General features: G+C 42.2%; 1 protein-coding gene and 1 long non-coding RNA gene across 2 annotated transcripts; one reads left to right on the top strand and one right to left on the bottom strand.

Moving 5' to 3' along the window:
- The first annotated feature begins 35,862 nt into the window (after window positions 1-35,862).
- Window positions 35,863-121,993, top strand: CALCR (calcitonin receptor). The gene is made up of 13 exons (XM_004582302.4): window positions 35,863-35,921; window positions 84,952-85,030; window positions 93,105-93,258; window positions 96,273-96,383; window positions 99,589-99,701; window positions 102,076-102,167; window positions 107,015-107,141; window positions 111,845-111,998; window positions 114,428-114,488; window positions 114,566-114,632; window positions 115,903-116,121; window positions 117,476-117,517; window positions 121,712-121,993. The coding sequence occupies exons 1-13, from the start codon at window positions 35,899-35,901 to the stop codon at window positions 121,943-121,945; spliced, it is 1,476 nt and encodes a 491-aa protein (XP_004582359.2). The 5' UTR covers window positions 35,863-35,898; the 3' UTR covers window positions 121,946-121,993.
- Window positions 116,873-123,829, bottom strand: LOC131482744 (uncharacterized). The gene is made up of 4 exons (XR_009247258.1): window positions 123,772-123,829; window positions 121,880-121,989; window positions 121,293-121,405; window positions 116,873-117,220 (listed from the first exon to the last, which is right to left on the bottom strand). It is a non-coding gene; the product is annotated as an uncharacterized LOC131482744 (long non-coding RNA).
- Window positions 123,830-144,179: the final 20,350 nt, after the last annotated feature.

Below are 144,179 nucleotides of genomic sequence, written 5' to 3'. Positions count from 1 at the left end.
TCTCTGTATATCTGACTTTTTTTATTTTTATTGCAAATCTTTTTAAAAAAAAATTTTTTTTTAAAGGAGCCAGGAGCCTCTTCCGGATCTCCCATGTTGGTACAGGGTCCCAAAGCTTTGGGCCGTCCTCGACTGCTTTCCCAGGCCACAAGCAGGGAACTAGATGGGAAGCCATGCTGCCGGGATTAGAACTAGTGCCCATATGGGATCCTGGCACATGTAAGGCGAGGACTTGAGCCTCTCGGCTACTGCGCCAGTCCCCACAATTATCTATCCTTTGAAGATGCTAAGATCTCAATGGATTTTAGCAGCAGGGCCATTGGGTATAATGGTGCCAGATTTACACTGCATTATTCCAGGACAGCTAGTCCCACTGAAACTTAAATGCATGGTTCCCTTAGTATAACACAGCATACAATCTGTAAAGCTACATTTGGAAGGTTTCACCTAGCCGTAAACCATAGCACATCGTCCTGTCTCAGGTGGCGGGGGAAAGAAGGAATGACAGAGGAGTCAGGCTGGTTAGATGTCCTTTCTCCTGTGGTCCTATCAATACGCATACATTTATTTCAGCTATCTTAATATGTCTCAGAAATATTTTCTGTCTCCATTTTGTCCTAATTTAAGTGAAACATTTTAGAAGAAAGGCTTTCAGTAGTAGGTCTCCCTGAGAGTGCAAGAGGCTCCCTTAAGTGACATGTAAGAGCCTCATCCGTTAGAAGCCACTCCGAAAGGCTTGAGCTCCAGAATCTGCGATAGCTATTCCTTTGTTCGTGCGAAGAAGCAAAGACTTGGAGGGCTGGAAATTGGTGCTGTTTTATTTTCCTGTATCATTACAAGATTCATGAGCCTCTGCTTCAGACTTAGAGCCATGCGCAAAGTTCTTATGATGTAGTTATTTAAGAAAAATGTCTCAAATTATTTTAAAGACAAAGGCCAGGTTTGTTCAGTGCTGCTAATTGGAGCTGGAAATCCATGGACTTTTGCTTTCCAGTTGCCAATGGATTGGTACCAATGTCAGTGGTTTTAATGGTTTAGACTCGCCTGTTGCCATCACATAATAAATAGCTAGCGATTCCAGAATGTTCTCCCAGATACTGTTATTCTCTAAGGAAGAGACAAGGAAATTAAAGCACCATTGTGTTCAGAAACACAACCTGTAAGGTCACACAGCAATGCGAGTGCAAGTGCTTTAAATTGATGTGTGGCAAACCACAATTCTGAAACTACCTTTCAATTTAGCAGTTAGCGAGGTAAACAGTGAAGTGGAATTACAGCGATGTTAATTGGCAAACAATTACACAATTAATTTTGTGACCAATTTTGAAAAGATTTTGTATTGACTTTAAGAATGTAAATTTTAAAGTGTTTTGTCAAAAATATTTCTCTAAGTATCTATGCAGACATTTTAGCATATATGGCGTTAGTTTCTGGCTTGTATGTTCCAAGTTACTAGAAAAGTGACAAGTTACATGTTTCCGGTGTTTCCATTTTGTGACTTTACTAATCAGTATCTATCAAAATGAATATTTCGTATTAATCTCTTCAACTTTTTTATTAAACTTTGTAGGTATAGTCAATAGATTTGCCATGATACTTCATTAAGACTAAATATTTAATTTGACATTATATTAAATAGAAAGTGATAACTTGAAAACTTATTCATGCATTTCCATAATTACACAGCGTATTCAGATTTTGATTAGGCGCTACTACACCTTCCTTAAAAACCAAAAATATTACTCCTAAATTGTTCGGACAAGCTCTAAATCAGTAGTCACTAAAAAGGAGCACTTTGTGGCATCTTGTTCATTTCTGAGGAATAGAAATTTCAAGCAGGTGAAGTGCAACAGTGTACAGGAACTATGACCAGGAACTGTTCTGATAGATGTTCTGATAGATTGTTCACAAAATCCCGTTGCTATAGATGTAATTATTAACCTCTTGTTGTCACTCTCTCATAAGATCCATACAATCTTTTTTTTTTTCACCTCATTCAGATCATTTCTGTAAGCCCAAGTTCAATATCAGAATCCCCAGTTTTTTATGTTCAGCAGATATCAAGCCCATCAAATGAATTTTCATTTCTGACTTTATATTTTCATTTGGGGAATTCCTACTCTGTTGTTTTGTAATCTCTACTGCTCTGCTGAAATTCTCCATCTGCTCGCATCTCCTCTCATCTCCTCTCAACCTGTCCTGGTTATCGCTGCCACACAATAAATCACTGAGATCCTCAGTGGCCAAGCAGAACGATTCCAGTTTGTTCCTGGCTTTGTGGCAGTTCAGGCCAGGTTCAGGCTTTGTGGTGTCAGCGAGCATGGTCACACGTCAGGGGGACTGCAGCCTCCAGGAGACACAGCTGAGCTGGACAGCGGCCCTGGCTCTCACTTGTCTGTTCGTTGAGGACCTTTGGTCTGAACATCTGTGTCCTCACAGGAAGGCAACCCGAACAATCCAAGTTCTACCCTCTGGCCTTTCAAATGGAGCCTCTGGGGTCCCATGGGATTGCTTCTGCCCCACCCTATTGTTTGAAGCAGATGAAACCTCCGTGTTCCAGAGGAGGCATGGATAGACTGTAGAAGCCATGTCATTCAAATTATTCCATTCTTAACTCTGAATTTTTACTACATTTATCATAGTTAAAGTCTTTTCAGCCAATTCAGAAACCTACTTTATCCATAGGCCTGCTTCAACCAACTCTTTCTTCTTTTTCTTGATTATATTTGGAAGAAACTCTCTTGTAAGATCAACAGTCTCATGCCATACACTGGAAACTTTATTATCTGCTTTAAAATACATATATATATATATCACATCTGGCATTCAGTTGTGATTGAGGATACTAATTTTTTTTTACATTTTCAAAAATGTGCTGCTCTCTCTCAGGGTCTGTCTGGTTTTTTCAGGAGTAACATCAGCAAGTTTTAGTTATGAAATGTAGAACCCATCTCTGCCTTCTTCCAAAAATGCCTCTGAGTTCCGATCTTGTGTAGCAGGATGAAATATTTCCATTGTTTACAAAATACATTCCATCATTTCAAGCATATTGGAGAAATACCCACAGGTTTATTCATGAACCTGCTTAATACATGGTCAGTTGTCCCTAGGCCATACGGCTCTATTTTACACTACACCTTAACACACCTGCAACCTCCCAGGAAGATTGTGGTCATAGTATGAAGATGGCTATAAGATAATCACTGAGATGAAGTCGATTGCGGTTTAATACATTGTCACCAAATGTCAGCAGTTTAATGTGTCATTTCGAGTCTCAGGCATCCAGAAGCAGCCTTGCCATGGGAGGCTGCGTTAGTCTAAACAAAGTCACCACGAAGAGAGAACTTCTTTCTGAGGAAATGAAGTTCATATGAGTTTCAAGTCTCCTCCCATTATTCTTCACCCTGTCGTTTCACTTGTAAATAATATTCACCACATTCAGGGCCGAGGTTTGGGCTCCTAGTTTGTGAGACACAGGCCAGAAATGGGAAGTAAGGAAAGGGTGGAGATTGGAGCTTAACCATATGATGTCTCATAAGTCATCACCTTGTCCTTGTATTTACACTTTATTAATAAAGGATGTCTTTATTTGCTTTTCCTGCAAACCGTGCTGAAATGTTGAAATACTTGATCTGGTAACACTTTCTAACTTTGGCTTTAAAGCTCTCATTGAAAAGATGGTTAAGATTCCTTACCTAGATCAACTTATTTTTCCAAAATTTGCTGGGAAAGGGGCAGCTTAGGAAGGAAAGATACTGAAACTATATGATAAACAACAGAGCCTGGACTCCAAAGAGCATAGGCCACAAACGAGTGGCGTGTCTTGCTCTGCCTACACCTCAAGCTGAAGTCGAGGGTCGCATCAGTCAGCTTAATGATTCGGGAATGCTTAGAGAAGCATAAAGGCATTTTTAAAACATCCCAACAAAGATGATACAATGTGGAGCCAAAATGCATAGTCATAGATATTGCAATCCTCATCTTCTTGCCCCCTCCAAATTGGAAGACTCTGAAGATATTAAGGTGTCTGACTTATTTAAGTGAAAGGAAAGTTAAAAAATTGCTAGCATGGGAAAATGGAAGCCATTTCTATTTCTTTTACAATTTGTATTCAGATCTTATGTATGGAATGCGTACAGCAATGGCATCATGTCCCACATCAGTAATCATTGCTCTATCAGATAACAAGATTTACATAGAGATGAGTTTCTTGTAAAAACTATTGCTTGCAATAGGTAATTTGCTGAAGTCTCTAACTCTGCAAACGAGCCACCCACGATGACAGGGCTCATTGGTGCCCGTGACGGTGCACTGGAGGCTTACTAAATCTAAGCAGCTATCTGAAACTTGGGATGTAAACTAAAATAACCTCAACTGACCATGGAGAAATATGGAATATTTTTATCTTCTTTCAGAAGAGTAAATGTCCTAACCTGTCCTTTGTGCACTCAAAACAAAATGAATTCAATGAATTCTATAGAGTTTTTTTAAACCTCAAATTGGATACAAATGGTTCATAAGAATGCACAGGAAAGATTAACAAAAAGTGGCAATGACAACTTGCTGAATCCTCAACAGTTTAAAGCTTCATTTAAGCAAGTTTCAGCCATTTGCGGAGCAAACCAGTACATGTAGGTCTCTCTCTCTTTCTCTTCCTCTCTCCCACCCTCTGTGTTCCTCTATCTCTGTAACTTTTGATTTCAAATAAATGTTTTTTAAATAGCCACAACTTATAGTTGACGTCCATCACTCATAGTTATTCCTGAAACACTGACAAGAAGAAAACATGCTTTGTGTAAAACAATATTTCTCATTTAGAGATTCTAAACAACGAACCTTGTTACCAAACAGGCCTGAGAAGTGTGCATGTTCTAAGTATTATAATGCATTTCCCTGTCCTGTCTGTGTCATTGAAAGGCTCTTGTGTCTCAAGTTCTTTACAAATAGTAAATCAACATTTTAAATTCTCTAGCCATATAGCAATGGCCAAAAGTTGGCTGAGTTGATTCATTGAATCTTCTGTAAAACATAGCACTTACAAAATCATGTTGTTGTAAATTACTCTTTTTCAATGTTTTGTACAAGCTCAATTTAAAACTAATTTTTCACACCTGTCCAGTAAATATATTAATGTGTGCTTATAGATGTAATTGAAATAAGGACTCTTACTCTGAAATGAAAAATGATGTTCTCAATATATTAAGTTGTGCTTGTGTTGCTCTTAACCTAATTTGTTTTATGTTGTTTTTTTAATGGTTTATATAAACCCACCTAGCAGTTTGATATCACTATTTATTTGTGGTTATGTTCTTCAATTTAAAAAATATTGATGCGATCTCAAAATATGAGAAAATGAACATTCTCCTGGAAACAATGAGTTTTCTCTAGAGAGAAGACACTTTTGTTTTGGGAGAACCCATAAACCAAGTCAAGTAGGAAGCTGTTTCAGGTATGAGAGTATTTCCAACCAGGTGATCTTCTACAGTCTTGAAAACTTCATGGCAGAAACAGAGGACTTGCCAACATTATGGGAAATTTGTGGTACTAGGCTTGAATTCCCTGTACATTTTCCCTTTATTGCTTCCAGAGATAACGTGCACATAAAACATGGACAGGCCAGTGGAGACAGTTGTCTCTTGGGGACATCTCAGGTCTATGCAGTGCCGTTGTGCACCTGGTGTTGTGATGCTGAGATCAATGCAGTGCCCAGTAGAGTGAGCGTTACTCTAAATGGGTGACAGAGGCAAGAGCTACGTGGATTGGTCCCATGATGCCGTAAACCTAGTAGAATGTACAGTGTCTTCCCAGAAACATTTCCCTAGTACCTAAACCTGGTTAGCATTTATTTCATTTAAATTTGTATTTGCTTTCTTTTATGTCCTGTGGTTTTCTTATGCCACAAGTTCCAAGCACACTTTTTCTGGTTTAATCATATACATGTGTTATATTCTTTATACTTACAAATTAAAATTTTATGTCCCCTGAAACTCACCAGAAGGAAAAATAGTGCTCAGTAGATAATGTTACTTTTCTTTTAGGAAAAATGAAACAAAACAGCCTAAGTAGAAGATTCTTCTTTGTTTTAATCACTTTTTTTCCTGGGAAAAAATATTATGTGTAGGATCAGTATAAAGATTTAATGGAATTCCTTACTGAGTATGAGCCATTATCAGGCATTATGCATTATCTGATTATGGATTATATTCGAGCAAGAAGGAAGTAAAAGAATCACTTTTTAGAATCACATTAACTTATTCAGACTTTTGAAGTCTTCATGAATATTAAAGAAAGAGCCTAAGATCCCCAAAGGTTTAATGCACCCATATTAAATAAAGAAGACAGTCTCTTTTTCCAGGTAGGCTTAATGTGAGCAGAAGACGAAAATACAAGAAAAGGAACAAAATTCAATATTATAAGCTTCACTGTATGTCTGATCGCTCTAAAGAAACGCACTTGAAATTTATGATCAACTAAAAATATTTGTGCAAACACTAGGATCACATTATTGCACCAAGTTTTTTATTCTTTTTGGTGGAAAGTAGAAGAAGGGAGACAGCATTGTATATAAATGTATTATACCATTATGTCCAGAGAGATGCAAAAGCAAACAGGTCACTTTGACATATTTTTAACTTAAAAAAAGAAACAAACACACATTTCAAAAAACTTTGAAAGGCAGAGTTATAGAAAGAGAGGGAAGACACAGGAGAGAGAGAGAGAGAGAGAGAGAGAGAGAGAGAGATCTGCTACCTCCTCATTCATTCCCCAAATGGCTACAACAGGCAGGGTTGGGTCTTTTCTGAGTCTTCCACATGAGTGCAGGGGCCCAAGCTCAGAGCCCGTCTTGGGCTGCTTTCCCAGGTACAGAGGAACATTAGCCGAAAGCTGGGTCTGACGTGGAGCAACGGGGACTAGAATTGGTGCCAAATAGGAGGCATTGCAGGCAGAAGCTTTGCACAAAGCTGACCTGGAAGTATTTTTTAGACTATTGGAGCTAGCAGTGTGATTTACTTATGCTTAAAATATTTATATTTAATGGGATGTAATTTGGACAAATCTGCCCACAATGATTTTTACACAGCTACTACTTCAATAAGTAACATGGAATTTAACTTATGTGTTCATTTTACCTATATTTGAATGAAAGCTATCTCATATTTGAATAATACTGGATTTGTTAAGGTGTATAACTATTTCTTCTAATATAAAGACCTGAGTTAGACATGGATTTGATGTAAACTGAACTTTATATATTTTCTTCTAATGTGTATGTGTGCCATGGCACAACTAGTTTTCTTTTTGGTATAAAATAGGCAATTTTCAGTTAGAGTCAGCATTAGCATTTGTAATAATTGCTAAAGTTGAATCTTCTCAAAAGTAATATTGAGAATCTTAGTGTTAGATGGATGGGGAAAAAAAGTCCTAATTACTTTAGTCTTAAAACAGACTCTATCATTCCTCACAAAGACACTTCATATCATGTGTGACTTACTTCCATATAGCGTAAGTCTGTGTCATTAGTCTTTGAATGCCAGAACAAATATTGGGATTTAAAACCCCCCAACTGCAAACCCTTTCCTTTAACCATCAGTAAATATGATACAAACTGGAGAGAAAAATCTAACTCTGTGCATTGCTGTTAAGACAGTTTTTTATTCAGTTAAAGATTTTGTTCATTTCCTTAGCCTGCATAAGCCAAAACACTTTGACCTCACAAAAATCCATCCATCAAATGAATGAAATGGATGCATTAATATAACATTTACCATTTGTCCTAAGCAAGTCATGATGGAAGAGTTTTTGCTAAAGATACTTCCTTGAGGTTTTTGAAGAAGACCTTGCTGAGGTTCAAATGCATAAACAGTAGAGCAAGTCCAAGCCAACTGTCACTGGAGTAACATCGAAGTAACATCTCTATTTTTGTTCAAGTTTTTTTTTTTTTTGGATGATGAGAATGACATTGAAGAAGCAAATTCTAGAAAACCGAGAGGGATTAATCAAAACGAAGGTCCCAGTCTGCTTTGACTTGAAGCTGCTGGGACCCCCACTTTTAGGAAACAAGACTTCTATTCAGGTCAGCCTCGAATGCTCAGATTTAGAGCCAAAGAAAAGAACTGTTGCCTTGCCAACTTTTTTCTATATAAAATTGTCTTGGAGCCAAGTGGAAATCAGGAGTGTTTGGACTATATGCTTTCCTGCTCTTCATCACAAACATTATTCTGTATCTGCTGGTTCTGAAGAAGAGATAGCACAGATAGCAAGGAAAGACTAACAGGGGTACAGTCCTGTGGGCAAAGTGACTGCGCGTCTTTCAACTTTAAGATAAAAGTCTAATTTTCTCATGGGTGGAACTGGATCCAGAAAATGCTGGGACTTTAAATTATTAGAGCATTGTAAAATCTGCTAATGAGAGTCACTTGGAAGGAACAAGAATCTGGCCGTGGCTGGAAGGAAGATGTCTGTAGATGATGGCTGAGAACTTACACTTGAGCTTCAGACTAAAGAGGAAGCTATTGCCCTTGTCCAAACCCTGCCCGTAAGCGGCAAACTTCCTAAGTATTACACTGTTCTCGGGCCAGAAACAGGGGCATTGATTGATGTCAGAGATTTCTGTTACCTGACTTATTTTGGCTTGTTTTCTCCCATTTATTGATAGTTTTTAAAATGATGACTGATAAATATCACATTTCTGTAAGGGAAGTCATGATAAGTTGCTTTCCAGTTACAAAGGAAATATAGTATAAAAAGGATATTAGTGGACAGTAAAAAGATTTTTTTAATTCATTCAACAGGTGCTTCTTCAGCACGTAATACGTGCTAAAACAGTGAAGTTCCTTCAGAAGCCGAGAGAATTCTGGAGATGTGACAAGTAGAACTACAGCATGAGCTCAAGGCAGGGGATGTGTTGCCTGTGTGCAGTGCTGAGGGGCCCGTTTCCTGTAGGAAGTTCTAAAGACAGCTTTTGACAGGTGCAGAGATTTGACAAGCTCCTTCAGTCTCCCGCGAGATTATTGGGAAAATCAAATCAAAGCAAAATTAACCTTTAGTGAAACTGCTCTCAAATGTGTCTTCTCACCTGCAAGACTGAGTATCAATCTAGAAGAGGTAAAAGCCAGCAGGCATTGCTTTTTCTTGTTTTCTGTTTCTCATGTCCAGCTTAGGGACAATTTCGTAAATAATAACTACTGCTCTACCAACTTCAGTCTTGATCCAAATTTCAGTAGATACTGATGTGGGGAAATTACTTTGCTTGGGAATTATTACTATGTAAGAGAATTAACATTTAAGTGTAAGTGGCTACTTGCAGATGTGGGGGTGGGTCTTGGATTACGAGGATATTTTGTTGTTGTTGTTGTTATAAGTGTTATTCTAGCTTAGAATCCTATGTGGTGTTGAAATCCCAAATCTTCAAAAAAAGTGCACTGCATGAAGTGTTAACACATAGTAAATCATTCCCAAACAGTGTTGATTTACTTGTGACTCTGCAGTTTGGTAATTTAGGCAGGACTAGCCAGGGCAACTTGTTTCATTCCATTGATTGTTTTGTGACCAGTTGCCAAATGGGCCAGGTCTGACTGGTCCAAGGTGACCTAACATGCATATTGCCGATGGTTGGAGCAGTTGGTAGGGTGCCTCCATCCTACTCCACCCCTCCTCGTGTGATGAATGCAGACTTCCACAGCCAAGGGCTGCCTTTGAATACAGCATGGCCAAAGACACAGGTGTCCATCAAGTCTCTGATTGTATCACCTGTGCTAATGCTCCAGGGGACAAAGTACATCTAGAGGACAATTCCAGGATCAACAGGAAGAGGGACACACGAAGGCCTGGGCAGCTGGAGTCCTGGTTCATGTGAGTGCTTAGCTGACAGGATGACAGTTGTAACAATAATCCCTTTTTAATCATCAGGAGGAATCTAGGTTAGTTCTTTGCAAAGAGAGAGGTTACATGCACACACAGAAAATATGGACTCCTGAGTAAGACATATTGAGATAGGATCAAATACAATAAGAAAAAAATATTTGACTAAACTTTTGAATTATAATTTCACAATAAGGAAAAAGTGATAATTTTGATTAATTTACAGGCATTAAATTCTACTTAGTAGGAAAAAAAGGAAAGTTAATTTACTCTCTTCTGTGGAAATAAGCATTTTTTGGTCAGTAGTTACAATGCTTTGAGTGCATTAACTGGTCTGTAGTTCCATCCAGTTTAGTGTATAGTACTATCTGGTGGGTAAGGTCATTCCTGGGCATTTAGACAGCTCCCGGCCTCATGAACATCATCTACAGATACTCAAGTCACTTAGAACAATGCCATAGCATTTGCATTTAGATTACCTAAATCACTTGATGCACTATAATGCTATGTAAATTACTGTTATACCATGCTGTTTGGAAAATAATGCCAAGAAAAAAGAGACTACATGTTGAGAACAGGCACAAATTGTTCTTTCAAATGTTTGTTTTATTAGTTTTTTTAAAGTTTATTTTACTTGAAAGAGTTTCAGAGAAGAAGAGAGCCTCAGAGAGAGATCTTCTATCCACTGGTTCACTCCCCAGCCAGAGGTGCATCAGGCCAGTCCGAAGCTGGGAACCAGAAGCTTCTTTGGGTCCCTCATGTTGGTGTGGGCCATCCTTGGCTACTTTCTAAGCTATTTGCAGGGAGCTAGAACTGAAGTGGAAGTAGCCAGGACGCAACCCAGTGCTAGTGTGGGATGCTGCACTACTGCAAAGGATCAGCCTGATATGCCACTGTGCCCACGTATTTTTGATGCTAGGTTGGTGGACTCCATGAATGTAAAACCCACAGATGCAGAGGGCTGACCTTGTATTTTGTGTGCTTAGAACTTTGGGAAAAAAGAGGGTAACTGAGTAAGAAGGGTTCAGACGTCCCTTTGTTTAAGTGCTCCCTGTTTTGTTTTAATATACAATTGTCAGTTCATTTCCTGGCTGTTTCACTTTCCATCCAGCTCCCTGTTTAGTATGGCCTGAGAAAGCAGTCAAGGATGGCCCAAACCTTGGAACCCTGACCTGCATGGGGGAGCAGAACAAGCACCTGGCTTTGGATTGACTCAGCTGCAGCCTTTGCACCCATTTGGGGAGTAAAGCAGCAGGTAAAAGATCTTTCTGTTTCTTCTCTCTGTAAATGTGATATGCCTTTCCAATAAAAAATAATAAATCATATCTACGTGTATATATATATGTATATATATACATATATACATATATATATACACAGTTGTAAGTTGATGTATTGGAATTGTTTACTTGCATCAACTGGAAGGTCAAGTTAAGAAAGGAATATAATGCAATCATCTTAGATCATCTGAGTCAAGCTAATGCTCTGTAAATTATGGGGAACTGTAGAACTGGGCACTGAAATAAATTTTGCACTACAGGCAAAATTCTGTAGTGTCAGGTTAAAAGTAAAACACCTTGGAAATAACAATTTAACATCCTTTCTCCTGATTCTGTAATTTCTGGATCCAACTTCCATTATGCAAGAAGGCACTTTTGCCTGAGCATGAACTGTGGAATTGGACCACAAATGATAAGCTGTGAAATAATTTAACCAATTGGAGGGGAGAAAGAATAAAAAAAAACACTCTAAAATTACCTTTGTCATGACAGCTTAATAAAGTCTTCTGTCTAGTGTGAAAAGGACCTTGAAAAGCAAAATTCCATTCATCTAAAGAAGTGAATATTTTATATCAAAATTATACGTTGAGTGTCTGGTGTATGCCAAATTCATTCTATGATTATCTCATTTAATTTTCACGAAGAATGCCTGTGAGGACACTGCCCTTGTCATCAGTGTTTTACAGATAAGGAACCTCAAGCTAAAAGAATTTCATTGTGTCATACATGATTTCCCAGAGTCACAAAGCCGACTTGGGTACGTTGCTGTAAGAATGCCCCTTCCGGCCCACTCCGCATCATGCCTCTGACAGCAAAGAACCCTGGAAATGAGGAAGTTCTGTGCAGTCCACTCTCACGTTCTGCTCACCGGCTACGAGGTTTCACTCAGGTAAATGCACCAGCGCTGGTGGCTGCTGACAATAGAAATGAAGAATATTTATTTGCCTGTCTTTTCCAGGCTATCTGGTAACATCAAAGTTCCTTCTCTCTCTGGCTCAAATCTAGAGACAGGACTTACTCAAAACTGCCACCTCCCACATTCAAAATACAATCTGATCAGACCCAGGTCATTGTCCTTGGCCAATAGCTCCTAGCATCCTGGACAAACTGTGTGCTCTGCCCAGCACTGTTGTCCAATGAAGCTGAAGGAAGATGCTCTTATGTCAGCTGCCTCACTGAGCACATGGTTTTCCCGTTCACTTCAAAGTGTTCTGTGCTGCATCCACAGAGAGAGCAGTGCTGCAAACCTCTCAGCTTTGGGCAAGACTGTCCGAGACACCTGCTGCTTGCCTCTCTGTGGGCCTCCCCCTGACTTTAGAACCGTGGCTTGGAGCCTGAGAGCTCTGGGACACAACCAGAGGATCACTTCAGCATGATGAATGCGCAGTGTGCTCCTCACATCATAAAGGTTAATATCACAAGGGCATTTCTTTCCCATGGATAGAGGTGAGCAAAGCTGAATAGCAGCTCCCCACAGAAGATCCTGATCCCTTCTTCACGCAAACAGCCCGTGGCAAGTGCACTAGCCAACTCTTGGAACATGCCAGGGGAAGCAAACACTGCAAGACACAGTTAGGTATGGCTCTAACATTTGGGACATATGTCAGAAACCCGTCATCAGTTAGCCTTAGGATAAATGATTTATTATAACTTTAAGAGTGTATGTTTTGCCATGAGACTTGTATCACAGCCACCAGGTAGAACAGCACTGTTTCTAGGCTCCCGGACTAATCCTGGTCCAGTCCTGGATGCTGCAGGCATCTCTCTTGCTCTCTCTCTCTTCCTCTCCTTTTTCTTCCCCCTTCCTTTTCCTCTTCCTCCTTCAGTCCCTTCCAAACCCCCTCTTTTACTGTGTATATCTGCTTTCCAAATAAAAACAAATAAGTATTTTGTAACATCTTGGTTCGAGACCACTATAGCAAAAATCTGTCGTGCAAATGAAGGCAATAATTAGGCATGTCTTTGCAGGATAAATTATAGTAGTAGGTTATAAAACTCACCTTTGTTAGTCAATCCAGGCTATCCTTCTTGATATTCCTTAGATAAAATTGGCCTATAGCCATAGGGAACATGGACAGTACACATAAGAAACCAAACACTTTGGGAAACAATTCAAAACTACACCCCTTATTTCTTAATAACCTGAAAGAAAAAAAAAACTGTGGAGGGACAGCTGAGCTGTCCTCTCTGCATTCCACAGGTGGAAGTGAACTCTGTGGTTTGAACCAGTGTCTCTTGACACCATGCTATATCTTGACCCACTCACAGAGCTATCTCCCTGCTCAGAAGCATGCTCACATGCACTGAGAGGTGGAGAAAGGAGTCTTCTTCCCTTAGCATCCGTTTGTGACAAGCCCACTCTGTTTCCAGGGCATTGTACCAGCTCTGAAGACTCCCACGGTGAGAGCTGGCATAGGACTGGGTGGGGGATATTGATCTTCTACACTTTGTGTGCTGTCTTGGTTAGCTATGTCAGCAAGCCAATGAAGTAGATACGTCCATTATCATTTTCCAGATGGGAAATGATTCTAAATCCCATGCTTCTCAGAGTTTGGACATGTAGTCAGATGATTAAAGACTGCTGTGGAGTGAAGATGAGAACTTTGAAGAGACCAGCATCAGATAAGAAGTAGGAGATATGGGGACCGTAAGGAAAATTCATAGCCTAATAGGAAACCTTATAGTGGAAGGAAACTGAATTGGGTCAGGTCCTGATAACACAGAAACAAGTGAAGGTGGTTCATGCCATCAGCAAGACCCAGTAAATTCAGACAGGCTTGGAAGAGAAATCTATTTTTTTAAAAAAATTCATTTATTTTTAATGGAAAGACAAATCAGATTTATAGGGTGAAAGAGAGAAAGAGAGAAAGATCTTCCTTCCACTACCTCACTCCCCAGATGGCCACAATGGCCGGAGCTGAGCTGATCCAAAGCTAAGAGCCAGGAACAACTTCTGGGCCTCCCACATGTATGTAGGATCCCAAGGCTTTGGGCCATCCTCTACTGCTTTCCCAGGACACAAGCAGGGAGCTGGAAAGAGAGTAGAACAGCTGGGATATAAACCAGGGATGTAGGATCCCGATGCTTTCAAGGTGGGGTTTTAGCCACTGAGCCATTGCACCAGGAACTTGGAAGAAGCATCTTAAGTAGAGATTTGGAGAATAATTATGTTTCATAATGTCAGGATAAACATTTTCCAAAAAAACTAGAAATTTCTTAACACATTACACTTAAGGCCTTTTTTCACTAAATGGCATTTTACATGGTGAAATTTTCAAATACTTGATATTGAAATAGTTGTGTGATAGTGTCCTGACTGGGACAGCATTGCTAACTCTTTCCCCAAACCCATTTTCTTCCTTCACCATTAGTAACAGAACCCAGTAGCATGTGGGTGGAGGATACTAATCAAATGACTACCTTTTTACAGAAGTTTCTTGTGAAAAGGTGTAACTCTAGTTGGTGAAATTTCTGTGGGACTTTTGGGAAAGCACAGGTTGCCCCAAGAGTGCTGATGATGGTAGGGTGGAAAGCCTGGCTCCTGGAATTCCTGGAGTCATGCAGTTCGACAGCTGCCTGTCCCTAGACTCAGAAGGAACTCCAACTATCCTTTTTTCTTGAGTTTTCCCATTTGATACCGAGATTAGGATTCAAACCAATATAAATCTAATTAGGTTTGATTATCATTACCTTAAGATGCTGAAAATGCTAGATAATTTGAAGTTAAGTAATGGCAAATATTTCAAGTCATTTAAATTGTATATGTGGAGTTTGTAGTGTTATGTTTGAACACAAATATAATAATTATTTGAAAGCTGATCTAAGAGGAGTAAATTCATCAGATGCCTACAGATCAAGATTCCCTTGAGTTTCTTTCATATTTCCAGTATTTCAAATATAGCACAGAAACAACAGAGGTAGCAACAAAGAAATTGTCCAGTTACCTATGTACTTCACAATCTGTGATAAAGATGCTCAAATACAACAGAAATACCGGAGTTTTGTAAGCTCTCATTCTCCTGGAAGTAGGTGAGGTCTTCAGAAAGTTCATGGAGAATGTATGTTATTGAAAAATTACATCAATTTTAAAAGTCTTTACAGCAAAATAAGTTACCCCTTAATTTTATTTTCCACAAGCTTTTTGAAGTACACAGGGATATATTCTTTTCTATTAGATTATACTAAGAAAGAAAACATTTCTAAAAGTAATGTGATTCTCAAGTGCAAATATTCTGATAATCTGTCACCTATGAAATAAATAATGAAAGAACAGATAGCAGAAGGGTTGTAAACATGCTTGCTTCCCCAAATCGAGGAAAACTATCTCTCGGCCTCCTCACCTAGCCGGGTAGTTGCAGGCCATGGAAGAAATGGGGAGAGAGAAGGACTGCCAGGAAGGAGACCAAGAGTGAAAGGGGACTGAATGGGAGGACAATACATGGGATAGTATGCGAACTTGTAAAACTCTGCTTGCTAATTGGAAAACAAAGCAGTCAGGCGAGGTAAAATGCAGGTGATTAAACCCACTTTCAAAGAATGGGGAAGGAAATTCCAAATAGCAAGTTTATTGGTTTGGCAAAAGGAAAAGAAAATACCTAAATTTACTTGTGCTACGATAATCAAACATGGTAATCTAACATGGTCCTTTATCTTGCCTTATGCCCTGTTGTTGAGTAAATTATTTATTCCTCTAAACTTAATCAGCACTTTTTATGAATGAATTCTAAATGCTCCTCTCCCCACTCACTTCTGCCCTGGATTCGGCATGTGAATATTGTGAACCTCCTAAGGGTGGCGAGGAGGTATCAGATAACTATAGATATGAAATACAGAAAAGAACTCACTCCTCTTGCCCTTGTCGCAAGCGCTCCACCCCGGTAACATCATCATTCCACTGCCCTGGCTCTCTCATCAACAAGTAGGTTCGCTGTTAATATTCCTTTTATTCTCCATTGTCTGTGCTAGCAAGTCAGCCACTACAGCCCGTCCTCTGGACCTGACCTTGGGCCTCTTCTCAATCTGCTCTCCATTCTTTCTTCTCTTTCCCATTCAACTGAACATACTTTCTTTTCCAAACCTGAATCTGAGCAAACTTGGACTCTCCTTGAAACCTTTCCTTCTGTCCCTGATAACCTCCTGTCATTTATTCCCCCATGACCTTGTGCTCTGGCAATTCTTGTCTCTTCAGACCATCCAGTTCCTTCTCTCAGGTCCTGGCTGACATACCTGGTACTCTGCTTCCCTTCGCTGCCTCTGCACTGTCCCTGTCCACTGAGCTCTGTGGCTACTTGGATCTTCTCTGACTGAAGGCACTCCTGCTCCCTGTGCCCCGAAGCATCGTGGTATGGCACGGTAAGCTGCAGCAGCCACAGAGTGAGCCAGCACCTTGCTAATGGACCAGGGAAGCCCCAGAAGATGGCTTGTGTACTTGACCGCTGTCAACTATACGAGAGACCCAGATGGAGCTTCTGGCTCCTGGCTTTGGCCTGGCTTGCTCTGGCTGGTGGGGCCCTTTGAGGAATGAACCAGTCAATGGAAAATTCTGTCTCTCTCTTTCTCTCTGCCTTTTGAGTTATATAAAAAGTATTTTTACATAAAGCTCTTTATCTCTTGTGTAGTCTGATTTTTCTTTCTCATTGTCTGTGAGCTCTCTGAGAGGCCCATTGTTTTGTTTTTATATCTTCAGTATATTATGTTCTTCCTAGACATATCAGCCTCTTCATTTTTCAGAACTGATATAAAATCTACTTTTTGTTATCCAGATAAAGATTGGGGTATTTCTTTTGTACATTTTTCTTTCTCCTGGAAAAAAATTGATTTATTCTTACTCAGAAAAGGTAATGACTTGAAATGAGTTAGGGATTCAAATGTGGAAGAGCCATTATTGCATTTACATAGCACTTTTCAGGTGGATCATAGTGCCTAAAAATCACTATAATTATTTATTAAAGTTCAACTTTTTCCAGTTAATTAAGCTTGCATTTGGTTAAGCCATCCCATTTTTACGGATAAGCAGCTGGTATGTGTGTGCACGTTCTTAAGGGCCTACTGGAGACGGCACTAGAGATGTTCATGTCTCTCTGCTTCTTATTTAAATACCTAGCAACATTACTTCTCTAATAGAGGAAGTCTCTCCTGAAGATACAAGACCCAATCTATTGTCTCTAAAGTGGAAAACCTTAACTCACTTAGAGCAGCTGTATTCTTTATGCATCCACATGCTAATGCATTGTAGGTATCCTTTTTTTTTTTTAGAAAATAAAAACTTAAATATGAAAAAAGTCTATAGTATTTTTTTCAATCTCCTATGATGTGTGAATGATCTGGGCTTCATGCCAGCAGAAAGAAAATTCAGAGCATCCTAACTTTATGAAATGCATCCTTTCTTTTGTGGTGTGTTCCTTTGCTGGGAGATACTTGCTTTCCTCTCTGTCTGGACACAGGTGCTGACTTGTGGAGTACTCAGCGGAAGCACACACATTTTACAGATGTGCAGAGTCACAGGAATTCCTGATAGGATCCTGGAGGTCCAGACACAGACGCATTACACTCCCATAAGAGTCCACCTGCTCCTGGACCAGCAGGAAAGCGCTTCCTCTGGAACTTCAAATTAGAATGGGACTGAAAGATTCGTTTATTTTTATTTTTAAAATTCATATTTATCTATGCTCATTTTACTGCAAAGGCAGAGAGATAGAAAGACAAAGACAGACATCTTCCATCAGCTGGTTCACTCCCCTAATACCTGTAACAGGAAAGCCAGACCCAAACAAGTAGCCTACAGTTCCATCTGGTTCTCCACATGGGTGGCCAAGACCCAAACACTCCTCTCACCTGCTGCCTCCCAGGGTTCATAACTGTTAGTGGGAAGCTGCACCGGAAGAATAGTGGCTGGGACTGACACCAGGGACTCCAGTAGGATATGGATGTCTCCAGAAATGATTTAGTTGCTATGCTGAAGGTTTGCTTCTAGGGGGAGACATATTGATTTTATTTTCCAAACTTTAAAAATCACTTACTCATAGGCTCTTCTAAACATGAAGATGAAATATAGAAAAAAAATAGTCTTCCATGTATCTACCACATAGATTTGACAGGTACCAGCATTTTAACATAATTTACGTGATTTTAAAAAAAGAAATACAACTGTATTGCTATATTATGCATTCTTTGTTCCTCTCCCTTACTTAATGGTCAGATGCATTATTTATGGGTGCATCTAAGTATAAAAATATTCTTTTAACTAGGAATTTGATCATTCCAAAAAGAATATTAATTTGAGCTTTATAAATCTGTGGTCTATAGTTCCTAGTAGGAGCTGGTAAATGTTTTCCATAAAAGGTGACATGGTAAATATTGGAGGTCTCTGTTGCAGCCCTCCAACTCTGCTAGGAAGGAAGCTTCCAGAAACACACGCAAAGGAATGAACGTGGCCATATTCCCATTAACCTGATTTACAAAACTGACAGCAGTCTGGATGTGCTTAAAAATGTATCCATGAAATACATGAGCTCTGTTCTTTTTGTATGAATACAATATAAATTAAAATAAAATTCTATATGCATATATTTTTATAAAACTGTGATATGCTGACACCTACACAAGATAGTGTGCACTGATCTATTTAGTTTTACTAAAAAAATGAACTGAAAGACAGTTATATATGAAATAAGCTACACACAATTTTCCTGTGATTTTTATGAATTCTTCTGGAAGAGATAGAAATTGTCCCCCAGTTCCATTCGCTCTTTATTTTATAATGATACAATTTTTAAAAACAAATGGTAGTCTGGCACACAACTGGATTTTCCCATAGTCTTTCTGCAGGTGGGTGTGGCCATGTGACTTGGTTTTGCCTGATGAGCTGTAGAGGTACAAATCAGATAGCAGGTGTGGGAATCCTAAAGAAAGCTAAAATGTACTCTTTAATGCTTCTTCCTTGGCTCCTACCTTCCTGTAATAGTGAAAGGACTGAAACATTCCGCTCATGAACACATGGGCCTCACCATAGGAGTAGGGAAGCCATGAACAGAAAGTCTAGTTCATTCAGACCTGGTTGAGTAAATCCTCCCAGCCGTATTATTGCCCCAGTAGCTACCTCTATAAGCTTTTTGAAGAGAAAAATAAATCTACTATTATTAATACCCAGTTATTGCAGTTATGTTCGTTGCAGTCATTTCTAATGCTCATTAATGCACTTTTTGGGGCTCACTCAGTAGGCCAACCAACCCCCCCCAGACCTACCCAACATCAGTATTCAGCTCTAGCAGAGTCTCCTCCCTCCAAATTCCGCCTTGTGCATGTCTCTTCATTGTGGAAACTTATGGAAAAGTAATCATTAATTCCTTAAATTGGAGCGTTTATATGGGATATCAAAGCAGAGCAGTCTTCTGCATGAATCTAATCAAAGCGTAGACCAGACATGCCACAAACAGACTTTACAAACAGTATTCCCCTAATTCTGTGTGATGCTAATGCCCACAGCAGATTCACACAGATGCCAAAGTGGCTCTGAGTGCTGGCGCATTCTCCTGGGGAACGGTCCCTTTGACTGCACTGCCAAATGCGTTAGCGCAGGTGCTGCTATCACAGAGGTCACTGTCACATCTGTGCCGCTGCAGCCGCAGCTGGGAGGCAAAAGACTCCAGACTGGGAGAAGTCTGAGAAGAGTCGCGCGGCTGCGTGGCAGCCATGAGTTCTGTACTGCTTCAAATTTCTGGTCAGGGACTCCCTGGGGTCTGATATCTTAGATTTGGAGAAATTCATTTCACATGTGTTTTTATGTAAAGTTCTTTAATTCATCAGATCCCAAGTGATAAATGAAAGACATGGATTATAAAGGAAAATACACTATTGATCTAAACATAACTTAGAGATATGCAGATACAGTTAACATTTCTAATGGTTAAAACTGCCAAGGAAAAAAGAACCAGCATGTTAAGGGTGCTTGTCCAGGATGAAACTCTAGGGGACTCGCCTCTTCCTTTTTGTTTTCTAAATATTCTACAATAAGTACTTATGTCTTTTGGAAACAGGAAAATATTTATAACTCAAGTTCTTGAAACACTTGAAATTAAACAAAAAAAAACATGAAAATGAAAAATATTAGGAAAATCAACATAGCAATAAAAGTTATGAGCAAATAATAGACCAGCAATTCTTAATCTGTGTTAAAGGAAGGCAACAAAGACATATGAAACTAGATCATATAATAACTGTCCCAGAGAGGAAATGATCCATTTCATTGGGGTGGGGTTTGGAGCAAATGTGCAGTTAGCCTTCCAATAACGCCTTTTCTGAGCCTTGGACTTCAGTTGCCCCCACCCACCCACTGTGAGCCTCCAAGAACACCAAAAAAGGATGGAACACACCTGGCTTTCTATTTCTACAAGATAAATAATCAATTCATATCCATGTAATACTAGATGATCAATCTATTTTTGGAATGTCACATGAGTGTACACTGTAAGCATCGTTGCTCTATGAGAAACAAAACGAGAAAGCCACGGGCGTCTGTGGGTGTCATAACTGAGTTGGAATGAGAAGACAGCTTGTAATAGCTACCATGGAACCAGGTCCAGTGGGGTCAGAGGGCAGAGCATTTCGTGGTAAACATGTGAAGAAGCCTAGCCACAGATATGAAGTTCTCAGGCATGGTGCATGAATGTGGCATGCAATGTATAGCACAGAGCATAAGGGAATGTGTATATAAATCCTCCTATCTATCCTATCACGCAAGCACAATTATTAACCCTCGCTTTTTTTTTTTCCCAGCTGAGGACTTGAGGCATAGAGATAAAGGCAGCCCCCTGAAGTCAGCCTGAGGAGGACTCCAATTCAGGCAGTGAGTACCCTCACCTGCAGCCCAGGGGGCGGGAGGTCTTCAGGATTTAACAGCGAGAACAGTGAAGGGAGGAGTAGTTCTCAGTGGGCGCTCGTCATGAGCAAAGGGCCGGAAGTAGGCAAGCAGCAGAGCCACTGGGAGGCCAGGAGCCAGGAAAGAGCACACTCCAAATGCAGGAGTTTGTGACAGTGATAAGATCACTAAGCACAATAAGCTTAGTGATTAAGAATAGTGACCTGTTCCTTGTGGGATTGAAGATCAAGACAACACGTGTAACATGCTACACGTGGCAGCTGGCATGTGAGTGACCTGCTTTACCCAAGACATAGTTTAGGACAAGATGAAATAGGACAATCATTGTCTATCAGTGTTTTCAGATACAGTTTAGGAAGATCTTGAATGCCTGGCCAGGAAGCTTGGAGTCTTGTGGGGTACTGAGAATGCTCAAGCAAGCAATGTCCTACGTACTCACTCGGTGGGCCAGGGGTGGAGGACGTCCTGGAGGAAGAGCCACATAAACAGGTCTGTGCCAACACCCCCATTTGTTTATTTTTTTTTTTAAATCTTATTAACAGACACTGAAGAAGTCTTTTTTTCTTTTTAAGATTTTTATTATTATTGGAAAGCCGGACATACAGAGAGGAGGAGAAACAGAGAGGATGATCTTCCATCCGATGTTTCACTCCCCAAGTGAACCTCAACGGGCCGGTGTGTGCCAATCCGATGCTGGGAACCAGGAACCTCTTCCAGGTCTCCCACGCGGGTGCAGGGTCCCAAAGCTTTGGGCCATCCTCAACTGCTTTCCCAGGCCACAAGCAGGGAGCTGGATGGGAAGTGGAGCTGCCGGGATTAGAACCGGCGCCCATATGGGATCCTGGGGCGTTCAAGGCGAGGACTTTAGCCGCTAGGCCATGCCGCCAGGCCCACCCCCATTTGTTTATATGGACATGGCTTCCAGCCTCCTGGCTTACAGGGCTGCTGAACTTTCCATTACAGGTAACTGCTAAGATATTTTGAAGCTGAGAAAACCAGAATCAGTTCCATTTCCAGGGTGATGCAGTAATGCATTTTACAGACGAAAACATCCTTGCAAACTTTAAAAAGTCAGGGGTTTAAGGCAGTGGACACATTCAAGAAGAATGATACTATAAGCCTGGCTACTTGAAAGGTGAGTCGTAATTCAGCATTGTCGGTGTGCCAGCTCGTTAGCAGTGAGGGATTTAAGACCTCCCTCCCTGATCTTAGAAAACAGAAGCTGCATTTTGACATGCTCTCCAAGTGCTTTGCAGCCTGTTGGAATTTCCAAAGCCCTATCCTCAATTCCTTAGCCAAGTCCATCCTGTATATAGGAGAGGGTGATTGTTGTATGGTCCTTCACAAACAGATGTCGACTTGGACACAAAAAGCGTGGACCCATTTTCTTGTACATAGCATTTTTAGGATAGTGCCCCCCCCCCCCCCGACAGCACGGCTGAGATTCCAGCAAGACTCTTTAGGGAGGGGAAGGCTAGCTACGTGGTGGAGGAGAATTTTTTGTAACTGTATAGGAAGAGAGGACCAGGAAAGGGTTAAACAGGAAAAGGTAAAATGTGAAGATATCTTTGAATAAACCAATAGCAGGGCAAAAACAGTCTTTAAATAGAACAGGAATAAAGAGGACACGGGAAAATGCTGCCCCCTTTGAAGTGTGGACGGCAGCGCTGGCAAGTGCCAGCTGGTGCTCAAGTGACAGAGGCCGTTCCTAAGGCTCTAAAGAGGTTGTGTTTTCCCCTCCATCCCCCAAGTACACACCCTAATCTGTCATCCACTTGGTCGAACCACCTCGGGTTGAAGCATCACCCCAGAAACGAGTACCTGACCTTGCCCGGCCCCTTTCTCCCTTCCATTTCTCCCGTGTTCCTACCCTTGTTCTTCCTGCTTACGCTGAAAAATATCTTTCTCTTCTCAGTTTCCACCTTCGAAGCATTTACACACCCTTGTCTTCCTCCTCTCTGAGTAATGCATGTCGTTAGAATCCATTTTTGGCATATTATTCTGTCAGAATGTTAGGATTTTAGAAAAGCTGAGAAACTAACCAGAAACAAAGCATCCTGACTCTGCCCCTGGCAGTGTGGGTCTCTGCTCATCCCACCACTGCCAGCGCTGTTGCTGATGGGCCAGCAGGAAATGTTTCCCAGTCTCCAAAAAACATTTCCCAGACATTTTTGGCCTCCTTTATAGGTTGTTTTCCCAACAGCACTTTATTTTGTCTTTAAAATAGCTGTTTCTCAGTGTCGCATGCTGCATGCATTTTATTTTCTACCCCTTAAGTGCTCAGCCATGCAAATGATCACCAAAATAACATTTCCATTCAAACTATGGACCGGAAAGAATCTTATAAATGTTTAAAGACAATATCCAGAGAAACGTTGTACGGAGACTGGAGTATGCAGTTACACAATTTCATTGCTATATATTTACCATGCAATTTTAAGTGTCACCTCTTATTTTAGACGGGGAAGGGGGAACTCTAATTCAGTGGCATGCAAAGAGTTGCTTCTCACATAGACCTACCCACCCCAGGGTCTGCTAGTATTCACATTCAATTTCAGAGAGCTGGTAACTGGTAAATACAGACCTCTTCCAGCCTCAATTAATCCTCCTCTTCTGATCTCCCAGGGCATTGGAGCACACTTCTGCTGCAGATGTTAGAATTATTATTACTAATTGTTTAAATGGTTTGCCGCCTCCATTAGCCTGCTCTGCTGGGACACCCATACCCCTCCATTTTTCAGATGTCTAGGTGTTGAATTTGTGATTGCTTAAAACAGAAATGATTTTTTGAAAGACATTTGCTTGATTATCACTTTAAAATATGTGAATATATCCAGAGGTGGTCGTTCATGTAATCTCATGCTTCACTATTCCGTATTGTTAAATGGGCTTGTATCTAGGCTGAGTAGTTAATGACCAAGTGCTCGTGGAATGGATATGAATACACAGTCATGCATGGCTTATGGTGAGAGATAACTTCTGCAAAATGCAAAAACTAAGGTGACGGTGCGCTTAGGCAGACAATGCTCATTGTCTTTATGCGAAATCAGATAGTTACAGCATCACACAGCAGTGTCATCAGCCGGGACCACTGTTGGATGTGTGGCCCAGTGGGGATCCTGACAAAATTATGCCTTGTCCAATGCCTAGGTTACACTGCCTGTATACAAACTATTACCTGATTGTCTAACCCATGCAGGATCTGCTTCTGGATCTGTATCATAGAGATAATAACAACAACAAAACTAATAAACAATATATCAGTCTCATAGAAGTAAAATGAGATCATGCTGAAAAATGTCTAACAGAATGTTTAGCATATAGTAGATGTTCAGTGAAGACCAATACAAGTATTGACTTCTAATCAGAAAATGGAAAGAATTGTCAGTAGTAAAATTAAAGTTTTTCTTTAGTTCCAGGGGGAAAGTATGGATTCCCTAGCATTTTCCAAGTTATGTCAACACTTGCTGACATAATTCAAGCCAAAATGTTGGCACCACATGAGGTTTTGTTCTTAATATGGTTTCATATTCAGAAGTGTAGAAAGTTAGCATTTCTGGTCTCAAACATCCCATCTTGCAGATTTTTAAGTACATAGTGCCATTAAACTGTAAAGAATCTTACACACACACACACACACACACACACACACTCAAAAGAGAAGGAAGCATTGGGGTCAGATGGTTTTTATTTCGATTTCATGGGAGTTGAAGTATACTGTGAGAATTTTACTAGGAAGTTCAGAATGGCGCTTGCTTTCCAGTCACAGGTCTGCTCAAGAAGGGCCTTCCCCAACCTGACCAGGGCAGCATGACCCCATCCCTGCCTGGAAGAACTTCATAACATTGGCAATGTCAGAAATATGCTAATTTTATTTTGAAATTCTCCATCTTTCTCCTCCCAGTTTAAAGTAAGATTCCGTAGCTCAATTATTCGTCTTTTATGGGCTAAGTGTTTGCACACACACATTCACTTCTCAAGTTTTTGTTCAGGGTCCTCAGCTTCTTTCTAGCAATTTCTTCGAAAGATAAGCAATGTCTAGATATACCTCAACTTCATCAGAGATGGAACAATTCATTTCCCTTGCTCCTTGATGGTATATGCCCTGCCATCCCCTCTGACTCCGAGTTACTCATTCCTTAAGTTAACAGTTAACCCAAGTTTATGTAAGTGCATTCTGGAAAGACACTTCCTAGTTCACCTAAGATTTGTTTTTCTCTAGCAGGAAAAAGATGCGTGGAGACTTGACTTCTGTAAAGTCTGTTTTTAAAAAAGTCTGTTTTCGAAAAAGATGCCAAAAGGCAAAAAAGCAAGAGATTCGTTGGAGAGAGCATGGTCTGTCAGATGCAGAGTCACGTTCTTCCAAAGGGGAGACAACTGTTTCTTCCCAGGGTGAGGGGTTATTCTGTCATGGTGATTACAGGAAGGCTGACACCCACTTTGTCTATTTGGAACCAGGCTATGCAAGAAAGAAGCAAGCATCGCCACGGTAGTCATGGGCTTCCTAAGTGTAGAAGTCGTGCCAGACACTTTATGGGTTCCCCTCCAGAGTATTCTAACCTAGGTGATGTTAAATAAAAATTGAATTGCCAACACACAAGCAATTGCGATCTGTTTTAATGTCAGGAGAGCTTTGCCGATGGCGAGTTACTAAAGCTAGGCACTTGGGTTTTGGAGAGTGGCAGATCTTTGTCCTGTAAATTTCTTCTAAAAATAGAGCAAGCACTAATGTCTTTAACCTGAGAAACTTTTTTCCAAATAGACCTAAATGACTTTTTTCAGTCTCTACAACATGGCCTTCCCTCACGTTTCCATATTTAGCAAGAACAGGTTTCAGCAATTTTAGTCTTTACTGAAGGGCAGTTTTCCTTCTCATGGTCACTGAAAAAACCTTGAAGAATTTTTATGGAAAGGGCATTCAATTTTAGAATTGTAAATGGGACTGAAGTGGCATGGCCCAAACTTCAGTTTTGCAGATAAATAAATCTTGTTCTAGACAGAGTCAAGAAGTCACACAATATTTTTAAAAATATTATTTATTTACTTATTTTTTAATTTAGAAAAACAAACAGATGGAAAGCACTCATCTCCTGGTGTCCTCGATGGGGTCCCCACCCAGGTCTCCATGGGGGTCAGGCACCCAGCTGTGCACTGCCACCCCACCTGCTGCGTCCCAGGGTGTGTGTGAGCAGGAAGCTGGGGCCTGGAGCAAGGGTAGACTAGGTGCCTCCCCTTGCCAGCCCCCAGCCAATGGCAGGTCCTCCCTTCTGTAGTAATAAGAACAGACATTGAGGATCCAGTGATGTTTGCGATCCAAGGTTTGTTTTCAATATCCACAATAAAACACAAGATCCATGACAGGATCCTTCTTCTTAAATTGTCAGTTTTCCCAAAGAGAAAAGTCTTCCAGAGGAAGGACAGAATGGAGAGGCCCCATCTCATACAAGCAGAATCCTAAACTGGTCAGCTAAAAACATCAGACATGCGTGCCTACCACAGTTTCAGTTGCTTAGTTCTCGAATGCTGTCCTGATAAGCTGACTTCAAGGTCTGCTTGCAAACAGGAAGTGTTCTATTTGAAGAGTACCTTTCTCTAACCAAGAATCTGTAGATACCTTTGTGACCCTCCCTAAAGAAAAACATTTTAGTCTGCAAGCCAGTACACAACACATACATAGAAATGAGACAGAAACATCAAGACACCGTGCGTCTACCTGTCAAACACGACAAACTCCTTTCTTAATTCTCTTTGTATGAAAAGGGTTGCACGCACCCCTCAAATTGACGTCAGGACCCAGTAACAGGTCTCACAACAATTCAAAAAACATTGCCAATTCCTCTTCCCAGCTCATCCCCACGTAGTGTTCATGCAGAAAACATTCTGATAGTAACAGAGAAGTAGCTAGAATTCTGCACTTCCAACAGGTGCTCAACCTTTGGTACCGGAGAAGGTCAGTTCAGTTCTCTGGAGCGGCCCCAGAAGCCGCAGCCCTGGTCCTGCCGCTGCTGCGTCACGCCCACCCCACGTCCTCTGCCTGCAGAGAAGTGTGCTCCCGTCAGCACTGCTTTTCACGTAATTAGCATTTTAATCAGTCCAGGTTGTTTATGTGTAACCCACACAGTTCCGGGCTTTCTAACACATGTATGCCTTTTTCAGACTTTGTATTGTTGGAGTTGTGGTTCAGCACTAGGATCGTCAGATGCTCAACAGCTCCTGGGACCCAAGCGCATCAGGCTCTCACAACACTGGCTAGGTAGGATGCTTCCGAATCAAGCTCCAAGCAGAAGCCCCACTCCACCCCCTCCCCCATCCTGTGCCCGTCCTACCACACAGCGCTAAGGGCCGCAGCACCTGCCCTTTGGCAGTGTTCTCCTTACTCGGGTGCAATTTCTCTGATTTGGGCTAGGGACAGGGGGAAATTCTCCGCCTTTGGCCCCCAGGTGTTGACCAAATAGCGTTAATCATTCTCTGCTGTTTGCACCAAAAGAAGGTAATTAATGCTCCAAAGGAGAATGTTGAAAGCAAGGCGTGATCAAGGGGGGTGGCTGGTGGGCAGCGCTGGAAAGAGAGCGGGTGAACCCAGGGCAGGTGTCCAGCAGAGAGATTAATCTGTAAATCCTTAATGTGGAGTCTTTCTTCTGGGAGTGGGGTGTGTGTGTTTCTCCACCAGCCTGCTTCTCTCTCAAATGCTTAGCCTTTCTTCACATCTCTTTCTGTTAACAACATCACTGTCGCTTAGAACCGGAGAATAAGGGACAGTACAGTCTCCCCCCTACGGCGCCTTAGGCTTGAATACCCGCTGAGTCACACAAAGCGCTTTCGGTCACCAAAAGGGAGGTGACCCGTTGGGGAGAGAGCTTGGAAACACAAACCCCCGGGGGATGTCTGCTAGTAGAGCTGATCTACCCATAGACTGACTTTCACAGGGTCCCTCAACCGATTCCTGGTGTCCCTCTCAGGGAGGGGAGAGTGTGGACTCCATAGAAAAGGGCGCGCAACACTTTGGCTAAGTCACTGACTACAGGGAAGGACCCCAAGGCTGGAAGCGTGATGGCTGCAGCTCAGTCCGCAGGACACCTCCATCTCCGTCACCTGTTGCTGCTCTTATGTTTAAGGGAACCCGGGACTGAAGGGGAAACGTGCCGCGCTGCGTCCGGCTTCTCTCCGGTCCAGTTGTTAGAATTTCTTTTGAAAAGGCAACCGTTAGCCGCCTCGACGGCGGCGCGCAGCTCAACACCCCTTGAACGGAGTTAGGGGAACAGGTGTCGGCTGCTGTCTCACCGGCTGTGGGCTCCAGCAGGTGGAGGGCGGCCGGTCCCAGGAGCCAACTCGCCAGCCTCTCAGGGCGCGCCCGCCAGCCCACTGCGCCCCGTCCGGATTTGGATTGTCCCGAGGCTTCTGTTGGCATCCAGGGCTGGGTGATGGTGGTGAGGACCGGGACGTGGGATGCGAGGGGGAGGAGTTGGGAGCAGCTGGAGCCCCGACACGAAACCCGACACCCCAGACGACAGGCTTCCTGTCAGCTCCCCTGTGCTCACGTCCCAAACATTCGGTGTCCCACCCCACCCTCCAGCAGCGACCCCTTGGTCTCAGTCCCACCAACGTTCTACTCCGGAAGCGCCCCAGGGCTGGCTGGACCCTTGCTGTCTTTCCTCCGACCTCTCCTGCCCCACGCCTCAGCCTTCCTCTGCCTCCCCTCGCATTCCTGCTCTTGGCCAGTCTATCTTCCCACGCCCCCCACCCCACTTCCACCAGCGCCCGGGCAGGGCTGACTCCTGGACGGCCGTGGAGGCATCCAGGGTGGCACGATCTCAGGGCAAGGTCTCTCCTGCAAATTCACCACCCTCCGCAATTTGCATCCCTTCAGAAGTGAGGACGGGGCGCTCAGAAAGCTATCTCTGGGGACAGGTTGAAAAATCTCCCAGCCCGGACCGCTGCACCCTGCTCCCAACGCCACTTGGTCTCGCGGGGGTCCCTGGCTGCTTGGTGTGTGTGTGAGAGAGTGTGTTGTGTGTTTGTGTATGTGTGCGCCCGCGCTCGCCCCGGGCGATCGGCCCCGGGACGCAAGGACTGGGCAGCGGTGAGGCGTGGCCCCTCGGCTGGCGCGGAGACGCGCGGAGCTCAGCAGCTCGCCCCTCCCTCTCTTGGGCCTGGAGGGGCGAGCGGGGAGGGGTGAGGAAGGGAGAGGAGCGGAGGGCGAGGGCGGTAGGGGCTGGCTCGCCTCGATTCCGCCGCCGCCTCCCGGGTTGCGTGGGGAGGCGGGCGGGGCGGGCTGCACTTGAAGTCGGGAGAAGTTTGCGCGCAGCTGCAGAGCTCGGCGCGCTCGGCAGGCGCCGGCAAGGTGAGCCCGCCCGACTTTGGGCCAGCGGAAGGGAGCGCGGAGCCCAGAGCCTGGCAGCTATGAGCGCAACCTGGGCTGAATTGAAACCATCCCTGCAGGCCCCATTAGAGGATCTGGGGCTCGGAGGGGTGCAGGAGAGGGCGGGCTCAGACTAACGCAGTTTGTTCTCACGTCCAACTAGGAAAGCCTCGCTCTCTCGGGGACCTCCGTGGGGGCTCATAGGGGCGCACGGCCGTGCCTCGCCTCGTCCCGGCGCTGCCACCACCTGTCCGGGAGATGGGCGCGGAAGCCTGATTTCCTAAGTCTTTCCGGCCACCCTCCGGGAACGCCCGTCGCATCCCCGGTGCGCCCGCCGTGCCGAGAGAATCCCAGGTAAGGAAGGTCTGGGGATAAGCCGGACTTGAAGCTTTGGGGTGTCTGGGGATGAGTGGCAGTGGAGGTTCGAGGCACCCCGCTTTTCGCTGGCATAAAATGCAGTTTGAATGTGGGGGGTTGAGGTTCGCGTGGAGGATTAGCTTGATTCGGGGTGTTTCAGTATACCTTGATTGAATGAAAACCAGGTGGTCTGGGCAGGTGTTACCACTTAGCAGTTGCGGACTGAGGCGTCCTGGTTTTCTTAGGACTTCTTGCCACGTAACTGTTAGCAATTCTTCCTGGAAAGTTTTATTTTCCAACTTACTGGGTGTGAAAATGACAAGATTCAAAGTTGTAGATTTTCTCCAGAAAAGATGTTTGTTCACTAACAAACAGAATCCTCGCACCTGTCAGATGTGCCGGGTGGTGCTGGAGATTGGAAAGGAGTACAGTAGTGGACGGGCTGCTTGTTGAGTCGTGTTTTACAGAGAATTATTTTCCAACAATCATTTATGCATAGCAGCCATTATTCACACCTATTAGGAAAAATATGTTGTGTGCATAGTTTCCAACAGAGTTCTCTTTTTCATGATGCGCTTTCCATGCCAGGGTGAAAAACATCAAGAAATGCTTGAACAAACTAATCCCTCTGTCCCAAACATTAATTTTCCTTGAGGTCCAAGGAAATCGAGGGGTGATAAAAAATCAACCATCTGAGCGGATGTGTAACCTATCAAACTAGCTTTATTTAGCAAACAGACCTCAGGAATAATCTTATCTGTAAGCTTTTTTACCCAGTATTGGGTGGTTTAAGCTAGATTCGAGGACGTGGTTCCTTTTGCTGATCTTGAGATGGTAATACTATGCAGCTGTGGTTAACCTAAACCAAGCCATGGCTGTTTGTTGAAATTATTGGGTGATTGAGAGTGAAATCTTCTAAATAAACCTGCGTTTGGTCTTGTTTCTGCTGAACCTAATCTTTCAATAACAGAGTGCTCAAGTTTGTCTTTCATGAGGAAAGAATTCAAGTGTTTTATTCACTTGCACTGGTAGGCTTACTGCTTAAGATTAAGTTGTGATGCTGTTAGTGCTGTAGGATGCATGAAGGAAAACCTGCGAGAGCTTGTTGCCAACTCTTTATGTGTTCAGTTAAAAACTTGACTTGAAAACATTGAAATGGCTGATTTTATACACCAACACTCTAAGAAAAATTAAGATGATTAAGCTTGCAGAAGCCTTAAGTATCTTCTACATAGTATTCTAAGAGTTCCAAATATCCATCAGCTGGGATGTGTTTCACTGCCTCTAACCTACAGTTAATTTTAAGAACTAAAACCCCCAAGAGTAAGTCATGTTATAAAACGTCCTAAGGTTAGCTATTGATCACATCAACAACCGAGAGCAGTAAACAGGGGATCTTCATTGTAACTGATACATAAGGCCACATGAGTTATCTTGGAGTTGTCTCATGGTCAAAAATTCAGCAATAGAAAAATGGTTGCTGTTGCCTCTTTTCCTGTGTTTTTGAGCTGCATATCAAAAATAACGATGGAAGAATAAGGATGACATGGAGTTTCATCAGTTGCCAGGGCAGCTAAATATTAGTGCAATTGAACCGTGTAGCTCTGCTCTTGGGGAGCCTCCCTTTCAGTGTTACCGTGAGTGAAAATATTATCTAGTGCTGGTTTTTATCCATGCAAAAGGGCACTAGGAACAGACCTGTGATACTCAGGCTGTCACCGGTGTTAGCCTAAATTGGTGATCTCGATTAGGGTCCTTGAGCGAAACCCCATCCTTGAAGCATCCAGGACCCTGGCTTCCCCCAAAACAGTTACATCAGGTATCCAAGAGTCCGCATGTTGACCTGTGTCTTTGGGTGATTGTCATGCCCGGGGTTCACAGTCCCTGGCTGAGATGCTTCAGTCAGCTTTGATGGAGCCTGTCAGTGGTGGAGGGTCTTGATGGAAGTAGATGCCGCTTGAGAGATTGCTGGTCTAATTTTTTACTCTTAAAAAAAAAATGTGTGTGTGTGTGTATTGATGAGCAGTTAGAAGAAATAGATCTTACTTCTTTTATTAGTGTTAGTTGTTTAATCCATAACAACTTCCAGGAAAAACTTGTTGTTGCTATTGTTTGAGTTGGAAGTTTAGTCATCCAGAAAATGTTTTAGTAAATGAACTGTTGCTTTAAAATGGGCTTTAAAAATGTTCTATGAGATGGAATTGGATCGTCCCTTGCTAAGACCCACATGATAGGCAACATGGAGATATGTCCTCTATTGATAAGGATGAAGGGAGAAAATAGTATTGTCCTCCTTGACAAACTGACGTCTGCACGTTGGGTGCCAGCGGTTCTAGCATCTACACACACACACACACACACACACACACACACTCACTCACCAAACCCCTGAGACAGAATCAATTAGTCTGACATTTACATGTGAAGACACTTAGAACCCTGGTGAATTTGCTCAAAGCTGCAAGTCAAAAGAATTAAGGCTGTATTTGAACCCAGATTTCTTATTCTGTGTTCATTAATCTCATGAAATATATCTGTATGTACATGTTTACATTTAAAATGTGAAGATAACATTTATTCTGAAAGCTGTACAAAAGCAAAGATTCTGGCATGGCTCTGCTGGGGTTTGATTCCCGGCTCCACCATTTTCTGGCTGTGTGATTTGGGTAAGCAGTTTCACCCTGGCTGCCCAATTCCCTTTGAAAATGCAGGTTTCTGTGAATGAAGGTTGAATGAGTTAATATTTGTTAAGCATTTGGGAAGGTGACGGTCCATAGTAGGTTGTAGGTAAATTCTGTGTGTTTTATTTTTCAAATGTCATTTATTCAAAAAAAACTGTTATATGCTAAACATTTCTCTAAGTCCAAAGAACAAAGCACAATTATTTTTGGTCAACTCTGTGCTTTTCACTGTTAATGTGGGCCTCTTTCCAGCGAGGACTAGAAAGCTAAGTGGTTGATGATATTTTATGTTGCTACAGTGATATAACTTTTTTTCAGTTTAACTATCAAAACATGGAAAAATTATATTGACGTATGTTTCTGGTTTGATAGGGTATAAAAAAGCAAGTAATATGGAGAGATTTCAGGTTTTTAAATTTTTCGTTTTGACAATGAATCCTGGTGATAGAATACTGAGGGAGACTTGGCAAAAAAAAAAAAAATGGCACTGGAGTCAGTTCCTCACCACTTCTAAGTGCATTTTTCTTAATTTGTGTTTCCAAAAACACGTCCTATGACTGGGATGCTGTTTTGTTTTGCTTTTAAAGATGCAATGATTTTTCAAAATGAAGGATAGATCAAAGAATTCAGGTAAAATTCCCAAAGATGGGCTGGCTTGTCAAGATGGACCTTTTCGGAGCTGCCCGGCTCCCTGCCCTGCACCTGCAGCTCCGTGAGCCTGCCGGGCACCTGGTCCACCTGACCTGCACATTCTGTCCTGGTTCAATTGAAGGTCTCTCTTTATTTACGCTTGTATATGAATTAATATTCTTTATGGGAAAAAAGTTAAAAACTAACATGGATACTTTAAACCTAAGGAGTTTTTTTTCTAAATAAAGTACCTGGTTCAGTGAAATATTTTTCTCTTTTCTAATTGATATCGAACATCCCGTTTGTCCAAAATTTCAATTTGCAAAGGTCAGTCTGTCTTCCCCACAGTCAAGACGCAAGACCGCTTGCAGTTTTTCTGTGGTTGCCACATTTCTCATTCTCACATTTTCACTGCCATTCCACTAGTTTAAGCTTTTCTTGCTGTTAAAAAATAATTTTAAAAATAAACTTAAAAGATTCTCAATTCAGTCCTTCAGGCTGTGTGTGCGGGATTCAGGGTCATACAACGTGGTCAGCTTTTTTCGCAGTTTTGTGTTTGTCCCTTGCTGTTCGTATTTCTCAGGGATTTTCCAGAGACTTGGAGCCACTCTGTTCCCACCTGACATCTCAGATCCTGAAGGACATATCCCATTTTATCTTTCTTCTCCCATTCAGGTAGATGCCTCAATGGCTTCTTCATTTCTCTGCTGAAGCTGGCGTCACAGCAGAAAAACTGACCCCAGATTTGGAATCCAGGTTTCATTTCAAACCCTGCCAAACTGATTTTCTATCCAGTGGCCTCCATACTGTGTGTGAGACAGACACACGTACGCTCTACATCTGTGGTTTGGTTTCTCAGCCTTGTTTGTTCTTTCTTCCCACAGCCTTAATCCAGTCCCTGTCTTCATTTATCCAGTGGTTTGGAATGCAACTTTTTGCACCTTACCTTACCTTCATCTTACACCATATTAGCCATGCCCCTGTATCATATTTAATCATCTCTACCCTGCTAGCTTTTTATTTTAAAGCGCAGTCAATATTTACTAATGCCTACCATGTCCTTATCAGGGAATTATGTAAGGAATTCCACTTCCTGACCTCATGGGAACAGGAAGACACAAACAAACCTTCAGGCCATTATATACCCTGGTGGTGCACACCACAACAGAGCAAGGTGCTGGGTGCTCTGGGAGTGCGAAGGAGCCGCACCTGGCCCTACATCGGAGAGACCTTCTAGTGAGGTGGTCCCCAGTGATCCATGGCTTAGCATTGTAACATAATAGCATAAGCCCCATGAAGAGAGAAGATCTGATATTCTTTACCTACAGGACACCAGACTGTCCAAAGCTCTAAAGGTTGGAAACAACATGGTGATTTGGGGCGAGTACGGGGTTTGCCAGCGTGGATGATGCACCTGCCTGCCACACTGAAGTGTTTACATGTTATCAAGAAGATAGTGGGGGTTCCATAAAGAGGAATCATAATCAGATTTGTCTTTCTGGTAGATTACTCTGGTGGAAAAATCAGACAAATATTAGATTGAAAGAGGGATGGATAAAAATGATCTGGAAGCCTGGAGCCTTATTGCAGGGAGAGGGAAGCAAGAATATAAGGTTATTGGCCTTAGCAAAGGAAAGAAAGCATCAGAAGATGCATTTAAAGGCAGCTTGTGTGGGATTTGGTGAATGAGAGAAACTGGAGGGAAAATGAGGAAATAGTGAATTGTATTCTAAATGCAAGGCATGCCATTCAGTGTCTGGGCAGGAATATTTTGGGAAAAGGTGGAGTTGAATTCAGAGATGGGAGCAGTGGAGTGGGATGCTGTATTTGGCTGATCTGTGTGATGCTCTGTTAGAAGTAGTTTATGAAATCCATCCTGCAGGAGCGACTCCAATACTGAAAAAATATATTTGGGAGATGTGAATCTATTTCCACTAACAGGATTAGGATGGAGTACACTGCCTATGGAAAAGTTAAAACTAAGAAATAAAGGGAAAAGACAGAAAACTAACAAAAAAATTCAAGATATAACCCTGCAGAAAACCAATTTTTAAGGGGCAAGTGGAAAAGAAGCCTGCAACCAAACAGGCATGTAAGGAAACATCACAGGGTGGGTAGCTTTATGGAAGCCAAGAGGAGAGGTGATGTCCGTGTACGTACCAGCGATGAAACCCGGCTAAGGAATGAGTGATCCAACTGGGCTCCAACTGATGGTGGTAGTAGATAGATCAGGAGTGAGTTGAGAAGTAACTTGGAAGCAAGGAAATGAAGACTATTTGGGCGTAGTCATTTCAGTTAGTTTGCACCCCTTTCTTTACCTCCCCTTTGTGAAATCTTAAATCCTGTTTCCTTGTTTGCACAGCCAGGGACCCCTCTAGTGCGTTTGCTCAGGGTTTCTGGAGAGCCTCGTGTGTGCACATGCATATGTACATTTATGTTTACTACATGAAGAGCACTTTACATGGATATAATATGTATCTTTTTCATCAAAATAAGTCTTAATCTCACTAGTGTATCAAGAAAAAGAGGAGCTATAAATCCATGCTCTCAATGATCATTAGTACATACTAAATGTTTCCCAGAAAGTTTGTGTACTTAAAAGTTGCACAAGTTGACAATGCTTCCTCACACTAAGGTTTGGAAACGTGGAATGAATAGAAGGTCAATGAAAAAAATCAAAATTTCGTAGCTACCTAAACATGACTATAGACATTTTTGAAGTTGAAGATTGATGTCAACAGATGTCAGGGCATTTCTGACATGTGAAGCACTGTCGTTGCCTGTCACTAATATTTTTCCTTGATTGTTGATCAGGAATCCAGTTCTGTCACCAAGGAGAGGCCCTCGGCTGAGATGACGCACTTCCCTCCCAGCAGGTAGGCCATGGTTTTGCTACGAAAACCACATCGTTCTGATTCTGTGTCCATCCCTCTCCTGGATGAGCCTGAAAAGGTGCTGTGAGCCACGAGCATTTGCAGGATGCTGTGTGCATCCGTGTACTTACAGGTGAATTTAAGAAGAGCTAGACAGGTGACTGTCCTTGAACTGGCCTTACAAGCCCATCTCAGTATCTGCAGACATTGGCGCTTTGTCCAATGCTTCCTCACACTAAGGTTTGGAAACATGGTGTAAGGGACAGAGCCTGTCTTAGGTGACACTTTGTTCTCCCTCTTGGCCTGGTTTCCTACTTCCGTTCACTTGTATAGCATTCCCGTGGATTCTGGAAGCTGACTTTCCTGGGAAAAGCCTCATTACTGTTTCACCACCTCCTCTCCAGTTCCTTGTTATCCCCTCTCAAGCCAGTTAATTTCTTTCATTCTATTTCCACAAGTGTTGCTTTATGCATATAATGTCATCATTGAAACAAAGTAATTGTGTCATCAATGATAATGATATACAGTCTGATCAAATAAGTTGGGGTATTTATTCCTAAATTTAAAGCTTGATACCATACTTAGTCATGTTAAAAGATGATTGTCTCCTGTCTTTAAGGCAGCATTTTAACATGCACTGTGCCAAACTAGCTGAGAGAAGATGGGCATCTTTAATTATTGCTACCTGGTACAAGGTAGAGTCTCTGAAATTAAGCCACAGTGCTGGGTGTGGCTAGGCAAAACTAAGCCAGATGTCAGTCATTGATCATACCCGATTCCCGGAAAAGGGTGATTACAGAGTTTTTTTGAAAAAGTTTTTTTTTTAATTCTTGAGAAAACTTGGAGGCTTATTGAAATAGTTCAGCAATAATGATTATGGTGATAATAATCATCATTATTATAGCACTCACTGTGAGCCGCACGTGTTCTGTGCCTTCTGTAGATGCTAACCTGTTTTCCTCCTCACAGCAGCATTTGGAGGTAAGTACAATTAATCCTTCTGACACAAGAGGCAGCAGACGCACAGAGAGGTAGGTAGCCGACCTGAGAGAACACAGCTCACACACAGCGGACTTGCAAAGCCCAGCGGTCAGGCTGCGGCATGTAAGTGAAGCAGAGGAGGGGCTATGCTTGTGACAGGTGTTGACAGTCTTTTTAAGGTAAAATTCTTCAAGTTATGCATTTTGTCCTTGAACAGAAGCACCACGGTTTTCTCTCATTTTTTCCTAAGACCATTAATGGAATGAAACAGTGATTTCTCTGTATTTATTCTGTATGTTAATCTTTGCATCTGCCCTGCAACATACACATGTTTATAGTATTCCGGCGTGCCCTGGAGGTTACACAAAAGGAAAGTGGTGCTTTACCAAACTGATAGCTCATTTTGAAAAATCAAAATCAATTGCAAAAACCTGTTTTATGATTGTAGCAGTGCAGTTTGGGACAGGCATTTAGCCTAGTGGTTATGACACCATAAGGATGCCCACAGCCATGCCGGGATACCCAAGTTACAGTCAGCTCTCTGTTTCTGGCCTGCTGCTGCCAGGCATCCTGAGAAGAGGCAATGCTGAAGGCTCCAGGAGGCAGGTGTCTGCTACCCTGGGCCTCCCACCTGCATCTCAGCCACTGCTTTCTCTCTGTCAGCCCGTGTCTCACTCTCCCTCCCTCCTTTCTCCTCTCTCCTCCTCTCTCTCCTTCCAAGTGTATGTCTTTTAAATAATATTTACAAATGCTACTTTTACTAAGAATGCAAAAGGTGACTTTGAGTAAAATCTTCAGTCTTTAGTTTGATCACTTCCATGAAAATGAGTCAGAAACCCATGACATTTGTGGTTTTAGAGATGTGGAGGAAAAAAAGAAGTCCCCAAACAGCAAGTAAAAATACATTGAATTTTTACTTAGTCTAAAAATGGTGAAGTTTCCTATTCATGCACTTGGAAATGATACACTTCCCATGGCCTATTTTAGAGCATGGCAGCTCTTTTCCATGGGTCGTCCTAGTCTCATTTCCCCATGCGATGACTGTGCCACTCTGGGCTGAGCAACAGGAGGGATCTGTCCCCAGAAGCGCTCGTGTGTGCTTCAGGGGCAGCCCGTCCGCCTTCTGTAAGTGGCTTGTGTTCAGCGCCTGTCTTTGTATGTATTTACCATAGCTGGAATATCTCCTCCTCTGATACTAACTTAATTACTTAGTGTTTTTAAGGTTTTCACCTAATCTCTAGCGTAGCATATTATAGTCTAAACTTTTCCTCCTTTGCTGCCACAGTTCACTTTTGGAAGGAGAGAAGGAAGGAAGGGAGGGAGGGAGGGAGGGAGGGAGGGAGGGAGAGAAGAAAGAGCACTGATTAGGAACCTACCTGCCATGTGTTCAATTACCCAGTTCCCTCACGGATTACAAAGCTGTGAGGACATTACTGAGGAGGCAAGATTAGAGTGACACGGACTGATTTTATCCACTTTGCCTCCATCACTGTCCAGAACTTCTCATCTGGCCAGGCTTCACCTGACATCAACGCGAACAAAGGGTCCGACTGCAGAGCTCAGTTCAGTGCCGACCCTTGCGGGGCAGGTGGAGGAGCAGGTGGACGAGCCCAGAGGTGTCCGGGCTGCTGGGCACCTGAAAATACAAATCGTGGTAGAACTAATGAATGTGTCACTGGTCTTCACTATTTAAGCTGCAGCCATTTTTGCTGCTGTTCTTGTAAAATTTGTTTTCACAATACCTTTACATGCTCCATTGTACATAACATGTTACAGTCAAGCTCCTGATATATATCCAACTATATACATATATGCATTCTAATATTGAGATTTCGCAGTAACCCTTAAATTTAGATACATTTGCATGTTTTGTAGACCAAAGAAGTTAAATAAATTAGCAATGCTAATAAATGCTCAAACTACTAATAGTTAATAGCAATAGCAAAAATTGATAATTTGAGAACTGACATTGAGTATTTCCTATGGGTTCTGGGATGAATCCCAATGAATTCTCATTGATAGTCAGAGGTGTTCTTGTGATTTCTGTTGTCCCGGAGATACAAAAAAAAAGGCGACTGAAAGCTGAGGTTGGATTTCAACTTCAGCAGCCAGGTTCAAGGAGCGGACCACTGCCCTGCGCACAGCACGCACTGCGGCTCAGGCCTGTTTGCTGTTCAGCCTGTGATTCTTCCAGCTCACACATGGCTTGGAATCCTCGGCACTCAAACATGGCCTGACAGCCCATGCTGAATCGGTGGCAGGGTTTCACTGTGTCTCACACACACACACACACACACACACACACACACACACACCCAAAGCAATGTCATAAGGTTGTCTGATACTAAGTGTGTTAAATTTAAAGGATCCCATTTTGTTCTGAGGTTATTATAGTCTACCTCCTCTGGTACAAAGATAGGCCTTCTTTTTAATCTCATAATGGTAACGGTTAATAGCCTTTATTTGTTCAAGTGTTCCTCATTTAAAAACTGCAAATGTCCCCTGCTGCCCACAGGCGACAAGGGGGGAGACATTAGTCTATTTGTAGAAGTTAAAAATCAGCTCTTCTGAGAAAAGCATGCTGGCAGGGAGTAAAAGGTGGAACTGAGAGCAAACACCCCAGGTTTACCCAAGGACAAGCCGTGTGTTGTGGGCACTGCTTCATAGCTTTTAAGAGAACAGGTTAAACTTGAGATAAAATGATGCTTTCAGCATCTTACCTCACACTCTAATCTTGATTGAGTAATGTCCAGGCAACATACAAAGCACTTGACATTCAGTGTCTTATCTTCCCCTAACACTTTGGGAGGGCACTGCTAGTGTACATACATTGTATTCCATAGAATAAAACAGGATGTCCTATTGATAGTGTTACTTGGCCTCTCTCAGCCTCGTTTCTCTTAAGGGAACAGTTATGTCTTAAAGGATTATTTCATGGATTTTTACATAACTCAGGAAAGATGCTGAGTATGGAACAGGAATTCAGTAGTCAGAAATTGCCATTGTAATTCTTAAAATTCCATTTTATAGCTAAGAAAACTATAGTTGAAAACATTAAGCTAGAGTGGTGCATCTAGTTAGGTGATAGAGTTAGGGCTTGAAACTAATTATATTCACATCTTAATCCTTCTTTTGGTTATGCTTAATCCACCATTTGCACCTTATGCCTTCACTAACTCACTCTCACTTCTGCTGGAGGTGAGAGCCTGAGACAGCCTGCCAGGGTCTGTGTGCCTCGACTGTTCTTTAGGTGGATGTGTTAGGTGTCCTGGCTCACAGGCCCACAACACCACAACTGCCCAGGGGGAAATTAGAGAAATTTAAAATAATTTGTTGTGCTTATCAAGCCAAGAAAAGTTATACTGAAACAAACACAAGTAGAAATGACAATTGTGTCACATGACAGATGATCTGAAAAAAAAGTAGGGCTTTAATTATTAGTCAAAGAAAAAAAAGTAGGGCTTTAATTATTAGTGAAAGATAAGAAGTATGCACGTCACTGAGTCTTTAGGAGAAAACTGTCTTAATCACGATCACAAAGAATACAAACGTTGTCTTTTTGAAGAGAAAGCAGAGGTGTGTCACAGTTCAGGACTCTGAAGGAGTAAGGAAAGCTAGCTCCTTTTCCTTTCTGGGTGAGGGTTTTGTCTTTTACTGTGGCACTGTCCAAGAGTTCCCGCTATTCTGAGCTCATGAGAGATTTGGAGAATAAATGGTCCTAACATATTCTAGTTTATTCCATATTTACTGAATGAATACTCTGTTATGTGACTGGGTATCTCAAAGAAGTTAACAGGACATTTCCTAGCTTCCTGTGATACAGGATGAATATTTACAGCAGAAAAAGTGTCACATGGTGTGTCAGACACCAGGTGAGGCCAGATCCCCAAAGGGAAATTCAGAGAATTGTCCACGAGACAGGGGCATCAGTGAGAAGCAGGAGAGAAAGAGGAGGGGCTACTCGTGAGAATCTCGCTTCTGCACCAATTAATCAAACAACGTTTGAAATATTTATATTTGAAGGCCAAAATATTGCTGCAAAGATCAACTTTGCTCCATTAAAAGTAATGAGTAGAAATATTAAAAATATCTTTTGAAGTACCTAAGTGTCTTGCTGGCAGTCCATCCTCACAGCTAAAAGTGAGATGAGTGAGGAAGGCCAGTGCATTTATCTTTGGGTTTGCAGATTTATTACAGGTAATGCAAATATTGCAGAGGGAATAATAGACGAGACTTATAAATAATTTAGTTTGATAAGCCACAAAAGGTACTTCTTCACGAAAGGAGATCAGCCCCTTTTTGCTGGACAGCAACCATAGGGACTGCATTGTTTGTCTTGGGGACTGGAGGGAAGAGTCTAGAAAACTTTTGGCTCATGAGCATCCAAAGCATATCCGTTCTTTGCAAAGTCTAGTTCCATATCCAGATACTGGTAGGAAGAATTGCAGCTGCAGTTTGTAGCCATTCTTCTTCTTTTTTTAAGGTTCATTTTATTTTTATTTGAAAGACAAATTTTACAGAGAGAGAAGGAAGAGATCTTCCATCTGCTGGTTCACTCCCCAAATGGCTATTAGTTGAGCTGGTCTGAGGCTGGGAGACAGGTGCTCCTTTTGGGTCTCCCATGTGGGTGCAGGTTCTCAAACATTTGGGCTATGAGATTGCTTTCCATGGCCATAAACAGAAACCTGGATTCGAAGTGGAACCGCTGGGATGTGAACCAGTACCCTATAGCATGCCACTGCAAGGTTCAAGATTAGCCTGTTGAGCCACTATGCTGGCCCCAGCAGCCAATCTTAGCATTTTGTTCAAATAATTCTGAACTTCCTTCTATTCTTCTGACATTGAAGGTGATGATAAAAACATTGACTTTTATAACTTGCCAGGTTTTTTCAAAACTCCCATCTCTAGCATTCCTCTCTACTTCACTAAAGTGGTGATAAAATCAGTGAGCCACTGACCCACTCGAAGGGCTTCTCAAAACCTGGAGTGCTGGCTGCATCCCCGGAGTTTGGTTATTTTTCAGGAGGTGGGGAAGGCAAACATTTGCATTTTTGGTAATCAGTAGGTTCCCACATGATCCCGATGGTCAAGCTCAGCTGGCCCTGCTCCCCAGACCTTCCATCCTTCCAAGTTTTCAGTGGGGCCCTCCAGCCACACAGCTGTCCCAGCATGTCCAGGGCCCATCAGAATTCCAGCAAAGAATGAATGACAGTGTGATCGGGTTTTGAGGGAAACTCCCCAGACACGTGGCTTCTGAATGCCCATGTTCCCTTCATTTCCAGAAGCTTCAGTATTGGAAAATGCATATCAGAGAGAGAACCAAATGAATAAGAAGAAACAGTTGTATCCCCTGCTTGTTTTTCTTAATTCCAGTTCAATGTTAACATCATTGAACGTGGCTGTCTCAGAGGGCTGTTGGGGTCAACCTGCCCCTCCTGTCCTCGTCACTGAGTCTTGGGGAGCACCACCACGCCAGGGAGCTCTGCTTCTTCACATGGCATTCTCAGAACTCAAGGTGGACGTCCCAGCAAGGACTTCCTAGTAAGTGGCAGAGCAGTAATGTGCTTTCAAGTAGCACAGATAAATAAGGATTGGTAACCCATGGTATTCCAAGAGATCAGGAGCTGCCAGCATGGCCACTATTACAGCAGACTCTGCTGGCAGAAGAATGATGCCGGTGGCAGGAATCACTTGTCTTTCTAGCAATGCTGGATATAGGGCGGCTGCAGATTCTGTATAATCTGTTCTATGTTCTCTATTTGAGAGCCTTTTTAGCAAGGAAAGATTTTAAAGATCACCCAAAAAGAGTGTAAAAAGAGGCTCAGTCTGTTCACTTTAATCATCTGTATCGAGTGCCCAGTTTGTACTGGCCATTATTTTAGGCAGTGAGGTTGGGCAGTAAAGAACACTCAAGGCCGCATTTCCCTGCAAGCTCTCTAATGCAGGTGGCACGCACCTACACCCATCCCCACATAAACATAGCGAGCAGATTAGGAGGAGTTGCTTTGTTAAGGGACAAAACATCCCGTGAGACTGAAATATATAATATACCAAAGCACTGACAAGACCATTATGAATTAATAGGAGTCTAAAGTCACTGCCCTTTTTAATCAGGAAAAATGATAGAAAAGTCAAAACTGTTAGCTCCCTCTTTCCATACTCTGAAATATATACTTAGAGGAAGATGACAGAATATGTATGTTCTAATCGAGGTATTAAAATTCAAAACATAATACAAAGCCTAAAAGCCTTGCAAAAAGATTTGGTTTTATCGAAATATAAACTTTCTACGTACTGATAGTTTCTGAAAGTAATCATATCAACTAATAGTGTGAGAAAAAGCATGCACACTATATAGAAAAGCAAATAATATTGATTGAACACATAATAGGTCCCAAGTAACGTACACAAAATGGACCACCTTTGCACTTTTAAGAACCAAGAAAAAATAATTCTTTTACCTTCTTCATGTTAGAATGTGTATATATAGAATACCAAAATGAACATCATAAATATATACAATTATTTTGTCAATTTTCATAGTTGTTTCATAGAAAATAGAAGGTGTGTGTTCTTACTGTCCTCAGTTTTTTTGTGTGTGGAAAGTCTGAAAAATGGAGACAGTAAATAATGCATTGTTTTTGTCATCACCTTTAGCAGGTAAGAGCTAAAACTGACATTTAAACAAAGATCTCCCTGACTTCAGAGTTGAAGTTATTAAACTTTGATGCAAAATATTCCTATAAATCAAAAAGACAAACTTTTTTTAATAAGAAAACCCTGATAAAGTAATGTTCATTTGGAAGATGAACCACATAGCAAAGGTCACTATGATAAAGCTTTCAACTTGACTGGCCATCCAGAAGCAGGGATTTAGTATTGCCACTCATTTCACATCTCACGTGTGTTGGCCCAGCATGTCTACCTCCTGCCTTCCATATAGAAATGTGGGCATTTATGCATCTTTACATTCATTGGTGATACAGTATTATTCTTCAAAGATAGATACTGTCTAACTGCCAATCAGGAAGGGAGTCTCTAAATGCGAGCTGGCACACTGATACTGTGTAATGATGCCTGGGCAACCAAGAGGAATGGGGCAGAGCTGTGTGGACTGACACTGGGGAAAAAAGGAAGCCAGGAAAATGTATCTGTTTTATAAAATTACACCTTCTGAGCTCATCTGTGTGCAGACAGTCATATTGTTAATAAATATGATTTCTGAGGAATTATACTGGAGGTGGAAGCTAGATAAAAGAGAGAACTCAAACTTTTTAAAGATTTATTTATTTATTGGAAAGGCAGGTATAAAGAGAGGAGAGACAGATCTTCCTTCCGCTGATTCAGTCCCTAACTGGCCACAACGGCCAGAGCTAAGCCAATCTGAAGCCAGGAGCCCGGAGCAGCTTCTAGGTCTCCCACACGGGCGCAGGGTCCCAAGACTTGGGATCATCCTCGACTGCTTTCCCATGCCACAAACAGGGAGCTGGAAGGGAAGTGGAGCAGCTGGGATATGAACCGTTACTCAGATGGGATCCCAGTGTATGCAAGGTGAGAATTTAGCTGCTAGGCTATCATGCAGGGCCCAGAACTCAAACTTTAATAAAATAAAGTTGAAAGTAAAAGTATAGAAAAGATTTATACTGTGTCTTTTGAGAAAGGAAATTTTAAAATATCATGGAAACTTTGTTGAAGCCAACTTGAATTAAAAATTTGTAATATAGAAAAAGCATTCCAATTCAAGCAGTATGGGCAAATTCTCCTTCAACAGAATCTCTGAGTGCAAGGAAATGCATCCTGTTTCTTTCTTTCTGACTCAAGGGTCTCATTGGCATGGGGTGCCACCTGGCTTGGCTTTCAAACCGATAATCAGGCTATTCATCCAAATAGGATCCACCTCAACTCTGTTTTCATCCTTCCACGTCCAGCCCTCTTTGACAAAAAGTTGCTCTGGAGAAACAAATTCAAATATCCCCAAGTTACTTGGTGACATGCAGGTCATATTATAATTAGATCAGAAAGAATCCCAGGCCTTGTTTGTCAGTTTGTCCCATTCAAAGTTATTGAAAAAGATCCCAGTGGACATGAGGTGCTTAGATAGATATTAAAGTCACAAAGGAAAAAATGTAAATGTGATAAACCTCCCTCTGTGGAGTAGCCCACGTTGTCTTCCTGTTCCCAAGTCCCTTACCAGGGCATTGTTTTAAAGACAGAATGTGATGTTACGTGTTGACTTGATATTTCTGCCTATTTCCGTATATCTATGATAAAAGTGCTGTGTTTAATCTGTGATGTTTGATGTAGGTATTTGTCCTGTATGAATAAACCATTCATCACATCACTGTCCCCCTTGTTTTTGACAAATGCTTGGAACAGGTATATCCTTTCAAGGGTGCTTGAAGGCAGCCATCATTCAAAATGCTTATTTTTATCCTCCATGAGTTTTTGCAGCTTAAATCTCTCACAATTTATCTGGGACTGTTAGCCTTAACCCCATTCCTGTTCTTCCAGATGACCCCGGGAGTATGCCAGGCTTATGTTTTCACCTTACAGCAAGGGTGAAGATCATGAGTCAGTCTGTCTCTAACCCACCCACAGCCCCATGGTAACAGTGCCCACATTGTTTGGAAGCATGGAATTGAGGGGGCATGGCTGGAGGTTAGGCCAAGCAGAGTCTCTTCTTTCGAGTTCCTGACTCCCTTGTATATATCCATCTGAGCGGTTCTTCAAGCCACAGACAGGGCGCTCCCTGCCTGAGTATCTGTCTTCTGACATGTCCTGTCCTCCATATGGTCACACGGAAGGCGGAGTTTGCAGAGGAGGGGTGACTGTGCTGACCTTGGCTGGAGGGAGCACCCAGAGGATGACTCTGAATGAAAACTCTAAAAATATTCACATGTGCTCCCTGAGCCATCCCAGTTGCGCTTGGAAGCACGTGCTATGATTAACCTCAGGTTATCAGTGGGGAGATCAAGGTACAGGAACTATTGAGAAAGTTATACAAGTGGTGGTGAGCAGGACCCATTGACAACACTGTCTGAAAGTTAGCTGCACGGTATGTGTCTTTACAACTGGTACCAGTCTGTCTCTCATTGTGACAAAATCAGTAGTACAAGGCTGAGCCAAACCTGCACCTGTGAGAGGACACGGTGCTCTGGGCTGTCTCCAGCTCTCCCCGACCCCAAGCAGTTCTCAAAGGGCTTTGATTGAGCCAGAATTTGTTACTGTCTTCCACACCTCTGATCCTTCTTGGACCTTCTGTGGAGCCACACAGCAGTGTATACCCCATTCCACAGGATAGCAGGAAACAGCCTGTGGGTCCCCAGTGTGTGTGAAATTTGATGAGAAAAGCAGCAGCAGATTAAAAAAAGAACCCATGCTTGAATGAAATGCTGTTGTATCTTGAAAACTTCCCCCTCTGCTACACTACTATACATTTCCAAAGAAGAAAATGGTTTAAGTTCAGATTGCCATTAGGTACCTGGGAAAACAGGATCTTCCTTTTAAATTAGCTATTTATTTATGTAAAGTGAATTAGTTTCACATATTACATGATGTAGGTTTAGGAGCAAAGCGATACCTCCCACCCCACCCCCTTCTACCCTATCCCCTTCCCCCATTTTCCCCTAATCATAAGCTTAACATTCCAGTAAACAAAGATATCATCGTATAGCAGGTAGAAAAAATAGGGAAAAAGTACTATTCCATGCACACCACACTGAAAATGTGTTCCACCATGAACAACTGGGTAAAAAATCCTTTACCTGTTGGAGACAGAAGCCCCGAGTAGGGAAGAGGGAAGCTCTGTTGGAGCATTTCTTGTCATTGTTAGACGCTGACCGCTGACCACCCGCCCGCTGGCGGAATGATAGCAAGTTGTCCATAGTTGTAACAGAGGCTGTACTGGAAAATCCGCTCCTGAGCCCCCTTCGCAGGGAGCGGAGGGAAGGAGGAAGCAAAAAGGGCCACTGAGATACGTGTTGGGGAGTTTCATACTCCTCTAGACACATGGGCTGGCAAGGGGTTGTCTATGTCCTAATTAGATAAGCAATGTCGTTCAGGTGTGCCTTTGGTCGGCAGGAATCCCACCAGGTCAATGATGTGACTGCCTCCCGTGGCTCCTCTTGCTCCGGCTGAAGCCAGGGAAACATGCCTGGTCTGGAGCAGATCCAGCCCCTCGCCTCCAGTGCCCTGGCTGGCCATCAGTCATCATCCTCAATTAACTTATTTGAGATTCATGAGTTCCCTTTAAATATAACAATCAGTTAACATACTGTAGTTTATGTGTGAAAATGATCATTGTTAGCAAATTGCCAAAGACATTGATCTTCTAGTCGTGACCTCCAAAAGGGGTTATAAAAAGGCCCAAGAAAAGTAATTGCAGACTTGGAGCTTAATGTAAAAAAAGTTTGAATCCAACTGGATCGACCCATACTGCAAGCCATGGGAGTGGCTTTCTAAAGAGGAGGCTGAAAGTCAGTCAGTCAATTCAAAAAGGTCAGACATTGACCTTGGTTTACTTGAAGCCATCTGCATATGTCCATTAATATGCATACGAATGGAGCTGAATTTACTTTGAAATAACTTAAATGCCAGCTCTGAAACTGTGGCCTTGGCAAGGTCAATGAGAGTAAGTCAGGGCCAGCTGGGTTCTGCCAACAGGTTTGGTGACTTCAGAAAACTCGTATTTGTTGAATACCTATTGGCTTTGAGGACCTAAATTAGAAATTTTGTCCTCTGTAAACTGAATAGCCACCTTGTAAGTTAGATAGTATGTGGATCTTATAGAGAAATTAAATCTCTGAGAGGCAAAGATCTCTTAGCTGCTAAGTGGCAATACTACAATTTGACCTCAGCTTTTCTCTGCGTGACACTGGTTCTCTCAGCTGAGTTTGAGTTTGTGTACCTGTAGGGAGGAGATCCACCTGCTCTCCTTTCTCGTACTTGAATGTGCTTAGATCTCAGTGGCAGTGCTTAGAGGGCACATGCTATTCTTCTGCCGTTCATTTTGCTGCTGGTAAACCGTTTTTTTAATTATGTTCATTGTAGTTGAGCATTTATGTCAGTTACATTTGCCATATTATGAAATCTCTGCTTGGGCTGGCATGACATACCACATCATCCTGATACAAATCTATACTTGTGCCATTTATCTCCTGCAACCAGAGGCTACAGGTGCTTTAGGCTCATGGTAGAGGTGCTACCACCATCTACCCCTCCACCTGGGTGATGCCCCTCTCAACACACATACTCCTCATGTTTAGCTTCCTGAAAAGTCAAGGAGCAATAGGTAGCAAGGGTCATAGCCTCTTGCCAAAATACTCATGGCTTTCACTGTCATTTTTGCCCTGGTGCATACAAATGAAGTAGTTGCAATATTTGTGGGAGTAGACTGTAAAACTGCTGACACTAAAAAACCCAGAGAGGGAAATTGCTATGGCTGGGAATCTGAAGGCACTGCGGCCAAAGGTGTGAATCGTGTCAGCAGAAAGCCTTCCAGGGTAGGTCAAAGTGGAGGCTAGTGCAAACTTTGTGTATGTCCAGAACTTCGTTCTTGCCAAATGCTCTAAGAAGTCTCTGCTGTGAAATATATTTCAAGTTCCTGAGTGCATTTCTTAGGAGCCGACGAGCTGTCCAGTAGGTGGCACAGTGTTAACACTGCGTACGTGGCTTTATGCATGAAACTTGGTTGAAAAATCTCAGGATGGACTTGCTTTATAGGTAAAATGTTTGAATTTGTATACTCGGCATATTTTATTTTTGGATATGCAGTTTGAGACAACATGAGTTTTGCATGATTATGTGTTGTTTGAGGCTTGTTTAATTTCAAACTCCTGGCTTCTGCTTTCATGTATTTACACGATACACTTCCAGTTTTTTGTTTCCTTCCTCAGAAATAGGTAGACAGATACAAACTGAAGATAAACTTTAAATATTATAGATACTTCCTTTTTTTGAAGATTTACTTTATTTTTATCGGAAAGGCATATATAGACAGAAAAGGTCTTCCATCCACTGGTTTACTCCTTAAGTGGCAGCAACAGCCAGAGCTGAGTGGATCCAAAGCCAGGATCCAGGAGTTTCTTCCAGGTCTCCCATGAAGGTGCAGAGTCCCAAGGCATTGCGCCATCCTCCATGCCTTCCCAGGCCCAAAGCAGGGAGCGGGATGGGAAGTGGAGCAGCTGGGACACGAACTGGCACCCAAATGGTATCCTGGCAAATGCAAGGCGAACATTTAGCCACTAGGCTATTGTGCCAGGCCCTACAGATACTTCTTACAAGCTTCATAGAAGTGGAAATTCGCAGAATCAAGATTAGCAGTGTTAGGTTGCTAGAAGTTGCTGCCACTTCGGTGTATTTTGCAAGAGGACTATAGCAGTAGAGCCTATGGGCGAAGGGAGGGAAGATCACATGAATTATGCAGAAAATTCATACAAAAATACTGATGCATTATACATATTTGAACAATTCAAAGAGGTGCTTTGCTCTTTAACGCATCTCTGTGTTGCCTGACACCTTTTTGCAATGAGCACAGTTACCATATCTGTGTGTGTGCGCATGCACACACATAACCCAAATCAAAATTCTTGATTACAATAATTGGGAATTGCGAAGATATGAAAACCTATCAACATTAATCAAATGGACAGATATCTAAACTAATTTGTCTTTAAAGGGGGAATAAAACCAGATAGTAGGCTTATGTAGTAGACACCACATTGCATAGTTACTGTTTTGAGAAGCAGAGTTGCTTCAATGCTCCCTGCTGAGAAAAACAAAGTGTGCCCCCCATTTTGACCTATCTTTGTGTTGAACTAAAATACAACAAAGGATGAACTCTGCCATATTTAATTATTTTGCCAGCCTGATCTCACCGGAAAATAACATTTCTCTTTGTTGAAGTTGAATGGCCTCATTTGCATGGCGGAAAGCCCTGTTCTGTCAGCACATAGGGTCCCTGTGGGTAGGTGGGTTGCTGGGTGGCCCCTCTTGAATCTACTCACCGTAATCCTATGTCAGCACTCCCAGCTGAGTTACAAACAGAGCTGCACTGACACTTTGCATTAATGGGTGTGTTCCATGCATACAAGACACCTTCACAAAGCTGATGGAGAATGTGTTTGAGGAAAAAAGCTATGTGTGGATTTCAAACTTTTTTGCTCCAAAATAGCCTTACCTCTTAATTTCATCTTTTCAACAAATTTTTATTAAAGATTAATTTATTTTTATTGGAAAGGCAGATATACAGAGAGAAAGACAGAAAGATCTTCCTTCCACTGATTTACTCCCCAAGTGGCCACAACAGCCAGAGCTGTTTCGATCCAAAGCCAGGAGCCCGTGACCTCTTCCGGGTCTCCCATGCAGGCGCAGGGTCCCAAGGCTTTTTTGGACCATCCTTGTGACTGCTTTTCCAGGCCACTAGCAGGGAGCCGGATGGGAAGCAGGGCCGCCGGGATTAGAACCAGAGACCATATGGGTCCCAGCACATGCAGGGCACGCTTGATTAGCTATATCTGCTTATTTTAGACTTTTCACAAAGGCTGTATTACATCAGAGAGAATGTGATATTTATCCTTTATGGATTGGCTTATTTCACTAAGCATAATAGTCTTCAGTTGGGACCATTTTGTTGTAAATGGTAGGGTTTCATTTTTTTATGGCTATGTAGTATTCCATAAAAATGTACCGTTCATGTGTTGACAGGCATCTGGGTTGTTCCCATGTCTTTGCTATTGTGAGCTGTGTTGCTATACATACCGGGTTGCAGGTCACATTCTCATGTGCAGATTTCATTTCATTTGGACATTTTGCCAGGAGTGGGTTAGCTGGGTCATTTGGAAGATCCTTCCTCAGTTGTCTGAGCCCTTTCCACTCTGACTGCCATAGGGACCAACCAGCCTCTGTTCCTACCAAAGTGGAGTAGGTACGTTTTTCTCCACATCCTTGCCGGAAGTTGTTAGCTTATTTCTGTATGTAGTCTGTTCTCGCTGAAGTTAGCTAGAACCTCCATGTGGTTTTTATTTGCATTTCCCTAATACCTAGGGTGCCTAAGCATTTTTTATGTCTGTTAGCCATTTGAGCTCTTTTAAAAATGTCTGCTCATATCCTCCGTCCTTTTTTTCTTTTTAAGATTTATTTTTATTAGAAAGTCAGATTTACGAGAGAAAGAGAGACAGAGAGAAAGATCTTTTGTCTGCTGGTTCACTCCCCAGCAGCTGAGCTGATCTGAAACCAGGAGCTGCTCCTGGGTCTCCCACATGGATGCAGTATCCAAAGACTTTGTGCTAGACTTGCCTGCTGGATGGGAAGTGGATTAGCCAGGATACAACCCAGCACCCATATGGGATCCTAGCACATGCAAGGCGAGGACTTTAGCCACTAGGCTACCACGCTGGGTCCTCACCCATTTCGTAACATGGTTTTTTGGTTTGCTGTTGAGTTTCTGAAACTCTTTTAAATCCTGGGTATTAGTCCCCTATTTGTGGTGGAGTGTGCAAAAATTTTCTCCTATTTTTTATATTGCCTCTTCGCTTTGTTGTTACCTTTAACTGTGCAGAAGCTTCTTGGATTGATGTAGTCCCATTTATTTATTTTGACTTTGATTACCTGTGCTTTTGGTGTCTTTCTTAAGAAGTCTCTGCCTATGCCTATGTCTTATCAAGTGCCTGCCTATGTCTTACAGAGTGTTTGGGTTCACTTCTGAGATTTCTGTCTTATAGCACATATGTTGTGAATTTTAACCTTAAAATGATTAAACATGTTATAGCTTTTTAGGAAGCATTTTTGTTTATTTGAAAGAGTTCTAGAGAGAGAACAGACAAGAGAGAGATTTTATCTGCTGGTTCACTCCCCAGATGACTGCAAAGACCTGGTGTAGGCCAGGCTGAAGCCGAGAGCCCAGTTTTCCTGGGCTTCCCATGTAGGTCCAGGAGCCCAAGCCCTTTAGCCATCTTTAGCTGCTTTCCCAGATGTGTTAGTAGGGAGCTGTATCAGAAGTGCAGCAGCCAGAACTTGAACTGGAGCCCATCTGGGATGCTGGCACTACAGGTAGAGCTTTAACTGACTACACTACAACACTGTCCCCTAAAGTGTAGCGTTATAGCATAGTTTGTGTCAGTAGTGAGTGATGTTCTTTATTTTTGTGCTCTGTGCTTATTTTTCTTACTTTAGTTAGTGTATGCATCCAGGGGCAGAGGTTATAAATTACTAGAAGCATACAGAGTTCATCAACTATGTTCATATTTTTCTTGAACTCAGGGCAGAAAAAAATTAATCTACACTAAAAAGAAGATAGGATAAAAGGAGATTTATAGTCCTTATTTCACTCAAACCTTCGAATTCTTCTCCAGTTACAGATCAAAAATCAAACAAATGAAAATGAGTGAAAAGTTACATCTTAACATTTTTCAGTGTAACATGAGATGCTCCAACAAGTCTCTCAAAGCTGCCAGGCTTGCTAAAGATTTGTTATGCAGTCACAGAGTCCTTGGCTTTGCTCACTGCACACTCGTGCGTTGAGCTTCCAGAGGTGCACTGGCTAATGCTGGCGATAAGGGAGAGGAAGCCTTTAGGGTCTGTTTATTTCCAAAAAGAGAAGCCACAGCTGAGAGGAGTTGGGGAACAGAATTTGGAAGACAACCAGACATGTTCCAAAGCAGATCGGCCTGAAGTTACAGTCTGAAACGTAACTCTTAGAATCCGTGGGGGATATCTCCCACCTTAGGGAAGGTCGTATGTGTGCCTGTGGGAGGCTGGGATGGGGGAGAGTCAGGGAGGACTGTGATTGGTGTGGAAAGACCCTCATTCTGCTTCCACCGCTTCGTGGTTAACTTCATGTGGTTTCCAGTAGATCTCTCAACCCCTCTGCTTTCATACCAAGGGGAGGGGGTAGTTAATTGTGGCCTGCTCCAAATGCTCTACTACGTGAGAATCAATGAACATATGTTGCAGTGGTGAAAAGCATAAACATAAAAATTGCTCGGTTTTAAGGTACCGAAAGTTTTAAGTCTAAAATACATGTTGAATACTAGGCTTTTTTTTTTTTCATTTTTATTTTAAAAAATAAGAGTCAGAAACAAAGGGAAACAAAAGACAGAGAGACAGAGAGACCCCAAGAGACCAAGACCAACCAACTGACTGACCAACCTACCTTTTATCCACTGACCCATTCTCTAAATTCCTGCAGCAGCCAGAGCTGACCCAGTCCAGAGCAAGGAGCCCACATCTCAAGTTGGGTCTCCCACAAGGACACCAGAAGCCCGTGTGTTTGAGCCATCACCTGCTGCCCCCCAGGGTTGCATCAATAGGAAACTGGGATCCAAAGCAGAGTAGCAAGATTGCAGCAGGCACTCTGATATGGAGTAGTGATGTTACTACTGTGCTGGCCCGATAACTGACTTTTTAAGATAAACATTACTTCATGGTTCCATATATTTCTTTATATACTCTAAAGAATCATGTACATTAAGCAGTTGAGATGAAGAAAATGCAATGCTATATTAGTATATGCAATGTAAAATTTATACAAGAGTGTATTCTGCAAATTAACACATAATGGTTTCAGGTCACATCTGTGGGTGCGCCACTCACCATCAGGTATGATCCAAGTTTACTTACTAATGCTTCAAGAATTGAGTCCCATAAGTCATATATACTGAAAGATACATACCATTAGAGCAAGGAGCCAGGAGCTTCTTGCTGGCTTCCCACATGGTTGTAAGGGTCCCAAGGCTTTGGACCATCCTCCGCTGATTTGCCAGCCCATAAGCATGGAGCTGGATGGGAAGTGAAGCAGCCAGGACACAACGCAGTGCCCATGTGGGATGCCAGCACTTGGAGGTGGAAGATTAGTCAGTTGAGCTATTGTGCCTGCTCCACTATGTAACCATAGTTCTTATTAGGATAAAGGATAAGTCACATACATTGTATTGCCATATAACTTAACAATTAAGCCAGCCCTTTGCTGATTGACTAGGATGTACTTGACAGTTGCATAAGAACAATGGGAGAGAGCCAGAACTTCCCTGAAACGTTCTGCTCATGGAGTGGCCCTGTCATGAAATACTGGCCTTCTTAGAGTTAATAAGCAGTTAACATCCCGTTGATATATTAATATTGCCTGAGGAATTATAGTGAAAACTATTCAGATTGTAGCATTCTGTTCACCTTCACTCTAAGTTCATTTAAGTTTAGCAGGTTTTTTTTTCTCATGTGTTTGAACGAGAGAAGACAATGTCCCTTGGTGTGTTTGGCAGGGTGGTACCTCATCAGGCCACCATTGCTGAGAAGAGCTCACCTTGTCCAGGGGGAGCCCAAGCAGAGAGCGCGACAAGGAGCTTCCTTGCTTTGGCTCCACGCCCTATACGAGCCAGGTGGCAGAGGAGAGGTGATGCGAGCTCAGATCTGCTTTAACAACCGAGCTACCATTTAACTTCAGGAAGTTGACAGTTTATTTTTGTTTAAATTCATTGAGAGTCTAAATAAATGAATGAATGAATGAATGAATAAATAATTAATAAATAAATAAATACTGGGTTTAAAAAATCCAGTCAAAATAATTGGTGTTAGAAGCAGAGAAATCGCAGCCTGCAGGTCCCATGAAGTCATCCCTGTAGCTCTTGCCAGCAGAGGGCCTTTGGAGAATGTTCTCAGGATGCCATCCAGCTGCCCATCAGCTGCCCAGAGCTGGGGCTTCCATCATTCTTTGGCAAAACAGCACCAAAGTCCAGCAGGCAGGAGCTTTGGGCCTGGATTTTCCAGTTTATTGTAATCTCAGTTCCAGAAGATACCATGTTAAATCTCTGTTAAAGGCAACTTTGTAACCGAAATTTGCTTGGTTTGAACCTATCCAGTGGAGGCAAATGTATAATGTATCATTTGAATTGTTTTAACATTTATCATCAAAATCCTCTTGCCTTTCTTAATCTACATTTAAACAACCAGTCTAGATTTAGCAAAGAGATGTGATTTTTTAATCTCTGTGGCATAAAAAGCAACGATATACACAGAATTGGATTTTATTGAAGAGCCACGTAGGTTCCCTTGTTCCTGTTCGTACCATTGGGAATGGCGTTTGTACAGGGCTTCCCAAGTTAGAAAGTAGATTGGGATACAGTATCCTCTGAGTATGCACTCTTGTAGCACCAGTTGGATATGCAGCAGGTCTGGAAAACCCCAGGCGGCCTTGTCCGGGGCTGGGGGTGGAGCGTGGAGCGGGGTGGGCGTGGCAGACATCTCAGAGGAGATGAGTTCATGGGCAGCCTGGGAAAGCTGCACAGCAGCCTTTCCTGCCACTCGGCATGAAATGAACCATGAGCAGCATGAAATTACTGACCACAGGTGTAGAGAGTCGCTGTGACATAAATATCCTTGCTGTTTAGCAGTTGGAGGAAGGCTGTGGGAAGATCTGCCACAAGCTGCCTCAAGCCGAGTCTGCTTTTATGAAGAAATGGTCATTTGGGCTGCACTCTGGCCAGGGACCCTGGTGATTCTCAGGCCAGCTTCCAATTAAAAGGCTCCTACAGGAGCGGGTGTTGAGAGAAATGGTTGGGATGCCAGAGGGTGACCATGCCGCACACTGGCATACCTGGGTTCAGTTCTGGGCTCCCACTCCTGATGCCAGCTTCTTGCCAGGATAAACACGAGGGATAGCTGAGGTCATGAGTTCCTGCCACCCACATGGGGGCGTGGGTTGAGTTCCCACTTCTGGCTTCAACACCTGCTCAACACTGGCCATTGTGGCCTCTTGGAGAGTAAACCAGCGGATGTGAGCTTTCTACTTCCTAGCGTGTCTTTCCCCTATTCTTTCTTTCCTTTCTTTCTTCTTCCCTCTCAAATTGATCATTAATTATTCCTTAAAGGCCCATTGAGAGAATTAAAAAGGTAAACGAATACTTATCTCAGGCAACTGTATGGAGGAGGGAAAAAGCAGAAAAATTTTAAGTACAAAACTGAGATGTATGACCCACAACACTGAAAACCTTCCATATATTAAAATAAAAACACCTTTGTTTGCAAAATTCACCAAGGTAAAGCCAAAATAGTAATCAAGATAGCAAATTACTAGCTGTACTGCCATTTAGGATGTTTTAAAAATTTTTTCTTAAAAATGGCTTGATATGAAAATACGCAAATCAAATGGAACTCAAGTGACAAAAAGGGACAGATTGGAAATATGCACGTGAAAAATGTTCAAGTTCCTTTACGGTGTTGTAAATTAATAATGGCACTTCTGACATTGTAAGACATTAATTTTAGTTATGACCCCAGCCTTAGGTAGGACATGGAAACTGTACCATTTGATTTCGATATTTAAATTTTTTTTGTTTTATTTCTTCACTATTTAGGTTCTTAACACTGTAAATTGGACATAGTTAAAAGATTTAAGAAAATAAAATTGTTTTTGTTTTTTTAATGGGAGATTTTGTGTGTACGCCAACAATGTTTTCTATCAAATCGAGGTGCTTGTTCACGAGTTTGTGCATTTTCCAGTTTTCATATTTTTTGTCTGCAGTCTGCTTTGTTTTTCCATTGAAATGTAAGGGTCAAACTGGAAATAACCCGAAATGTATATTAAAAATAGAAAAGATGGTAAAGCTTAAAAAAAAAAAAGAAATGTAAGGGTCAGAATTCTTAGCTTTATTACCATATATAATTATACCCTATGCACTAATTATTACAATTACAAAAGATAATGCAAGAAAAATAAACAGTGAAATATTAAATACAGTAGCTTCAATAATTTAATTTTATATGGTTGTTAAAATTTCTACTTAAAAAATTTGGCATGGAAACAAGTCAGAGTGTGAGAAAAGCTTGGCCAAAATAGCTAGGGTCTGGTCCTGTCTGCAAAAGCTGCACTCCCAGGCGCGTCGGAGCGGCCCCAGCGACTGCCACCTACTGTGCAGTTACTGTGACTTTCACTCTAGACACTTTTTGCTAATTTTCCAGTTTTTCTATATTGAGCACCTCATGACTAATAAAAATTCTCTAAGATCTTATCAGAAAGTTTTTTCTAAGATCCTCTGACAGACTATAGGGATTGCAATTTTAAAGTCTTTTTAAAATTTAGTTATCTAATTTATTTGAAAACTGGAGAGAAGCACAAAGCCCTCCTTCTTCTGGTTCTCTTCCCCCAAATGTCTGTAACAGCTGGACTGGGCCAGGCAAAGGCCAGAACTGGGACCTCGATCCAGTGCTCCTGTTTCAGGTTTAGGGACTCAGCTGCTGCCTCCCAGGATGCACAGTAACAGAGCAGGTGTCGAACCCAGGCACTCCGAGTTGGGATGTAGATGTGCTAGGCTACTTCCTAATAGCCACGTGGAGTGCCTGCCCCTTTAGAAAATACTAAAGACTGGAGGTTTCATTTGTAGTAAATAAATGGTCATAGACCAGCCCCTTTCAGAAGGGTGCCCATTTCCACCCACATGGAAAGCTCTTGAAATTTGTGGATGGGCAAATGCATTACTGGCTAGAATTTGGGCAGGCCAATGCTGGTTGGTGGGTTAACCCGCTAGCTATGGGTACCAGTTCATGTCCTGGCTGCTCCAGTTCCAATCCAGCTCTCTGTTAATGTGCCTGGGAAAGCAGCTGCAGACGACTTGGATCCCTACACCCATGTAAGTGACCTGGAAACTTCACCTTAACCTGAAACACAGTTTAAGTAAAAGACTTAGCACTTCTTTACTAAAGAGTTTGCTTTGTGAATGCTTATTTGAAATGAAGAAAAGTAGCACGAAACTGTTTCTTCTACCTTTAAGGAATATTTGTGTTTGTTTACTTGGGAGATAAAGTAGGATGGATTGATTGATTTCACATCTGATAAACTCCCCGAATGTCTGCAACAGCCAGGGCTAGCCCAAGACAAAGCTGGGGGTTTAACGGTGCCAGGGTCCCATGTGCCTGAGCTGACACCTGCTGCCTTCCGGAGTGCGCATCAGCAGGAAGCTGGACTCAGGTGTAGAACCTGAACTTGAAAACAGACATTCTATGTGGGATATCAGGTCCCACATGGCATCCTAAATCATCCTTTCTTATAGTTTTTATTTCAATAAAATATCATCCATGTGGCTTTTTTTTGCCACATCCAAAATGATATTCATGTAAACTGTGAAAAAGGATCTACTCATTGAGATTACCTATGTGATTAAATAAAGCCAGCATAAAATTGAAAATGTTGGTACCACTACTAGCTTCTAGAATGTTGGTCCCAGGCTACATTAGTGCAGTATCATCTTACGTCCTTTGAACTTTGCCAAATGTGTTTCCACGTCACAGTAGTCCAAGCCTGGCAGGCACTGTAATAAACCTTGTTTTTTGAAAAGCAGTTAAGGTTGACTAGGTAGGAGAGCTGGGGCTAGGATGACTTCCATCCTAGTTGGTAGACTGCTGACCGAGTGTTCATTGTGATCAATGTCCTCTTCTACCCAAGGGACTGGCCCTTCCTCTTTGGCACTGTAGAACTTCCCTCTGTTTGCCTTAGTTGGATGGAGCTCAAGGGGTCATGCAAACTTTCATCCCAACTCTGCCATGAGCTGACTGGTGAGAGCGCCTTTGATTCCCCCAACTTGCCTTGCATATACAGTCCAGAAACCCTAATCCTTACTGTGGGTGATCCCCCAGCTAAATGCCTAAGTGGAAAACAATAAGTAAAAGATTCCCATTTTAACCACAATTCAAAGAAACCTTGGTTCTATGTGGCTTTCAGAGGTAACAGTCTCGTGGGCACAGAAGAGAACCATGTTTCCCAGTGGTTCAGCAGTATGTCAGTACTTTGAAAAACACATCACCCAAGTGAGTTAATCAATCACACATTTAGTTTGCCAAGCATTTCTACCTTGGCCGGTAAATTACCTTTTACACCAAAGACATGACTCTGAATGCATTTTTAAAGATTTATTTATTTTTACTGGAAAGTAAAATAAACAGAAGGAGAGACAGAGAGAATGATCTTCCATCCGCTGGTTCATTCCCCAAGTGGAGGTAATAACCAGAACTGAACTATTCTGAAGCCAGGAGCCAGGAGCTTCTTCCAGGTTTCCCATGAGATGCAGAGTCCCAAGGCTTGGGCTGTCCTCACTGCTTTCCCAGTCCACAAGCAGGGAGCTGGATGGGAAGTGGAACATCCAGGACAAAACTGGCACCCAAGTGGGATCCCAGCACATGCAGACAAGGATTCAGCTACCAGGCTATTGCACCACGCCTTCTGAATGTGTTTTTGAGCTTTTTCTTAATCAAGGCTCATGATGTAGATTTTTCACTGCTTTATATCTGCATCGCCTTTAGCTGAGGATCAGCAAACATCACGACACACAACTACAGGAGTTGCAGAGATGAAGCAGTGATTGGCGGACAGTGTCCGAGAGGCAAGTGCCCTTCCGATCACCAACACAATCGCACCTGTGGGGCTGAACCCTTCAACCCTGGACACAATCTCTTGGGGACTCGTGGATATAGTTTTCATTACATAACATGTACTCACCTTTTGACAAACTTCACCACGCCAAGTCTTTCCCGAAAAGGAGAGAGGAACTTTGAAGTAGTGATAACTGCTTATGTTACCATGATTTTCTTTAAATGCATGTCATAGAGTTAGGATAATCGCTCAAAACTCACAATAGTATTTTAGGGTATTCAAGAATATTCAGACTAGTCAAATCCATGTTCCTACAGATTTTTTGTTTTTCATCTCAGAATATTTTAAATTTTGAGTGTATTATAAGCCTTGTTGATATATAGGACACTCTAAATATTCAATCATAACTTGTTTAAAAACAAGTTCAATGATACTAATTCATTGATGATCTCATAATATTAAAATTTTAGGTGCATGTTTAATTTTGATTAAGAATTTTTTACTAAATCTGATTTCAGCTGTCATAAGTTAGATTTTTGTTTGTGTCAAAGTTTCTGCTATAAGTGATATGAATATCACAGTTGGCATTGTTGATATGGAAGCTAGTATGAGAATGCAGATAAAGAAATATGTGTTGAAAATTTAAATATAATCGGGAGATTACATATATTCACATTCACATGGAATTAGGAAATGCCTCTGAAGGGTGTATCAAAGTAAGTGCAAGAAAAAAAAAATGTTTTCATTATTGATTCTCTAAACAGAAAGCTTATCATTTACCTTCCAAAATGTTTTCTGTTTTTCTGCTGTGTTTTACGATATGTAAAGGTACTGTGAGTTAAAGGAAACTTTCCTGAAATCACAAGGCATGGAAGATTGATAAGTCTTGCACTTAACACCAAAGGTCCCAGGTTAGGAATTCAGGTTCCTGGCCACTTGCAAAGCTTTAAGCAGCTCCTCAGCCAGGGTTCATACTCTTCTAACACCAATTCCTCTCTTGCCTACAGCAAATTCTTCCCATAGTCAAGTCCCATTTAGCACCCATATAATGCATGTTGATGAATTCCTAATTCAATTAATTCTAATGAATTCAAATGAATAAAGGGCAGAATAAACATCCTGTGCAGGATCAGATAGTTTTATAGTTTAAATAGAAGGTAAACTATGAAAATAGTTTGACTTGTACATTCCATTTGACTTGTACATTATCTCTAGAGAGCCGTTGCTGTGGGCACCAACAAATAACATACCAGGAAAGATTCTCGATGTTTCACTTAATGGAACCATCCACAGGGTTTGTAAAAACACCAACCACTCAGCCTCGCCACAGGTCTTCAGTTCGATAGGCTCTGGAGGCCAGGTCAAAGAATCTGTGTTTCTAACCAATTCCCAGGTTGCCCATGTGGCTGGCCGGGGGACCACACTGACTAAAAGAACCCTTGACTTAGAGGATCCTCCTGCAACCCAGGGTTGTATTTTCTGTCACTGAACCATTTCTCAAGTTCCATATCAAGCAAAGAGTGTATACAGAGCTTAAAGCAGGTGGAAGTGGGGGAGAGGTGCTTTGAGGAGGCTGAGGTAGAGCCTCCTCCTACAGTCAGAGATTCTTTTCGAGGGCCATTGTGCTCTCCCCTGTCCAAGAGGGTTGCCACCATCACCTGTGTGGCTGGTTGTCACCTGCATTCTCTGGAAGTATGCTGATAGCAGACCAGGTGAATTTTGGTAATGAATTCTAGAATGTACCATTTGTGCATGATTTTAGACACCTATAGACCTCCCTTCTAACATAGTAATCCACAAAATTGAAATTGAGCCAACACCCTTAATGTGACGTGGCATTAATGGCAAATTAGAAGGGAATAGTCGCATACTCAACATAGCTTCTGAAATGTAAAAAATGGTGAAACAAAAGGAAGCAGATCAGACTGCTGGGTCCCCAGCTTGTCTAACATAATCTAAGACTATGTTTTCAGTAAATATATAGTATGTTATATGTTAACTCCTGAAGTTATATGTAATGTATGTTTGTATACATAGGGATCATTGGACATTTAGTATGAAATATCTAAATACTATATAAATATCCCCTGAAATGTATCATATGTCACAACACCTATTTGGTAGATCATTAAAGGAAGACATGTTATTGAATTAATTTGAAGTTCTCTTAAATCCTAAGACCTTTAAAAATGTATTTTCCACACAATTACTTCTTATACATGTTACATAATAAATATACAAAGCTGACAGAATGAATAGGCATAAGGAAAAATAGACTTTTCCTTCAAACCCATTTAATTTGAATTCTTAATTTTATCCTGCATGGAATAGTTTATTTTACTTAATATGAAAAAATTAGCTAAGCTAATGTCATATATTCACAGAGTGGAGTGACTCGAAGCTAGAATTTTGGTATCTCATGTTTGTTCATAATGAAATGCTGTTAAATACAGAATCTCTCCTTTAAAAACAAAGTTGGAATCATAAGGAACCGTGTTGTCAAATGTATTTCTAAAGCTCCTGTGGTTAATAATTAGCATCTCTACAAAACACATACCTAGTATTTTGCAATAATTCTGTGTCTTAATTATATTATCCACCTGATTAAAATTCCATTAGTTAATCACTTTTTACTATTTTTTGTAGTCTAAAATGTCTTGAAAGCCTACTGATTAGCATCCATTATGACAAGTTAAATAACTTATACACAAATCTTTGTGATAAAAAAATGTAGTTAAAATCAATATGGGTAGTGCTGCATGTGGGCACTGGCACCCAGCTCTTGACGCGCTCTGAAGTCATTTCATGCCAAGGAAAAGTGTCTGTGCAATGAAATGATGAGACGAAAGGCTGAGTGCCCAGGATGCACTCCTCCAGCGCTGCTGAGCGGCCAGCGAGCAGTGTCCTGGAGTGACTGTGTCCCTCAGGGTCCAGGTGTCCTCCGGTAGACAGGAGGGTCCAGTTTACATAGACGCCACAAACCCCTTCTGTATCTTACTGCCTTTCATTACTTGGAGACAGTGGGGTCTAATCTCAATATTGACTCCTCATTTGAGTTCTCATAGCTCACTGAAAAGCCTTTAAATATCCGCAGATTCTGGTCAAATTCCACTAGCTCTGTTTCTCACTTTGTATTTCATGGCATTGTAAAAATTACATGTCTACAAGTGACAACACACACAAAAAGTGGAATTCCAAATTTACTCATATATTCCACCCAGATTAAGCACAGCACACACACGCTAATTCTTTTTCCAAAACTTACTTGCAGGTTAACGTGAAGCATATCTGTAAGTCACTTAAAGAACATTACTCAAAGGAATAGATTTGAAACTAATGCTGAAATATTTTATATTCAAAGACATAGAAATTTAAGGATTCATGCTGATTTACTATTATTGATTCATTTCATATTTAGATATCCAACTGTTGACAAACCCGGTGACATTAATACCTGCACAAAAATCTCCACTTCAATGTGCTGTTAGAAGACAGAATGACCTGGTCCCTAGCAAGGCAGGTCCAAATAGAGCCCCTGGCTCCTCCTGCTTTGTGGCCAACATGATCGTTATGACCGGCTCCACCCATATTTGGATCTGTTACCTTTGTGAAAGACTTTCTGTCTTGGATAGGTTAATTATTGGACGCTGTTAAGCTGAACATATTTTTAAGAATTCCGGGCCCGGCGCGATAGTGTAGCAGTTAAAATCCTCGCCTTGAACACGCCGGGATCCCTGAGTCTCCCACATGAGTAACAAGAGCCCAGGCTGTCACCTGCTGCCTTCCCAGCCACTTCAGCAGGAAGCTGGGTCAGAAGGGATACAGACTACACTGTGCCAACAGCCCCCGGGTATTCAGCTTTCAAGTTGATGAGGCATCTGGCTTTCCATGACCTGAGTGATCTGCTTCACCATTAGGTTAAAAATTCTACTCAGATGCACACAGAGACATGCAGGATTCTAGGACACATGCATGGAATATTGTCTGTGAACTCTTCCAAAAATAAAACAGTGAGGGACGAAGAGATGGGACCCACTGAACATCAGAGAAATGTCCGCTTAGTTTTCTGATTGCTCCAAGAATGTCACGAGGAGAACAGAGATTGGTCAAAGAATAGCAATTTTGGGGGCAGAATATTGCAGGTTGGTGACATTTAGTAAAGAGAAAGTATTGATGCGGGTTCGAGGCGATTGCCGTGGAGTCTGTTACGGATGTGTAATGAGCACATGATAGACACAGAGGTATCTGAACATCATCCAGAACCCTGGGCAGACATGGGTAAAAGCAAGCCCAGCAATGTATGACGTGGATACCAAATGAATGGCTTGGAAAAGCAAAATCTAGAATGTAGGATATAAACTAAAAGAGATGACATGGTCCTATAATTTTTACTTACCTACCAACAGCTGTAAGTTGTAAAAAAAGCTCCCTCTGGCTTTTTTAGTTAGGAGTCTTAATATCTTGATGCCTTAGATTTTGGCACATCCTTTGTTCTTATGGAAATGAAGTTTCTCCCACTGACCAGTAGGATCTGCAGTGGATACCATATGTCATACAGAAAAGGTAAACAAGACACGCTTCCCAACAGGTGCCACAGGAGTCACAGTTCCGTGGAACTATGTGGTGCTGTCTGTCCCGCTCAGGCCAGGCCTTAGTGGCAACAAACCAGAGAAGCACTGGATCTCCAAAGTGCTGGAACACAGAGACCCTAGAGCTATTTACTAAGCTGGAGCTAAATGTGGCACGTCGGGCATTTTCTGTAACCTTACATCTACCAGGTCAAGGGTGTAGACCTTTCACTCGCTGTGAAATACAAAAAAAGGAACTACACCTCCCTGGCGGGGGACCAACCAAGAAAGACCACATTTTTTTTTTTTAAATAGCTGGGCCTCTTAATAAACTCTATTTTTCAGGAAGTCATAGTGACCTTTCTCAGATTGCAAGTGTTCATTGCTAATGAACTCTAACACTGTTCAAAGTGGACACATAAATAATATAAATGCTGTAACACCTGCCAAATTCTGACCTTTGCCGCTTAAACTTAGGCCCATGAGAAAATTAGACACACCGAAGTTTAAAAAGGACAGCCTGTACCACGTACAGTAAGTAAATAGAACAATTTATATTAGAAAAAAAAAAAGCCTGCATTTCTCATCAGAGTTTTTGAAGCTATAGTTAGCGCTCTCCAAGACAAACAGGTTTTTGTAGGGTTGACTTTTTCTCTCCTGTATCTATTGATAGAATCCTTTTTAAAATAAAGATGTATTTATTTTTTATTGGAAAGTCAGATTGACAGAAGGAGAAATAGAAAGAGATTCCATCTGCTGGCTTACTCACCAGGTGGCCACAATGGCCGGAGCTGAGCCGATCCGAAGCCAGGAGCCAGGAGCTTCTTCCAGGTCTCCCACGCCGGACTGTTCTTGGATGTGCTTCTGGTGATGTTTGTTTATCCTTGTATGGAAGGCAGCAGTAGAGGTGGCCCTTCCTGCAACATGTGCTCCAGTGCCAGACCACACAGACATGTGTTCTTCCCAGAGCCTACCAGGAAAACCCCCAAGAACCCCAATGGGCTGACCCCAAGACCTGACTCTTGTGTCCACCACAGGATGCAGTGGCTCTGCCTGACCCACCCTCTACCCCAGGCCATGAGCTCATCACTGGGTGTGGTGGTCCGGCTAGCGAGGACCCCTCCTCTCCCCACCCCCACCCCCGCATTATTCCTACAAATTCAGTCTCCAAACATTGCTGTCATCCATGCCAAAAGGCATAGTGGTAACCCTCTTCACTTCACAGTTCTAAAATATTCTGTGTTGTTAATGAAAGATATTCTAGATTATTTATGATTTTGTACTGTTTTACAAACTGCCCTAACAGACATCCCTATAGGCTCTCTGCGTCTCAACATGCTTCTAGTATGGTACGAGGAGTGCTTGGCTTAATTTTAAAAATAGATACTACCTTTCAAAAAGACTGTACTCTCACCAACAGTGCAAAATTGCGTTCTATTTCTCACAAATATCAATGCTGAATAATAAAAATATTTTAGTCTTTGCTGAACTAGCATGTGATGAAATCCTGACATTAATTTGCTTTTATTTAATTAGAAATGGAGTTAATTAACTATGATTAATGTCAAATATTTCCTAGTGGGCTTTTTCTCATTTTAATAGATTATTTGCATTTAAATTTGTTCTCATTCATGCTTTCAGATTGCTATTGTTCTCTGTTGCCACAAGGATTTTGGACAATTTTCTACCATGTATGTTATGAACATTTCCTCTGTTCTTGATTTGTCATCTAAACCTCTCATATTTTGGTGAGGAGGGTTGTAAAGAAATTTCACATTTCTATCTTGTCAATCAATCATGGAATTTTTTGTTTTAAGGTTTCATATTTTGAAAGGCAGCTTTACAGAGAGGAGAGACAGGCAAATGATCTTCCATCTGCTGTTTCACTCCCCAAGTAGCCACAAAGGCTAGAGCTGAACCAATCTGAAGCCAGGAGCCAGGAAACTCTTCTGGATCTCCCTCATGGGTCCAAGGTCCCAAGGACTTGGGCCATCCTCCACTGCTTTGCCAGTCCATAACCAATGAGCTGGATTGGAAGTAGAGTAGCTGGGACACAAATCAGCACCCATATGGGCTGCCTGTGCTAGCAGGTAGAGGATTAGCCTGTTAAGCCACTGTGCTAGCCCCATTAGTAATGACTGTTAAGCCTCTGGAGTTTATGCTCAAAAGGACTTTTTCTATTCCATGATTATAAAAATTGTTATCCATTTTTTTTAAGATTTACTTATTTTTATTGGAAAGGCAGATATACAGAGAGGAGGAGGAGACAGAGGAAGATCTTCTGTCTGATGGTTCACTCTCCAGTGATGCAATTTATTAAACAGGAGGACAGGCCTCACAAGTAATAAAAAGAGATTCCAAACAAAAGCCAGCTCTCTTGACAGGAATCTAAAGCTCTTGCCACAACTTTAGATTTCCCGAGCTCACCAATGTTTCCATAATTTGGCATTGGCCTAACACTGTGATAGGTGTGGAACAGTAAAGAAAAAGCAAGGAAATGCATCCCAGGTGACGCCTACTGTTCTCACTCCCCGTGTTTGGGATTACTGCTAATGATGGTGAGGAGCAGGATGGAGGCAGCCCCCAGGAGCCGGGGGGTGGGGTGGGGCTGAGGCAGCCCCCAGGAGCCCGCGGGGCCAAGGCAGCCCCCAGGAGCCCGCAGGTTCCCTGATGTCTTCCCAGCAGGTGCGCCAGGACCTCCTTGGCAGGCGTGACCACTTTACATGTTTCCTGCTCTCCTGTGCAAAACCACCCCATGCCTGTCTTTCTTGTGTTTGTGTTCATGCTCTAAGTCGCGGTTTCCTTTCCTTTTCAATCCTGTGAATGGACAGCTCTGTGTCCTCAAGTCGTCTCACAATAATTTCAGAATCCTGCAACCTAATCCTGTTGTTTGAGCTATTTATACTTCATGAGGGACCTCCAGCAATTTATTATGAATTTATGATTGTAGAAGAAATACAAAACTGGTTTTGGGAAATAAATTATGAGAAGATTGACCTTAATATCCTACAGTAAGAGATAATTGTGATCTTTATAGATAGATATAGATATAGATGTAGATATAGATATATAGATATAGATATCTTCCAGGCCCTGTACTATGTACATTTCTTTTTTTTCTTCTTTTTTTTTTATTAGAATTTTCATTGGTCAAGCCAGGTGTGGTAGCCTAGCAGCTAAAGTCCTCACCTTGCACATTCCAGGATCCCATATGGCACTGGTTCTGATCCCAGCGCCCCACTCCCCACCCAGCTCCCTGCTTGTGGCCTGGGAAGGCAGTGGAGGACGGCCCAAAGCCTTGCGACCCTGCACCCACGTCGGAGACCCAGAAGAGGCTCCAGGCTCTTGGCTTTGGATGAGTACAGCTCCAGCCATTTTGGCTGCTTGGGGAGTGAACCAGCAGATGGATGATCTTCCTGTCTCTTTTCCTCTGGGACAAATATGCTAAGCACAGGGTACCTAAAATGCTCTTACAATGTAATAACAAAGAAGTTCTTTGTCCTCCCCTGGCATAGATGGTTAATGGCGATTCTTGTACGGAGGGAAGACGTAACTCCACTAGAGTAGGTCCCTCTCATCTGCATCACAAAAGTGGAATTCACTAATTCTTTCATTAGATGACTATCAGGACACAAGCGAATGGCCCGGTCAGCAGAGTGGAGCGGATTAGAGCTATGGAAAGATTGTTTTCAAGGCCGATGAAATTTCTCAGGCCTTATTTTCAATGACTGTGACAACAAGCTGGCCTGATGGGTAGAGGTCAAGTGCAATTTGATAAGGACCTTGGTCTCAAAATATGTTAAAAATGAGAACACCCAGTAGAGATTAGGTTTAAAGATTAGGATGCAATTTTTTGAACTGTAGGAGAACTAGAGAATATAAAAGTTCCAGGGACTGCAGCCATCAGCTAATAAAGCCTTCTCATTTTATAGACGGGAATCCAGAAGGATGTATTGAAGGCACAGTACTTAAGTGGCCAAATCAAGACAGGCATATGGACAAAAAAGCCGTGACTGTTATCCCTACTCCCAGTAATTACTGACCCAAGTCTCCCCCTGATTTTAGTTATAGATACTGTGTCATATACACTTAGGACATTCCTCAAATTGTTTTTTGCTCTTTCTCCATGTTGCATGTTGCTGTTCGGTGATGCATTCAAAAGTTTCCCGCCAAGGAGACAAGTAGGAATGCTGAATGCTGCTGTGAACTTTATTTCTGATACAAGATTTTCCTGATACAGGATTTTTGGATATAGGAATCTTCGTTCCTAAAATTCCCATTTAGTGCTGCAGTCAGTGTTTCAGTGCCTTCTGAGATGCTCTGTCCATTGGTCCACTGTAGCCAGCATTCATTATAGATACATAGATAGATAGATGCTATAAATATCAATCAGTTTGGTCCACTATATTCATAATATACTTTTTTTTTGAAAGATTTAATTATTTTTGTTGCAAAGTCAGATATACAGAGAGGAGAAGACATAAAGAGAAATGTCTTCCATCTGATGATTCACTCCCCAAGTGACTACCATGGCCAGTGCTGTGCCGAACCAAAGCCAGGAGTCAGGAGCCTCCTCCAGGGCTCCCACGCAGGTGCAGGGTCCCAAGGTTTTGGGCTGTCCTCAACTGCTTTCCCAGGTCACAAGCAGGGAGCTGGATGGGAAGTGGAGCTGCCAGGATTATAACTGGTGCCCATATGGAATCCTGGCACATTCAAGGCAAGGACTTTAGCCACTAGGCCATGGCACCGGGCCCCATAATATATGTTTAATGGTTTTTAAATTTTTGCCTCAGAATTCCACCATCCACATTGTCTGAGTCTACTTGTACTTGATCGTCTTCTTAATTATGAACTACATTTTTCTGTTTCTTCAAATCTAGTCATTTTTATTTATAGTATATATCTATAATCATATTTATTTGCATACACCAATACATTCCCTAAGCTTGATGAATCAATTATAAAAATCAGTGGAAGGCTATATAGGCTTCTAACAGTGGGACATTCAAATCCTCCTAAATATTGATTCATCCTATTATGTGTTTATTGGCATATATGTTGTTTTGAGTAGATATAGAATACTTCCTCTCTCTCTCTGTCTCTCTCTCTCTCTGGTTTATTTTAGTCACTTGGAAGACAGTCACAATGAGAAAGTTAATCTCCAAATGTATGTATTCAAAATGTTATTTTGGCCCAAGTAAAAGAAAATAAAGCTACTTTTTGCTTTGAAAGCAGTTGACCTCCAAAGTGTGAGATTGATTCTAAATTGGATTTTTTTTACTGAGTTGTCCTGAAAGTTTTTCATCTTGTTTTGTTTTTGTGCTGTGTGCCAGAAGGTCCAGAAGGACTGCAGGCTTGTGTTTATACGATTGGAGGTTTGGGAGTCTCAGCTCTTACACACCTGGTCAGACTCTGCCTTCCCACATCCTAACACTGAGCCTCAGGACTTCCCAGTTTCTGAGAGAATGATTCCCTAAATTAGATTTTTGGTCCTGTGCAAGGTAGGAATTCATCATTTCCTGTCTGAAAATGAATGTTGTTGGGGAAAACTTATGAGAGTCAAAGTGAAAATTTTGCCTTTGAATGGGGCAGGTGCTGTCTGTGCCATGCTCCTACTTGGCCCAACAGAGCGTCAAGGGACCCTCATCCCCACGGCAGAGTCCGGTCCCTAGAACAAAACTTGTTTCTTCACTAAACTCAGCTCCTCTCTCAAATGAGAGCCTTCATTCTGCTTTGCCACGTGTCACCCGTAGGTGTTCTAAGCAGCTTGCCCAGTGACCCTGAGGGTAAGAGTGAGGAACCCTGAGAGTGAGAGTGAGGAACCCTGAGGGTGAGAGTGAGGAACCCTGAGGGTGAGAGTGAGGAACCCTGAGGGTGAGAGTGAGGAACCCTGAGGGTGAGAGTGAGGAACCCTGAGGGTGAGGGTGAGGAACCGTGAGGGTGAGGGTGAGGAACCCTGAGGGTGAGGGTGAGGAACCGTGAGGGTGAGAGTGAGGAACCGTGAGGGTGAGAGTGAGGAACCCTGAGGGTGAGAGTGAGGAACCCTGAGGGTGAGGGTGAGGAACCCTGAGGGGGAGAGTGAGGAACCGTGAGGGTGAGAGTGAGGAACCCTCAGGGTAAGAGTGAGGAACCGTGAGGGTAAGAGTGAGGAGAGGAGACGTCATGGCTGTGGTGCCAACTTCACTTTGGTCTCCTGAGCCTCATGGCGTGATGTTTCCCTTTATACTGAAGTTGATGTTTTCATCACACATAATTTTTAACACAGGGGCTGAATTTTCTATGATCAACCACAAGCAATCATATTTGTCCTTCTAAATGACTATCTCCCTCTTTTCGGACCAGAGGATCATTTTGTTTCGAAGCAATAGAAAAGCGCACCAGTGAATTCCCCCTTCTCTGTATCTCCTTTGTGGAAAACACTCCGGGGAAGTGGAGGACAAGAGTAAAAGGCAGAACTCCAAGTTAGAGTGAGATCTGGCTGGCTGGTAGCCGGCACCTGCTAGGAGATGTGTGTGAGTGTGTATGTGTATACAAAAAAAGATTTATTTATTTTTATTGAGAAGTCAGATATACAGAGAGGAGGAGAGACAGAGGAAGATCTTCCATCCGCTGATTCACTCCCCAAGTGGCTACAATGGCTGGAGCTGAGGCCATCTGAAGCCAGGAGCCAGGAGTTTCTTCTAGGTCTCCCATGCGGGCCTTGGGCCGTGCTTGACTGCTTTCCCAGGCCACAAACAGGGAGCTGTATGGAAAGTGGTGCTGCCGGGATTAGAACCGGCACCCATATAGGATCCCAGTGTGTGCAAGGTAAGGACTTTAGCTGCTAGGCTACCATGCAGGGCCCAAGAAATGCCAAAGTATATTTATTATATTACCTATTGTTTATTCATAGGAAGGTGGAAATTTATTGACTTTCCAATTCTAGTAGCTTCACAATCCCAATCCATTTAGAGGTTAAATACACAAAATGTTAGAAATTCTCATGATTTTAGAACATTAAAAATAAATATATGATGAGAGGAGAATCATATTAGGAAATTTTAAACTCAATGGCATTCTTTTGTGAATGATGCAAAGTAATCAGAAAAGTTAAAACACTTTAAATGATTTGTTTTTGTGACAGAAAAGCTTTAGTTCTACTTTGTTTTTATGAAATTGACTGTATTGATATCGCTTTTTATTAAAAGTATTTTCAGCACTATGCTTCTTAATATTTAAGCAAATATCAATATATTTTAGAGAAGTAGATGCAAACATGCAAATAGCAATTTGGCTATTAACACTGTCTATTATTTGGAAACTCCAGTATTGGGCCTGGGGCAATAGCCTAGTGGCTAAATCCTCACCTTGTGTCTGCCAGGATCCTATATGGGCTCCAGTTCATGTCCTGACTGCTCCACTTCTCATCCAGCTCCCTGCTTGTAGCCAGGGAAAGCACTAGAGATTGGCCTATGGCTTGGGTCACTGCACCCACATGGGAGACCCAGAAGAAGCTCCTGGCTTTGGACCAACTCAGCTCCAGGTATTGTGGCCACTTGGGGAGTGAACCAGCAGACAGAATATCTTGTATCTCCTCCTCCCTGTATATCTTCCTTTCCAATAAAAAGAATAAAATAAATCCTAAAAAAAACCCTCCAGTGTTACATGTAATGTAAGTGCATGAGTAAAGATATTATTGAGTAAGTAATATGGAAAACGTCCACACTCCTTCCGGTCTACCATGGAAGCTGGTTGGGAGTCCTCAGGCAGGAGCTTGCCACGAACCTGCTTCTCTAACCACTGCACACCTGGTCGGACTCAGTTCTTGGTCTCTCAGATTTGAAGCTTCTATCAGTTTATTTTGGGAAAAGGGGATTATTTTCTAAACATTTTAAGAATTACAGCCCTTGAATTAATAAATGTATCTGAGACAATACTTATTTGAGTCATCACTAATTGCTTAAATTGCCTGCTGAAGAGTTCTTTAACTTCAATTCAACGAGAGATTCGATATTCAGTAGTGGAGATGCATTTAGTAGGGTTTCTGGAAAGATTTTTTGGGGCCAGTGTAGTGGCTCAACAAGCTACTCCTCCACCTGCCAGCACTGACATACCTTATGGGTGCCAGTTCATGTCCTGATTGCTCCATGTCAATCCAGCTCCCTGCTTAGTGTCCAGGAAAGCAGCGAAGGATTGCTCAGATCCTTGAGTCCCTGCACCCACATGGGAGATCAAGAAGAGGCTCCTGGCTCCTGTTTTTGGATTGGCTCAGCTTTAGCAGTTGTGACCATTTGGGGAATGAACCAGCTAATGGAAGATATTCTTTCTCTTTCTCTCTTTCTGTAAATCTGCCTTTCAAATAAAAGTAAATCTTAAAACATACACACTCAAAAATATATATTTGAAAGGCAGATTTACAGAAGGAAGGAGAGATAGATAGAGATCTTCCATGTGTGCACTTTCCAAATGGCTGCGGCAGCCAAAGCTGGCTAGTCTAACACCAGGCTCTTCCACGTGGGTCCAAGGGTCCAAGGACTTGGGACATCTTTTGCTGTTTCCCCAGGCACATTGGCAGGAAGCTAGATCCAAAGTGAAGCAGCTGAACTTGAAACAGTGCCAGTATGGGATGCCAGCACCACAGAGGCAGAGGCTTACCCTTAATGTTTTAGCCCTACCCCCACCAGTAGGATTTTTTAAAACTCAAGATACAGAACCATTTATTGCTATTGAGGAACTGACAATATTAATTAGATGACTACCAACAAGTAAAATTTAAAGCTGGTGTTGGCTTATAGGTTGTCTTTTCTGACGTAGTTCTATCAGCTAAGCTGTTGGGACAGGGAGTAGATGCGGACAATTCAGATTTGCAGGAGAATCCTGGAGGCCCTATTTGAACTGTGAAATGGCCTTTTCTGCTTGGGTGAACTTAGAATTGTCTCCGTCTTGTCAAGAGAATATCAGTGAGGAATAGGAAGACAAGCTTTCCTCTGTTCTTTGGATGTGGCATCACTTGGTTCCAGGGAAGCAAATTTTCTGTTGTAGTAGATAATAAAACAGTGTAAAGTTTTACATGGGAGAGTGAAGGAAAGAAATGGCGCTTGTGGATTCTGAACATTTTGGACTTTTAATTCTACATCTTAAACTCTTCAGGCTTCCAGTAGTCATGCTCACTGAGCCTATTCACAGTAATATTTTCATGTCTATGCAAGAGGGCAGATCACCGATTTTGCATACGGTAGGAAAAAGCAAAAAGACATTGCTGAACAGAGGAAATGAGCTGGTGGGAGAATTCCTGCAGGCATTCTCTGAGCACCTCATAGTGCTGAGGTCAGATGGTGCAACTAGCTTATGAACTATTATTTTCCAGTTAGGGATTTCTTTATTTGAAGCACAGATGTTGCCGAATGTAATGATTCTGCCATATTTACATATGTTACAATCTTAGTGTATATTAAGAAAGGCAGATGGGAAATGTAAGATAGAATTCATTGGTTGTTTCTCTGCTGGAAATTCCCAACGAAACAAAACAGTAATGAGGATGAACACGGAAAGCCGGGGTAATTTCCAGTGAGATCCCTGCACGCCTTCAGCATTGCTTAGGGTCTGGTGGGAGTTGCTGTTGGAAGGGATTATGGCAATTCTTCATTGACCACTGAGATTTATTGTCCTTTATAGTTTTGAAATTTCACTTTTGCAATGCATTTTTAACACCTCACCACAATTAAGGCACTCTTAAGAGATGCATTGAGAAAACCCATCAGACATTTCATCTTAAATGCTTTGCTAATTAGTACCAAGTCATTTTTTAATTGCTCCTTCCTTTTGATGTCATGAATGAAGCTTTAATTACAGAAGCTGGTTCTCATTAACACGGCATCCCCCCTTAGTGTAAGTGCTGTCTTTTAATTTGTGCATTAGTTTTTATTGAGAATTATTGTCACATTTTGAAAAAACAGAATTCTGGGGACTGACTAGTTCATCAAGTTAAGCTGAATACGTTAAAAAATCGTACATGTTGCTAAACACAGGCCAACATTTGGTATTGGAGGATCTGGTTCAAGTCCTAACTACTTCTCTTCCAAATCCAGTTTCCTGTCAATTTACCAAATGTTGGTTAAAATACTTGAATCTCTGCCAATCACGTAAGAGATACAAGTGGAGTTCCTGTCCCCTAACTTCAGCCTGCTCCAGGCCTGCTGTGGCAGGCATTTGGAAAAGGAATCATGGGTGGAAGATTTCTCCCCACCGCCTACCCTTTTCCCCTCTCTCTCTTCCTCCTCCTCTCTGTTGTTCTGGCTTTCAGATAAATCTTTTTATATATTTATATGATTTACAGTTTCTGTATTATACTTTTATGCATCTATATCTTATATATTAGTTATACAAGATAAAATATTTATGTAACAAGCCTACATAATGACTTCCAGCTGCCTTAGGACAGACAATGGGCAAGATCAGTGTAACTTCCCCTTCCATCAAACACACGGGAGCATTCCTGTCAGTAACAGGTGAATAAGGCACTGACAATGGAAACATAGGCCATCTGTCTTGTTTTTGCCCGTTCCCTTTCCTGCAAAGGAATTCTTGTATATTATAAAAAAAAAAAAAAGAAATCGGAAAACATAAGCAAGCAGAGAAAATAAAGTCAGCAGAGGCCCAGTGCCACTTTGGTTCTCCGCCGTAGAGACCTGTCACTTCTCCTGCTTTCTCCTCCTCCAACTTCTCAAGCAATAACTACTATTCTACTACCATTACTACTTCCTGCCTGCCCCCCACTCCTCCCTCATTTCCAGGCATTCCCTTTACCCTTCCCCAGAAAAAGGTTGTCTTCCTAACCCAGCACCATTGGCCGTGAAATCGTGAGGTCGCTGGGATATGAGTGATGGTGTCTCCGCTTGCTCCAGGAAAGCTGGCCCTGCTCAGCTGTCTTTGGGTCCTCTACTCTGAGCACGCCACACCCTGGATCAGGGCTGCCCCGTCAACCTGGAGCAGGTCCCTGGTGTGAGCTTCAGCACCCCCACAGGTACCCTACAGCACTAGTGAAAACTGGGCATCTTGTTTAAACCGCTAAGTTATTTGGGCTGCTTGTTCCACAGCAAAGCTAACCAAAATTTAGCCAGCTCACAACTCGCCAGTCTCTAAAAATTCAAAGTAACACTAGTAGTACCTCCATGGAAAATCCACTGAAAGGATTGAGAAGTGACAGGCTAATAATACTTGATGCATAATGAATATTTACAGTTAATTTTATGATATTCTTTAAACCTTTTTTCCAGCACACATAAACACATGTTATAAAACTGACATAATGGTGTACATCCAGTTTGTAATTTCTTTTTGTTTTGTTTTTAATAACATATCATGAACATCAGTCTAGGTAATTAAATAATACACAGTTTTTAATGATCCCAGAGTATTCCATTGTGCAGATATATCGTAGTTTATTTAATCCATTATTTTAAACACTTGGATTACTTCTGAATGCTGCTGTAGTAGTTGCTATTATAACGAATGTTCCTATAACCAAATATGGACCAGTTTATAATTATATACAAAGGAAAACATCTTGGTCAGATAATCTAGATGTAGCAAGAATTTTGACATCTATTATAAATAAAATCACAGTTGACAAACTTAGAAGCTTAATAAAGCAGAAGTTGGCTGGAATATTGGTTACATTTCTCCATTTCTACAATTTCCATGTTTAAAACTTCCTAATGGCAAAACTGCAAAAAGAATTATGTGAAAGTGATATTCCTTACATTGAAGTACTTTTCCTTCCTTAAGTTATTATAATAATCTAAGTTATTCACAGAATAATTGATGTTTATTGTGATGCCAGGAAAAGTGTGTTGGGCTGGAAGTGATGGCTCAGTGGTTAAATCCTCACCTTGCAAGCTCCGGGATCCCATGTAGGTTCTGGTTCATGTTCTGGTTGTTCAACTTCCCATCCAGCTCCCTCCTTATGGCCTGGAAGCTCCTGGCTTCAGCTTAGTTCAGCTGTGGTCATTGCAGCCATAGGGCAGTGAACCAGTGGATGGGAGAGCTTTCTCTCTGTCTCTCCTGCTCTCGGTAAATTTGATATGCCTTTCCAAATAAAAATAAATCAATCTTAGAAAGACAAAAGAAAGAAGCACATTTTGTGTCAAGCCGTATCGTCATTCTTCACTGAGGGGCTATGGCAGTTCAGATCATCAGTAGTGATGCTTATGAACTACACACTGTAACTGAGTTATAGAACTCAAAAATGTGAACATCAGGCTCTTCTGGACTGTTTTCTCTTTCCAAAATAAGACTTCCATTTATGTTTCAGGAAACACTGATGTGTAATAATTGAAAGGCAATTCTAAAGACATTTCCGTAGTGCTGTGATAGACACCCATCTGCTGTGTAAGTTCAGGGGATGGTGTAGGCTGTTTCCAATGCCATGTGATCCCAGGCCATGGGATCACATGGTTGGCTCTGCTGTCTGTCAGTCTAGTGTGTGTGCCCTACTGGGTGGCATAGGTGGTAGAGTACACTTTGCAATGCATCCTCTTTAAGAGGTTCATTTTATTTATTTATACAGCATAGTGACAGACCAAAAGATGCCTTCCATCCCCTGGTGCATTCCCGAAATGGCCACAACAGCTAGGACTAGTCTGGGCTGACATCAGGACAGTGGAACTCCGTGCAGGTCACCCATATAGGTAGCAGAGACCCAAACACTTGGGCTTTCTTCTACTTTCCCAGATACATTAGTAGGGATTTGGGTTGGACGTAGAACAGCTGAAGCTAAAGCAGGTACCACTATGGGATGTCAACATCATAGGTGGCAATTTAACCCACTCCACCACAATGCCAGTCCCTGTTTGCTGCCTTTTGAAAGATTTTTAAAAAGGTTTATTTATTTTTATTGGGAAGTCAGATATGCAGAGAGGAGGAGGGAAAGAGAAGAAGATCCTCCCTCTGCTGATTCACTCCCCAGGTAGCCACAACGGCTGGAGCTGAGCCAATCTAAAGCCAAGAGCCAGGAGCTTCTTCCAGGTCTCCCATGTGGGTGCAGGGTCTCAATGCCTTGGGCCGTGCTTGACTGCTTTCCCAGGCCACAGGCAGAGAGCTCAATCAGAAGTGGAGCATCCGGGACATGAGCCAGCGCCCATATGGGATCTTAGCCACTAGGCTACCACGCTGGGCCCTGCTGCCCTTTTTAAGCACTGTCTTTTTTGCAGGCATAGAGCCTCATGAAAAATAGCTTTCTGTTCTAGAAAGACAAATTATAATTGAATTGCAATCAATCCACCAAACTGTGCCGCCACAGCTTTATGCAAAGAATTCACTGATGACAATATGAGGAAATTACTCCTAAAAATGTTGTTTTTTATAGTTAAAAATCGCATCATGTTATAGATTTGTTCTAATGGACTGCTCTCTTTACACCTTTCTAAATTATTTCAACATTTGTCTTGCCATTCCTTGATTAAAGCAACTCTAAAATAGTATTTAGCATGGGACAGATAGGAGCATTTAGCTGGCTCTATTTCCCACAGTTCTTTGGTATAATGCTTGATTTTTTTAATTTTATTTTTTTATTCATTGATTACATTGTATTATGTGATACAGTTTTGTTGGAACTGGGAATCACCCCACCCCTCCCCCCGCCCTCCTCCCATGTGGAATATTCCACCTTATCGCATATCCACTGATCAAGTACTGTTGAAATTCCCTCTTTGCAAGCATAAACTAAACATAGAGTCCAACATCTTATAGTCCAGTCTAGTTCCTCAGCTTCTTGGAGAGACCCTGTCCGGTCCGAGGGCAGAACCATCAGATTATCAACCTGATCAATTAAAGGCTCCAACATACCCTCAGCAACAATTAACTTCGTTGTGTAACTAATAGTTATAGTATTGAGTAACCAGTATGTTAAAAACAATTGCGATTTCTTAACCATCCTCTGTGATCACCTCATTGTCAATTCAGTTTTAGTTTATACACAACATATAACATAATATACATAAAATAACATGTTTTACATAACATCATATCCTCTTAAATTAACGCAAACATGTGGTATCTGACCTTTTGGGATTGGCTCATTTCCCTTAGCATTATGGTTTCCAGTTTGGCCCATTTGGCCACAAAGAACTGCATTTTGTTTTTTTTAATGGCTGAGTAGTATTCCATGGAGTAGATGAACCATAGCTTTCTTATCCAGTCTTCTGCTGATGGGCATTTCGGTTGCTTCCATGTTTTTGCAATTACTGATTGTGCTGCTATGAGCATAGGGGTGCATGTTGGCTTCTCATAAAACAGGTGTTTGGGGTATATTCCTAGGAGTGCTATTGCTGGATCATATGGTATGTCGATTTTGAGTTGTTTGAATGTTCTCCATACTGATTTCCATAGAGGCTGTTACAACCTGCAGCCCCACCAGCAGTGGAGTAGGGTTCCCTTTTCCCCACAACCTCGCCAACAAGTGTTGTTGGTGCTTTTATTCATGTGGGCCAGTCTTACTGGCGTTAGGTGGTACCTCATTGATGTTTTAATTTGGATTTTTCTTATTGCCAGGGAACTTGAGCATTTTTTCATATGTTTATTTGCCATTTGGGTTTGTTCTTTTGTGAAGTGTTTGCCCATTTCCTGTGCCCATTTCTTGAGTGGCTTGTTTGTTTTGACATTTTGGTTGTTTTGTAGTTCTTTGTATATTCTGGAAATTAGCCCTCTGTCACCTATGTAGTGCACGAAGATCTTCTCCCATTCTGTGGGTTGCTTTTTTACTTTGTTGATTATTTCCCTTGCTTTACAGAAGCTTCTAAGTTTGATGAGGTCCCATTTGTTTATTCTGGTCTTGATTGCTATTGCCTTTTGTGTCCTTTTTAGGAAGTCGGGACCTACCCCTAGATCTTGTAGAGTATTTCCGACATTTTCTTCCAAAAGTTTGAAGGTTTCTGGATGTAGGTTTAGATCTTTTATCGATTTAGATTTGATCTTAATGTATGGTGAGAGATGTGGGTCTATCTTTTTGTTTCTGCAGGCTATTAACCAGTTGTCCCAACAGCATTTATTGAACAGACCTTCCCATTTGCCTGGATTGTCGTTTGTCTTTTTGTCAAAGATTATTTGGCTGTATTTGTGTGGGTTCCCGTCTGGTGTTTCTATTCTGCTCCATTGATCATCTTTTCTATTTTTTTGCCAGTACCAGGCTGTTTTGATAACCACTGCCCTATAGTATGTCCAGAGGTCTGGACTGTGATTCCCCCTGCTAACTTCCTCCCACAGTTCTTTGGAAGGGTGGTTTGCGGGCATTAGGGATTCATATTCTACTAGCTGTTACGATGCCTCAGCAGTCGCAGTGGGGCGGGAGGTGGAATGATAGAGGGGTGGCATGTGTGTGATATTGCTTAGTTCTCTGTACACGTTTCGTTTCATTCCTTCATTCCTATCCTACTGGTTTCCCCCACTGTCATCCCTCTGAGAAAGGAATTCATTTAGTGTAGTAGAATTTGGCTAAACACGACCCTAAAAGCTTTTATGCGAATTAATCAGGAAAATAGGTGCATTTTCTTTCTAAGCTTTAGCTTGTCACAGCATCGTGGTGCAGACCAGCAGGGTTTTCCCTGGGCTGAGAACACAGTGTGAGGGAAGTTCCCGTGCTGTACACCCACCTGCCGTTCTCAGGGCTGCCTGCAGGCGGCAGTAGAGACACAGTGAGCTTTCGTCACTGTCTCCTCCTTGGAACTTTCGTCCTTGGAGAGGTGCTGTCAGTTGAGGTTGCTTCAGGGAAGCGCTGCTGCTTTTCATGTCGGTCTCGTGGCCAGTGGCCAGTCTGCTCTGTCTCATGGACTGCATAATCCAGCCCGGAGTACTAGCACTCTGACCTTTAGCTCCTGTCGCTGAGTGCATGCTACAACCAGAGGGTGGTGTGGAGACAGAAAATGTCACAGGGAATTCTGAATGGGAATTGCCAGCAGATCTAGCGGCCCTCAGCGGCCCCTGCTCTCACCCTGACGTAACTGAACTTGAGCAGTCTATGTTCCTAGTCACTATACCGTGTTCATCCAGGAAATCACATCGGTTAAGAATGCTAATTTAGCGTCCCTAGTTAGGTTTGTGGTTGGCTCTATCTTGCTTCATGTAGCTTCTTCAAAACTTTTTTTTTTTAAAGTGAGCTGTCAAGGTGAATCATAGGCAAGTTCTTTATCAATAAGACAGGATCCTCATTTCATGTGAAGAATTGAACTGATACTGAAACTGAGTTCGGCACCGCTGTTGTAGGTACCGTTGGGTGAGAGGCTGGAATGTTCTCCGTGGGTGATGGTGGGACAGTTGTGCTCTGGTGAATGGGATTTCCATCACAGCTAATGTTTTCAGAGCCAGCCCTGCTGGCCGGCCATGATGGCATTGATTCCACTTAGTTGGCCTGTGTTTTTGGGGAAATCCAGCTAATTTTGCAGAACCTTTTGAATTGCTTGCAAGCCCACCAGAAAGGATCTTTGCCAAGTTTTCCAGATTTCAGGGAAAATGGATCATTGAGTAGGAGGAACAGCCGAGTTCGGTTGATGTCACACTTGATGGTGCTTTTTCTCTGTAGCTATATGCGTCTTGGATTGCACATGTAGGAGCAAGTTTGTCCCATCTCAGAGTCTCAGGGAAATAGCCTTGTGTGGAATCCCACATATGGTGGGGAATCAGGAGGTGTGTCTGTTACGGGGTGACAAGCGTGGCCCCACTAGTGCATTTGCTGCAGTGCACGGATTCCCTGAGTGTAAGGAGTGCGTGTGACTCAGCAGGTACGTGAGAGGTGAATAACGAACGCAGTGAGTGATCCCTGCCTCCCTCGGTGGCTCCTTGAGACCTGCAGGCACCAGCAGAGGACAAGGCTTAGGGTGGGTAAAGGCCAGCCAGGACAGCCACTGTGGACCTGGTGGAGGTTTCAGCAGTGGTCATCATTAAATGTTAGCATCCTACAGCAACCCTTTACTTAACCCCAGTTTTGTTCAGGTCTTAGGACCTTCTCTCCTAAGGTGTGCTTGGAATTAGAGCTGAACTGAATTCTCACAGGTGACGAAGGGGAAGAGGGCCAGCTGTGCTCGCAGTGACTTCTGTCCCATTTAGACCAAACTTTCAGGACGTTGTTGCAGAATATTGAAGCCAACTTGGAAAAGCCCTTGACGGGGGAAAGGCAGTGGTTTAGAACATGTGGCTGGTTTGAACCTACCACAGAGCTTGACCAGATCTCCTCCATTAACTTCCTAACAGAAGTGAGAGCAGTCATTTCAGGGGGGCCTCCCCAGTTCCGTATGTGAGAAGTTGGGACATTTACCTTTTATGATCCCTTCTAGTTTTCATCATCTGACAGAACCAGCTATCCTAAAAGATTTTCTCATCATTAATGTCTGTGCAAGAGCACAATTTGCTGTGGTACAACTTTATCTTACTCCCACCACTGAAAATTCCTCTTGGCAGTTGCAGCATAGTTTCGTGTCTGTGCGCAATGGAGTACTTCATAAATATTTTAAAATTTGGCTTAAGCATGTCGGTGCTTGTTTCTGTCCCCGTACTACTCAGACAGCATCGTTGGTCAAAGGGAATGATCTCCACACATCTCCATTAGGGAAGGCAGCACTCTTATTTAAATCAGTCGTATCTTCTTCAGAGTTGCAAGGAGCCAAACAAGTATGACAGTGTCCTTCAGTTATGTTCCAGTGTAATAAAAAAGTAAGTGCAGAACATGCATATTTTACCACAGTCTACTCTGATCATCAGTAGAAAAACGTAAGCTTTTATACCCAGAAATCAGTGTGACTCAACTATGACCAGGCTTGCCTGTTCAGTCCTTAGTGTTGATTATACACTCATATTAATAAAAATAATTAGAAACAGCAGCTAATTGAAATGAATTCATTAGAAGGATCCATTCCTGCAGGGTTTCTCAAAACCATCAGTATCCACAGCTGTGTCGAAATTTCCAGAAGAGATCACATGACATGCCACGGATCTCCATTTTTATGCAAAGAACTCTCGCTCTCTCTCTTTTTTTTTTTTTTTTTTTGCTGTTCTTTATTGCAGCAAAGATCATGTTTTTGAGAACACAATATAGACAATGTTGTTTTCGCTTATTTTCTACTAGGAGATCAGATAAATTCTGTAGTATAAACTGCTGTAGTATCTGGTTTTGATATTTAATTGATCAAAGTAGAGTCATATGGAATGAAAAATTGTGACTCAGTTGTCTCATTTCATAACTATACAGTGGGTGCTGAGAGTCCGATGACATGTTTAAGAGTCAAATGACAAGATTATTCTGGATTTAGATTTGGGGTCCTTTATTCCTCGCCTCTTGTTTTGCTTCCCTCCCCCCTTTTACCATCTTATACCTCTTCCCACATTTGCCGTAGAGGATTGCAAACATGTCTCATAAAGAAATGTTAAACACAAAGATCTATGTAGAGGATTGTAGTCCTGTAAGTTTTCCAAGCAAAAGACCTAGAAGTTCAAATTCCATTTATCCAAAACATGGGTTTCTTGTTACTGGACAGTGTGTATGTGGTCACCGAGAGCCTTGGCTTTGACATCTGCCCACTGGGGGCTTTTCAGCATGGCATGTCTGCCTCTTTCTGCCTCTTTCCTCTCGACAACCCTGTAGGCTGGAAGGTCCCCCACACCCCAGTAGCTCTCATGACAAGGCCAGCTTTGCTTTTGAGATAATCCTGAAACATTTCTAATAAATACATGCTGTGTTTTTAATTAACTGATCGTAACCCAGTGGTCTCTCTCCCCCTTTCTCTCTCAGCACTGCCATTAGGGAGCCAGTAGCAGAGAGGACACACGAGGCTACAGTGCCCTTCCTCAAATTAGTTTTAATTAGCCAAATTTCAGCTAGTTATCTATTAATAACACCAATTTGACTAATGGCACATTTCTGAACTGCCCGTGATTCTGAGCCATTTATCTAAGATCTTCTTAAGCCCAGCCAACTGCTTAAGGCTAATGTGTCTATTTCACTTGGAAATTCATTGAGCGCTTAACTACGTGTGAGGTTCTCTTCTGGGCCTTACATTAACTGTGGCACCATTAACTATGAAACCTAAAATAAAAGTAAGGGCTGATTGTGTTCCCAAAGCCTCCATCAAGCCATCATTTATCATTGCTTACTCATATGGTTTTTTTTAAATCCTTTTTATTTCTCAATAATAATTATGTTTAAAAGCACTCAAAGAAATAGGTTTCCAGAGTAGAAATGCTAAAGAGCCAAGGAAATGAGATCTGTAACTTTTTCAAATTTTGTCAAATAATCGATACTGTCTCAACCAGCGTTAGTCTAGCTCTTTGCAGTGTACTCTCTGTCCCTTGCTTCTTAATAACTAGATAAAATATGTTCATGCTCTATTATTCCCACCAATAATGCCTGCATTCTTGGCTTTTTGTCCTCTTTTAGGCAGAGGTAACAGAAAGACCATCTTTGTGCTCAAAAATAACATTGAAAATTATCACTGTTGAATTGATGAATTGCTCCAGCAAAAATCAAGAGTGATTGGAGACCAGAACTGGCCTTAGAGACCTTGGGAGGGTATGAAGGGTGTGGCTGTTCCATCTTCCTTTCTTGATGGGGATGACCCTGGACTCTAATTCAGGTTATCACTAGGGCGTGGGCCACGGCCTCCTGCTGTGGGTTAGCAGTTGGACACACAGCTCCGAGGTGGTAGATGGGTCCTAGGGAGCAGTGAGGACACTGACTTGTCCAGTCAAGTAACTGTAACCCTGGACCTAACCTCCTGGAGTTTTGATCTGCTCATCTGTAAAGTGAGCTTATAAGGAAAATCTACATGATTTTCTTGGATGAAAGTCAAAGAACATATATAGAATTACCTAGCATTTTTGAGAAGGTGAATATAGTAACTGTTTAATGTTTACACATAATGCAAGGGGGAAGTGATTAGGTTTGTATGTGCAACTAAGGTAACGTGACTAGTGAAAAACTACATTGCCAAATCAGGTCATCGATGTATGTCATCTAAAAAGTCTTATTTCTCTCAGAAGGCATCATTTTTATCCTGTTCATCTATCATCTGAATTATTCTTCATACATGTGTGTCATGTTAACTCCAAGCAGTTCTCCAATACAGAGGCATGCCAGAATATTTCAACTACATCTAGAGTTCGCATTCAGAAGGATGGTGTAAATTTGTGATGGGAGGCGTGCAATTGTTCTATTTGGCTTACATATTATGCCTTGGCAAGTTAGCTTCTGTCATAATAAAGAATGACTTTGAAACAGGTTCTATCATCAAGAAGGTATCCAAATCCAACGTGGCCAAGGCAGCAAGCCAGTCTCGTGGTGGTTCCACCAACATCCACTTCCTGCTCATGCAGACACATCTACCATAGTACCTTCAACAGAGCCGTCTTAGAGAGAAATGCCACCGTTTAATTCTGTAACTTGCTCTAAGCCTTGGGAGACAAAGCCCCACCACTGTCTCTCTGTAAGCAACGACCACCTCTTCTTTTTCCTGTTCTCGGCCTGTTCACCTCATGCTACTTATTGCTTCCATAACCAAAAACTAGGAACTCAGTCCAGGTCTTCCACATGGGTATCAGGGACTCGACTGTTTGAGCCATCACTGCGACCTTCCAGTGTCTACGTTAGCAGGAGCTGGAGCCGGGGACCAAAGCTGGTCACTCCAACACGAGATGCACACATCTTAACTGACATCTTAACCACTAAGCTGAATGCCTGCAGCTTGGATTATACATGCGGCTGAACTACTAATCCTTCACAACTCACGTATTGAACTTGTTCATGTTCAGCAAGGTGTTTAGTGTGGATGCATCTATTGTCAATGTCAACAGTTCTGTGGTTTACCCATACTTATTGAAGTCAACATGACTTACTCTTCATGTCTTGCATCTGCTGTATTTCCCTCCTGATGAGCAACAATAGCTCTGGAATTTCTTAAAGGGGGTAGAGTGAACAAAACAGCTTTATTGATAGGAGCACAGTGAAACCTGCTTCTGTGTCCGCATTCCAAGGACAGAATCCTTCAGTGCGTCTTCTACGATGCCCCGGGGGTCTTGTTTAAGCCACATGCAAAGGAAAGGGGGAGAAACCACAGTTGAGATTCAAGCTATATTAATTTCAATGTTTGTTACTTTTTTGTTGTTTTTCTAGGACAAAGAGAGAGCCTCAGAAACCAAAAATGAGGTTCACTCTCACATGTCGGTGCTTTGCGCTGTTCCTGCTTCTGAGTGTAAGTAAGACGACGTTGTCTCAGTCATGGTCATTCAGCGCACTGAATGGGGAGAGTGTTTGGAGTGTGGCTGGCAGGCACTGGCAGGGGTCGACACTATGCTCTTGAAAGTCAAAACTTTAGTTTGTCAGGCATTTTCCTTTGTCTTTTATTAACAAATCTCTCTGCACTTTTACCATTTTAGGTAAGTGTAAAGCTTTACCCAGAAATCTGATTTTTTTTTTTTTTTTTTTGTAGCAGAAATCGAGCATTTGTTTAAAACAGCCCCACGTTGACTTGGAAGTTACCATAAGTGATTGATAGCCTAGGATTAAATGTAGGGTTTTTATGATTTTTTGTTTGTTTCTGTATTTGACATGTGTATTTGAACCATAGTTTCTGGACCTTTCAGTCCCTTAAAATATCTGTGTTCAGTCAGTCTTATTACTGATTTCAGTAATAAAGATGGCTCCATCTTTATATTCCACTATCCTTTCTCCAGTCTTTAGAATAGTGTTTAACTTAAATGCTTTTACATTGTTTAATTTCAAGAGTATGTTTAACTAGTTAAAAGTGTTATTATTTAAGAAAAAAACTATTGATGCTTATTTATGTCAACATTATTAACCTGCCAGCCTTACATCAAATTCACTAACAGGAATCAGAAGAGTGAATTTTGCATAAATCAGTTTGTAATTTTCTTGATCCTCATCCTTTTGACCCATCAATATAGCATTTACTAATGAATTACAGCTGACTGTAAAAATCACTCAATCTCTTTCATTGTGAAAGTGACCCAAGTAAAGTTTTCAGAGGATTCTAGGTTTGCCATTATTCATTTATGTGTAGCTATAGTCCAACTAACCTGTTTCTCCTTTACATTATTCAAAGAAAACATCACTAACTACTTTCTATAAATATTAATTTGTAAGAGAATTTTTATTTTAAAAAATTAATTTTTATTGGAAAGGCAGATGTAGAGAGAGGAGAGACAGATCTTCCATCCACTGGCTCACTCCCCAGGTGGCTGCAATGGCTAGAGCTGAGCAGATCTGATGCCAGGAGCCAGATTCTTCCACATACCCCACACAGATGCAGGGTCCCAAGACTTTGAGCCGTCCTCTTACTGCCTTTGCAGGCCACAAGCAGGGAGCTGGATGGGGAGTGGAGCAGCCAGGATATGAACTGGCACCCATGTGAGTTCCCAGTGCATGCAAGGCGAGGACTTTAGCCATTAGGCCTCTGTACCAGACCCAGGAATTCTTATTTTGTAATGTGTAACCGAGTAAGTGGTTTATTGAAGTAGTTGTTAATGCAACCCTTTTACACCCATTTAGATAAAGGCCTACCTTCATTTTACTCTCTGAGACTATCATTATATTTTTGTTTAGATAAATTAAAGTATAATTTTCTAAAACTAATCCAGTGTTTGGAAATGTGGATTACTGCCTGACATTTGAAATATAATAGATACTTACATAAGATAATTATGTAATCTGATAGAATATTTTAATTTCTCCATAAATGCCCAGGCCTTGTATTCTGTAGATGCAGAAATACAGATACACAGTATTTGCAAGTTTAAATTGTTATTTCTCATAATTCAGATACATTCTGTGCATATATAAATATTCCCAAATAATTTTATTTAATAAAGCAAATACTTATATGGGACATGATAGAAGGAAAATTAAAGAAACTGCTAAACAAAATAGAATTACCTAATAACTTTTAGTGTGAAGAGTAAAATATACATTTAGAGTCATAATTTAAAAACTGAAAAATGTCTCATTTTCATGAGCCATAAACAGCATTTTTTTGTTTGTTTCTGTCTTCTGGTTTCATTTGCCTTGGCTTGTGGGTGGCTCATAGCAGGACAGATAACTAAGCATGGTACATTAAGTGGCTATGTGCTGCCTTTGTCATAACAGAGAGAATTTTGTTTCTCTGCCTTTTTTGAGTAGCATACTCAAAGAACTTGTTCAGAAGCCAAAATTCAATACACAAATTTCCTTTAAAACATTTAATTATGTCCCACATTGATACTCATCCCCAAAAAAGTAAATTTTAAACATGACAGTTCTCCCATAATTAATTTTAAATATTATTTTAGATAACACATTGTTATAAAGAACCACTACCCGTGTATTCATTAAATCCTATTAACTTGATATCTATATGGTCTATCATATGTCAGCTTCAGCTGTCACCTTTCCTCCCATAATTAATTTTAAATAGTATTGTTAGATAACACGTTATTATGAAGAACCACTACCAGTGTATTCATTAAATCCTATTAATTTGATATCTCTATGGCCTATCATATGTCAGCTTCAGCTGTCAGCATTCATTAGCTTCTTCTCCATTTTCCACAATTACTCACCTCCTGCCCTTCTTTGAGATATTACAGCAGACTTAAAGTGTGCTGATGGGTGTTTAGGGAGCACCAAAACTGCTAGTGATGAGGACAACAGAATGACAAAGACAAAAAAAAAAAAAAAAGAGAGAAAAACCCAAAACCTAGGTTTTTCTGAGGTGCAATTTGCTGTTTTCCCCGGCAAGTGCACAGGCCACCCACCAGGCATCTGAACGTACAGGGACACCCAGGGCTGGTCTTTCACAAAGCTGCACTTTATCCTTGCTGTAGTTTTGAAACATGTAAATACATGAATACCACAAATAATTCTCTTACTATAATGACCAACATTAAGGACGGTGACATAGAAATCCTGTTGGCGACATCATTTGTGAATTCTTGATTCCTGTTCTTACAGAGCAGTTCTGCCGATAGTACATTTGCACAGGTTGGCCCTGTACGCTCAGTGGGCTTGGCCCATTGAAGGGTTAGGCCATTGTTCCAAGTTCCAGAAGAACCATTCTGTGCCTGTTCTTGTATGCCAAGCAAACTTACTGTGGTATGTGAATGTAAGGGATTCCCAAAGCCTCTGGAATGTGCAACCCTGTTGTTTTCTTCTGGAGTTCATGATTCATGGAGATGAAGCATAGACTGTAAGCTCTGTGGGGCAGGGACCTTGTCAGTCTTGCTCTCTGTTGAATTTCCAGAATTTTCCTGGGCTATGGAAGGCGCTCAAAGTCTGGTGTGCGTAGGACCTGTGTGATGTTCCTGCTGCTGTCTCCCACTATTGGTGGCAGCTTGGTGGTCGTATGTGTGGTGTCATTCACTTGAATCCTTAGGAGTGACATCACATATACGGCAGCTAAACTGCTACAAGGGACAACAAGTAAGTGTGTGTGTTGAAGAAGCATGTAAGATGGTTTGCATGTGAAACTCTGCATGGTTTTATTCAGACAAACAGGAGGTCCCTAATGTCTCACTTCTGTTTTTTTTTTTTTAGCACAGAAGCATGTATTTATTTAATTTCCTAAACACATAGCATGGACTCCTGTATATGGTATTCTACTTGTTAAGTGGAATATGTATATCTTTTACATTGCTTTGTAGTTTTATATAATTGGTAATGCTTATTTTATCTTTTTGATTAAAATGATGTCTAGCAATTTTGATGTGTGTTAAATTGTCAGCAAAATATGTAACATGTTTAAGAATCCTATGAAATTTTATGTGTTACTTTTAGCACTAGTAATTCTGTAATTGGGATTGTTTATATTTATCTCTGTCTCTCAGAGAAGTGTTCCAGTGTGTGTGTTATTTTAGGAAGGAAGTCATTGAGACATTCAGGAACCACCAGGAAAATCTCATCTTCAGTGCTGAGACACGATCGAGACCGGAAGTGGGCTCAGATTACTGTGGCTCTTCTAACACCAGAGTTTGATTTCTCATTCCTTCAGTGTTGAAACAACCTCTATTGAACCAGGCTTTAAACCAAGTTCACTGGAGTTTGTTTCAATATTGCACGAATGACAAGATGGAAGCTACTCTCATCGGTTTGAACCAGGTTTACTCTTTCACAGATGTTTGCATCTGCCCTTTTCTTGCGTGAAGACTGCAATGATCAAATACAGCTGTGAATGAAAACACGTGTAGAGTTTCTCACCTGCTTTCCTTGTGCAGACTGTTCCCCAGTGGCTGCTTTGCCGTCCCGGGAACAGTTTTAGATCGATTGTATACAGACAAAATTCAGAATGGTACTTCTGGAAAGAAAGCCTACCTAAGCGAAATAGTCCCTACTGTCTAAAATGCGTAATCCAACTGGCAGAGGAGATTTATAGGTGTACTGTGTACACCATTCTCATGTAACTTGAAGATGATGAGGAAGAAGTCAAGAAAGTAATCATTTATTGATAATTCTCAGATGAACCTCAGGTTCTACAAATACAGCTAAAAACAACAACCTAAACTGATGCTCGCACTAAACCAGCCATTGCTATCTCTACTGTGGAGAGCCTTGCAATGCTTCCAAGCTTTGATGGTCATGTGACATTCCGCTGAAATGGTAAACAGCAGACTCACACACATTCATGCCAGTGTCCACTCAGAATACAAAAGGAGGCCTTAGCATGAGACCTCTTGAATCTACCTGTCTTTCCTTAAGTGCTGTTCCAGTTCATAAATGAAACTCTGGCTTTCATGGCTGCCATTGATTCATTACTGTTCACAATAGCCTGAGTGAGGAAGGAGTTAGCCATTCTTGCTAGTATGTGAGCCTTGTGATCGCAAGGCTGTGTTCTCCGCTGGGATCCTCCCATACAAGGAGTATTGGCCAACTGATGGATCCGAGGACCAGTGGGGGAAAACAGCAGAAGTGGCAACAATTATCTTCAGCTATCCCAGCCAAGGATTCAATGTTTTAAAGTCTCTGTTTTTATTCATTCATTTCTCTTTCTCTCGTCATAATATTCAAAGGGCATGAAATTCAGAAGTACCCTAGATGCTTCATAAAGTTGCAGCCCTTAGAACAAGTCCCCTACAGGTAGACAGCAGTGGCGTCTTTGATAAGTCATCCTCACTCAGGTGGTTGCTGGCCTTCCCTGGACGGAGCTTGCCCACTTCTTCCTATGCACGCTTGCCTTCCCTTCACTGATATAAAATCTGCAAGGCATCTTTATTTTAATACCACCTGTAATATTAGTTGAATGCTCTTGAGCTATTCATGTTTCAGACACTTCATTTTTTAATTTTTTAATTCTTCAATAACATCCATAAAGGATAAATACTAATATTGCTATTTTCACTTAACAAATGGGGAGAGTTGGACTAGAAAGGTTTCTAACTCAGCTCCAAGGGACAAGTTTTAAGGCTTTTTTCTCTTTATAAGCTTTCACATCTCTCTGCCGTCTCACCCTCACTGAGCACAATGCTTCCCCTAGTTGCTACACCAGGTGGTTCCCTCCTGGTCTCACACACCTTGGCCCGAGGCCCCGGATGCCTGTGCATTCGTGTCCTTTCCTTCTGAAAGCCTGCCTTCTCCTCTCGACCGTCTCAGACACGACTTACCCCCAGGTCCAGGCCAGGGCCTGCCTGTGTCTGCAGCTCTCCCGGCCTCGGTTTGCTCTGTCCTCTCCCTCCTCTTTGTGTTTGTGCTGATCAGTTAGCAGTTAGCGATGTGCTGTTACACAGAACATCAACAGTGTGATACGCTGGAAGACAGTGGTGCTGTACCAGGGCTGGCCTGGGGTGGACAGGCCGACTCCAGTAGGGGTTATTTTCGTGTTAGAGACAGTGGGTAACGTGCAAAAGACCTGTACATGAATCCTACCAGAAACAGACATGGGAAAACTTCATTCTTGGAATCATTTACAGGCCAGATTAAGGTGGATTTCTTTCTTTCTTTCTTTCTTTCTTTTTTTTTTTTTTTTTTTTTTTTTTTTGGTGTTTATCTATTGTATTTGTTCTTTGGCAACAATCCTGTAAAGATTTTTATTTCAAGTACAGACTAGAAAAGAAAACCAAGGCTTAGGGAGAATAAGCCACTAACTTATTCAATCTGGTACCATTGATAAGTAGAAAATCTGGGATTTAAATGTAGCAAATAACTTGCACGGGCCTTCCTTTAATCATAGTTTTACTGCCATCTCATTCAAACCTCCACCATCCAAGATGATGAAGCGTGTCTCTCACACTGGCTTCACAGTCTTGACCACTTGCCATCCCTTTTGTCCTTCCTAGCCTGAATGAGATTCCAATTATGTAACAATTACTGTTAACTAGCGTATGCTGCTGCAAAAATGCTAAATCATTTCTACAGGGCCAAATCGGTTGGCAGAAGGCTGAGCCAAGCCAGAACTCTGACCCCAACTCGAGTATTTTTATACTGCCTTCAATATCAGCATTACAGTATAAGATTACTTCCAATTATAACGTTTCCTTCTACTGACAGTGACTGTTTCTATTACAAAAGACCTTACAGTATATTACAATATTACTCTATACTACTACCTGTTGGATTAGTATGCAAATCAAAGAACCAAAGAATGCAGAAATGAACGTGGAGAAAGGTGCTTAAAAAAATCAGGAGGAAATAATGGAGCAAATAGCTCTGCTACAACCTTATTATAAAATTTTAGAAAGTTATTATAAAAATAGTACAAGAGAGCAAGAGCTAATATTTTGAACCTAGAAGGAGCCATTAAAACAATTCAAATAGTCAAGTAAAAACAAACCAAAAAAGATTTTTCTTTAAACTGATGGTGTGCTACACTTTACAGTTTTCTAAATTGACTTCTTTCAAATGTATTAGCATTGTAAACATTAATTCTATCAGTCAAGTAAAAATATTTGGGCCCTGATTTTAAGCAAATAAGTAAATATAGAAAAGTGTATTTGTTAGAATGCAAACAAGAAAGAAAAAGAAGCAAAGCCTTATTAAACTGCATCAATCCATAAATGATTGTCTCAATTGCTTTCATTCTCCAATTTAGTATTATGTTAAAATGCCTTTTGTTTGAAAAATTTGCTGCTTATTAGATAGCGAGTGTCCCGCAACCCCAGTGGCTTCCTAGCAGTTTGCGCATGTGTACAGCTGAGGTTCCATTTAATCTGCCATTCTTTCTCCTCCGGGTCACCTGTTAAATGAGTCCGTTTATAAGAGAAGAAAATGGCAAATGGCACTCACAAATGTAATTCTAGTTCTTTGTTGCTTTTTAAATCCAGATTTTCTGCCTTATGACTTTTTTTCCTTTTTATATGTAAAGATTGATTTTTTTCCCGCCATGTAGATTTCCATGCATAAGGTATCTCCGTAGGTGTGCTTAAGAGCCAGCCACATTCCTACATCTGAAAAAGAAAAGCTAGAGAAGGCCGAGACGGCAAGGTTTTCCCCCAGAACCGCTGCATACGATGTGGATTTTAAAAACTCAGGTTTGATGGGCAACACTAAGAGCATCAGTCACAGCTACAGAAATCATCAGCTCAGTACAGGTTGGAAAGGACAGCGTGTGGGGCAGGGACCTGCGTGCACACACATATGCGTGCACGCACACACACGTGCACACACACACGTGCACACACACCCCTACTTCGATAGGCAGACCTGTGATGGTGAGGATGGCTGAAATGGAACGATCTCATGTCTGTACAGAAGGTGCACATGTGGCAGTAGAACCACTGAAACTCTACATTGGTTGGCATCAATGAATATGCATTATCTTGTATAGATCATGTGCTCATGAAACCAAAGAGATTAAAATTAATTGTTCAAAGCATATTTTGTTTTCTTTTTCTGGGGAACAAATAGGAGTTCTTTCTGGCAGTATGTACAATTCAGGCACAAATTTTAGCTGAGAAAAATCACAAGGCACATTTACTACATGATGTCGGTGTTTAATGTGACCCATGATTCTTTCAAATTTCAACAAGCCAAAGTTAACATAGTATTGTTTGTTTGTTTTGTAAAGTTTAGATTGCTTTGATTATTCTAAACTTTACAAGGATAACAAAATTAAGGCAGTTCTTAGATGCTGAAGAGTTGTGTGACTATGTGTGGATGTTGTATATTTTTAATAGTGAATGCAAACACGAAGTTTACAAGTATTATTTGTTGATGAAACGTAAATATTCTGTAGTTATGAAGTGAAACTGTATTCTACATGGATTTTCAGTGTTCTAATTGTGTTTCACTGATGCGAACACCCATGCCTGTTCCCTACAAGTAACTACTTTTCCATTTTAATACAGCAACCAACGGCGGTGAATCCTGCCTCCGAAAATGACACCGAGCTCACCCTGGAGCCCGAGCCATTTCTGTATGTCATAGGACGCAAGAAGCTGTTGGACGCCCAGTTCAGATGCTACAACCGGATGGAGCAACTGCCCCCTTACCAGGGAGAAGGTAAAGAGGATTATGTGTGAAGCATCATTAAAGCTCTGGCTTTGTCAATGGGTAGAAACATGTTGAAAACATTTAATAGGCCAGCAGTTTTCACACGATGTGCATGTGTGCATCAAGCAGCAGAAATGCCTGTTTCCCATTGGCGGGTTCATCCGACTTCCCTCCGCCCAACATCTGCTCTCAGGACAAAATGCACAACTCAGTATTGACACCTGGGAAGCAAGAGGAAGAGAGGACTCAGGAGGGGAGAAAGCAGAAAATGATGGGCAGTGAGTATTCCCAAAGTGAAACCATGACAACCATGCGTGTTTGGGTTCATTAGGAAATGCCTTTCCCTAACTGTTAGTCAGTTGGCAAGCCAGATTATTCCTTCCCCTTTTTCAGGAGAATTAGAGGGAGATGCCTCCTGCATAGACTTCACTTGTCTGGGCCCTTCTCTAGAATGCTCAGTGTGACTGACCACGCACTTTCAGAGTTAAGTGTACTATACTCAATGGAAAGGACCCAGCCAATGGAAAACAAAGAAAAGCTATGTCCATGGAGTGCAACATCCCATTTACAGTCTCCTCTCTGTCTCTTAAAACATTTAAAGATAGCCCTACTCAGTAGAGAGGACATGGTTAAGTAGGCTGCGTTCAAATAGTCTTTTTTTTTTTACAGATTCATTCCTTTTATTATTATCATTATTATTATTATTATTACTTTATTATTATTATGCAGTTCCATAAGCCTTGGGATTTACTTTACCCCTTTCCTTACCCCACACTAGGTTCCCCTATATTATTACTGTAGTATAGTTCTTCATACACAGTCATATGTCCATCATTGCAGGTGTGGACAATGGCAGAGAGTCCAGCATCTTATTGTCATATAGCAAACAGTTTCATTGGGAGTCCATCTTTGTCTGGAAGTAGAGATGCATACTGCATTGTATCCTCACATCTGGATATGATAGTCTCCATTATACAGTTACTATACATCTCCTTAAATGAAAAGCCACAAAACAAAATCAACAACAGGAAGAAAAATAGAAATTTACAATGCCATAAAGTTAAGTAACATGCTACTAATGACTAATGTGTCGCTGAAGAAATGAAAATCAAGAACCTTCTTGAAGATTATGATGCTACTGTATGATCTGAGTCAGTGAGGAATTTAATGAGAAAGTGTCTTTTTTTTTTTAAAGATTTATTTTATTTTTATTACAAAGTCAGATATACTGAGAGGAGGAGAGATAGAGAGGAATTGGAGCTGCCAGGATTAGAGCCAGCGGCCATATGGGATCAAGGCGAGGACCTTAGCCGCTAGGCCACGCTGCCGAGCCCAATGAGAAAGTGTCTTGAAGAGATGAAACTTAAAAAAAAAAAATCAAGATCCATGAGATACAGTTTCTGCTGATCTTTGTCAGTGAGTTGTATCTCCTGTAGGCAACAAATAGATGGGTTTTGCTTTTTAATCCAGTCTACTTACCTGTGATGTTTGATTGATCAGTTTAAGCCATTTACATTCAGGATTAATATGAATGGGTGGTTACTTGGTCCTATCATTTTAACAGTGGGTTGTTCATTGATTTAGTCTTCTGTTGTTGCTGGGATGTTCTTCCCATTGGCCTTTGGTTTTGTTTGGTGCTATTCCTCTTCTCTGTCAAGAGAACATCTTTAAGTATCATTTGTAGGGCAGGTTTGGAAGAGGCAAATTCTTTTAATTTTTCTTTACTGTGGAAGAATTTTATTTCATTTTCAAAGAGAAAGCTTTGCTGGGTACATTATCCTGGGCTGACAAGTTTTTGCTTTTAGAATCTGGACTATGTCACTCCATTCTCTTCTGGCCTGTAGAGTTTCCTGTGAGAGATCGCCTGTGAATTTAGTGGCCATTCCTTTATAGGTCAACTGATTTTTTTTCACGTGCACATTTAAGGATCTTTTCCTTGTGTTCAGTTGAAGAGAGCTTGATTATCATGTGTCATGGTGAAGATCACTTTTGGTTAACCCATTTGGGAGTTCTGTGCCCCTCCTGGATGTTGTTGCTCAATTCTCTCTTTTTCTGCACCTTCTGGGACTCCTGTAACTCATATTTATCAGTCTAAATTGGTGACATCTGTTTTTAGCATTTTTCCTTAAATAAAATTTCACATCCAGGGAAAGAGTTGCCCATTATTCTTCAGTCTGCCATTGTTCCAGTGGTTATCAACAATTGAAAAAGCATTGAATTCCATAACACCCAGAGGGTTTCTTTGAAGCAAATGAGACAAGAAAAACATAAACTAGGAGAGAAAGAGAAAGGGAATGTTATTATATTCTTGGAATCGTATCTGTGAACTACATCAAATCTTCTCTTTGTGCTAACATCACGTTGTCATGAACAAAGAGGACTCAAAGTGCCATTTTCAGAAACTGAGTGAGCTCATTGTTTTTCCCTAAGATATTAGCTTAGAGGCTAGAACTTGGGCACTATGTTCGGGAAGGAGGTAGACACACACACACACATACACACACGCACACACACACACGCACACACACGCACATACATGGAGGGAAGGAGAGTGGAGACAGGGGGAGAGGGAGGGAAGAAAGGAGCTTCCATCCACTGATTCACTTCCCAAATGGCTCCAATGGTCTGAGCTGCCAATTCAGAGCCAGGAACTTCTTTCAGGTCTCCCACCTGGGCACAGGAGCACATCCTTCAAAGCCCACTTGATTAGCATCCAGCCTATACCCCAAATGTACCTCATCATCCAAGAAAAGGGGAACAGAATGAAATGCAATCTTGGGGGCCCCTGACTGTTGAGAAGCTCAGGTTTGGGATCTTCCGAAGTAGGCCCTGACTGCTGCATGTTACCCAGTGAGATAATTTGGTCTTAGGTTTTCGAAGGCAATTTGAAACTTGATTTCCAAAATAAATGACTTTGAAATGTGGGCAATCATGAGGGAAACAGAGGGTCCTGCCACACTAAGGCATCAGTCTTCCAGGGAAAGCCATATGCCTCTGACATTCACTTCCTTCTTAACCACCAGGCCCTTACTGCAACCGAACCTGGGACGGATGGCTGTGCTGGGACGACACTCCAGCTGGAGTCCTCACGTACCAGTACTGCCCTGATTACTTTCCAGACTTTGATCCAACAGGTAGAGTGTTGATTTTCATTTAATATTTTTTGGGTCTGAAGCTTTTAGAGGTTTCATGAGTCTGAAAAGAAAGCCAGGTGTAAGATCTGCTCCCCTAATCACACTCCATGTTCTAGCATGTTCTGAAGGTTTTCCTTCATTGAGAGAGCATTCTGTTGTACAGACACTGCAAGTGGTCTTTGTTTTACAGGTTGTGGCTGCTCATTTGTGTATGTGGTTATCAAACTCTGGTCTGTAAAATCCATTCTCCTAAAATACTATGAATGCCTTTATTTACATGTGGAACTTTAAAAACATTTTTAGTTGTCTTGTATTTGTGATTTTTGGTGACTTTCACAAATACTTGTTTATAACAAGTTTGTTTATAATTGTGCAGGTATAACATGCACAGTGGAATTTTCAAATAACCTTGAAAATCAAATGAAGCTCTTTTGCTTAAGGGAAAATAAATAGCTCTGGATACAACATTTCTGGACTAGTGGCAGAACAGCAAAATTTATTGAGTAAAAAAGACTAATATTGTGGTGTCTAACCACATCAACCCACAATTCTGTGTCAGCTGCGACACATGCGAGTTAGGAAAACAAGTGGTGCCAGTTGCACTCCATTGTATGAGCCGTAAAGGAATGCTTGTCATTGTGTAGCACTTTTTCCACATATTTTCTTCTATGTTTTCTCATGTTAAGATTTGACACAAAGCTGCAAGGGAACTCAATCAGGTCTCCCACACGGGTGCAGGGTCCCAATACATTGGGCCGTCCTCGACTGCTCTCCCAGGCCACAAGCAGGGAGCTGGATGGGAAGTGGAGCTGCTGGGATTAGAACCGGCCCCCCTATGGGATCCTGGAGCGTTCAAGGCAAGGACTTTAACTGCTAGGCCACCGCACCAGGCCCTAAATTAATTCTTAAAACATGACATTTTGAGGTCTATAAAACCACTGGCCACGAGACTGGCACTCCATGTGGGCACTAGTTGGAGTCCTGGCTGCTCCGCTTCCTATTCAGCTCCCTGCTGTTGACATGAGAAAAGCTGCAGAATAGGGCCAAAGTTCTTGGGCCCCTGATGCCCAACTGGGAGATCTAACCCTAGATCCTGGCTTCAGATTAGTTTAGCAATAGTTGTTGAGGCCATTTAGGGAGTGAACCAGTGAATGATAAATCTCTCTATATAAACTTTGCTTCATAAATAAATCTTACGAAAATATTACCTTCTGGTAAGATAATGAAGTGTCACCCTTAAAAACTAATTTTTTAAATTCCAAAATGAGGCCTGCATAGTGGCACAGCATGCTAATCCTCTGTCCTGAGGTGCCAACATCCGATATAAGTGCCAGTTTAAGTCTCAGCTGCTCCACTTCTGATCCAGCTCCCCGCTTGTGGCCTGGGAAAGCCATGGAATATGGCTCAAGTCCTTTGGCCACTGCACCTGCCTGGAAGACCTGGAGGAGACTTCTTACTCCTGGCTTCAGCTCAGCTCAGCTCAGGTCATTTTGGCCATTTGGGGAATGAACCAGCACATGGAAGACCCTCTGTCTTTTTGCTCTGTAAAAATCTGTTTTTCTAATAAAAATAAATATAAATCTTTGATATATAAAGATTTATATTTAATATAAGTGTGTATTAAATACATTTAATATAAGTGCATATTAAATATAAATATATATTCAATATAATATATAAAGATTTATATTTATTTTTATTGCAAATTCAGATATACAGAGAGGAAGAGAGACAGTGAGGAAGATCTTTCGTCCAATGATTCACTCCCCAAATGACTGCAATGGCCAAAGCTATGCTGATCCGAAGCTGGGAGCCAGGAGCTTCTTCCAGGTCTCTCACATGGGTGCAGGGTCCCAAGGCTTTAGGCTGTCCTTGACTGCTTTCCAGGCCACAAGCAGGGAGCTGGATGGGAAGTGGGGCTACCAGGATTGGAACTAGCGTCTTTATGGGATCACGGTATGTTCAAGGCGAGGACTTAAGCTGCTAGGCCATCATTCCGGGCCCAAAAATAAATATAAACATTTTTTAAGTCATTTATTTTTATTTGAAAAGCAGATTTTACAGAGATAAGGAGAGACAGAGAGAATGATCGTCTGTCCACTGGCTCCCCAGGCAGCCGCAATGGAACTGATTCTATCCAAAGCTAGGAACCAGGAGTTTTCTCTGGGTCTCCCACATGGGTGCAGAGTCCCAAGGCTTCGGGCCGCCCTCCATTGCTCTCCCAGGCCACAAGCAGGGAGCTGGATGGGAAGCAGAGGAGCTAGGACATGAGCACCCAGATGGGATCCCGGTGCATGAAAGGCAAGGACTTTAGCAAGTAGGCTATTGTGCAGGGCCCAAAATAAATGACTCTTAAAAAATAAAACTGCAAAATAAAATCAGATAGAGAGGCGACCGGAGGGCTGCGGGAGAGGACGTCTAGCTCGGATCCCGAACCCAGCCCGCCATGTGCTCTTGGCGCATGGCGGGCTGGGCCGGACATGCCTGGGTTCGGGGCCTGCTTCCTTCCGGGATTGTCAACAACAATACAATAAAACAGATTAAAAAATAAATAAATAAAATAAAATAAAATTAGATAGGTTTTCACAAATCCCAGTATTTTTTCTGTGAGATGGAAGAGATGATTTAAATGACATCCTTTTCAGACAACAACAACAAAAAAATGACATCCTGATATATCTTAGTTTTAGACTTTCTTGTTTTCGTGGGTCTAACCATATGGAATGCCAATCTTTGATCATTTGATTCACAAAAACTAATTTCATGCTGTTAATATAATAAAAGAGATTACATACAAATGAAGTAAACTAGGATTTTGGTTTTCTCAGTTTCCCTCTGTAATCAGAAATGTTTCTGTTAAAAAATATGAATGCAGATCTAGCTATGTAACTCTGCAGTCTGATAGCTTTGGACTTAAATTCTGGCTCAGTCTTAGTAATATCTCCAAATTCTATAACCTCTCCCACTGCCTGCTTTCTGTTCGTAAAATGAAGCTGGCAACATCTGTTTGCTTTGACCCTGCTGAAGAGAGAATGAGACGAGCCTGCTGAAGCACCTGCTGCAATGCACTAGTCAGGTAGTCTCTAGTAACTTACATTCACACTCAAGGGAAGAGGCCCTTGGGGTGGCTTTTAAGATGTCACTGGTTATTTTTCCTTCTTGGATAATTTCAGATCCTAATGCAACTCTTACAATTCCTTAACAGAAAAGGTTACAAAATACTGTGACGAAACAGGCGTTTGGTTTAAACACCCTGGGAACAATCAGACCTGGTCCAACTACACTATGTGCAATGCCTTCACTCCTGAGAAGCTGCAGGTAGGCTCCATTTCACATTTCAGTGTCGGCTGAGAATGCCTTGGGTGTGCATGGGCATGAAGGCGTCACTGTAGCATGTCTGCTGCCCAGACCCAGGGCTCTTGAGGAACGGAAAGTGGAGCTTGACCTGTTGAGTTCTAAGTTCTGCCTGAAATGGCATGAGAGAAAACAACATGGGGTTCCTTAGTTGGAACTCCTGGTCAGTGGAAGTTTCAAGTGCAGAGGACGGATTCTCACTGATGCCAGAAAGGAGGCAGCATTTTCAAGGGAATCCCTAATGTCTCCATTCTTCTAGAAAATTCCTACAGCTACTGTTTTATCACAAGGCACAAGCTTACACTTGCCTGTGTTGGACAGGCATCTAGTTTGGCTATCAAACTTTGAAGGAACCCCTAACACGGGGCTTCCCAAGGGTCAGTGCACCATTTACATTAGGTCCAGAAGAAATGCATTCCGATTTTGTAGCACTAATATCTTGCTGGCAGTTAAATGCATTGAATATCAGCTCTGCTTATATTTATTCAAACCTGTGGGGGAGAAAATTCCAAATCACCATCAGATGTATCAGAAATCTGACCAGATCACTAAGTCTGCATTAGCTCTCTCACCTCACAGCCTTGTTGGGTGGGAGGGCACTGGGTCAGTGTTTACCTGTCAGGCATCTGTGAGCTGCCCGCTGGCTGCACTCTACATTGAAGCTAGTTTGCCCTTGTGTAAAGGTAGGTCAGTGAACTCGTGTGCTGGAAGCTAGAAGCATGTTTTTTGTTGACTGTTAAGAAGCACCCAGAGTATAGACAGCTTCCCTTTTATTCAAAACATACCAAGCAACAACACAAGGTAAGAACGAGGAGCAGCTAGATTAGACACCATCGGTTTGCAAGGACGTTTTGCCACAAGCCCAGATTGAGAACACTCAAGCCAGTGGCCTCTTCCCAAATCGCCAACCTACTCTTGAGAATGCACACTTACATCCTCATGGACAGTGGTTCACTAAAGCCTGATTGGGATGGCATGTCAGAGTTAGGAATTTGCCCAAATGACTACTGGGTGTGATCTGACAAAGTCACAACCCTGATCATGGTGAAGTTCAAATAAGCATTTCTCAGTGTTGCCTTGTTTGACCTTCTCACACTGGTCGCATCTGAGAAGGAAATGAAGAATTCTAAGAAGCCATGATCCCTTCCAGGCACCGACTATGATGATTAAAATTTTTTCCATAAAATTTCCACATAAGTATGGTAACAAAGTTTGAAGAAACCAACCTAGAATGAAATTTTTAAAAAACATCTTCAATTCTGAAAATGACAGAAAGGTGGCAACTAAATTCTGAGCTGCTAATATAATCTATGTGCTCAAACAGCTCTGAATGAGAGGAGTATGTACTGTTTTCAAGCGAGGGTGTTCTGAAGTATCCCGAACTCATGTGAGTTAATTTATTTTTTTTAATATATATTTTTATTATATTATTTATGTATCTGAGGTGAAGGGGGATATTGAGGGAGAATCCCCACCCAGTCTCCCACCCGCCCAAGGTCCCAGATGTGGGGCATGCTGAGATACTTGCTCAAGTGGTCTTAATAGACTTCCAGTTATGGATCGCTGCCAGTCACATCCCTCCCAACTCGATTAGGTCATTGAAGAAGCCACTGATTGTCACAGTCCATCATGGAGTCTTCGTTTGCCCAGTATTTCGCTGCCCAACGTTTAGCTGAGGTGGTTGATTGACCTGTTCCGTCCTCCGTCTTCTCTTAGCCAGGGCTCTGAGTCCAGCAGTTCGATTGGGGAGAATGTGAGTTAATTTATAAATGTCATCATTTAAAAGTAGTGAGAATAAAGTTATATGAATTTTCTTAGTATTCATAAAGCAAATTAAAAATAGTTGCAAAGATTTTTAACTCTTAAGGAAACTGTCTGAATTTTTGTTTCAGAATCAGTTATAAACCAGTTCTGTTCTCATGCCTTGTGAGGACTGAGAGTCCTGTTAGAAACACGGTGCCAAGGAGCCCAGACAACAAGGGCGTGTGCAGTCGAGCATTGTAACACACAAGGTTCAGGAGCAGTTGATTGGCCCATCGTGAACTCCTGGAGATGAACAGCTCAGGACACAGGAATGCACATCCCTTGGAGTTCTTGGAGCCTTGGAAATGTTTTAGCAGAATCTGGTTTTCCATCTCTGACCTTTCCTAAGATGATTGACAAGAATGGAAATGTTCCAGATTGTTAGGAATTTATTCTCTGAAATCTGTTGTAACCTTAGTATCCTTTTTGAAAGGAAGAAATAATTACTTATATTTATTGTGTTTAGAAACAGACTGGTGTCCCATTTTACAGTTGTCTCCTCATCTGTGACTTTTAACCATTTTCTGATTTCCAGAATGCGTATGTTCTGTACTACTTGGCCATTGTTGGTCATTCTCTGTCAATTATCACCTTGGTGATCTCCCTGGGGATTTTTATGTGCTTCCCGTAAGTACATTTACAACCTCTGCTGTTTTATTTTCTCCTTTAAATTATTGAAATTCTGAATTATGCAGGCATGGTGTGGGCGAATCACCTGTAAATCATGAGAAATGGGCCTGGGTGGGAGTGACAAAGTGGTGGTAAATGAGTTTAACCTATCTTTGAGGGAAGCAGGATGTGCTCACTATCTTTTTCAAAGGCAGTATTCTTTCTTCTCCAAACAATACAATCTTGTGGGCCTGTGTGTACCCTGCTAAGAGTGTAAAAGTTTGATTTACCATGACTAAAGTTCCATGAAGGAACTCAAATATTCCCACTCAAATATAGGAAAACCACAATCACAAATTCAAATGCATCCTGCCAAATTGTGAATTCTACCACAGGTAAACTTGGACAGAAAAAAATGGGGCTGGAAAGGCCCTGACAGAGGTTACATACGAAGCTAAGTCCTGAGTGTCTCTTCAGGCCTTAACCCACACAACCAGGGTCAAGGAAAACTTCTGAAAGTTGGCCCGTTGTCTAGAGTACCTGTCATTGTTAGCCAGTTATCTTCTAAGACTCGCTAATAAGTCTGATTGTAAAGTGGACTGAGATTAGATTATGCAAATATTAAAGGGAATGAGAAAGGGAGGGAAGGAAATATGGTTATCTTCTTAGAATTGCATCTGTGAAATACATGGTCTGTTCTTTTTATAATAACAAGAAAATTTAAAAGACCCAATAAAGAATAAAATTCCAGTGAGAGTATCTAATAGGACTAAGCCTATATGCTTGACACATTGTCTAAAGCAAAATGATTATACTAATGTAGATACTGGATTTGTAGAAATGGAGAGTTTAAAAGGCTGATTCTGTGTCTTCAAGACGGACTTTGAACTATGTGAGGCAGTACCATGGTCCTGTGAATTTAGTGTAATGTCTTCAAATGAGAAGTCGGGCGTACTACATTACACCTTACAAAAGCAGACTGAGTTACCAGCTGAAAATGTATCTTCTGCCATTCACTTTTATATTCTTGGCCTGCTGTAATTTGGATAGTCTGTTTTTTTCAATGTGGATTTGAAATTAGCTAGAAACAATCAAGCCCATGACAGTGTGTTTCTACAAACTTTAATTCACAGGGGACTTCTGCAGGATGTACTGATTATACTAGAAAGCAAAAAGGTGAGACAGCACATAAGAATAACTTGAGCAATTTAAAATGTTTGTCATCCGTAGAGGACTGAAAAAGCAGAGCTTTCCAGCTAGCTGTACGTTTGAGTTGGCAGTGCTATACGGTGCTGTGATGACAGTATACTTTGGTAAAGGTCAAGCACTCAGATGTGCATACTGGCTTCTGGAAGTGTACTCACCACAGGTCAGGAATTATGTTTGAACTTGAGTTAGATTCAGTGGAAACAAGATGGCTGGATTTGTGTCTGACACATAACATATGAAATGTAATGATTTGATATTACAATTATCATCAACAGTTGTATTGGCCTACATGATAGTTGTGATGGCCTGACACAAATGGTGAAGCAAAGATTCATTGGTTCAGGCTGCTACAGATACTCCTCCTTCATTAAAAGATGTGTTATATAAGGTAAATATGCAGTGATTCGCCTAGAGAATCTTAATTTGATGTTTATGTCTTCATCAGTATACTAAAGAAAATTAAACCCAAGGGAGAATAATCACCTGTAAACATATATTTGGCACATTTACTATTTCTTCTGAAACCCGTTTTAATTTTTACCTTCATCTTAGTTAAGATTCTTACATTGGCTAAGCAACAAAACTGAATATCAAGTCACAACAAAAGCAGAGGTTTTCCCATAACTGGTTTAACAAAGCAACAAAGCCCAGGTTATCGATGACTAGAACCAGCAAGGATGGGTATGCTGCACTGTGGTGGCAGGACGCAGTGTGATCACAGAGCATGATTAGCCTCAGGATGTTGGTCATTTTTCAGTTGTACCTCACCATGATGAATAAACACATCACCACACAACCTTAATTAAAAAGTCTCTGGCTAAAAGTCCATTTTTAAGGATTTTTTTAATTATAAGAAAAATGTCTGAAAGTTATAGTCTCACAACTGATGAATGTAGCCAGGCCTTAAGCCAACATGAAGAGGGCATTTCTGAACTCCTTAGCTCTCTAGCCACTGAGTTGTGAGAAGATGCACGCGTCAAAGAGGAATGTTTTTTCCAACCATCACTTTTCTATTAAGCTTCTGAGAATGAGTGTTTACAAGTCTAAGCACAATTGTCCTCCAAGCAAAGAGACTTTGGTCAAGTGGGGGGGGGGGGCGGAGATCATGTTGGAAGCACCTGACTTTGTCCTGTTATCTCTTACTGCCAAGAGCCAACCAAAAATATCGTAAATCTAGAAAGAATGGAAAGCTTCATCAGTTTATAAATTGAATGTAATGAGAAGATATAAACTTAAATAGCAGGATCGACATAGAAAACACAGGAAGAGATGAGTAAGACACAATACCTGCCAAATATTCAACCCCCCAGGAAGCCTTATTTGATTTTTATGCTGCTTTTTAAATGATTTATTGTTTTGAAGGCAGAATTATAGAGGGAGAGGGAGCAAAGTGGGGGTGGAGGAGAGAGGAATGGGGAGAGAGAGAGAGAGAAATTTCTATCCACAGTCAGGTGGGCCACTCTGGAGCCAGGAGCCTCTTCTGGGTCTCCCACGTGAGTACAGGGACCCTAGGACTCTGGCATCCTCCACTGCTTTCCAAGGCACATGAACAGGGAGCTGGATGGGGAGCAGAGCTACAGGGTCTCAAACCAGTGCCCACAGGCATGCTGACACCACGCCTCTTAACACCACAGTGCTGGCCTCTCTCTTCGTTCTTAAACCTGCTTGAACTAAACATACCAGGGATTCCCTTTTGCTAAAAAGGAAGCATGTTCTTGACTCTTCAATTTTCTTTTAACATCTGGATGACAGTACTATTAAATGTGACTGCTAAAGTAGGTTATTCAGATTGATCAACTGACTTTATTTTTTGATTAGCAAAGTTTCCCAAGAATTTTTGTAGACAGTCAGCATCACCCTTAAGATCTGTCCTGTGCATTATAATGAAGGTTTCTGTATCGTGTAGTGAATGATATTATTTACAGGAAACCTGAGCGAAGACATAATCAGCACTTTCTTGCTTAATTCTGCATTTCCTGGGTTGTTATTTTGCAAAATCCAGTCAATTTCATAAAATTTTCATGAATGAAAATGAGGCTATGTAGTTTCACCTCTGAGACCTGATGTGGCAGTTGTAATCATTCCACTGAAACTCACTCAGAACCCTTCAAATCGTCCTTGGAAGGTCTCCAATAAGGTGAGACCCTGCAGGTGTCCTTCAGCCAGCAGGTGGAGGAGGCCTGCAGAAGAATTTAAAGTTACTGAATATACAGGAGGTTAAGAAATGGCCAATATTTCACTAGAAGTCTTGGAAAATTGCTCGACACGAGCTCATTAAAACGCACCTCTAATCTTAATGAGGTTTTATTCCTAAGTATGCAAAGGAAGCTAAACGTCATGGTTCCATAACCCTGAAACAAATAGGAAGTACGCTCCCTGCACTTTAAAAGAATTAATGTAGAGTGTGTATAAAGTCTGTTATTGATAATTTGAACTTTTCTTTTTTCCACCCATTGAAAGAACTTTCAGTGATTTTGAGCAGAGAAAAGACAAGTTACTTCTGGGCCACAAGTTAAACACAGTAGACGGCATCTTTGCTATAGTATTCCAACATAGAGGCATTTGCAGGAGAAAGTAATAACATGGACAAAGGGTAAATGTACGTCTTCAGTAAGAACGCTCACAACTAGATACCAAACACAGAATGTCACCAGGACTAGGATGCTGATCCTGTGAGGAATGGACATCACCTGGCCTGTGGTCCTGACCCTTCCCAGGAGCTGTGCACTCCACTTACCTCACGACTGGCACTTGCCATTTATTCTCAGTTTTGTGAACTAATCATAAATACTTACAAACCCCACTGTGTTCTTTTCAAGAAAAGGATAATATCATTCCTCATGACCAATTGCTACTCTTGCCTTTCTGATATATATTTTTTAAATATTCATTTACTCGTATGTGAAAGTTGCAAAAACATGTGTTGGCAAAAACTCAGAGTAACCTTGGAGGTTACAGAAGAGGGCTTCAAGCAGGGCTTCTAGAGTCGTCCACAACCCCATCAGTGTTCCATTCAGTCCTGGTTTCACACTGAAGGAACAGGTGGTGTTGAATCCCCCATTTCACATCTCTGACTGCTTTTCTGTTCTTCCAGGGAACCTGCTAAATTAGTTGTGTCCAAAAATGGCAGCCTTTATTCTAACTTCCCATTGACAAAAGATAACTGTCCATCATAGCGTGGCGTATTCTCCATCAACAAAATAGTGTTGATAGGAAAAGAAATAGAAATTAAGACAATTCCTTGAGGCTAATCATTTTGTATTTTGTGCTCAGTCTGATGGTTTACAGTCCCTCTCCAATAGGAAAGATAGAATATATGCTGTGCTGTGAATGTCTGCAGGAGCGCTAATGCAGTTTATTGCATATTTAGTCCCTTTCATCATCCCCTTTCCTCAGTTTCCATTTCCCTTGTGAACGAGGTATGATACCTAGACAGAGGAAATCTCAAAGCCTTATGGTGGGAGGTATGACTTGGGTTCATGTCAATTATAGGAAATGATTCTTACTTCATATTTCCCATGCATCAATACATTTAGGAAAATCTGTAAGTTCCATTATCTGTCGCTAAGGAAAATATCAAAAAGATTACTACAACGGCTTTCTGCCAGAGGCATCAGCTTCTGGGCAGGGACTAATCCTGTTTCTCTTGGTCGCAGGAGCCTTGGTTGTCAGCGAGTGACCCTGCACAAGAACATGTTTCTGACCTACATCCTGAACTCGATGATTATCATCATCCACCTGGTGGAGGTTGTGCCCAACGGAGAGCTGGTGCGGAGGGACCCGGTAAGCCATGCGTGGGGCATCTTTAAGGTTTTTGAAGGATGTCGTATCTAGATAGTGACAATGATGTTCCTGTTGATTTGATTAGCTGTGTGATTATGCTGACTGTTACAGTAGAAGTTTGTGTTTTAAGCCAAATCTTCCATTTCCTAGTAATTCTTGGAAGTAATTGCTACTTCCTTTGGTAAAAGCCTGGGAATATTAGAATCATGATAAAAATGAAAGTGATAACTTAGGCTTTTCTTTAAAAGATTCACTTTATTTGGATGGCAGACAGAGAGAGAGATGGAGAGAAAGATCTTCCATCCTCTGGTTCACTTCCCGGATGGCTGCAACAGCCACTACTGCACTGGTCCAAAGCCAGGAGCTTCTTATGTGGGTACAGGGACCCAGGGCCTTATCCTCAGCTGCTTTCCCAAGCCATTAGCAAAAAACTGAATCAGAAGTGGAGCATTCGAAACTTTAACTGGTGTACCTATGGGATGCGAGTGTGGCCAGCAGGTGATTGGCCTGCAGTGTCACTGCACCAACCCCAAACCATGAGTTTTTATGACTAACCAATAATTTAGCAACATCTATGAAAATGTGTACTGAGCACATCATGAACATGGACAGCACGGTGTGTCTAAGCAGCACTGCACTGCGGCCCCAGTGTCCGTGATGTGCCTGAACACTGATCTTGGTGCTCCAGGACCAGGCTGGGATTGGACCAGTCACTGCGGCAGTGAGCAGCTAGGGGCCCCCTCTAATGAGGTCCTTAAATGTCATGCTGTATGTCCACACACCTGAGAAGAGAGGCATCCTCTCCCAAGGGATTGCAAAGGACTTTGCAGGCATTCGGACCTATGCCAGAAAGTGCTTTTTCGGGTGCTGTGGTGAGAACTGCCCTTAGAAACTCGGGGCTCGAGACACTGGAAGCCTCCAGCAGCCCCACCATAGGAAGTGCAGAAATGAATGCCGTGCTGTCCCCTCGCATCCATCCTTCCATCTCTGCTGACGGGCTTCACTAACCAGTGCAACCACAACCCGAAAGACAAGGAAGCTCTGTGGAGACGGGCAGATCTGTCTCTCTGGGCCCAGGGCAATGGAAGTGAGGCAGCTGGTAGTGCACCCAAAAGCACAACAGAAGCTCTCACAGCGACTGGCCAAGGGATGGCTTTTTTGTTTGTTTCTCGGCTCAGCTGTGTTATGCAAGCATCTGTAAACAGCCTCATCTTTCAAAACTGACACTTGACAATTCTGCCAACTCAGTGACAAAAATGCGTGGAATCTGCCCAGAGCATGCCTCCTGCGTGACACTAGCATGGCATGAGAAAGCAGCTTCAGTTGGCTTGTGATGGATCCACAGTGCTTGTGTTTGCAGTGTGATTGTGTCCACAAAGGGATCGTAATCCATCTTAAAATCAGGATGCCTGCTCTCAGAAGCAAAGGCTGGTCTTAGATGCACAATAATGGCTCCAATGGGCTCACCTTGACAAGTTGGCTTTTTTATGTTGAATTTGAACCTCACAAAACTCAGCTCAGGTAGATATTATCCCAGGGAGTTTAGAATGAAGAAAATGAAGAGAACGGAGGTTGAGTGCTTGCCATACTGCAGAGAAGTAGAGCTGGGATTGTCACCCAGACATATGTCACACACAAGCCAGCCCCTCCTTTCTGTCCCACAGGGTGCCCTTGGTTATCTTGGCTGCCTCCAGAAGATGTGTTCTTAACCAGGCTCAGCCATTGCAAAGTAGTGACTGTCCCTGGGGGCCAGGCACACTACAGTTAAGTGGGGAGGTTGATCCAACAGAGTTTAAAACAGGTCTCTCAGAAGTTCACTGAGCACGTCATGGTGGACAAAAGTCAGATGTTGGCTTTCTGTTTTCCAATAGGGAGGAAATCCTGAGAAAGTTACTGCCTGTGGGAAGTCAGTCATGAAATGGCACGCTAGGTATTAGATAAGCTGCTGCCAGGATCAAACAGATGTCATGAGGAAGTACTGTGAATGCTTTATTAATATTATTTCATTAAATAGTTCTGCAGGTATGGGGCCTCCCCACTGCCCTTTTTTCCTTCCCTCCCCCTTCTTCCTTACAAAGTCTTTTAAAAAGCATCTCTCCCATTCTCTTTGAAGGCATTGCCTTTCTGGTGCTTCCGGCTTGCTTCCGCCCACAGGGAGATCCTGCACCAACTTGGCCTTCAGCAAACAGTCTACACTGAGGTTCTGAGTTTGCTACTAAATCGTAGGAGCCATTTTAAACCCATCAAATGAGAATAACAAAAACCGTTCTGCTCACTTCCAAAGGGTTGTCTTAAGTCCATAAGTAACATAACACTTAAAATTTCCCAAGGGCATACTATTGCAAGCCGTTTTCTGTGAGGTTGCTCCTAAACCACTGCCTATGGCTAATTCCCTAGGTGCTTGTTCTTGGTTTCAGCAAATTTGTTGTTGTTGTCATTACTCTAAGGGAGCTCATTAGTTGCCATTGCTAGATGGTTTCTTTGTAGACAATGTCTGCCGTTTAATTGTTGACCTGTGGCGGCATCAGTGAGTTTATAATGAATGACAAACTCACACTTCCATGTGGCAAACACCCGTAGACTCTGTGAGTGCATCTCACTGTGTGCATAAATAAAAATGCCAAAATATTCGATTCTTCAATAATATCTTAAAACTATCCTGAAAACAAAAATCTTTCTCACAGGCAGGGGAAGAACAGGGGAGGTCAGTCCTTGATGATTCCTTGAAGTGAGACCTTTGTTAATAATTGTTTTAGGGTAGTTTTCTCTACGTTTTTACTGTTTCTAAAGAGATATATTTGGGAAGATGGGGAATGGGAGCCATCATATCTGATCCAAACAAAAGCTTGTTTTCTTTTGATTGAAATAAGAACAGCAAGAAGACATGCTTTCCAAGAAACCTGCACTGAACTTGGCCATGGTAGAACAAATGTTTCCATCACATACATAGCTAGTCCTTCAGTGGAGACCATCCATCCTAATGTCACATGTGATTGAATTCCACTGACAAGTAAGCCTCATATCTCTCCTCTATGAGGAAGAATGTGATTATGGACTTTACATGTAATAAGTTCAAGAGCTTTGAAAAGTTCTGGCTGATTTGCATAGAATGTAAATAACTGAAAAAACAGAAGTCACTGTTTGAACGTGAAAATAAGTATGTTTTAAAAATTAATCCACTTGCACTATATTTTTAAATATTTTATTTGAACATTATGGCAGCACCAGACACATATTCCAGTGATCTGCAAGTCATGAAAACCTGACATGTTCTCAGAAATGAAAAATGACAAGTGACTGGGAAACTTGTAAAGATATTCCTTAGATGGTAGAAGGACTACTCTTACGGCTATGAAAATTAAAAACCACTTGGTTATTCCTCATATATTATTTATCACATGAATACTAGCGCGGGCCTAGCTAAATCCTCACTTTGCACACACAACGATCCCTTGTGGCCTGGTAAAGCAGTAGAGGATGGCCCAAGGCCTTATTACCCTGCACCTGTGTGGGAGACCTGGAAGAAGCTCCTGGCTTTGGATCTGCTCAGCTCCGGCCATTGCAGCCACTTGGGGAGTGAATCAGCAGATGGAAGATCTTTCTGTCTCTGCTTCTCTCTGTAATTCTGACTTTCTAATTAAAAATGAAATAAATATTTTTTAAAATGAATATTAGCACAAGGCAGCTATATCCTGGGAGGAACAGAACGCTTGACAATGGTAGCTGAGTATGGAGTTCCATTGATTAATTGCAATTGCCCCCTTTCTATGATATCCAAAACTCTGATCAAAAACCCTTAGTTTTACTCAATTTAAAGAACAGAAGGCAGAATGTAGGGTAATTACAAAAGTCAAGGGGATAAGTCTCAGAAAATCTGGTCTTTGGCTGACCTCCTAACCACATGTATGCAAATGGTTCCAAAAGCATGGCGTGATATAAAATGACTGCCAGCATCACAGGATTTACATCTTAGATTTAGCCACACGTGCCTACTAAAACAACCCAACAAAAACCAGAAGATTTCAAATGAGTGTAAAAGACTACTGGACACTCTGTTAGGCCATTTGAGTAACTCTGTATAGAAGACAATATGTTGTTAGTCTGATTTCGGGGTGGGAGGGGGAGGCTAGCTCCCACATCTTTGCCGAGTGCTTGAAGTTAGTAAACCCCAGTGCCTAGAGAACTTGACACACACTTTTATTCCGATGCATAAGCCAAGACTCAAACAGCAAAGTATAACCATGAGCATCAGCAGCTAGGTTCAGCAGCTAGGTTCAGCAGCAAAGCTCCTGGTCCATAGAAGAGAAATGTATTGCCTGATTTGGTTTTTTGTTGCTAAGGAGACCTCATCAACAGAGCATTGGACTTCAGGACCAGTGTTCAAGAAGTCTTGCATGTTCATTATCACCACCACAGAAAAGGACCATTAAAATCATGACAACTCCTCAGTTGTCCTCTAAACTTAAAACTGCATTGCAGAAAACAACCTTGTATACTCAACATTAATCCCCAGAATAAAACGGGGAAAGAACATTTTTGGACTGGGCTTCCGTCTGGCTTATGCGCTCTTGTGCTGACTTGTGGACACAGGTCGGCCAGTTGGAGGAACTGGCCCTGCCAGCCTGATGAAGACACCTGGCCCTCATTCACTACCAGAGCTTCACCTGTGTCCTCCACTGAGCATCTTCCTTCCTTTCTGCCAGGTGAGCTGCAAGGTTTTGCACTTTTTCCACCAGTACATGATGTCGTGCAATTATTTCTGGATGCTCTGCGAAGGGATCTACCTGCACACGCTGATCGTGGTGGCTGTGTTTGCTAAGCAGCGGCACCTGCGCTGGTACTATCTCCTGGGCTGGGGTAAGTCCCTAGGCTGGCTGATCTCTGAGCCGCTTTAGCCTCTGTCTGTGTGGGTCCAGTGTTGATCGTGCTCTGAATCTCCAAGCAATGATCCTATGTGGATACTGCTAGGGGGTCAGTCTCCGTCAAGCCACAAGGAACTTGAGGGTCAGCACAGAGAAGGGAAGATGTGACCACGAGAGTGTCTTCAGCCAGGGAACCCAGGTAACAGATGGACACAGGCCCGAGGGAGCGAGGGTCGCCCATTTGTGCAGCTTGGGAGAGCCTCACTCTGTGGACAAAGGGCTTCCCTGACCTTGGCCCTATTATCCCTGTGAGGCTGTGTTTTGCTGTAGCTGCAGCAGCGGGACTGCCCAGTGAGAGGCCAGGGAGGAGAGTCTGGCCAGACTTGCTGTCAGCATCCTACCTGACGGGCAGTAAGAAGCCCAGGGTTGAGATGTCCAGGCTGGTGATGCTCTGTCCACGTTGGAGAGGGGTGGAGGTCCCTTAGACTCTGGAATTTCCAACCCCCTCCCCTAGGGCTGCCAATGTTAGCTGTAACTAACTACCAACTCCAGGCTCTGGTAAGAATTGCAAAGAATTATGAGGCATTGTAAACCTTACATTGTGAGTGAAATAGAATGAAAGAATGCTTCTCTCCATGGCTGTTTTTCCTTCTGAGTGTGCATGGCACCAGTCAGTAGCTGATCACTCTACAACTGAAGCAGCTTTAGAAACATCACTGATTCTCAGAGCTGCCTTCAGACTGATGCTTCACTTTGCCGTTTTCCTCCTTGTTCTAAAAGGCAGGAAATTCCCCCATGAACATTTACATTTAACAGACAGAACTGGTCTCATCTGTCTGAAACAGACTCCTTTGGCGAGTTCTTCCCTTCACCATCCTGAGTGAGGACGACCTTGGGGCCTGTGTGGAAAAGACAGAGAAAGCAAAACGTTGCAGAGAGGTGGAAGGAAGCAGAGGCTTGCGCAGTGCCTGCCCCTACCCCTAATCACAGCCATTAGAGACGCAGGTCTCTGCTGCTCTCCCTGAAGAGTCACAGAACTTCCCTCTGATGAAACTACAAGGTGGGCTTGAGATTTCCATATGCCCCTCTTGCCATCTCATTCCCAAGTATGACTTTCAGAGTACTTGCAGAGAGTTTATTTCTGAATTGAAATGAAGAAGTATTCTAGAAGAGTTGTGGACCACACAACTACCTTATGTGAACAAACTCTGAAGGTATCGCAGGCCATACATTGGTGGATTTTAAAAGCTGTGGTTGGGGCCTAGCGTGGTAGCCTAGTGGCTAAAGTCCTCACCTTGGAAGCACCAGGATCCCATATGGGTGCTGGTTCTAATCCCAGCAGCCCCACTTCCTACCCAGATCCCTGCTTGTGACCTGGGAAGGCAGTCGAGCAGGGTCCAAAGCCTTGGGACCCTGCACCCATGTGGGAGACCCAGAAGAAGCACCTGGCTTCAGATCAGAGCAGTATATCTGACTTTCAAAAAATACATATAAATAAATTAAAGCTGTGATTATTCTTAGGTTAAAAACTCTAGATATTGAAGCCTTTTTCCACATAGTTTTTAGAAAGCATATAGGTTTGGCTATCTTCTGGATATCCTAACCTGATAACAATAACCGAATCTTTGTGCAGGTGGAGCAATCAGTCCATATTCAGTTCTACAAAGGCACATCTGAGTAGCAAGGGGATCTTTTTATGAAACTTACATCTGTAGGTTGCATTGACAGAATAACTTATTTTTAAAAGGTAATCACTGGACAGGTGGCAGTGCTAGTGGCTCTCTGTGTTGTTCAAGTTCCTAATTCAGAGTTTTTAATGGTGCCTCCTGGTCATGCAGGGAAGGGGACATGAGCTAGATGCCCCCATAGCATTTCAGTAGGCAGAATCATGACACAATAAGGAAGACTTGGCTGCTCTGCAGTTTCTGTATTACAAAGAAACAGAGCTCATGCCTGTGAAAGAAGCAAAAGTCACAAGGCCAAAATCCTGTGAATAACCAAGGCGTAGGGCCTCCAGCCTGTGGCTCCCTGTGCTCTTCCACAGCTTCTCTAGGGCAAAGCCATGTTCTTCCACAGCAGAAAGATGTTCTGGTTTTAGCTTCATATATTTCTCACCTTGGTCTTTATCATGGGCATCACAATTGTGTTCAGCATCATAGGGAGAGGAAGACAGCAACTGCTCCACTGGGTCATGTGGTAAAGGCTTTTAAATTGGATGTTCTTAACCAGACCCTGAAAACTCACAATCTTATAACCAGGAATAGCATTATCTGTCTTGGGGAAAGAAAATTTGTTCCAAATAACAATCTGGGGAGAAACACTGAGTGGGCAAGCCTTTTTGCAAGTACCCTGCCATGTTCCATTTAACTGTAAGTACAACTTATGACCAAGAGGCCAAGTGTGACATGCAGTGTTTGTTTCCAGGGTTCCCATTGGTGCCAACCACTGTCCATGCCATTACTCGAGCACTCTACTTCAATGACAAGTAAGTATCCTTGTGGTCCCTAAGTCAGCATCTTTGGCAGAGGAAGACATCTGCATTGTGTCCCCTTCTGTTTGCAGCTGCTGGATGAGTGTGGAGACGCACCTGCTTTACATCATCCACGGCCCAGTGATGGCAGCTCTGGTGGTGAGAACCACTTCTGGATTTCTCTGTATAGCATTATGTCTTATAACTTAAAGTTAATTCAATGATGGTCTTGTATTCTATACTAAGTATTCTATACTAAGAAAAACGACTTGATTTTAGAGTCTTTAAAAAAATATCTTTTATTCGAAAGATGTCTAATTCACACGTAGGTGGTTAGGATACCATAAGTTCATTTGTTCCCACAGTACAACAGTTCTGCAGCTAGTTTTTTAAAAATCTTTGACTAGATTCTTAAAGGTGAAGACCCAAGGCTAAAGAAATTGTAAAAGGTATTGCTGACAAAAAGAAAAAACATCGGGACCACCATAGAGCTATTGCTGCTATCATGCACTATTCCCCTGGTCCTGCAACCTAAACCAGCTGTGCTCCCTGGGCCACTAGTCAGCCAGCTCCTGAACTTCTCCCTGTGTTCCTCACAGCAACCCTCTAGCATCAGGAGGTCTAACTATTTAGGGAAATTATACCCAAAGATTGTGGTGATCTTGCTCAAAGAATAGTGAGAGGTTGGCAAGTAGAGACATGCAAGGAAGACCAATGTAAACAGGTAATTCCACTTGGCATTTATTCAGAGAAATGAACACAACCCCAAGACTTGCCTGTCTATACGTGTCTGTAGCACCCTTATTTGTAACAAAATACAGAAAGAACCTCAATTTCCATGAAGAAAATCAATAAGCAAATTCTATACATTAGTTGTTTAATGTGAAATATTTTGAAATCAATGCATTTTTCCATGACATGCATTTTATCAACTCTTTAAAGATTCCATATATTCATGGTATTTATAAATGTTTTGTATCAAAGTTACTTTTTTAAATTGTTATGAAAATCATGTGCAGGTTCCTGGCTGCCTAAACTCAGATCTATGTCTAAAACCTTCCTTGTGTTGAATGTAGAGGAAGATATTTTCTTTACAAATTTGTCAGTTTTCATTTCTGTGCCAGTTAATTCATCCCCAGAGGAAAAGCCTTGGTAATGAAAAGCATGTTAGACTCCTCTGTAAAAGTAATCAAGGGATGGAATATACCCCAACCTAGTGTATTCACAGTGCAGGAAAAATATTTTCTTTAAGAAAGTAAGAGTCCAGGGCTGGAGAGTTCGGCTCCCTAACCACAGGTACAGGATTGCTGAGCGAGCTGTGTCGCTGCAGACAGCCGGTCCCTGCCAGCTCTGCCCCCAGACACTGGTTAAACATGAGCTGAGTATGGTGCGGCTCGCCTGATTGGCTTATCACCCCACCCCTTGGCAGGTCAATTTCTTCTTTCTGCTCAACATCGTCCGGGTGCTAGTAACCAAGATGAGGGAGACGCACGAGGCTGAGTCGCACATGTACCTGAAGGCTGTGAAGGCCACCATGATCCTGGTGCCCCTGCTAGGCGTCCAGTTCGTCGTCTTCCCCTGGAGGCCCTCCAACAAGATTCTTGGGAAGATCTATGATTACCTCATGCACTCCCTGATTCACTTCCAGGTAGGGCTGCATTCACTATTGATATTGTATTGCCAGTCGATTTCTACAGCCCATGACCTTACATATTGCAGTACTTTACAGCCTCCAATACAACAGGCCCAGGCAGCAGTCCAAAGCAAACCAGATTTTGTTGAGACACTTTATTTAGTGACCTTATTGCCCACACAGGGATTGTCAAACCTTTTCATAAATCAGCAGTGACTCTGATAAGGATAATGAACTTGCACAGAGCTGCCTTAGTCCGTCCAGTGCCTGTAGAGGAACACTGGCCCCAGGTTTGTCCTGAAGTAGGAGTGAGAGTGGGCTCTCGGGTGCTGTGCTGAGCCCGCTGGAGTCTTCTCGCTTGCAGAGTTGAATGTCTGCTCCATGACTCTGCACTCTCCCAAATACAACGCGCTGCTGAAAGCCGGTGGCTGGGGCCTGTGGCAGAGACGATTCTGTTATAAGCTCTTAGGCCAAAGTTTTGCTGTCTCAGTTTCAAATGTCTTACTAGTCTTATCTTCCATTAATATGAGAAGGTGATAAAAATACAGTTCTAAAAGGAAAATCTGAGATCTGTTACAGAGGGAGAGAACGCTTCCTTCACTGGCTCATTCCCTAAACGGCCACAACACCAGAGCTGGGGCACCCCAAACCTGGCAGCTTCCTCCGGGTCTGCCATGAGGGAGCAGGGGCACAAGGCTTCAGGCCATCTTCCACTGCTTTCCCAGGCTGGCAGCAAGGAGCAGGATCAGAACTGGAGCTGCTGGACTAGAACCAGTGCCTATATGGTAGGCCAGCACTGCAGTTGGATAATCAGCATGCTAGGCCACCACTCCAGTCCCACATTTTACCCATCATTTAAGCCGGGACATGTGAAGTGTTCTAGATAGTGATGGAGGACCTCAGGATTACTTCATCCATGTCTTTAACATGAATTTGGACGTGGCTACAGGGCTACTATAGCACACCATGACACCCTGGGACATTCGGGCCCCTAGTCACCTGTGGTGCTATTTTTGCTCGTAAATCCTTCTCTGCTGATCTCTATAGGATCTCAATCATGGAAGTTCTTCAGTACATAATCTACTGTAGTCAGCATATTCCATTATAAATCTTCCTGTTAAAGGGAACAGTAACCAGCCAGATAAGAACTGTCCTCACAGCCAAGCAGGATTCTAACAATACAAACATCTAGAAAGGAATTTTGTTGTGATGCTGCTGACTACCAGCGGTGAGCATCCTCCCCTCGTCTTTGTATTTCATCAAGCTTTGACTTGCTGTTGCAGTGGGAGATGATCTTCGCCAGGTAATCTACGTCTAATGATTGTTAAACAACCTGGTGCATAAAGAACTGACTCTATTTTTCCTTCAGGGATTCTTCGTGGCGACTATCTACTGCTTCTGCAACAATGAGGTAAGGAATCGCTCCAGTCACACTGTTACTCCAAGCAGTGGAGTGACCATATTCACTGGGTCTGCAGGGCGTGAAGAAACGAACTGAACTCCCAACATCTCCAAGTGGTATGTGGAAAAGAATTTAATGTGAAATTGGCATTGTACAGTTCCCAAGGGACCACTGTACACCTTTGTCTCACCCCTGCCATTGATGTGAGGGCCATGTTTTCTCCACCACTCTGAGCTAATCTTACCCAGTCAGGCAGCTAACATCTTGAACTGGTCAGCACCCCTAAGAGCAATCATGAAAACTATCTGGCGTTCCCCTTTGAAAGAGCAGGCATGCCCCTAACGCCCTTTAACAGACTCACATGATTGCTAGGGCAGGGCCAAGAGCTAGTCGGTTTGTTCATGGTTTGGCATTTGAGTTGCTGGGTTCTAAGATGCTGAGAATGGACCTAAAGGTAAGACTCCAAGGATTCTCACAGTAATAGACTCTCGAGATTGTTTCCAGTGTTCTCCTGGTACTTGTAGCCACCAATATCCTTGAAATCTTGCCTGGAAGCCCAATTTGTGGAATTGCAGGTGTTCAAGGTAGAACTTTGTATAGTTGAGAAACTCTTCCAAGTTTTCACGGGACACCATTTGAAAGCTTTCTTACTTTCAGGCCCCCCAGTCTACCAGCCTCTGGTGGTTGACAACCTCTGCAACAAAAGTAATTGCAAAGCTACTTCGAAAGCCATTGTACTACTATGTAATATATATTACAAAATACCAGTGTCAGTATCCCCCAATTCTGTAGCCTCTTTGACTACGTCACTGTCTTCTCCCAGTTCCCAAGTTCTTTTCCACATACCACCAGGAGATCCTGGAAACTCCACCTCATTTCTTCCTTGCATACAGACCCTGTGAATATGGTCTCACTCCATTGCTTGGGAACCATGCTGGACTTGGAACCATGCTGGACTTAGAGCCAGGGACACTAACAGACTTCTTTGCTGGGCTCTCAGAATCTGCTCCAATGGGATAAATAAGTAGATGACTTGTTTTCACCTTCCCAGGTATTTCATGAGAAATGCAAGGTCATATCCATTTCCCTGCCTTCTCTCTCTCTGTACTCTCACTTCCCCTTCCTGTCCCTAAGTCACACCCCACCTGTTCTCTGTATCCTGGATTTTAGTAAAATTCAATTTGCAGATCAGTGAGCCTTTTAATACATATGCATAGAGAGCCTTCCTAATGTTTTTCATAGACAAACCCAAACAATATTTTTTGTTCTAGATGAGTACTCTCAAACGTCAAGTGCGTGCCAGATTCACCTGAATGGTTCGTTAAAACCTAAAGCACATCAGGTGTAGGACGGGGCGTGAAGATTAGCATTTCCAACCAGTTCCAAAAGCAGTATGTAAAGACCATTTTTCTATACAGGATCCAACATTTTCAAGCAGTGAATTATCTTCACCTAATGGGGCAGGTCCAGAGAAATACTAGGATTAAAATGATCTATGTACAAATTTTAACATTTATAAATTATAATACTTATTTCTCAGAATAACTATGGAAATATAGGTAATAAAAAGGAATCAAAGCCTGTTTTACATACTCCTCCACTACAAACTATAGAGCATATAAGTTCTCCAAGATAAAACAAGAGCAGTAGGGATTTTCCTTTAGGTGAAAAAATACCATTTTGTAAATACTCCAAATATCTCTTAGCATCTGGTTTTCAAAAGTCCTAAAACCATTTAATGCTGCAGTATTTTTTAAAAATTATTTTTAAATCATTTTAAAATTAAACCCAGATTATAGCAAGTCTCTGGAATACTACTGGCAGAAAGTGAGGCGAAGCAGCAGCAAGACTTACATGTTTTCATTAGCTGAAAACTCCTCTGATTAAGTATCTTCCACTGAGTGGTGCATAACTGTAGGTGCTTACAAGGTGAACATCAAAAATACTTAAATCCAACCACAAACATTCCACCTCAACTTTCTTCTTTGCAAGATCTAAGAACAGGACTGAGACACAAATATAATACCTTACATATTATTTTTACAAATGAGAATCTATTAGAGCTAGAGCTTCCATTTGTAGAGACATTCCCCAAATTCCTGAGACAGGAAACTCCTCCTCATGTATAATTATATTTCCATGCTATCAGACCTTGACCCTTTATCTTAAAGCTCTAAACTTTTTGTAATCCATAGAAAAAAGGGTAAATGAATTTGTGTCCATTACTTTAAGTGATGACTTTACAGCATTCAAACATTTGTGTATTATTCCTATCCCATTGGACATCTCCCTGGCACTTTGTCCAGTAAATTCAATCCCCTTCCTGTTGTCATCTAAGCAGTTTCAGGCTCAACCTCTGGTTTTGTAAGAAAGAGTGTGTTATAAATGGAAACAGATTGTCATCCCCACACAAAAGGATGGGTTGTAATTTTGGAATGCAGCTAAAGAAGCCTATGACCCTTTCTGTTAAAGTAACTGGGAATCTACCATAGACGCCTCACCGTTTGTACTCAGGCTTACCATGTCCACATCTTCTGGTGGGAACCACTCTGAAAAGACATGTGAGAAATAAAAACTCACCTACTGAGTACTTCTGAGAACTCTCTAAACGGTCACTGTCAACCCTGGATATTCTAAAAACCTGTGTGAACGTTAGATATGAGGACATGCTTGCTATAGACATGGTGGAGATAGTCCATTTAGGACTTTCCTGAGCATCATAACTAGGCAAACCCAGTGCTTGTACAAGGTACACCTTAATCGGTGTGCTATACCTAAACTTCAAGCCATCCTTTGTTCTTCTGTGAGCTTTGTCAGTGCCAAGTTCAGCTGCAGGACACACCTCGCTGCTTAGCACTGACACTCCTTGTCTTTGTCTCTTAAATAAAATGAGGTACAATTCCAGATTGTAGTCAGAACATCCCTTAGCATCTAATTAGCAGGACTTAAAAGTGAAAAAACCAGTTCGTGTTGCAATTCCTGACTGACACATGGAAGTTGTCCAAATGGTGAGGAGCCTATTGTGGTTTCCCGGTTACTTTTACAGCAAGGTTCACAGGGTTCAATCCCACTCCAGCTGCACCCCATCTTTCTGTGTGGGCATGACAATCTCCAACAGTTATAAAGTTGAGCAGATATCTCCCACAGGACGCAGGCTGCGTCAAACTGCTCTCATGTTCATCGGCCAGGTTATGCAGAACCAGACTGCCATCTTAAATCGTACATCTTCAAACAGCAAACTCCATGCCTCTTGACGTGCTTTCCCCTAAGACCTTTAAAACTGACCACAAACAATTCCACCCCACTTTCCATAGAAAAAAAATCTGTTTGTCACAGAAACATTCAGCCTTATATTAAGCAGTTTTATGGCACCTACAGTTTTTCCTCTCATTTCTATCTTTTTTGATGTATGCAATATAGCATATAATGGTTTTCTACAATTAGTCACATAACTTACCTTTTTCTCCCAGATTCCCTTACAGGGAACTGTTATGAGTTTGAATGAACTATGGAAATGATATGAACATGTTAGGAACTCTGAAATGCGCAAGTGTTCTTATTGCTGCTTCCACTTAGATCTTAGCGAAAATGTCTGCATTTCAGTTAGAGCTTCCTGACTTTAACATCATCACTGCTTGTGTTTAATGTGTAGCTTACCATATCTATAAGACAAGTAACTATGCTTATGGGCTAGAAATCTTTCTCTAGAGAAGGATTTTGTTGTTACAGTTTTACCTGGCACACTGCATCAGCGAAAGAGAAAATCCACAGGGTGCACCCTTACCGTAGCACCCGGAGCTGTGCCATCCATGTGTGCTTCATGACCAACGCTGTGGATTTAGATGGGAGTAGCTGGCGGGTACTCGGTCCTTCAGACTGGTTCCCAGACCCTCCTGCCTAATAAGACAGAAATGCCACATTATGAAACCAACTGTCACACTCTGGATCCTTGTGTTCAAAAACAGCAAATGACGCTACCCGTGCCGACTGGGCATGCGCCCCAGTCCTGTCCTTGGCGAAGTTGTCTTCCCAGCTGCGGCTGTACCAGGCTCCGGCACCCACAGCACAGCCCTGGGGCTCCACATTACAAGTCAGCCTCCTTCAGACTATGGCAGCTGTCAAGAGCGTGGTCATACTCCTCACGGGGGTCATTTGTGACCATCACACCTAACTCGTTTCTCTCCCTCCTTCTCTCCCTCCCAGGTCCAGACCACCGTGAAGCGCCACTGGACACAGTTTAAAACCCAATGGCAGCAGCGCTGGGGACGGCGCCCCACCCACCGCACCGTGTGCCGCACAGCCACTTTGGCAGCCGAGGGCAGCCTCCCTGTTTACATCTGCCATCAGGAGCCCCAGCCCGACCCGGCCTACCACGCAGGCGACGAGGGTGCAGAGATCATCCCGCTGCACGCCATCGAGCAAGAGTCATCCGCCTGAACCACGCCGCCGACGCGGCCTCGTGAGCACTGAGCCTTCATTCCCTGGGGGAAAGCCAGACCATGCCTTGCAAAGTGATTCCCCACCCTCCCAGGAGCTGAGCATATCATTTGTGAAGAGTTATTCAGTGAATTTGTCCATAGTGAATCTGGAGAGAGTGATTCTTGGTACTATTGCTTTGGGAGATCGTCTGGGAACGGAGTCTCCCATTGCAACTTGTGAACTCCATCCTTCATCCGAGCCGGAGATGCCAAGGCCTAGTCGTGCAAGCAAGGTATCCAAGAAAACTACAGCTTCATCTAGTTCAGCCATAGGGTGCTCCTTGTTAATCTTGAGCCATTTATACTTTTGAAAAGTTCAAAATCACTGTCAATATGTTTCTTTTTAAACTCTAGATTTTGAATTAGACTTTCTGTATTTGGCTATGGATCTGATTTTTAAGCTTTTTATTTCACTTGATTCTGATGTATTGAGGTGTTCTACCATCTGTACCGTGGAAACTGTACAAAGGAAATGACCTCACACCGAGTGGCTTTCTGATACCAAGAGGACTAAGCATGTGGGGAAAGAGACCTGCGTCTGGCAGGGAGATGCCATGCTCTGAGCGACGAAAACACTCAGTATGCTGGTGGCGTTAGGTGCTCGGCTCAGCTCTAGACAGCCTGTCCGCTGGGCGGGCCCCGACTGCTCTAAGGAGCTGGTCTCGTGGTGTGTGCTTGGGTGTGTATATTACACACAGAGAGGTCACCAAGAATCCATCACTAAATTTTTCACAAAACTGCCAAAAATGTCATTCTTTGTGGAAGAAAATGCTCTCTTAAAAAAGAGTTTTCCACTTTCCTAGACTCCAGGACTTGTAAAGCGAATCACTCCAAGGTTTATAAAGCAGATTACCTCTTGCCCTTGGGTGCTATCTAGCAGTAAAAGATGAACTTAAGACTGGTAATTACAAGACTCCATCGAAGTTCATTAACTGCCTTCCACCCGCTTCACCAGATCTGGCTTTTCCAGGCAGATTCAGCAGTGCTAATCAGAAGTCAGGTTATAATTGACCTCACGTTTGCTGCTATTCGCAAAACAGGAGGAAAATGTAACTCCTGCAAGTTTAACCATATTCATTTATGTTAAAAATAGTTTCGCATTAAAATCCAGTGTTCTCGTTTCCCACATTTTAGTTCCCAGCATAAAATCTTCAAAAATCCCCAAAGAACCCAGGATCATTACTAGCATCTGAAATTAATTTGTAATTTTAACAGTTATCAGTTTCTCATTATTTAATTTGGATGCTAAATAAGCTGAGACACTCCACATCTCAAGTCTCATGAAGCTCATTGATGCCACCACTATTCAGAAGTGATGCCATTTTGGAAAAGCAATGATTTGTTCCGATTACATATTTAGTGCACCCAGAGAAAATTATTTTTCTCCAGTGAAAATGTATTTTGGATACTAAAGTAGTTTAAGCTTCCTTTACCGACTGTAAGGGAGGAACTGGACAGAAGGTATTTTTCCAATCACAGCGTTACATAGTAATGTTACTATTTTTGTTTACAAACATGAAAAACAGTATTTCAGGCAGCTCTAGTACAAATGTGACAATATATTGCTAATATATTTTAGATGTTATTGTGCTAATAGGGGCTGAAGAAAACAAGAGCTTTCAATAGAATGCACATAGTGCCAAAATGATGTGAAATGCTTATGCTATATATTATATATTATGTATAAATTAATAGAGTATGTTAAAAGCAGAATGATGTACATTTGTGTTATTTTTCTAAAGAAATATATTATTCATCTCTTCATCCATACATCTGTCTCCTTACCATGCCATGCTCGCCTCTGCTCTTCCCCCATGGCCCTGACATCCCATCCTCCGTGCAGAAAGAGTGGAGAGTATCGTGGACATTGTCTTGATACCCTGACCCCTTCAGTCTTCAGGCTGTCAACCCAGCGGCCTAGTTCTCATACCCTTACTAGCATAGAAATCACAACTGCCAATGTATATTGCTTAGGCTTGGGAGAGAAGAGGGAAGACATTCAGCATAAAAAGGACTTTTTGCTTTTCATTATTTGGGGACTTGACTTGTTCTGCCCCACATCCCATCATATCTTACAAACTAATGAGTATAACACTTCTAACATAGTTTTTGGAGAAGGACTAAACCTGAATAAAAAGGCAACTCATTAAATTTCACTACAACGTGTAACAGCCACCGTTGGAAAGATTTTCCAAGTTTGGAAAATGTGCAATGCTGAAGGCCAGGATGTGATGAGTGCTGTGAGGAAGCTCTGAAGGGGAACCACACCAATCCGTGCACTCCCGCCATCATGCGGAGAGCCTCTCCTGGTGCCTCAGGAGGGACGGGGGAGCTTTCTCAGCCAGGAGAAAGAGGAGCTCCCCATCTCCCTGTATGTTCCACAGCACTCCCAGTAGATAGATAACTGCTGGTGGTACTGAAAAGTAATTTCTTGATATACCATGAAATCTGATCCAAATGGGTAACTCATTTAGAGTTGCTAATCCTGACTACAAAGTGACTCAGAGGAAGTCTGTGGGTGTAAAACCAGTATTTTAGTTCCCCATAGGGGTGGGAGGAGGAGGTTGGGAAAGGACATGATCAGAATGCTTATAGAGCCACAACCCTTTTCATGCATTCCTCACTCATCCCTCTTTCATGGATACAACACCATCCACTGCCTATGAAGCAAGTGCTAGTCAAGGCCAAGTTCCTTTACACGAATGACTGATTCTTTCCTGTGTCAGCGGTGTAAGTGCTAAGCGAACCATTCACCTAAAATCCTACCCAGTGGTCGTTTGGATTTACTGCTCCTCTAGCTGAGTTACCACATGAGGATATAAAATGACATCAGTTATGAAGAGGGGACACCAAAGGCCACAGCTAGGGAAGCAAGCTCAGCACAACGTGCCATGGATTGTTTTTAAAGAGCGCATTTACACTTGTTTAAAACTGACTGAACAGTGCGGAGCAGCGGAGGACTGGACACAAGAGGCAAGTACAGGGATGTGCACATGTGGATGTGGGGACAGAACTCACACTGGAAAATCAGATGGTATTTCTAAAGGTTTCTGTTTTGTGGACATGGAATTAATACCGCTTAATATCCCAGAACAACAACAAGCAGTAAGAGAATTTAAAAAAACCACAACCTCCAAAACTCTGGTTTCCCACAAAAATCACATTATCTTTTAGTACATCTTCCTCATGGACTTTTCATTATCTGAAGAAGTGGCTATCAAGTCTTTTGAGTCAGTAATTTGTGTCCATTTTCTATTGGCTGAAGTTCAATGCCTTGCACCCCAGCCTTCCTAGAACCCCTTCCACTGAGACGCTGACGGCACACCCCCCCACACCTCACTGACCAGAAGCACCCCCTTAGAGTGTAGTCTACTTTGTAGAGGAAGCCTATTATTTTAATCCAGAAAAACTGCCTCCAAATAAAATCCTAGCATATTACTGGTTAAATTTCAAATTTTCAATATATCCAGTTGAGATGCCATTAATGAAAAAGCAAGCCAGGACCTCCACGTCTCCATTCAATCCTGCCGGACTAGCTGGTCGAAGCTAGCATATGGTCTCTTACACAGGGTCTGTGCACTTGAACGTAGACCCAGCCGCAAACTCCCTGCATCTCTGCGCTGTACACTGAACAGTCTTTGGACAGCAGGTATTTCTCTGCATGCAGTCTTCCGCACTGTGGCCATGCTATATACCATCACCAGGATAAAGAAGCCATGCACTGAATGTAACAGAGAAGTCCCTTCCGTAGAAATAAACCAGAAAGGAGAGCTACACACCCAGCACTGAAACACTGCACTCTTGGTAACTCCTATTGAGCCTCGTTTCAATGATGAGAAAGCTCAGTGGCACAGAAGCTGAGCCGCTTCCCCACCACGATGACACAGAAGGAGACTGCGACAGGCTTGGGATGCAGACTCCGCACACCTCTGTCCTCGAATTGCCACTTCTAGTTGGCCCTAACTCACTGTCCTGCCGCTTAATGCCAACTTGCTCCGCTTTAGTTCTAGAGGAGACTGGCTGGCTGTTGGCTGAGGGGAGAGGCAGACTATTCATAACCTGCACCTTGATGGGTCACAACTAATTCACGGTTCAGAGACTTCTTCCAATAGCAGAGCTGCCTGGCTGAGATTTGGATTATCCTAGTTTGAAAGGCTGTTTACAGTGACAAGGTCTAACTTCAGTCAGAAGGTTTTCCACCTACAGTGCTGGTTTGCGGCTTCTCTGCATTAGATGTGACATTTGGGGGACAAAACATACTTAAACATTCCAATGCCGGCATGGTCATGTAGCAGATTATTCCTCTACCTGTGGCACTGGTATTGCATGTAGGCACAAGTTCTAGTCCCAGCTGCTCCACTTCCAGTCTGGCTCCATGCTAATGACCTGGGAAAGCTGGAGAGGATGGCCCACTGCTTTGGGCCCCAGCACCCGCATGGAAAACTTGGAAGAAACTCCTGGATCCCAGCTTCAGACCAAGCCCAGCTCTAGCCATCACAGCCATTTGGATAGTGAACCAGTGGAATTCAATCTCTCTCCCTCTCTCTTTCCCCCTCTCTCTCACTTTCAACAAACAAACAAACAACAACAAACCTCTTACCAGAAAAAAAAAAAAAGCTTTGCATAAGGGCTGGCATGGTGCATAACACATTAGGTCTCTGCTTATGATGCCAGCATCCCAAATGGGCACTGAGTCCAAGTCCTGGCTGCTCCATTTCTGATCCAACTCCTAGGTAACGTGCCTGGGAAAGCAACAGAAAATGATCCAAGGGCTTGGGCCCTCACCCACATGGGAGACCCAGAAGCAGCTCCCGCTCCTTGTCATTGCAGCCAACTGGGGGATGAACTAACACGTGCAACGTCCTTCCTAACTCTGCATTTTAAACAGATATAAATAAGTACAAAGATACAGAGGTAGGCAGGCAAGGTAAGCAAAGCAAGTAAGCAAGATGAACAAGATAGAATTTCCCATTAGTTCAGTCTAATCCAAGCTCTGCCTTCAAGCTAGCTGTAAGTAGGCCTGGCCGCACTTAGCACTGGGTACACACTGGTTTTAAGTGGCACTGGGACCTTACTAGTTAGGAAAGGAATGATAATGAATATTCATTCACAAGTCAGCTACGTACTGGCTGAGGCTGTGAGGTGGAGAGTCCAGACGAAATAGCCTTTTAGGACCTCTTGGTCAAATGTCCAGTTCCCTCTCCAGATGAAAGCCTGTGAGAAAGCTACAAAACCAGGAGGACATGTGCATTTCAAGAGTTGGTAATTAATGAAACAAATGGGGAAAACACACAAAGCAGAAACCCCCAAGCTTCAGGAACACCAGGGTGCACTGGAGGTAGAGAGGAAGCTATCTAGCCAACAGGCCAAGGCCACAGACAATGGACATAGGACGTATCCTGAGCTCTGTCTCCATTACCCTGGCATGTGGTCTGCTGCAGGACAATGCTCTCAGAGCCAGGCTGAAGCTCTGTAGGAACAAGAGGTTATGGAAACCAGCAAGTGTGTGCCAAGCTCACCTCACTACTCGTTCTTCATTCTCCTTCCGCTTCAACCCCGAAGTCCGGACGATTCCTCAGCGCAGTGACTTCGCCTTGCAAGTTTTGTAAGTGTTCAGGATTAGGTTCACCTGTTACGTTAGCAGTCATACCAAAACATCACGTGGGGCCACTGCTTATGAAAACGCAATGGCTGATTTAACACAACACATAATATTTGAAATAAGTAACAAGAATATGGACATAGGGCACATGTTGTGGTATAGTGGGACAAACTGCTACAGGGACCCACATTCCATATCAAGATCTTGGCGCCAGCTAGTTACCTTTCTCCACTCCAGCTCCCTGTTAATGCAGCTGGAGAGGGAGGACAGCTCACACATCAGACTTCTGCCACCCACAGGGGTGACCCCAGTGCAGCTCCTCTCTCCTGGAACATCCTCTTGCCCTGAAGTTGCAGCCTTCGGGCTGGTAAAACAGATGAATGGGACATCTATGTCTCGCCCTGTCACTGTTTTCCAAATAAATCAATCTTGTTTTTTATTAAATAACGGAAGTGACATTGAAATTAGTTAGACAATCCAACTGGAAAAGTGTCCAAGAGAAGTAGGAGAGATTCAAGAGATCAAAAGCAGAAAAGAAAACCAAGACACAAAGCTGCAAGGGTCAATATCTGGAAAACAGGGGTCCTAGAGCCCTCCCACCCCACACACAAGCACAAACAAACCAAGGTGGAGGTCAGATGCTTTCAGGAATGTTTACAACCGTCCCATAATCAAAGATGTAGGGTATCAAGTAGGTTTTACTTGAAACAGTAACAAAGGGAGCAGGAGAGACAGAGAGAGGGTCTCCCACATGGGTGCAGGGACCCAAGGATTTGAGTCATCCTCCACTGCTTTCCAAGGGCATAAGCAGAGAGCTGCTTACGCAATTGGATTGCAAGTGGAGCAGCTGGGTTAAGACATGGTGCCCGTATGGGATAGAGGCCCCACAGGTGGAGGACTGGGTGCTATGCCAGTGCATCGGCCCCGATAGTCTTTATAGAATCAACTCATTCCACTCCCTCAGGAAAAATAAAAAAACTGGAGAATTTCAACTTGATGGGTTGTATACATGCCCAGAAAAGACCTGCTTGACCCTTGAAATCTAACCAAACAAAACTGCTACAGCTACTTCCAGATAATTTTTAAATGTACTATTTCTCTCCCTCCCTCTCTCCCCTGCTCTTCCTCCGTGTGTGTGTATGTTATAAATCACAAACAACAAAATTCAGGGAATTTAAGGAAATCTGGTTATCCACTGACCACTAAGCTGAGGATATTTCAATGTTTTCAGACAATCAAGACAACGAAAACTAAACACATCAATCCAGCGAAGTTGTTTATCAGTAACAGCGGCACCAAGTACTAGGAGGTGGCTCTGAATTATTTAGGCAACATTATCTAAAATGCCAAATTCACCATAAAAAAATGCAAGTAAACCAAAATGTGGCTGACAAAGGGGGAATAAAAGCAATCAACGGATGCCCCATTGAAGCGACCTACCTGCTGGCTTTACTGGGCAAACACTATAAACACGTCTCTTAAATACATAAAAGGGCACACTGAAAATAACTCTTTAAAAAGAGGGGGGCACACTAAAAATAAGTCTAAAGGAATGAGGGAGCAGGACCCCAAGATGGCTTCCTACACAACAGATTTGTAGATTTTGCAGAGAGGAAGCTGGAGGAGAAATGGAGGAAGCATATTCCCAGGGAAAAGTTCAAGAAACTTCTGCAGGGGAACCACTGGGTAGAGAAGAAACACCATGGATACACTGAACACAGCAGTCACCCAGTGCCCAGCAGAAACATCACCTGTGGCTTCAGTGACCAATCCAGGGCTGAAGGAGGCTGTACCTTATTGAGCCAGGTGGGGGCAATTGTCACAGTTGGAGTCCCGGGTGATATTTTCTGGCCTAGAATCTAGTTGACAGCATAAACTTTGGGCATGGACTATTGCTAGAGTGGGGTGAGTGTGGTGTCCCCAGACATCTGTGGGGGAGGATCACATCTCCTCCCCCTCCCCAGGGCCCTGACCTGGGAATCCCAGACCAGGGAGGGGTCAGTGCCATTCCGAGCTCAGAGCTGGGTGTGACAGCTTTTTGAAACCCATGCCCTGGGCAGCAGTGCCCAACACAAAATCTTTAGGTTCATGGTGACTTCAGTTTCAGATTGGAACCAGAGAGGGCACAGGGAGTCAACCAAACATCATTGGGAGAATGTTCCTTCCCCTGACCACTACCAATTGCATGGAGCACCGAACCAGCCAGGGTGTAACACCAACTAAAGGTCAGAGAAGGTGGACTAAGCCTGTAGAACTCACCAGCATCTGCATGCGTGCAAAAGGAAATTTCAAAAGGATAAATCAGTGTACTCCCCAAGAACTTTGAGTCTGTGTTGCTAGCATGGCAGGGTGTACAGGTGTCCTAACGCCTTCACACTGTTATGGGTTCAGGGACAAATCACTCCTAGGTACCTGGGGCTGGGAACACAGCTGCCCTCCATCGGAAGTTGGACAGCAGGGTTCATGGTGCTCAGGGACCCTCAGCTCTTGGTGACCATGGGAGTTCTAACTGACAGGACCTCAGGAATCTGTGACTGCACGATAGGGCGTCAAGTGCAGCTAGGCCTCTGGACATTCAACGCGTCTGATATCAAAGAATACTAAGAGACCCCAGCTTGCTCGGGGTGTATCCTAGCAAGATTTTGTGCTCCCACTGACATCACAGAGATCCTTGGTGTAGTTCATGTGCTGAGATGGTTGGGGGTGGAGCCACAGTGGGCTAGCCTCAGGTGTTCATCACTGTCAAAGACAGCAGGTAAGGCGGCGGTTGACCTAACAGAAGGATCACCTCCGACCCCCAATGACAAACTGGAAGATCTACTAGGCCCAACTTGATGTCACCCTGGACTCACACTCCCCACACGTGAGCACTGGTCAGGTTACCCTGGCCTCCACTTGAAGACTCCTCAGGACTTGCACTAAAGGAGAGGTCACTCCACCAACCAGAGGCGTCATTTACAAGTAAAAATGATCAGAAGAAAACCAGTGTTTTAACAGATGCCTAACAGTAAATGCAGAAAAACAAGAAATACAACAAAACATTATGACTCCTTCAAAGGAACAACTATCCAGTATTAGAATGTAAAGATGAGAGGATTGAGAAAATGCCTAAAAATGAATGGGTGAATGGGAAAAAAAATGATCACAGGGTTACTAAGAAGGACACAGAAACAAGCTGAGACAAAGAAATCCACACACGATGCAGATGACAGATCCTGCAATGAAGTTAAGTTCTGAGGCAAAATCAGAAAAATGAAGAATGCAATATATGAAATACAACAGAGTGTAAAACATCAACAGGCTTGGAGAAACAGAAAAAAAACATCAGACAGAAAACCCTGGAATCATCTCAGTCTGACCAAAAAACAAACAAACAAACAAAAAAAAGAAAATTAGAAACATTGAAAACAGTGTTCAAGAGATTGGGACACTATCAAGTGACCAAACATACATATCTTAGGAATTTCTGAAGATGTGGAAAAACAGAATGTGTTAGAAGGCCTATTCAGTGAAACAATAGCAGCAAACTTTCCTGATGTGAAGAAAGGAACATCCGGTTACAGGATGCACATGGAAATCACATCAGAAATGACCATCACCACAATACATTACAGTCAAGCTTTCAACAGTAACACACAAATTCTAAAATGTGCATGAGAAATACCATCAGAGAATCCTGAAGTGGACTAACAGCTGATTTCTCATCAGAAATCCAACAGTCCAGTTGAGAAATGGACAGACATAATCCGGGTCCTGAACAAAATAAACTTACAACCCAGATTATTGTATCCAGCAAAGTTCTTCTAAGGGAAGATAAAGACCGACCAAAACAAATCCTAAGAATTTATCACCACCTGCCCGCCCCTACAAAGATGCTTAAGGATGTGCCACATACAGAAACAAAGGAGAGTTAGCATAAGTTTAAAAAAGAGAGAGAGAGAGAGAGAGAAAGAGAGAGAGAGAGAGTGTGTGTGTGTGTGTGTGTGTGTGTGTGTGTGTGTGTGTAGAAAGGCTTCCAGGGCAACAATGGCAATGTTCATGGAAAATGACAGGACCAAATCCAATCATAACCCCTAATGCAAAGAGCCCACATCCTCTAGTCAAAAGATATGGACTGGCTGAACTGATTAAAACACAAGACCCATTTATTTGCAGCCTACAAGAAACACATCTCACCAACAAAGATACATAAAGACTGAAAGTGAAAGGATGGAAAAAGATATCCTAGGCCAAGAGAAAGGAAAAACAAGCAGGTATAGCCATTCCAGCATCAGAGAAAACACATCTTAACACAAAAAACTATTAAGGGAAATGAACAAGGACATTACAGAGTGATCAAGGGATCAATTCAGCAAGAAGAAATAGCAATAGTAAGCAAATGTCTACGTGCCCATTTGCACAACATCTGACTATTTAAAACAACTGTTAATGGATCTAAGGGAGGCATCCCTATGAATGAAAATTACAAAATACTAAATACAAGATGACACCAAAGCATGTAAAAACCTTCCATGTTCCTGGATTGGCAGAATTAATCTTACCAAAATGCCACACACTGCTGAAAGCAATTTATACATTCAATGTGAACTCAGTAAAAATACATATGATGTTCCCAGATCTAGGAAAAACTATGAAAAAATTTGTGTGGAAACACAAAAGATTCCAAATGGCTAAAACAATCTACACAACTAATACAAATCTGGAGGCACAATACCAGACTTTAAGACATTCTATGGGGCAATTGTAATGAAGAGGCTGGTGCTGGTACAAAAACAGACCTGAAAAATCTGGAGGACAGAAGAGAAATCCCAGAAATGAACCCACATATCTGAAGCCAACTAACTTTTGCCAAGTGAACTGAAATTAATCTAGGGTAAAGGACAGAATCCTCAACAACTGGCCCTAAGAAAATTGGACAGACATGTCTAGAAGTATAAAGAGACCCATTTTATACAAAAATCAACACTGAATGGATCAAGGATCTAGGTCCATTACGTGATACCACAAATTACCAGAGGAAAACATCGCAGGACACAGCTGTAACCAAAGGCTGCTTGGAAAGCACTCCAGAAGCAAAGGCGACCAAAGCCAAAACAAGCAAATGGAATGACATCAGGCTCCAAAGCTTCTACTCTGCAAAGGAAACTGTCAATCAAATGAAGAGGCAGCCAACACAATGAGACTAAATACATGCAAATTATGCAACTGAGAAAGCATTCATATCCTTGATCCTTTAAGATCAAGAAACTTCCAATAACAGTTGAGCTGAGAAATGGACAAAGAATGTGAACAGACATTTCTCAAAGGTAAGATTCAAATGACAGACATATAAATGATGCTCAGGTTCACCAGCAGTCAGGGAAACGCAAATAAAAACCCCAATGAGGTTTCAGTTCATTCCAGGCAGTGAATCCCAGAACAGTGAACGCTGGCGAGGTTATAAAGAACAAACATACCCTGATCCACAGTACGGAGAGTCCTCAAATATCTGAAAATACACCCACCACATGACCCGCCATCCCACTCTGGGAATTTATCCAAATGAAATGAGATCAGCATGAGGCACCTCTAACTCCATACTTCTAGCAGCTCAGTTCACAACAACTAAGATGTGGGATTAACCCAGACGCCATCAACAGATAATGAAACGCCATGAAATACTACTCAGCCAGAAAAAAAAAAAAATGACATCTTGTCTTTTGCAAATCAATGGATTCCACTGGAAAGCACTATGCTTACTGAAATACCTCAGTCCCCCTAAAAGAAAATGTCATGTTTTTCCTGATCTGCAATCATACACACAAAGTATAAAAATGTAATTATCAAGTGTGAAAGCGACATTCTGATACTTGATTATTATGCACCACCTTTGTTTATAAATTTGAAGAACGGGTTTTTTGTTTTGTTTCCCATTTTTTGTTCCTTGCCACTATTATTTTCTATTTCCCAGGTATTGTATCTTTACATCATGGAGTATTAAACCTGTGATTGCAACATCAAAAATGCTAGGAAAAGCACAGAGGAGGATAGGTGGAAAATGCAGGCAGACGGGTGGGTGTCAGGAAGCACCATCACCGGTGCTGTGATACAAGTGAAATCTGTCCACTTTACATAAAAGAGGCATAAATTAAGAAGTCCTTTCCCAAACAGAAGGAATGAAACAATAGTAATAAAAAAAACTAAATACAAATTCTGAAATTGAAAGATACAATAACTAATGGAAAAATCATTAATATCTTAAAAAGAGTCTAAATTGTACAAAAATATAATCAATAGCCCTCAACACATATCAAGTGAGCCTACTCAGGGTGAACAGAAAGGATGAATAACAAATATCTACAATGAGTTTTCAGAGAAGTTTGCAAGACCAAAGCCCTACATGAAAAATCAAAATTCTAAAACAATCTAACCTCAAACATACATTGAAGATCAGACTTAGGCAGAAGAAATAACACAAATAAAATAGAGAATCAAAACATAAACTCTTAATAAAATTGAGGGACTGGTATGTGGTGCATCAGACTATTTCAAATAATCATAAGTGGATCTAAAAGAAAACACAGACTCAAACAATGGGAGATTTCAACACTCCACTTCCATCACTGGAAAGATGAATTAGACAGAAAATTACCAAAGAGACAACAGCGCCAATCTATACAATGGGCCAAGCGCATCTGATCAATACCCACAGCACATGCCCTCCCACAGATACAGACCACACATTCTTCTCATAAGGTCACAGAACCACTGGCTGATACTTGACATGCTAGGCTATTAAGCAGGCCTCAGCAAACTCAACTTATAGAAACCATACCACTCATCATTTCTGATCACAAGAGAATGGAGCTTGAACAGAAACAAATAAAGACAACACACCCATATATCAAAACATAAGGGACAGAGCAGAAGCGGGGCTAACAGGCAAATTCCCAGCAATGAGTGCCTGTATCAGGAAAACAGAAAGGCATCGAAGGATCAAGGGCCTAGAATAACAAAAGCCTATCAAACTCACATTTAGGAGAAATGAAAATTAAAGAAGCAAAACAAAATTCAAATAGAAAATAGTAAGATCAATGAATTGAAGAGCTGCTTTTTTGAAAAGGTAAGAAAACAATACACCATTGGCTCAACTAACCCAAAAAAGGAGCGGGGGAAGAAGTCCCACATCAACACAAATCCGAGATGAAAAGGGAATTATAACAGACACCTCATACACACAAAGAATCATGAAGAACTACTGCAAACAGCTATGGGCCAATAAACTAGATAATCTAGAAGAAATGGACACATTCCTGGACACAGAACCTACTGTGACCGAGTCACGAGGACACTGAAGATGTAAACAGACCCGTAACCTGGACAGTTTAAAAGTAATACATTTTACCAACAAAGAAAAGTCTAGGGCCAGACAGCTTCACTGCTTAATTCTACCAATTCTTTAAAGAACTAATTCCAATTCTTCACCATCTATTCAAAACAATGGATAGGGAAAAAATTCCTCTCAACTCCTTCTCTGAGGTCAATACCACCTTAATTCCCACACGAGAAAAAACAGAGAAAACAACCACAAACCAGTTTCCCTAATGAACACAGATGCAAAAATCCTCCTCCACAAAATATTCACTAATGAATCCAACAACACATAAGACAAATCATTCGCCCAGATTCAGTGAAATTTATCCCTGGTGTGCAGGCATGGTTCAACATACCCAAATCTATTATGCAATACACCACATTAACAAGATGAAGAATAAAAACCATATGATTATCTCAACAGATGCAGAGAAAGCATTTGATAAAATACAATCCTTTATGATTAAAAAAACTTATTTAAACTGGCTATAGGAGGATCATTTCTCAAAACAATCAAGTTAATACATGAAAAACCCACTGCCAGCCTCATATTGATCGGGGGAGAGCTGGAGACATTTCCACGAAGATCCAAACCAGGCAAGGATATCCACTCTCACCACTGCTTTCAATACAGCCTGAAAGTTAGAGTGAGAGCTGTTAGGCAAAAGAAAAACTTAAGGAATACAAATTAGGAAGGAGAAATTTAAGCTGTCCCTGTTTGCAGGATGCATAATTCTCTACATAGGGGAATCAAAAGACTCTACTAAAACTCATAAGAGTTTGGTATACTTGCAGAATATAAAACCAATTCAAAAATCAATGACTTTTGCATACACAAACAATTCCTTGGCAAAGAACTTGTAAGATCAGTCCCATTCACAAAAGTGGCAAAATTAAAAATGAAATCATAAATACCTTGTAATAATTTGACAAAGGATATGAAGGATCTCTATGGTAATAATCAGAAAACACTGTAGAAAGCAACATAAGGCCACACCAAAACAGGAAAAGATGCTCCATGTTCATGGATGGGGAGAATATCGTAATGTCCATACTGCCAAGAGTAATCTGCACACCCAATGAAATGTCAGTCGAAATATCTGCAACATTCTTTTCAGAGCTGGAAAAATGATTCTCTCTCTCTCTCTCTGTGTCAATCTGCCTTTCGAATAAAAGGAATCTTTGAAAAAATAGTGAGGGGAGTGATTTTCTACAATTACACCTTTTAAAAACAGTGATAGGTAGAAATTTATCAAACCATTTCTAATGTAAAAATATATTATTCTATCTCAAATATTTTAATCTAATATGTTGAATAATACTGAACTGCTTATATAATTCAAAAGGACTCAACAGAAACTATCTCCATTTCCATTTCAGCCTCAGCACATTTCCATTCAGTCCACAATTTCCCACCTCAAATCTCTCTACAACTCTGCCAAACGCCGCGAAAGTTATTCCAACTTAAGGACAAGAGCATTCAGTCATTATCACCAAAACCAGCGGGAGTTGTTTCACAGTGAAAATTTCTTCCTAGAGGAAGGATTAGAATCCACAATTTGAAACTTTTGAGATGTGACCATTTACATGGCTTAAGAATGAGAGGGTGCTCTTCCTGCTGGGACAAAATGCAGTTCTTCGAAATATGAAGCCTATTTTTCATTGGAATCCCCCATATCAAAAAACACTTAACACTCAACAATAAATATCACATCTCTTTTATTGTATCAGCACTACCGATTACTTTACAAGATTGTCCTAGTAGATGGCTACTATGTCCAAATGGCAGAAACTTCTCAAGCAGGAACCACCTCACATATGGCACACCAAGGCTTCCCAAGATATAATCCATCCTTACCATCATCTACAGTTGTCCTGTGTGACCCTCCAATTGAAGGAAGCAATTTCTGAGACTCTTACTGGGTTTTCATTTCTGGACAGGACAGCAATCCTGGATTAAATACTTCCAATTCTTTTTCTGCCATGATACATGGACAGATCTTCTGAAGCCACACACCAGGAAAGAGGAGACTGCGTGCCAAACACTGCATGCCACCTTTTGTTCGAGAGAGCAGAAAGACAGCGTGCCTGGGCCACTGCTCACTTTACTGCAGCAACTCTGAAGTCACAGTGTGTGACACATGCACCTCCGACAACCTGGCCTCTAGCAGCTGGTCCCCAACCAGCTCACATTATCCAGGGAAACCATGGAAAAAGCAAAGCTTTGCTATCCTAAACGCAAACTGTAGAGAACACATTATCACCACAGTAGAACCTAGTCTTCCCAAAATCCTTAGGTTTTTTTTTCTTTTGCTGGAGCAACTTACATTAGAGAGGAGTAGCAAAAAGCTTGTATCAGACAGTCTCAATTCACTCCTCAATTATGATTTGGTGGTTAATTCCATCCACCTGAACACTGCATTCTGAATCTAACATGAGTATCTAGAAATACATACAACTCAAACAATTTTGGGTGGTATGTTTGACACATATAACGTGCCAGGCACAGTACCAGAGCGTGGATATTGAACACAGTATTGCTTCCACATCTCTAATTTCACAACAGAAAATCTGAGTTGGAGACATCACTTACAACCCGAGGGATAGGAGTAAGAGCCAGCAGCAAGGCAACAACTCGTATAACAGAGCCAAGAGGTGAACGAATGAATTTGCTTCTGGAGAATCACATGCTCTTTTACTTCTTCTCATTTCCTCCAAATTCATTTGCAAACTAGCTCTTGTTCATTGCTGGCAGATGTTTTGCAAAGGTAACTTCGATTTATAGAAACAGCCTGTTAATCTTGGAGAAGCTCACACCAAGATACATCCAGACAGCTCCCATCTTGGGGGTCACATGTCCACAACAGTGGAGGCTGGGCTGTTCTGAAGCACACAGTTAGGAATACAGCCAGCGTTGCCCACCTGGATGGCACGAACCCAAGCCATCACTGCTGTCTCCCAGCGTCGGCAGCAACAGCAAGCCAGAATCAGGAGCCAGAAGCAGAACTGAAATCCAGGTAATTCCCAAGCATCTCATTCAGCGACTTAACCACTATGCCCCAACATGAATAATCTCATTTGTGGAACCAAAATATTTGAGATAGTATAGTCATCACTTAACTCCAGGCTGGTTCCACTTAGTACGTCACAAGCATTCAGCAGATATGACATATTGGGAAAGACACCTGCCTTTCACCCTTTACAAAAATCAGCTCTAAATGGATCAAGGATCTAAACTTCTGTCCAGAGACCATCAAACTACTCGAGAAAAATGTAGGAAACACCCCACAAGGAACAGAGTAGGCAAAGACTTCTTAGAAAAGACACAAAATGCACAGCCAGTTAAATATGAAATAAACAAATGGGACTACATCAAACTTCTGTTCAGTAAGAGAAATGATCAATAAAGTGAGGCGGCAGCAAACAGAATGGGAGAAAATCTTTGCACACTACATAAGAGATAGAAGACTAATATCTAGCCTCTATGAAAAGCTCCAGAAACTCAAAGATAGCTAAATAAACAACCCTGCTAAGAAATAGGAAAAGGACACGAACAGATATTTCTCAACAGTTGTAATTCAAAATACCAATAGCCACATGAAATAATGCTCAGGTTTCCTAGCTACTACGAAAATGCAAATCAATGCCACATTGATGTTCCACCTAACTCCAGTGAAAAAGGTCTACATACTGAAATCAACAAATAACACATGCTGGCATAGATTGGGGGAAAATTATCTTGATCCACCGTTGGTGGGAATGTAAAGTAGTACAACCACTCAGTGCAGAAAGTGCTCAGATGGGACCCAGTGAGGTAGCTTAGCGTACGGGCGCCAATTCATGTCCCAGCGTCCCCACTTCCCTTCCAGCTCCCTGCTTGTGGCCTGGGAAGGCAGTTAAGGATGGCCCAAAGCCTAGGGATCCTGCACCTGCATGGCAGACCCAGAGGAGGCTCGAGGCTCCTGGCTCCAGATCAGCTCAGCTCTGGCTGTTGCAGGCACTTGGGGGAGTGAAGCATTGGACAGAAGATTTTCTTCTCTGTCTCTCCTTCTCTGTGTAAATCTGACTTTCCAATAAATATATAAATCTTAAAAAAAAAAGAAAGTGCTCAAGACAGCTGAGAATTGATCACATGACCCAATCATGCTACTCCTGGGAATGTATCCAAAAGAAATAAAATCTGCATATGAGAAAGCGACCTGCAACCCTACATTTATAGCAGCACAACAACAGAGACAGTGGATCACCCCAGAGGGCCGTCAACAGAGGACTAGATACGGGAATTGTGATTCGTCTGAGCACCTAATAGTTGCTCGGGCTCAGTTAACGCTGGAACACAAACAGTACTATGCTGACATCCCCTGTAACACACTGAATAACATACACCTGGGTCTTGAGAGTTCATGGAAAGCATGTGTTGAATTCCATTTTTCAATGAACTTTCTGAACTACCTTCCCATGTATATGAATTTCATAAACTTTTTTTTTTTGAGAATGGTTTATGAAATAACACAGCTACAAACACAGCACATAACCTGGCTCAAATTTATCTCTACCACTTAGTAACTGTGAGCCACATTCTCCAATAGGTATGGATAATTAAGGTCTAATTATGAAATTAGATAAGGTCTAATTTCATAGCATTTTGAAAATAAAGTTAGGTAATGCATAAATACAATGACTGAAATCAGCTTTTCACTTGCCAAGTTTGTCAGCTGGAAACTGTGGTTGCTAATTTCCCGGTGGTATTAACTCAAACACCTGCCTTTACTCTCCTTTCAAGGCAATTTTTCTGTACATGAAAAAGCTTGAGACTTCAGTAGCTGCTTAAGATAAACATTCTCTCTGCTGGTTATTACGGGTTGGCAAAACTTTAGCCAAGTGGTGAGAGATACATTACGAAGCTTACTCAAATACCCTCCTGGTGGCTTGGCCATCAGGGGCCCGTTCACGAGAATTTCCAGTGGTTAGCTATTACCCAAGAATTTCAAAACCAAGATACAATTCACAGCTTTGGGGATGAGCGCTGAAGACTACATTTAGAGAAACCAGCAGGCAGAAAGCATAACTGTGCGTTACCAAGTTTCAAACACCCTCTTTAAAATGTGCCAGGTTTTGTGCCGGCGGTTTTTAAATGCTTTGCCTTTGTAGGACCTTTCATTAAACAAGCTAGCCCAGACACTGCCCCGTGTACCAGTATTTAGTAAATTCAACTTGGCAAACCGTGAGGGGACTCTAGGGACCAACAAGCTTGTATTTCGGCTTACCTTTAGCAGGATCGCACTTCCGGATCCGGAGACTGCAAATGGCGGCGCGAAAGAGGAGAAAAACAACAGGAGCCCGAGAACGCCGGCATAAGAGGGCTGACCCAGCCCGCCAGGGCCACCTCACTTCCGGGGCACGCCCCCAATGGCCTAAGCACTTCCTCCCAGGCCCACTTTCAAATGCTGTTAATTAGTAAATCTCCACTCTTGGCCCGTCAACCCTTCACCTGAGACTTTGGAGGTACAATACAGGCATGAGTTTGAGGGCGCTAAGCCCTACCGTGCAGGAGTCTCACAAACTCACTCATGACTACGCGTGTACCCTTGGGTTTACAGAACACACAGAAAGGATGCAGACTGCCATTAGCTTCCTCCCTACCCAGCCCAGCACACGCTCTGCAGGCCTGAGTGGATCGAAGCTTCCTAAAGTGAAATCTAGAAGATAAATTGTTCGGGAGAAAACTTAAAATCACAAACAAAATCAGACTGTTAGCATGCTCTCAATCTTTGCAGTTCCCTCCGGTGCCATTAGTCCAACAGTATTTTGAATAACGCATTCATTTTCATTGGTGTTTCAAAGCATTTCCTTTGGCTTTCTTAGAAATAACAATCTCTTCACAGGTGTTTAGCTTCGGGTGGTATTTAGTTAAATTGTCTAATTACCAAAGCTGGAATAGCTGGCCTCACTTTGCAGCTTTCTTTGCCAAGGGCCTCTTGAAGTGTTTCTGGATCACCTGGGGAATGTTAAAATCCCAGTCCCTATTCAGCAGGTCTGGGGCGGGGCCTGCTCTCACCAGGGACTCCTCCAAGGGATGCCTGCGCTGATAGTCAGGGACCCCACACCCCTTGCAGCCAGCACTTGGCATGCACAGGCACCCAGTGCAGCGTTTTGGAGAGCAGGAGGAACTTGGCTTCACCTAACACGTCATGAGAGTTCCTCCCACCATGCTAAGAGAGAGTTGACTTGGGTCACACAATTCCTGTGCATCAGTTCATGTAGCACCCTGAAACACATCTAGGAAGGCAGTATGAGGGCGCTTTAAAAATCGCAAGGAAAGGGCCTGGCGCAATAGCCTAGTGACTAAAAACCTCTCCTGCAACCACCAGGATGCTCTAGGGACGCTGGTTCAGGTCCCAGTACTCCACTTCCCTTGCAGCTCCCTGCTTGTAGCCTGGGAAAGCGCTTGGGATCCTGCTTCTGAGTGGGAGACCCAGAAGAGGCTCCTGGCTTCAGACTACCTCTGCTCAGGCCTTTGTGGCCACTTGGGGAGTGAACCAGCAGACAGACCTTTCTGTCTCTCCCTTTCCCTGTAGATCTGATTTTCCAATACATCTTAAAAAAAAAAAAACTCAAGGAAAAATACAATTAAAATATACTTATGTTTTGCTAGCAAAAGCTTTTGAAATCAAGGTAGGATTTTTTTTTTACCACGTTTTCCATGAAAACTTTGCAGGCACTTTATTCCTATTTTGTGGACGCTAACACTAAGGCCCCGGAGCCAATGTCCTCAACACTGCACAATCAGCAAGAGCAGGAGGCACTCTGACCAGGAGAGGGCACCTGCAGAGGGTTCCATCCAGGATGTTAGAAGTTGGCTCAGAGGAAGGAAACACGGCTCCCTCAAAGACCAGCCTGTGTCACTTTCCCTGGAGGAGGACAGCTCATCATACAAGAGAACAACCACCACAAAAAAGAAAAATGACAAAGTAGGACCATGCTCCAAGACAGTAGGCTGAGATGTCTTAAGATGAAGATGTAACTCTTTTTTCACTCATTCTGCCTTTTAAATAAATAAAATTAAATTTTAAAAATTGAATCCCGCAAGGGAACCAGGAAAACTGAACTTTAATACAATTTTTAAAGAGTATAATTCACAAATCACGTTTTATTTTTTCTTTTTCTTCCTTTCTTGTTTGTTTGTTTTATGAAGAGCAAAGGATTTTCAGCAAAAGAAACAATGACAGGCAAATCTGAGCGGGCGGAGGCTGCGGACATGCCCCCCATCTGTAATTTAAATGCCAACCTTCTCATCTTACCATAGACACGTAGTTGCTCTTGGTTTCCACATCTGGAATGAGTCACTCTCTGCCTTCACACTTGTCAGAGCACATGAGAAATCTCCCAACAGGTGATCAAACTTTCAAATGTAAAGTCGATCGCTTTCGTTTTATAGTATTCTCTACTGAAATGATACTTACCTAGTTAACCGAGGTTGATGCACTGATGGATTGAATTCTTCAGGGATTTTTATTTTTCTTCTTTAAATTATTTTCCAAATGTTTTTTTGCAGTGAGCACATATAACTCCTATTGTCTTAAAACATCACTGACAATTTTAAAAATAAATTTTTATGAACATTTTCCTCTCCATCCAATGCTAGCAATAAAGTATACATATTATTAACAGTATCTGGCCTGTGATGGAGACATAGTGCATTTTTAATGTTTCTTTCCATGAGAACACATGCACTTTCTTCCCATATACTTGACTAAGAATCCTAGCACTGGGCCCAGCACAATGCCATAGTGGCCAAAGTCCTCGCCTTGAATATGCCGTGATCCCATACGGGCACTGGTTCTAATCCCAGCGGCCCTGCTTCCCATCCATCCCCCTGCTTGTGGCCTGAGAAAGCAGTCAATGACGGCCCAAAGCCTTGGGACCCTGTACCCCCGTGGAAGACCCAGAAAACCTCCTGGCTGCTGGCTTTGGACTGGCTCAGCTCCAGCCATTGCGGCCGCTTGGGGAGTGAACCATCAGATGGAAGATCTTCCTCTCTGTTTCTCCTCCTCTCTGTATATCTGCCTTTCCAATAAAAACAAATAAATCTTAAAAAAAAAAAAAAAAAAAAAAAAAGAATCCCAGCACTCTTGCTTCTTAGTTGTGACAACAGGACTGATTTGTTAATGTAAGTCACTGGCTGCTGATCGAAGGTTCCTAAACACTTCCTAGTTAGGTGTAGATGACAATGCCAGCTCTAGCTGCCAGCATCCGTCCACATTCTCCACACCTGCTGTTCTCAGTGCCAGCTCTCTCCAGTGGTTAGAACACACTGAGCTGTCCTGGCTGAGGACCAGGGCAGGTGGCAGCATGGCTCACATCATGAGAGCATCCTACAATGGTAACAGGACACTGTTGTGTTTCATAATCACATACCAGAAAGGGCCTCCAAAAAGTCCACAGGAAAAAAAGCCAAAAGATTGATTTTCATTAATTAATTTTTGTGATTAAAAAATGTTGTAATCCATGTCTAAGGACAAGTTGTCATATGTCCATGAAATGTATAATATAACTGTGTACAGATTTAAAATGCTTACCAGAAATAACTTCTCTTTTAATTCCATTTTCCCACGTACTTTCTGAAGTACCTTTGAACACACTCTCAAACTGACCATGGGCATTTGGGGATTATACATTTCTTATCATGTATTTAACTTCCAAAATATCATATATTAAACTTCAACTGTATCTGAAGTGAAGTTATCAAACATCTGATCTTTAATATAAGAAATCAATACATTTTCATCAGAAACTATGGCTCTGAGGTTTTGGTTAAGACGTCTTTAATTCAGTCTTACCATGGTTTCTCCTATGCTGACAAACTCAGACTATGTAGAAACCATGTTCTGGACCCAGCAAGATGGCTTAGTGACTAAATCCTCACTTTGCAAGCGCAGCCGGGATCCCATATGGGCGCAAGTTTGTGTCCCAACTTGCTTCAATTTCCATCCAGCTCCCTGCCTGTGGCCTGGGAAAGCAGTAGAGGATGGTCCAAAGCCTTGGGATCCTACACCTGTGTGGGAGACCCAGAAGTAGGCCCTGGCTCCTGACTTCAGATCAGTTCAGCTTTGACCATTGTAGCCATTTGAGGGGTGAACCAGCAGATGGAAGATCTTTTGTTCTATCTCTCCTGGTCTCTGTAAATATGATCTGTCTTTCCAATAAAAATAAATAAATCTTTAAAAGGAAAGAAGAG

Source organism: Ochotona princeps, chromosome 20 (assembly GCF_030435755.1).
Source record: "Ochotona princeps isolate mOchPri1 chromosome 20, mOchPri1.hap1, whole genome shotgun sequence".
NCBI lineage: Eukaryota > Metazoa > Chordata > Mammalia > Lagomorpha > Ochotonidae > Ochotona > Ochotona princeps.
Note: the sequence above shows the minus strand (reverse complement) of the source record. Positions and strands in the feature narration are given on the sequence as shown.

Bases quoted from the DNA above. Each gene is read 5' to 3' on its own strand.
- CALCR (XM_004582302.4), top strand. From the start codon at position 35,899: ATGACGCACTTCCCTCCCAGCAG. The intron at 96,384-99,588 runs GTAGAGTGTTGA...ATTCCTTAACAG, and splicing joins TCCAGACTTTGATCCAACAG to AAAAGGTTACAAAATACTGT. The intron at 116,122-117,475 runs GTAGGGCTGCAT...TTTTTCCTTCAG, and splicing joins ACTCCCTGATTCACTTCCAG to GGATTCTTCGTGGCGACTAT.